The 125,000-nt window shown below is 46.2% G+C and overlaps 12 protein-coding genes across 13 annotated transcripts in view; 2 read left to right on the forward strand and 10 right to left on the reverse strand.

Annotated features, from left to right (window-relative positions):
* The window catches only part of LOC133023728 (ceramide synthase-like), a 6,180-nt gene extending 4,779 nt beyond the window's left edge, over positions 1 to 1,401 (reverse strand). Inside the window, exons 1-2 of the mRNA XM_061090789.1 lie at positions 1,277 to 1,401; positions 314 to 397 (exon numbers count right to left, since the gene is read on the reverse strand). Of these exons, the coding sequence (XP_060946772.1) occupies positions 314 to 397; positions 1,277 to 1,401 (209 nt within the window). The remainder of the gene's footprint in view (positions 1 to 313; positions 398 to 1,276) is intronic.
* A 2,982-nt stretch (positions 1,402 to 4,383) lies between these two features.
* nlk1 (nemo-like kinase, type 1) lies at positions 4,384 to 11,288 on the reverse strand. Its single transcript, XM_061090025.1, has 12 exons — positions 11,055 to 11,288; positions 10,151 to 10,534; positions 8,841 to 8,970; positions 8,681 to 8,736; positions 8,172 to 8,278; positions 7,728 to 7,813; positions 7,229 to 7,438; positions 7,053 to 7,154; positions 6,733 to 6,819; positions 6,410 to 6,608; positions 5,840 to 5,933; positions 4,384 to 5,462 (listed from the first exon to the last, which is right to left on the reverse strand). Exons 2-12 carry the CDS (start codon positions 10,429 to 10,431, stop codon positions 5,414 to 5,416), a joined length of 1,401 nt encoding a protein of 466 aa, XP_060946008.1. The 5' UTR covers positions 10,432 to 10,534; positions 11,055 to 11,288; the 3' UTR covers positions 4,384 to 5,413.
* A 1,842-nt stretch (positions 11,289 to 13,130) lies between these two features.
* On the reverse strand, positions 13,131 to 22,328 carry LOC133022765 (myc-associated zinc finger protein). The gene is made up of 8 exons (XM_061089658.1): positions 21,586 to 22,328; positions 20,283 to 20,427; positions 16,932 to 17,314; positions 16,163 to 16,413; positions 15,797 to 15,860; positions 15,541 to 15,712; positions 14,100 to 14,510; positions 13,131 to 13,838 (listed from the first exon to the last, which is right to left on the reverse strand). The coding sequence occupies exons 1-7, from the start codon at positions 21,616 to 21,618 to the stop codon at positions 14,182 to 14,184; spliced, it is 1,377 nt and encodes a 458-aa protein (XP_060945641.1). The 5' UTR covers positions 21,619 to 22,328; the 3' UTR covers positions 13,131 to 13,838; positions 14,100 to 14,181.
* Positions 22,329 to 23,356: 1,028 nt separating this feature from the next.
* Positions 23,357 to 27,663, reverse strand: cdipt (CDP-diacylglycerol--inositol 3-phosphatidyltransferase (phosphatidylinositol synthase)). Its single transcript, XM_061089659.1, has 6 exons — positions 27,502 to 27,663; positions 26,685 to 26,819; positions 26,387 to 26,540; positions 24,982 to 25,063; positions 24,820 to 24,901; positions 23,357 to 24,656 (listed from the first exon to the last, which is right to left on the reverse strand). Exons 1-6 carry the CDS (start codon positions 27,542 to 27,544, stop codon positions 24,514 to 24,516), a joined length of 639 nt encoding a protein of 212 aa, XP_060945642.1. The 5' UTR covers positions 27,545 to 27,663; the 3' UTR covers positions 23,357 to 24,513.
* A 3,318-nt stretch (positions 27,664 to 30,981) lies between these two features.
* Positions 30,982 to 43,523, reverse strand: LOC133022844 (serine/threonine-protein kinase TAO2-like). 2 transcript variants are annotated; one of them, XM_061089750.1, is made up of 20 exons: positions 43,052 to 43,523; positions 40,100 to 40,240; positions 38,506 to 38,577; positions 38,281 to 38,382; positions 38,057 to 38,102; positions 37,306 to 37,402; positions 37,111 to 37,224; positions 36,860 to 36,951; positions 36,686 to 36,779; positions 36,337 to 36,418; positions 36,063 to 36,233; positions 35,640 to 35,849; positions 35,395 to 35,523; positions 34,927 to 35,163; positions 34,586 to 34,714; positions 34,093 to 34,296; positions 33,416 to 33,655; positions 33,014 to 33,226; positions 32,607 to 32,789; positions 30,982 to 32,103 (listed from the first exon to the last, which is right to left on the reverse strand). In XM_061089750.1, the coding sequence occupies exons 2-20, from the start codon at positions 40,229 to 40,231 to the stop codon at positions 31,123 to 31,125; spliced, it is 3,528 nt and encodes a 1,175-aa protein (XP_060945733.1). In that variant the 5' UTR covers positions 40,232 to 40,240; positions 43,052 to 43,523; the 3' UTR covers positions 30,982 to 31,122. The 2 variants fall into 2 exon arrangements, with proteins under 2 accessions (XP_060945733.1, XP_060945732.1); XM_061089749.1 differs by having other exon boundaries at positions 33,005 to 33,226.
* A 1,716-nt stretch (positions 43,524 to 45,239) lies between these two features.
* LOC133023807 (trypsin-like) lies at positions 45,240 to 51,996 on the reverse strand. Its single transcript, XM_061090876.1, has 6 exons — positions 51,942 to 51,996; positions 50,726 to 50,746; positions 50,332 to 50,494; positions 46,152 to 46,420; positions 45,812 to 45,951; positions 45,240 to 45,512 (listed from the first exon to the last, which is right to left on the reverse strand). Exons 1-6 carry the CDS (start codon positions 51,994 to 51,996, stop codon positions 45,240 to 45,242), a joined length of 921 nt encoding a protein of 306 aa, XP_060946859.1.
* An 11,710-nt stretch (positions 51,997 to 63,706) lies between these two features.
* Positions 63,707 to 67,701, reverse strand: LOC133023806 (trypsin-like). The gene is made up of 6 exons (XM_061090875.1): positions 67,647 to 67,701; positions 66,177 to 66,197; positions 65,751 to 65,913; positions 64,625 to 64,893; positions 64,284 to 64,423; positions 63,707 to 63,988 (listed from the first exon to the last, which is right to left on the reverse strand). Exons 1-6 carry the CDS (start codon positions 67,699 to 67,701, stop codon positions 63,707 to 63,709), a joined length of 930 nt encoding a protein of 309 aa, XP_060946858.1.
* A 7,608-nt stretch (positions 67,702 to 75,309) lies between these two features.
* On the forward strand, positions 75,310 to 79,990 carry jmjd8 (jumonji domain containing 8). The gene is made up of 9 exons (XM_061090023.1): positions 75,310 to 75,476; positions 76,279 to 76,374; positions 76,464 to 76,512; positions 77,768 to 77,864; positions 77,941 to 78,009; positions 78,217 to 78,336; positions 78,584 to 78,651; positions 78,728 to 78,862; positions 78,989 to 79,990. Exons 1-9 carry the CDS (start codon positions 75,379 to 75,381, stop codon positions 79,067 to 79,069), a joined length of 813 nt encoding a protein of 270 aa, XP_060946006.1. The 5' UTR covers positions 75,310 to 75,378; the 3' UTR covers positions 79,070 to 79,990.
* A 1,244-nt stretch (positions 79,991 to 81,234) lies between these two features.
* LOC133023790 (calpain-15-like) lies at positions 81,235 to 88,389 on the reverse strand. Its single transcript, XM_061090861.1, has 12 exons — positions 88,229 to 88,389; positions 85,788 to 86,871; positions 84,739 to 84,947; positions 84,335 to 84,518; positions 84,016 to 84,239; positions 83,813 to 83,938; positions 83,479 to 83,631; positions 83,120 to 83,281; positions 82,811 to 83,031; positions 82,467 to 82,612; positions 82,185 to 82,363; positions 81,235 to 81,412 (listed from the first exon to the last, which is right to left on the reverse strand). The coding sequence occupies exons 1-12, from the start codon at positions 88,387 to 88,389 to the stop codon at positions 81,235 to 81,237; spliced, it is 3,027 nt and encodes a 1,008-aa protein (XP_060946844.1).
* A 3,169-nt stretch (positions 88,390 to 91,558) lies between these two features.
* amdhd2 (amidohydrolase domain containing 2) lies at positions 91,559 to 96,375 on the reverse strand. The gene is made up of 11 exons (XM_061089916.1): positions 96,284 to 96,375; positions 95,960 to 96,096; positions 95,420 to 95,559; positions 95,052 to 95,106; positions 94,750 to 94,962; positions 94,576 to 94,664; positions 93,761 to 93,905; positions 92,949 to 93,056; positions 92,768 to 92,836; positions 92,418 to 92,519; positions 91,559 to 92,330 (listed from the first exon to the last, which is right to left on the reverse strand). Exons 1-11 carry the CDS (start codon positions 96,364 to 96,366, stop codon positions 92,251 to 92,253), a joined length of 1,221 nt encoding a protein of 406 aa, XP_060945899.1. The 5' UTR covers positions 96,367 to 96,375; the 3' UTR covers positions 91,559 to 92,250.
* Positions 96,376 to 109,430: 13,055 nt separating this feature from the next.
* Positions 109,431 to 112,220, reverse strand: foxj1a (forkhead box J1a). The gene is made up of 3 exons (XM_061090869.1): positions 112,161 to 112,220; positions 111,597 to 112,073; positions 109,431 to 110,255 (listed from the first exon to the last, which is right to left on the reverse strand). The coding sequence occupies exons 1-3, from the start codon at positions 112,218 to 112,220 to the stop codon at positions 109,431 to 109,433; spliced, it is 1,362 nt and encodes a 453-aa protein (XP_060946852.1).
* A 6,398-nt stretch (positions 112,221 to 118,618) lies between these two features.
* Positions 118,619 to 124,501, forward strand: ubald2 (UBA-like domain containing 2). The gene is made up of 3 exons (XM_061090475.1): positions 118,619 to 118,971; positions 122,146 to 122,202; positions 124,166 to 124,501. Exons 1-3 carry the CDS (start codon positions 118,852 to 118,854, stop codon positions 124,499 to 124,501), a joined length of 513 nt encoding a protein of 170 aa, XP_060946458.1. The 5' UTR covers positions 118,619 to 118,851.
* The last annotated feature ends 499 nt before the right edge of the window (positions 124,502 to 125,000 follow it).

Consider the following 125,000-nt stretch of genomic DNA (forward strand, 5'->3'; position numbering starts at 1 on the left):
CTCCTAACTAGAAGCTCTCTGACCTCCTGAAGGAAAATTAACCTCCTGGATCCACTTCCCATCACTTCTTAGCTGAACTCAACAACCCAAAGAACCTCGAGAACCTTTATTGATCATAAGAATATCTTTAATAACCACCAGAACCTTATGAAGAATATATTTCAACCATCACAATAACCAGTAAAAACTTGTAATGACTCAGACGTCTCCACCTGCTCAGATATGAATCTGAAACTTAACATACTAAACTACATGTTGACTATTAGAACCTCATGAGGTCTTGGACCACGACAACCAGACAGCTGGTCCTCACCTGTCCTCCATGACGTCCCTGCAGGAAGAGATGATGACAGACCCGGCTGACGAGGCCATGAGGGCTTGGACGGACGACACCAGCCTGAGAGAGTCCACACGAGAGGACAGACACACGTGAGGACAGACACACGAGAGGACAGACACACGAGAGGACAGACACACGAGAGGACAGACAAACGAGAGGACAGACACACGAGAGGACAGACACACGTGAGGACAGACACACGAGAGGACAGACAAACGAGAGGACAGACACACGAGAGGACAGACACACGTGAGGACAGACACACGAGAGGACAGACACACGAGAGGACAGACACACGTGAGGACAGACACACGAGAGGACAGACACACGAGAGGACAGACACACGAGAGGACAGACACACGTGAGGACAGACACACGAGAGGACAGACACACGATAGGACAGACACACGAGAGGACAGACAAACGAGAGGACAGACACACGAGAGGACAGACACACGTGAGGACAGACACACGAGAGGACAGACACACGAGAGGACAGACACATGAGAGGACAGACACACGAGAGGACAGACACACGAGAGGACAGACACACGAGAGGACAGACACACGAGAGGACAGACACACAAGCTGTGTCACCAACTGATTTCATACAATGACAGAAACATGAATTTATTTATGTCCCATCTGTTAACATGGAGGAGGTGTAAGACCTATACTGCAGCCGGACACCAGGGGGCGATCCAGATGTTCCAGAAGTCAGGATGCCAGGCGTTACCATAGCAACGGGAATGATGTGTGGACAGCCATGAGCATTGTGTGTGTGTGTGTTTATACTTCTATCTTTGTGAGGACCAGTGAGCTCACAGACTCGGGTTACAATCAGGTTTAGAGTAGGACCTGAGTTTCCTCATTGGGAAAGAAGTGTGTATCTGTGTGTGTTTGTGTGTGTGTGTGTGTGTGTGTGTGTGCTCTTACCGTGTGGACACGACAGCAGCTTCCCCTTCACTCCATCCCATCATGCGTCTCAGGGTCAGTTTGGACAACAGGAAGAGTCCAGGGAAGAAGACGGACCCGGCAGAGACAAGGACCAGGGCCCACATGACTCCTTGGTTCAACTGTGTGTGTGTGTGTGTGTGAGAGTGAGTTTGTGTGTGTGTGTGTGTGTGTGTGTGAGTGTGTGTGTGTGTGAGTGAGTGTGGATTTGCTCACACACTGTGTGGATCAGCTGCTGCGTTAGAGTCTGCAGGAGGAGGATGAGCAGGAGGAGCAGGAGGAGGAGCCTGTTTATCATCAGAACCATGCTTTTACTATGATGTGAAACAGTGACACCTACAGGTAAAATTCCTAAACTGTGACTAAAGATGGATGACATGTTAGCTGCCAAAACTGAAGCCAATACATCTTTATTTCCCCCTGGTGGCCGGCTGCAGTACAGCTCATTAACCCTCCTCCTCCATGTTAGCAGATGGGACATGTTTATAAATATAAATGTTTGTTAAAGATGTTTCTGATCAGTTTGCTTTGAATCAGTTATTTGATGATATGAAAACAGAAACGTAATGATTGACTCGTTTCCACTAACAAAACCCATCATCACCACAAGGTGGCAGCGTTTGTATCCGAGATGTTTTAGCTTCACTTTTGGAGGAAGTGGAGACGTCATCTTAATTTACAGTCCATGGTTTTCATCAGCAGGTTGTAAAATTAATTCTTTAATATAATTTGAATCCAGCGATGACAACAAAAGAAGCGAGTGAACACAGAGAATGAATATTATCCAGTGTCCATTTATTTATTCATCATTCACTACTTTAACTCTAAACATATTTTTTAAGAAATTCAAGTATTTGTTGGGAACACAAGTCAAAAAACAAACAAAACTTTTTGCTAAAACAAAGACGAAAAACATCTGTTTAAAACATCAGTTTCATATTTATATTAATAAACACACCAAGTTCATTTTCATAGAAGAAAACAAGTCTAATCTCTACAGGTGACCAGCTGTCCGTCTCCAGCGTCTCAGAACCGACCCGACAGAAGCTGAAGGACTCGGAACGCACTGGTCAGCTGATCAGAGAACTGAGTGCAGAGGAAAGACCAACCGGGCGTCTAGTTTCAAAACTGCTCCTTCGCTGGAAGGTTCTACCAACACAACAGAAGAAGAAAAGAATAAGGAAGGAAGAGCCCAGAGAGAAAAGTTCGGTTCAACTTTTTCAGAAACGAGTCGAGTCTCAAATAAACCGGATGATTTCATTCACCTTCAGAACTCGAGTGTTAGCGCGTCGTCCGTCACTTTATGCCTAAACAAATTTCAAATGTCAGAAAATAAATTTGATTCGAGATTTTGAGAGATCTAAAATTCTGCAGATAGTTTCTCTTCTTCTGTTTTCATCACCATCTTCATCAAGTGACCGGGTTTTATTCACTTCTTAATCTGCAGCTTTGTGAATGTGTAATAAACTGAGCATCAACTGTAACAGATACTTTTCCATATTATCAGACTTTTTATGAAAAGAATTATTAGCAGAATTCAGGATTTAAACCTTTTTTGAGATGCAGACTTCGTTAAAACTGCGATTTGACCACATCTGAGGATCTGTTCTCGAGATTCTCACCAAGAGACGATCGACATATGAACTATGAAAACATTAAAGTGTCAATCTAAGATACAGCGGAGTGTCGAGGGTTAAAAAGAATAAATAAATCAAGGGATTAAAAACAATAAAAATCAAGTCAATTAGTAAAAAAATTTAAAAAAACTTGGCGTTTATTTCCAGCAGAAACATTTCAATCGTATCGTAAATCAAAAACGTTTCTGCATGGAACTCGTGAGCGATTACTCAGCAGCAGCAGAACCGACGTTTCCGTAAAACTTCATCACAACGTTCTCGACTCTGGACTCGATAAAAAGTCTAGTTAGATCACAACAAACAAAAAAAACTTCTAATAAAATCACTCTCTAAAGATGAATTAAATAAAAATTACCACAAAATGTACGTTTCCGTCCTCGACAACTCAACCATCGCACAGCATTCAAGCCCAAACGCTCTCCGCCGATAAATATACACATGCAGATTTACAAGTCGTCATGTTCCTGTGGAGGAACTGAGGTTTCAGGGGCCAACGTGGACGCGTGGGGGGGGTGGGGGCGGCCCTCAGGAGCCCCGCCTGCTGGAGGTTCAGGGTATGTACAACTAAATCAATTTAAACAATCCAATTCAGATGAAGTTTGAGCGCAGCTTCTCCAAACACCTGCTGCAGGAGCCGAGGAGCTGAAGCAGGAAGTGAAGCAGGAAGTGAAGCAGGAAGTGAAGCAGGAAGTGAAGCAGGAAGTGAAGCAGGAAGTGAAGGCTCCCTCAGCCGGTCCGAACACAACGAACCAGAGATCGAAACAAAGAGCGACGACATGAGACGCTGACGTTTCAGTGTCGACAGCGTCTGGAGCCCAAAGGTCCCGGGGCCACAAGGAACCAGCTGATGGTCTCACACGCTTCCTGTTTTAACTCAAATGTATATGTATATATATATATATATATATACATTTCGTCTTTCCATCACGACCTCACTGTTATATGTTGATGATCGTTCAGAGGCGTGAACGTGCTGCAGGTGGTTCAGACTTTACGTTTCTCACTGAAGATGAAAAGCTGTTGGTCGAGAAGCTTCGGCATCAAACTGCAGCTTCACGTCTCTGAACGTTCATTTTCAAATCAGGTGAAACCAACGAGCTGCAAAAACAAACTGACGTCAGGTCAACAACAACAACAACAGGTCGTCCTTCACTAACCATCGGAACCAGAAAACAAAAACCTCCTCAGATAACATGGTCCACTCGTCTTCTGACAGAGGATCTGACTCCGTTCATCTCTGATGGACACTGGTCCTCACACGTCACCTGAGCCTGGAACTGAACAGGAAGTGAAACCATGAAGCAAAGGGAAGCAGCAGCATTCTGAGGAGCGGGGGGGCCAGAGAGGGGGAGCGAGCACAAGGTCAAAGAATCCAGAGGAATGGTGGAAAATATGTGATGGAAGGGGGGGGGGGGGGGGGTCGTCACTCTGGAGATATGCACCCCCGGGTCCTCAGCCTTCAGTTTGTGGTCCTCCAGAGTTTGAGGTAACCCAGGGCGACCGGGTGGAGACTCACACTCTTCAACAGACACGCAATAAATTAAGAAATTTACACAAAAAGATAAATCATCGCCGCTGTCACTTCCTCCTCCTCTCCGCTGGTGGTCAGCAGGAAACGTGACACGTGGGGGGGAGGTCACGTGATTCCATCATCCATGACCAGAAGAAAATAAAGCCAAACATTTGACGTTTTTGGCAAAACACAGTTTGAGAGAATTAAAACACAAATTGCGAAATAAAAGCTTGCTTGTTAAAAAACTGTGGAATGAATTCCTGTTTCCTACACGTGCGTGTGTGTGTGTGTGTGTGTCTGTGTGTTTGTGTGTTTGTGTGAGAGACACCAACACACTCTTATCTCTCTCTGCTGAATGTGTCTAATAAAAACACTGATTCAGGACCAAAAGTCGCCGTGAGGAAAACGATGAGAAGAATCTGGAGCTGTGGTTGGAACCTGCTACATCCGTTAAGTTGCATCGTTGCCGCTGTGCGCGTGCACGCCGGCGCCGGGGGGGGGGGGAACGACACACAGTGAGTGATGTGTTCAGGTGCAGTGTCCTCCCCATGAGTCGGCTTCCTGCGTGGTCTTTACACTGACCTGCACGGCGCTGGAATGACTTCAAAAAAAACTAAAAAACAAAAGATCAACTAAGCAACAATTCTACCAAACAATTCAAATAATTATTCCTTAACGAGCGGTACCGAGGTTCAGTTCTCTTCCTCTTTCTTCTTCCTCCGGAACTTTCCAGCAGCACTTTTTAAAAAAATCCATTTTTCTTCTCCAGCACCGGAAACACGGTGAGTTCAACACTCGTTTTCAAATTCAGGGAAAACATTATGGAGGATTTTCAGGAGGTGGTTCGGCCGTTTTCTCCTCCACATCTCGGCAGATTAACAAATATTTGTTTTAAAGAGGGGCGGGGGGGGGAATGGAATCTTTTCTCAAACTGCCGGCGCCGCCTCCGAAGCCGAAGAAGAGCGGCGCTCATCTCTCCTCCTTCCTGGACACCTTGGACGAGTGCCACGCCGTCGACCTGGAACACAAACACGTTCACAAACACTTTCAATGGAAATCTGTTGTTTATGATACAAACATAAACAGTTTGAATCGTAAACTTCCTCAGATGTAAAGATATTTATACAGCCAGTCATAAAATATATTCAAAGCTGAAGCGCGTGATTGGACAGCTTTTATTTCTTCCTCTTTATCGTGTTCAAATGTCAATATTTATATTTAAATGAGAACTTTCACAAAATCTCCTCGTTTACTTTGAGGTTATTTAATAATGAATTTAATGGAGATGCTCGGGTGGACGAAGAGGTTCAGCAGGTTTTACAATATCAGGGAATGAGTTCGAATCCAGCAGAGATCGTAGCAGTGAGAGCAGCAGAAGGAGGCGGAGCTCGTTACCTGATGAAGGTCTTGAAGGCGGCGCTCTGAGGGTTGATGCACAGCGGCACACGTTTGCCCTGCTGGTGCTCCGTGATGAAGCGGTGGATTAACTCTGGTGTTTGGGAGAGAAGAGGAAGAAGAGCGTCACACACAGACGATGAAGAGGTGACTCACTGAACTTCAGCTGCTTCAAACTCATACTGGGATGTTCCTGACGAGCTGGTTTCTGTTTGACGTGAGGACGAAGTCTTTAAATCAGTTCTACTGATGAAGTGTTTCACTAAATTTCAGTCAGACTGTATTTTCATAAATATATTTTACACTTATACTTCTGTGAACCTGAGAGACTTTAGCGAAAACATTTCATGAACCAAACATTTCATCCAAATGAGCAACGAGATTTGAACTCGTTTGAATTTGTCTCTTTACATGAGGCTTCTGGTCACATTGGAGCATCATGATAAATAAAGTGTATAAGATTAATTTAGACTCCATGTTTGTCTCCTACTGATGAGGATTTGATTCTGTATAAACACTCCCTCTGACCATGAACCATATGATGCGAGTTCATCCTGAGGACACTCGTACCTTTCCCCTGCCACACGGACAGCAGACTGTTCTCGTAGCTGTGGCTGAACGGCCGCTCGGCGACCGGCTCAAAGTCTCGTGTGTAGACTCGTCCGCTGGGAACCGAGTAGCAGCACTGACACATGCAGGTGTGGTAACGCAGACGCCCTTCGTCCAGGTACGGGTGCGAGAGGGCGTCGCTGCCGGAAATCCTTTTAGCCTGGAGAGGGAGAGAGAGAGAGAGAGAGGTTTGAGTGGATGAGAGGAGAACTGATCCAGAAGCAGTTTCCTCAGGTTCAGCTCATGTTCTCACTGGAGCCGGTGACGCTGTGGCGTGAACTCACCGGATCAAAGACCAGCATGCGGCAGAGCAGGTGCACGGCCTCGTGCGTGGCGCCGTCCGACAGCATGTAGAGCACGGAGAGCGACGGCTGAGGAGCAACACAACACATTCTGTCATCTGATGGATTCAACACTTTCTGTTGTTCATGCAAAATACTTTTTCTCATTTTCCTTGTTGAGCAGCGCGAGACGTGAAGGAGGCCGAGGTCAGAAATCTGTTTCTTGAACAGGATGTAATGTTTCATGTTTTCATCAACACGACGCCTCGGAGGATGAATCGTGTCTGAGGAGACAAACTGTGCGTGAGCAGACCAGCACGTACCGGTTTGTGCGGCCCCCTCAGGATGTGGGCTCTGGCTCCTTCACAGGCTGAGGCCAGGGCCGACAGGGGGGGGGTGCCCAGCAGGTCGGTGATCAGGTCCAGCTGGTGAGAGGAGAGCACGTCAGACACAAGGCACCACAGAGCAGCTGACGGACGGAACCTGGACCTGCTCTCACCTGCTGGATCGGGCTCTGGGCCTGGAAGAGGATGCGTCGGCCCAGCAGCTCGGCGAAGATGCATCCGACCGACCAGACGTCGATGGCCGAGCCGTAGTGCCGGCAGCCCATCAGCACCTCGGGCGCTCGGTAGTACTGAGTCACCACCTCCTGCGTCATGTGACGGGACGGGTCGGGCTCCTCCACGCGGGCTAACCCGAAGTCACAGATCTGACCAGGGACAAAATGAAGTTAACGACGACCAGTCATCCAGGACATCCTGCCGAGTGGCAAACTGAATATCACAACACGATGAGGGACAAGAAACTCTGGTTTTTCTGACTCCTCACAAATCTTTAATTTCCACAAAAAAGTATTTGGACTCTAAACAATACGAAGAGAACATTTGTCAGTTTGTGATGTAAAAGAAAACATCTCATTCTCAGCTGGTCGGCCTCTCTCTATTCATTTAGAGACAGAGAGTTGGGTTTCTAAACCCAGAGACAGGTGGGAGGTTTACCTTGAGCAGACAGTTGCTGTTGACCAGCAGGTTGCCAGGTTTGATGTCCCTGTGCAGGATCCCAGCCGAGTGCAGATACTTCAAACCTGAACGAGAGCACAAGCGTCAACTCTCTGTCTCCGGCTGAGCGCTCACGTCTCAGAGAGGCCCCGCCCACACCGACACGTTCGTTTCAATCTGAAACCACCTCCTCATCACGGATGACCTACTGTCAGGAGCTGCTCCACCTCATCCTCACTGTAGGTTCTGGAACTAAGCAACCAATCAGAGTAGACAATCTACTTCCTGTTTGCGCCTCGTGACCAGCGTCAGGAAAGGTCATGTGACAAGGGTTATTTGTGGGTTATTTCTGATTCACAGCTACAAGAGAACAGAGGTGGATTTAGTTTGAAACTGAAGGTGTTGGTGTGGACCTCGCTGTGAAGGAACCGAGGAGCTGCTCACCTCGGAGGATCTGGTAGAGGAAGACCTTGATGTGGTCGGTGGTGAGAGGCTGAGGAGACACGATGACTTTGTGGAGGTCGCTCTGCATCAGCTCTGTGATCACGTAGCTGCGGGCGGTGCAGTCAAGGAAAAATGAAAAGCTCACACGTGGACGGACGTCCGCCCACACGAGCACGAAGCTCCTCCAGCACGAAGCTTCAGCTTGAGTCAGAGCAGCTTCTCACGACTAGAACCACAGAATCAGGGTTTCACCTCAACTACCTGAAGTGTTCACCAGTGGTGGACCTGAGGTCTGCAGGGAGGAGCTGGATTTAGAGACCAGAAGCTAAATTCAGATAAAATGAGGACATAAGAGACGAGTAGTGAAGAGAAACTGGGACAGACGCTGTGTGGATGTGTTTGTAATGAGTGAGGAGACACGCTGCTGGTCATCATGTGGGAACAGAACTAAAGGCTGTGATCAGACACCTGGACGTCTGATTGGTGGTTTGGTTTATGAACAAGGATACATTTCCTCGAAGCAGTCGATCTGCGGAGGCTGCAGAATATCCAGAGCGGACAGAACCTGTTTGAACAGAGAAAGACAAACACAGATAAACATGTTTCTTCCAAACCCTCTCGTCAACAAATCCACGTTCCCTCTCGGCCCCGGGTCGGTCCTGCTCTCACGTTGTCGTGTTTGAAGAAGCACAGCATGCGCAGCTCCCTGAAGACCCTCTTACAGGAGACCAGGTTCTGGAAGACGTTGGGCATCTTCTTCAGAGCCACTTTGCGCCCGTCACGTGGATCAGTCACCGACCTGCAGGACGGGAAGAACCACGGGTTGAGTCCCGAGCTCGTGGTCGAGTGGCGACAACACAACGAGCTCCTGAACAACACAACCGGTTAAACTAGTTCATCTGACACAATCTCATTTGTATTTATCATTTAAGATGTAAAACATTGTCTCGTTCCAGCGTCTCTGTTTTTATTTTTTTTTATATTTTTGTTTATTGGAAGTAGTTTCACGAGATACAACAATATAACAGGGAATACTTCCATCTTACATTTTTCCCCATCTTTTTATCCCTCCCACATTCCCATCCCCAGCACCCATAACAAACCTATAAACACGAAAAAACAACCAAATATAAAAATAAATAAATAAAATAAAATAAATAATTTAAGGGGAAGGGTGAATTGTTATTAAAAATAAAATAAATGGGGGCTAGGGGGAGGCTCAGTCATCTCCATAACGCAGAGATGTCAAAGACTCAATATGACTTAAGAGAGGTCTCCAAGTCTTTTCAAATGAATTTAAGGAACCATTCAGGGAAAATCTAAGCTTTTCAAGACTCACGAACAGTAAAACTTCTTCAACCCACCTACTGTGAGATGGGGGTTGAGGGTGTTTCCATTTAAAGAGTATAAGGCGTCTCTGTTTTTAGATTCATCATTAAACTGACTCTTCTACTTTGAATTCTGGGAACTTCTGGATATTTTAGCCATTTTCTGCCATTTTCAGTCAATTGAAAAACTAATAAAAAGAAAATAAAGATCATTAATCTCAGTCTTGTCATGAAGCAGGACGGTGGACAGTGGTTCTGTGTGGGAGGAGAATCCCTCACATGTGAGGTTTCTCCTTTTTACAGTCTTACTCTAGTCGAGGGTTAAGAATAGTTGAATGAATTAACTTCTGAGGTAGTGTGCAGATTATGACCTAAACAACGAGGTTATGTTTCCAAACCAGGACATTTTCTATCACTTTCTTTAGCATTTTCCCTGATGTCAGGAGAATAGTTCCTTGGTCTTGATGGGATTAATCAGACATATTGACAGGACTGATATGAATGAGCAGTTGGGCCTTGGTGGAGGTTCGAGCTCTGGAGGGTTTTATATCGGATTCATTTCACTGAGGAACAATGAGGTTTAGAATGGGAGACACAGGGAGTGTGATGGGGGGGGGGGGGCACAGGTCATGTCCTCGCTGAGGTTCTTACCACACGACACCGAAGGCTCCATATCCGATGGGTCGGTCGGGCTCCATCTCTGCCGGGCTGGGCACCTCGCTGGCCGGGTTGCTGTAGGGCTGAGGCACCGCCGCTCCTCCGCCGGCGCTGCCCCCCAGGGCCGTGGGGTGCCTGGGGGTCCCGGCCGGGGCCGAGGGGCCGCTGAGGCCCGTGGAGCCCGGGGCTCCGCAGGACGAGTTCACGCAGAAGTACTTGTGGCCCAGCTCGGAGCCCGGGAACAGGTCCTGGCGGCCGGCGCCGTGGAACGCCATCCTCCCCCGGAACACTCCGCTTCGCCCGGCGGCACCAAGCTGCTGCTGCGCGGCTAAGCTCGGAGGAAACACGGCCCTTCAGTCCGCATCACCCGGTTCCATCCTGTGGGGACACGACGAGTTAACACCGGGGAAGAGCACCGCTGAGCCCGGGGCCGAGCAGCCGGACCGAGGCTCCTCTCTCCGGAACAAACACGTTACAGACCCCCCGGATGGACTCACTCTCCCCGGGCTGAGGCACCTCCGCCCCGGGGAGAGTGGGTCGCTCACCTGGTGAGTTAGCGGAGCTGCTCGGTCACTGGACCCGCGGCTAGCGAGCGGCAGCGACGGCTCCACGGAGAGAACCCGACCTCCACCCGGCGGAGCAGCTCCGGCTCCCCGGCTGCAGGGGACCAGAGTCCGGCCTCGACAACCAGCACCAACCCGGCCGGGACTTAATCAGTGAAATGTTGCTGTTCAGCCGGAAGTCGGGTTAGCTCCGTGCTAACCAGCTGTTCATGCTAACAGGCTGACCCACATACACCCGCTCGCTCCCGAACCCGAACCCTTCAGACCCGAACCCGAACCCGACGCGTTCCACACACAATCACTTTATCACTGATTCATATGAAACTCTTACAAACCGAGAGCGGGTCGATCAGCGACGGTTCTGCAGGGAAACAGCCCGAGATGAGCTCCTGCCTCCGGCTCCGTGAGCTAACCGGGTCGGTAGCTAGCAGCTAGCTGGCCATCCCGTCGATAACCCGGCGCAGCAGCGTCACAGACCGGCGGGCACAGACTCGACCGACGGTCCGTCCACCGGCGGCTCGGAGCTCAGCGTTAATCCAGGAGAAGGATTTGAGGAAGCTCTTCCTGCAGCAGCGGCTACAGCTAGCGGGTTAGCCGGGGAGGAGGAGCCGTGAGCCGGGTGGGGGAGGGTCGAGGCTCCGCTGTAAACAAAGCTAACGCTCGTTAGCTGATGCTGCTACTGATGCTGCTACTGATGCTGCTGCTGCGGCCCCCAGGGGCACATCTCCTCTCCTGCTGACCCCAGGGGCCACAGGCTCCTCTACTGCTGACCCCAGGGGCCACATCTCCTCTACTGCTGACCCAAAGGGCCACAGGCTCCTCTCCTGCTGACCCCAGGGGCCACAAGCTCCTCTCCTGCTGACCCCAGGGGCCACTGCTCCTCTACTGCTGACCCCAGGGGCCACTGCTCCTCTACTGCTGACCCCAGGGGCCACATCTCCTCTACTGCTGACCCCTGGGGCCTCTGGCTCCTCTACTGCTGACCCCAGGGGCCACTGCTCCTCTACTGCTGACCCCAGGGGCCACATCTCCTCTACTGATGACCCCAGGGGCCACATCTCCTCTACTGCTGACCCCAGGGGCCCCAGGCTCCTCTACTGCTGACCCCAGGGGCCACAGGCTCCTCTACTGCTGACCCCAGGGCCCACAGGCTCCTCTACTGCTGACCCCAGGGGCCACAAGCTCCTCTACTGCTGACCCCAGGGGCCACAGGCTCCTCTACTGCTGACCCCAGGGGCCACAAGCTCCTCTACTGCTGACCCCAGGGGCCACAGGCTCCTCTCCTGCTGACCCCAGGGGCCACAAGCTCCTCTACTGCTGACCCCAGGGGCCACAGGCTCCTCTCCTGCTGACCCCAGGGGCCACAAGCTCCTCTACTGCTGACCCGAGGGGCCACATCTCCTCTACTGCTGATCCCAGGGGCCACATCTCCTCTACTGCTGACCCCAGGGGCCACATCTCCTCTACTGCTGACCCCAGGGGCCACAGGCTCCTCTACTGCTGACCCCAGGGGCCCCACAGCCCCAGGTTGACCTCTTCTCAGTTGGGGCCCTTGCTCTCGTCAAGGTCCTCTTTTATTTTATTAGTGGCTCTTTTGTAAAGTGTTTTTATTAAACCTGTTTATTCTTGGTCCTGATGTTTACTCTGAAAATATTATCAATCATTTCAATTAGATCATTTTCTTTAATAATCAAATAATTAAGTATAAAAAGTCAAAGGAGAGAAAAACATGTGTAGACGTTCAGATCATGAGTGAAAAATCTGATATTAAAATGATTCATGTACATTAACTGAGAAAACTCTTAATGACAGAAACACAACATTCATATGTTTTATGATTAATACTCATGTTAATAAGAAATTAATGGTAAATAATAGTGAATGGCAATCAGGTAACAGAATATATATTATTTCTGTTTTATATTTTTCAATTTCCTTGTGTTAACATTCAGTGTTTAACTAAAGTTAACATGTGAACATTAGAAGAAAGTGTATCCAGAGTCCTGAACCTGAACCGGACTTTTCGGACCGAATTTCTCAGGATTAATCAATAATCATAACAGTGGCCAATTAAGTTATGTCATCAATTATTGAGCCAATCACTTCATCTGTAGAGGTGCTGACACAGTGACCTTGTATCTTGTCATTACTTTGATATGAGTACTTGTGTAGCGGCTGCTCAGTTTTAATTTATACACAAAGAACAAACCAGAGAAGAATCCCAGGACGGAGACAAATCTCAGCTTTTCTATGTAAATCTGTGAATCTGAAAGTAACTAGATACCGAAGCTGTTACTCAGTTACTGTAAATGTAACAGAGTTAAATTTAAAGTTCTGCTTCGGTGTCTGGTAACTTTCCTCTGACATGAGGATAAAGTACACAACCACTCACACACACACACACACATGAAGATCGTCTCATTGTTAATCCACACATGCATTTTACTGCTTTGTAATACAGGAGCAACCAGGCCGATGCATCAAATACAATCAATATGCACGTGTCACCAAGTCGCTACAAAGTACAGTTACAAATCATCCAGAGACGAACAAAGATCCTCTGAAGCACAGAGGTTCCACACGGTCAGTGTTCATCGGGACATTTCACAAACGCTGAGGACTTCATCAGCTCTAGAAAAGTGTTTGTACACGACGTCCTCCTGAAACTCGCTGCTCCGCCCGATGGGACCGAGGCCACCGGGAGACATGACGAATAATAAATTAGAGAAGACATGTCGTCGAGGTCCTCGGGTCGGTTTCCTCTTCACAACCAAACACTGAGTTCATGGAATATAAAAGATGTAAAAACAACAAACAACTTTACAAAAGCATGACGGGCTGTGCAGGTCGGGTAGAAACCAAAGCGACGACGTGATGACCGATAGAAATATTAAACTGCGAAGCAAAGTGGATAAAAATACACATTTCTCCTGGTTCTGTCCTCTTTGATCCGACCTCTGTTGTGGATCAGGATCTGAGGTGGATCAGGATCTGTTGTGGATCAGGATCTGTTGTGGATCAGGATCTGTTGTGGATCAGGATCTGTTGTGGATCAGGATCTGAGGTGGACAGTTCTGGGACGCGTGTCGGAGTGAGACGTCCCGTCAGCGGACGGAGATCTGCAAAGAGAAAACAAAGAGACTGAACATCTGTTAACGAGCAGCTCTTCATCTGGAGCTCAGGATCCAGGGCTGGAAATAAAGATGGAAGGCGGCTCGATAGCTTGATCGCCCCCTGGTGGCTGGCTGCAGGACAGGTTATAAACCCCGCCTCCTCCATGTTAGCAGAAAAAACCCCTCGTCCAAAAGAACCCAAAGAAAGAAATAGAGTTACGTCTCTAATATAAATAAACGAGAGGATAAACGACATGTTCCTCTCACCTGGTTTGGCGGCTGTAGTTCCAGTCCTCTCCTCTGGGTGTCCTCAGAGGAGAGGCCCCCCCCCCCCGGCCCTCGCAGCGTGCTAGCTGTGAGGCGGGGGGGCGATACCGGAGCAGTCAGTGACCAGCAGTCCCACGGTGCTGGCAGCGCTGGTCACTGTGACCGCCACGCTGGTGCTGCCCACGGCGCCCGAGCCCGGCGGGTCAGAGCCGGGGTCGCCCTGGCTGGCGTGAGTGCCCATGTGACCCTGGAGCTGCGTGGTCGTCTTGCACTGCACGCCGCACAGCTGGCAGAGCAGCACCCCCCCGGCCCCGGTGCCACCAAACCCCCCCCTCGCCCCGCCACTGTCCTTCCACTCCTGACCGTGGTGCTTCTGAGCGTGGACACGGAGGTAGGTGAGGGTGGTGAAGCCTGGAAAACACACACACACACACACACACACACACACACACAGACACACACGTTTTTTTAACCTAAGTTTAGTTCTGATCGTTCTTTTTAAGATCCAAGATATTTATTGTAATTTTTGTGAATTTGTGATTTTCTCATTTTGAGGTAGATTTAAGCTTTATTTTGAAAATCCACCGGCGACTCCAGTTCTGCCACATGACTCAACATTAGGGACGGGAATCGGCAGGGACCTCCCGATACGATACTATCACGATACTTAGGTGGCGATACGATATGTATTGCGATTCTGTGGGTATTGCGATTCGATATTACGATTTCCTGGGATTTTTTTTGGTTATTTTTTTTTTTTAAATACTGGACCATGGAAAAATGTTGAATTATACCTTCAAATACAACAGTCAAATTAAATTAGAGCTTTACCAGTTTTATTTCAAATATTAACATTAACTTAATGACTGCCGGGCAGCCAATAGAGAAAATAAATAAAAATATGCCCTATTATTGTATAGCCCCTGTCAACTGCACACAAACTGACAGATTAAAAAATGTATGCCACCTAGGCAACTTTTAAACAATAAATAAAAGGTAAATTAAATAGAATGAATAAAAGTTTACTTAAAATATAAACTTTTAAATAAACAAAAAGTAGGCTATTGTTGTTTGCATGTAGGCGATGCAAAGCTAGTGTTTGGGTGTGTTTAGATTCTTGTGCAAAAACAAGAGCTGGTCAACATGCTCTGGGGTGATGTTGCTCTTCCAATATATCCCCCCCGGTATAACCAATAAATATGTTCTAAAAAAAATCGATTATGGAGGCAGCATGGCGATTTAAAATCGGGATTCACAAGAATCGTGATTTGTAACTGAATCGATTTTTCCCCCCATCCCTAGTCAACATTGGTTAAATATATCGTCGAGAAAACTAAAGAATAATGTGAATGTGAACCAGGTCAGCAGGTGTGAACCGGGTGTGAAGCAGCTGTGAACCAGGGGTGAACCGGATGTGAACCAGGTGTGAGCGCCGACTCACTGCGGTTGCACAGGTGGCAGGCGTGGTGCTGTGATTGGTTGTGGACCCTCATGTGGTCGGTGATGTAAGCGGCCGACAGCAGCTTCCCACAGATGTGACACGGAACCTTCTCCTCGTGACGGATCAGATGAGCCCGGAGACGATCCCGCGTGGCGAACGCTGACGTGCACGTCTGCGGGAAACAAAGACACACATGCACAGTTATGTACACACACACACACACACACAGGCTGAACAGCGGGGGGGAGGATGTTACCGTGCACTTGAACGGTCGCTCTGTGGAGTGAACCTGTCGAACGTGACTGTTGAGGTGGTCCGGTCTGAAAAATACACAAAACAACACAAAGAGTCGTCAACACAAGAATTCATGTATCACACAGAATTAATTTTCCGTCTGTTTGAATTTGTGTTAATCAAACAACCTGTGATTCAGATTCTTGTTCCAAAGTCTTACACATTTAGTTAGTTTTTAATTGATTTTTAATTTGGGCTTTTTTTTTAAGTTAATCGTCAGAGCATCAACGGCTCCTCCCACACAACCACATGGTTTTTAAACTCATCACTATGGTTACGCCTGACAGAGTGTATAATAAACTTTCCCCAGGCGTCCCCACAGGTTTACCTGGAGAAGGCCTTGGCGCAGTGCGGGCAGATGTAGGGTTTCTCCACGGCGCCCTGGTGCGAGCGCACGTGGTAACTCATGCGGTCCTTCCTCTTGAAGCGCTGCTGGCAGATGGGGCAGCAGTACGGCTTCTCGTCAGAGTGCGACAGGCGGTGGCGGTTCAGGTGGTACACGTCTCGGAAGGCCTTCCCACAAGCCTCGCACGCGTGGTTCTTCCTCACCTGGTTGGTGCCGGGGGGGGGGTGAGGACTCTGGGGACGAGACGGAGAGAGGACGAGTCAAACACCTCTGAGGAGGAACTTCATGATAACAGCAAAGTGTGAGGATACAAGTCAACACACGGACCAGGGCTTCATGTTCACTTTAAGACTTCTTAAGACCATAATGATCGCATTTTAAATTTCAACGTAATTAAGAGCTAGTTTATAACACGTGAACATATCGAAGTTTAAGAGCTAAAGTTCCAAAGCTTGAATATCAGACGTTTTAAGACACGATTTGAAGCTCGTGTGCGATGATATAAAGATGAACAAATAATCAGAATAAAACCTGATGAACAAGTGGGCGGAGCACGACAATAACACTGTGCATGTACGTGCATGATGTCACCGGGACGAGTCTGTCTTAAGGGAAGAGGAGGAGACGTGGTGACATTATGTTAATGAGGAGGGGCGGGGCCTAAACCAGGGCAGGAAATTGAATCGTGAATAAACAACCAGATGACTTGAACTTGAACCCGGGTCGTCCTGGACCCTGGATGTTTCCTCACCTGCTCCATGGACCCGACCACAACAACAGCTGCCTGGATGGGTTGAGGCGGTGCTGCCATGGTTACGGTTGCTGGGGCGATGGACACAGAGAGGGGCAGGCTCTCCTGGTTGGCGTGCAGGCCGGGCTGGGGGAGGGTGGCGGTGGCAGCGGTGGGGGGAGGGGGGACAGGCGGCTGCATGGGCAGGGTGAGCTGGAGGAGGGAGAGCGGAACCGTCTGCTTCTCCACCCTCCCCCCCCCCTCCTTCTCACGGGTGGCGCCGCCCTTCATCCTGATGCCCGTGTGCACCGACTGGTGGCGCCGCAGGTTGTAGCTGTTCTTGAACTCCTTGTTGCAGGTGGAGCAGATGTGGGCCGGGCGGCTCGGCCTCACGAGCGGCTTGACTGAGGGACAGAGGAGCATCAGAACCTGATCCACTCAGACCATCACACACGGGTCCAAGTGGATCCTGATCCACTCAGAACATCACACACGGGTCCAACTGGATCCTGATCGACTCAGAACATCACACACGGGTCCAAGTGGATCCTGATCCACTCAGAACACCACACACGGGTCCAACTGGATCCTGATCCACTCAGAACATCACACACGGGTCCAAGTGGATCCTGATCCACTCAGAACATCACACATGGGTCCAACCGGATCCTGATCCACTGAGAACATCACATACGAGTCCAAGTGGAACCTGTTCCACTCAGAACATCACATACGAGTCCAACTGGATCCCGATCCACTCAGAACATCACACACGGGTCCAACTGGATCCCGATCCACTCAGAACATCACACATGGGTCCAACTGGATCCTGATTCACTCAGACCATCACACAGGGGTCTAACTGGATCCTGATCCACTCAGAACATAACACACGGGTCCAACTGGATCCTGATCCACTCAGAACATCACACACGGGTCCAAGTGGATCCTGATCCACTCAGAACATCACACACGGGTCCAACTGGATCCTGATCCACTCAGAACATCACACACGGGTCCAAGTGGATCCTGATCCACTCAGAACATCACACACGGGTCCAAGTGGATCCTGATCCACTCAGAACATCACACACGGGTCCAAGTGGATCCTGATCCACTCAGAACATCACACACGGGTCCAACTGGATCCTGATCCACTCAGAACATCACACAGGGGTCCAAGTGGATCCTGATCCACTCAGAACATCACACACGGGTCCAAGTGGATCCTGATCCACTCAGAACATCACACACGGGTCCAACTGGATCCTGATCCACTCAGAACATCACACACGGGTCCAAGTGGATCCTGATCCACTCAGAACATCACACACGGGTCCAAGTGGATCCTGATCCACTCAGAACATCACACACGGGTCCAAGTGGATCCTGATCCACTCAGAACATCACACACGGGTCCAAGTGGATCCTGATCCACTCAGAACCTCACACACGGGTCCAAGTGGATCCTGATCCACTTGGACCCGTGTGTGAGGTTCTGAGTGGATCCTGATCCACTCAGAACATCACACACGAGTCCAAGTGGATCCTGATCCACTCAGAACATCACACACGGGTCCAAGTGGATCCTGATTCACTCATAACATCACACACGGGTCCAAGTGGATCCTGATCCACTCATAACATCACACACGGGTCCAAGTGGATCCTGATCCACTCAGAACATCACACACGGGTCCAAGTTGGATCCTGATCCACTCAGAACATCACACACGGGTCCAACTGGATCCTGATCAGCTCAGAACATCACACACGGGTCCAACTGGATCCTGATCCACTCAGAACATCACACACGGGTCCAACTGGATCCTGATCCACTCAGAACATCACACACGGGTCCAAGTGGATCCTGTTCCACTCAGAACATCACACACGGGTCTAACTGGATCCTGATCCACTCAGAACATAACACACGGGTCCAACTGGATCCTGATCCACTCAGAACATCACACACGGGTCCAACTGGATCCTGATCAGCTCCGAACATCACACACGGGTCCAACTGGATCCTGATCCACTCAGAACATCACACACGGGTCCAACTGGATCCTGATCCACTCAGAACATCACACACGGGTCCAAGTGGATCCTGTTCCACTCAGAACATCACACACGGGTCTAACTGGATCCTGATCCACTCAGAACATAACACACGGGTCCAACTGGATCCTGATCCACTCAGAACATCACACACAGGTCCAACTGGATCCTGATCCACTCAGAACATCACACACGGGTCCAAGTGGATCCTGATCCACTCAGAACATCACACACGGTCCAACTGGATCCTGATCCACTCAGAACATCACACACGGGTCCAAGTGGATCCTGATCCACTCAGAACATCACACACGGGTCCAACTGGATCCTGATTCACTCAGAACATCACATACGAGTCCAAGTGGATCCTGATCCACTCAGAACATCACACACGGGTCCAAGTGGATCCTGATCCACTCAGAACATCACACACGGGTCCAAGTGGATCCTGATCCACTCAGAACATCACACACGGGTCCAACTGGATCCTGATTCACTCAGAACATCACATACGAGTCCAAGTGGATCCTGATCCACTCAGAACATCACACACGGGTCCAACTGGATCCTGATCCACTCAGAACATCACACACGGGTCCAAGTGGATCCTGATCCATTCAGAACATCACACACGGTTCCAACTGGATCCTGATCCACTCAGAACATCACACACGGGTCCAAGTGGATCCTGATCCACTCAGAACATCACACACGGGTCCAAGTGGATCCTGATCCACTCAGAACATCACACACGGGTCCAAGTGGATCCAGTGGATTTTTTAGACTTTTAACAAGTCTAAAAAAGGCTTTTTGTTCATTTCATATTTTATATTATTATTAGCATCATTATGCACCATCTGCCAAAGATCAAATGTCAGTAAATACATCTTTATCTTTCTGTCTGTGAGGGTGAGATGTGCTCGGTGCTCAATCGGATCTTTTATGGTTCAATGAGCGATTAGTTGACATGAAGAAATATAATCAGTCGTCATTTCTGCCTCTTGACGAACATTTTTCTTTTCTCTTATGTGAATATATGTAAAATGTAGATTTGGGTTTTTTTTTGTTTTAGGTCGAATAATATGAGAAATGAAGATGTGAATTTCACCCAGTGAAATGTTTGTATGTTTCATTGACTGAACAATTAATCAAGTGTCAGTTTGATAAATAATAACAATAACCCAGTTGGGACCCTGGAGGCCCCTGACTCGTCCCTCCTCATGTTTCCTTCTTGATACGAGTCTGTTATTAAACAGCCCTGAGGTGTAAACAGGTCAGCTGCCCCCCCTCCCACCCCCCCCGACCTCTCACCAGGGAGCGGCTCCTCGCTCAGCGCAGCCGTGTCCACGGTGGACGGCGGCGTCACGATGTGTTCGGCAGGAGGAGTCGAGACCCTCAGCTCGGGCAGCAGCTCCGACTGGAGAGGCGTCTCCGGCTGGCTCGGAGTCGCCGGCGTCTACACAACAACACACACAACAACACACACATCAACACACACATCAACACACACAACAACACACAGTTCATCACATTCTGCTTAGTTCAGTGGATGTTTTTCTAGAGATCTTCCTCTCGTGTCAAGTTCTAAACTGTGGGAGGGCTGAAGTGTATTTGAGCCCGAGCACTGATATCAAAGGTCAGGTGAGACCCTATTGAAATTGTAAGATTATTATTATTATTATTATTCAGGCAAATGAATTGGCTTTTTGAGGGCTTTAACATGCTCAAATTCTTACCAAAATTTGCAGAAAGTTAGAAAGTGGTGAAAATTTACATATTCTGGAGGAATTTTCAATTGTGTTTATTTCTGAAAGGTGAGGAGGTTTTTATTCTGTTCATATTCTGTTCATATCCTTTTGTTGGTTCTGACCTGAAGGTTAACTGGGCCTCACTACCAGAAGTGTCAGTATCAGGTTGTGTTGCTGATATAAAACACTTTTTTTCAACAGAATAATCAACAGAAAGGAGATGTGAATGACAACTTTTTATCTTACATTGAAAATCGTGTTATTTTCTTAATTCAAGTTTAAATATTTTGTTGTATTTGTTATTTAAAGTTTGTTGTCCAACTGTAAAGTATCAAACTTCAAATACATTTCTTTGTTCAGTTCGATAACATCTTAAGAATCAATATCAGAATGGAAATGGTTAACTACATAATACCAGTAGCAAACGACAGAGTGTTAGGGCCAAAATCAAATTCAGAGATTTGTAATTCTCCATTCTTTATTCTTCTTATGAATACTGATATGACTTCACACTCGTCATGTTGCTACCATACTCTGGTAACATGACGACTCTGCTCTTTAATTAATAAAACTTAATTCCTACTGGGACCTGAATCCACATGAATCTCTGGCTCTTCTCCTCAGGTTCCTTCAGGAATCTTTAACTTGTTAAAACCTAAACTCTCCTCCAGCAGAGGCTTTGATTTCAAATGTTATTTCTGAATATTTAAGTGAAAATCCACCTGACACTTTATATCAGAGCACAGGTGGGGGCTGGGGGGTCACCTGGAGGAGACTGAGCCTAAGGTCATCTCCCCCATGACCCCATGGTGACCCCCCATCACTCCCCCCCCCTCCCCCTGAGGAGCCATGATGGAGTAACTCACCTGAAAGAGGAAGTTGCTCCAGGACGTGTCCATCCTGCCGGAGAGCAGCTCCCCGGGCAGGGGCTCACCGGGGCCGGGAGGAGAAGCTCTGTCCGCCGGGGAGAGACCCGGAGCCGCGGCCTGATGACACTTAGCTCCAGCTAATTACCACTGAGCACTTATTGTCTAAATGACTGCTCGCTTCTGTGCAGGTTTCATGATGAAATGGTTCAAACAGCCGGTCACATGCAGGTTATGAACTGTTTAAATGAAGAAAATGGAGGAAACCAGCAGCTCGTTGCTTTATTTTGCCAAATCTCCGAAAGGCCGCAGCTGCCGCTCCAGGCCTCGGCGTCGCGTACTGCTCGTCCCCGACCTACAGCGCTGCCGCTCGGCCGCGCTCCGTGGCTCCGCCTCGGTGTGTGGATCCGCGGGAGGACATCTTTCTCTTTTTTTCGGGCCCTCGCCCTCCCTCCCTCCTCGTCCTTTTCTTTTTTTATCCTTCTTCACCCCCTCGGTCCCTCTTCGCTTTAAAGGGAAGGTCCGGGCTGGAGCCTCCCTCCTCCCGGCTCGACCCGCTCCTCCTCCCGCGCGGCTGCTCGCTGCGCCGACAGATAATCACCCGACAGATCCCGAACCTTCCTCCGGACGTTACGTCCTCTCGACCCGGCTGCGACGGAGCGGTGTCCCGGTGAATCAGTCCCCGGTCCCCGGAGCGTGAGGCCGGCCGCAGCGAGCTGTCCCGCCGCTAAGATGGTGTCGAGTTCGGCTGGAACCACTTTGTGTCCCCGGACATCTTAAAGGTAACGACGCGCAAGTGCAACAGCTGAAAGTCTTCCCCCCGCCACCTCCACCCATAAAACACCACCTCCACCCCCACCCACAAAACACCACCTCCACCCCCCCATCCACCCACAAAACACCACCTCCACCCCCCCATCCACCCACAAAACACCCCCTCCACCCACTTAATTTCCCTTCGGGGATGAATAAAGTAATCTATCTATCTATCACCCTCACCTCCACCAGACTTCATCCACCTCCACCCTCACCAGAAAACACCACCTCCATCCCCCCATTCACCTCCACCCGCAGCAAACCCCATCCACCTCCACCCTAACCTCCACCTCCACCCTCACCAGACCCCGTCCACTTTCACCCTAAACTCCACCCGACCCCATCCACCTCCACCCGCACCAGACCCCATCCATTTCCACCCTAAACTCCACCAGACTTCATCCACCTCCACCCTCACCAGAAAACACCACCTCAATCCCCCCATTCACCTCCACCCACAGCAAACCCCATCCACCTCCACCCTAAACTCCACCCGACCCCATCCACCTCCACCCTAACCTCCACCTCCACCCTCACCAAACCCCGTCCACTTTCACCCTAAACTCTACCCGACCCCATCCACCTCCACGCGCACCAGACCCCATCCACTTCCACCCTAAACTCCACCAGACTTCATCCACCTCCACCCTCACCAGAAAACACCAGCTCAATCCCCCGATTCACCTCCACCCGCAGCAAACCCCATCCACCTCCACCCTAAACTCCACCCGACCCCATCCACCTCCACCCTTAACTCCACCCGACCCCATCCACCTCCACCCTAACATCCACCTCCACCCTAACATCCATCTCCACCCAAAACCTCCACCCGCACCAAACCCCGTCCAGAAAACACCACATTTAACATCCAATCGGATTCACCAATCACGTTTCCATGACGACAAGCAGTTATTTCTCGCTAAAGAAACTTTTACAAGTAAACAAAACAAGGAGCTGGTTTTCATGGTGTTTATTTTGTAGCTGCTTTTACAGTGAATTCAAACCACCTGCACTTCAAAGTAAATATACATCAAATACTTGTATTACTACAACTAAGATATTTTAAGTATAACATCAGAGAGCCTGTGACCCAAGCACTTCATTGCAAGCGACTGCTTTATGTAATCGTTGTGTACATGACAATAAACTCCTGAATCTTGAATCATAAGCTTTGAAGTTAATGTAAAGTTGTATCTTAGAATAACAGATTCTAGAAGTTTCATTAAAAACAAGAGGCAAATATTTAGAACTCAACACATTGAGGATTGAAACACATCAGCAGCAGAAAGTTTAAACACTCGTCACGCGAGGTGAAACTTATGACCTGCATAACTCTCAGAGCATAAATCCACTGGAAAGAGAAAACACTGCTTCTACCACGAGGCAAGAACAATAAATGAGAAATGAGAAACAATAAAGCACAAAGTGAACTAAATGCAACAATCATCACTGATTCACCACCGATCACCGATCACCAGAGGAAAGCACCAACACACTTCCTGGGAAACAAAGAGCTTTTATTTTGGTTTGATGTCCGAGTGAGACAGCGTCAGCAAGAGCGTTTTTAACGGATCTGTAAAACATGATTGAACGATGCACTCAGAATATTAAAGCAGATTAGAAAGTAGTAAATGTCAGCGTCTGATTATGAATATGAGGGAATCTGAGTGAGCTGCGGCACAATGAACAATCAGAGCAGAAAGCACTGACAGGCTCCGCCCACACTAACATGCTTTAGTTTTAACACTAAAAACACACGTCCACGGGTCATGTGGTGTAAACAGGAAGTAGATTGTCTACAGCGACAACGAGGTGGAACTGTAACTGACAGGAAGTGCTTGTGTTCATCCCTGGTGGGCGGAGCCTGATTCTTGTTTGTCTGTAGAAAGTCAAATAATCAAATAAAATCCATCGGCCTCTCTCCTGCCTGGATCTGGAATATCTCATGTAGTAATATTTGGTTATAAAGATAAAATCTCTCTGATGATCGTCTGATGAACTTTTCAAGTGTTTCACATCAACAGTGCACGAGTCTCCTGTTCCCCTTTCAATTCAATAACAATAACAATAACAGTAATACATTAAACCGTGGACGTGCTGCTGAGCTCTCGCTCACTGCTGCTTCGTGCTCGCCGCTCGCTCGGCGGCGTCCAGGGCGGCCATGTTCTGGGAGGCGGTGATGAGGTGCAGCAGGCTGATGCCGGACTTGAGCAGGCAGATGGTCCCACACAGTCCCTGCAGCCAGTAGAGCCACGCTGCCACAGGAAACACACATCAAGAGAGCACTTATTACAACTGTCTCTCTAAATATCAACTGTCTTATTCTGTGTAAAGAGACTTGATTAATAACTATAATCTATAATCCTGCCTGTACGTGCTCCTCAGAGCAGGTGGACGTGAGGAAGAGGAAGATCTTACCAGCAGGTTCTGAGATGTGATGGAGGATGTAGAGCAGGCAGAAGAAGAGCTCGTTCCCGAGGCACATCACGAACAGCACCGGCTGCAGGAGACACAAACCTGTCAGTGAGTGGATCAGTTCAGATCAGCTTCAGCTTCCTGTGTGAGCCACAGAGATCTGACCTTGGAGGTGTAGTAGAGCCGCAGGAGGGCGTTCCCCGAGAGGTCGATGGTCTTGTGGCTGGTGGATCCCTTTATTGTCGAGCTGAGGAAGAGGAGAGGGTGAAGACAGAACATGATGAAGAGGCAGCAGAGGGGACGTCAGAGACACTTTGTTGTGGGACACGATGAAGCTGCGGCTCCGCTCTGGAGACAGAGACACGTGAATCTATTCCCTCTGGTTGTTCTCCTTCTCTTATTAATCACTTCCTGTCATTAACCTGTCATGTGACCAGAGCAGGGTCACGTGCTTCATACAGCGCAGGTTTCTACGACATTAGTGAACTAACGTAGAGCTCAGTCCTCCACCCACTGTCTTATATCTTATATTCACTAGATCAGGATTTGTATTTACATCAAACATCTGATTCTTTGAGTCAAGATCCATGAATTATTTTCTAAGAAATCAAAGAAAAATGATGAAGAACATCCGATCATTCCTCCACCAGGTCGACTGGTAATATGAACTGGAGATTGAGGTGACAGACTAACTAACTAACTAACTAACTAACTAACCAACCAACTAACCAACCATCTAACCAACCAATTAACCAACTAACTAACCAACTAACAACCTTCTAACCAACCAACTAACTAATCAACCAACTAACTAATCCACCAACTAACTAACCCACTAACTAACTCATTAACCAACTAACCAACCAACTAACTAACTAACCCACTAACCAACCAACTAACTAACTAACCATCTAACCAACCAACTAACTAACTAACAACCTTCTAACCAACCAATTAACCAACTAACCCACCAACCAACTAACTCACTAACCAACTAACTAACCAACCAACTAAATAACTAACTAGCCCACTAACCAACCAACTAACTAACCCACTAACCAACCAACCAACTAACTAACTAACCCACTAACCAACCAACTAACTAACCAACCATCTAACCAACCAACTAACTAACTAACAACCTTCTAACCAACCAATTAACCAATTAACCAACTAACTAACCCACCAACCAACCAACCAACTAACTCACTAACCAACTAACTAACCCACTAACCAACCAACTAAATAGCCCACTAACCAACCAACTAACTAACCCACTAACCAACCAACTAACTAACCCACTAACCAACCAACTAACTAAATAACTAACCCACCAACCAACTAACCAACCAACTAACTAACCCACTAACCAACCAACTAACTAACCCACTAACCAACCAACTAACTAACCAACCAACTAACTAAATAACTAACCCACCAACCAACTAACCAACCAACCAACCAACCAACTATCCAACTAACTAACCAACCAACAGACTAACCCTAACCCACAGATGGAACCCGCCCTCCTCTGTGGTGGTGGTCTCATGCAGCCGCGGTGGGGACCCACCTGTGCAGGTGCAGCCAGTGGCTGGAGATGTCCAGACACATGCTGACCTGGAACAGGAAGGTGTAGGACGGGTAGAGCAGGGACAGGTTGACCAGGAGACACATGGTGGCACAGCGGTCCGTCAACATGTCCAGCATGGCTCCAAACTTTGTGGCTGAAAATGGGTTTTTATCAAATTGTCATTTTGTAGAAAACTAAATAAATAACTTTTGAAGTGTTTTGTGTTTTTATGTCACACTCACACACACACACACACCCTCACACACACACACTTACACACACAGACACACACACTTACACTGATTGAAAGCCCGAGCAGCGTGGCCATCGAAGGCATCGAGCAGAGCGCTGAGCAGGTAACAGGAGACCGCCGGCCACGGACTGATGGGCATCAGGAAGAAGGACAGGAACGCCAGCACCACACGGGCATAGCCTGCAGGGACCAGGGGACAACACACAGGGGATAACACACATGAGACAACACAGGGGACAACACACATGAGACCGTACAGGAGACAACACAGGAGACAACAAAAGAGACAAAACAGGAGACAACACATGAGACAACACCAAGACAACACACGAGACAACACAGGGGACAACACATGAGACAACACAGGAGACAACACAGAGGACCGTACAGGAGACAACACAAGAGAACAAACAGGGGACAACAACACATGAGACACGCAGGAGACAACACAGGAGACAACAACACACGAGACACACAGGTGAGAACACATGGGACAACACAAGAGACAACACATGAGACAACACACAAGAGACAACACATGAGACAACACACAGGATACCACACAGGAGACAGGAAGAGGACGAGTTAGAGAACAAGTCTCACATTCAACAACTTCTTCGTCTACAGATCATAAAAGCAATGACCTGTTAGTGTCTTTCGTGTTTAAAACATATTTTATTAAACGTTTCCAATGATTCACAATAAAATAAATAAACACAATGACGTCACTTGTTCATTTCATTCTTTACTCCTCGAGGTTTAACCAGATTTAGAGACAGTGGCTCCTCCTCCTCCATGTTTGACACTTCCGTCACATCTGCCGTGCGATGCTAAAGCTAAGCTAACAAGGCGTGAAACTCACCGATTAAATTGGGGACGAAGAGGAAGATATTCTCCTGCGTCATGTCTGCGGCTCCGGAAGCTGGGACTCGACCCTCGGACAGTGTTCGGACTCGTTACCCGCCTCGACTCGCTGGTTTCCGGGAGAAACCGAGAAACGTCCCCTGGTTCTGATTCTCGGTCGATGACAACTTCCGTCTGTCGAGCCGCGGAGATTAGAGCACGACTTCCGGTGCATGTTTCCACAAGAATGAATAATTTATTATTTGTTTTTGCTGTTTTCGTTTTTAAGTCATTAACTGTTGGGCAAATTACAAATAAAAAAATATTACATAATAAAATACGCACTAGTAAAGTTGCTTCCTAATAAATGATTAAATTAAATTCAAAAAAGAATTTGCAAATTAAATCGAATCTAACAACAAACAAATATTTCCGTTATTAATACGTGTAGAAATTATTTCTATTTATAATCGACGGTTAGGAAATTCCAGGATAGAAATTATTATGTTAACTTATTTTTAATGAATTTTTGTTTGAGTCTAAATCCCAAAGATGATGCGTTCACTGTCTCAGGAAAGTGTCGGTGTCTAATCGACTGATTATCAGCGTTTCCGTTCAGCTGCTCCATGACAGACTCGACGTGACTCAGCCCCCAATCCCTTTAATAAGACCCCCCCCCCCCCCCCCCCCCAAAAAAAAAAGAGAGAAAAGGAGATGAGTTCACTTACAAAAAGAAAGAATCGACTTACTGGCACACAACACTGAATGTTCTTTTCATGTTCTCTGCTGAGCTTTGACTTAGTTCAAGTTAATGTGCTACGCTAAGCAATGTTTTTTCCTTTAAAACTAAACATGAAATCACAGCAGCGATAACTCGTGATCAGAAAACAAATAAATCAATTCAGGTGGATTTAGTTTAACTTTCCTCAAATGTGAAGATTTTAAGTTTTTACTCATTTAAAACTAAATTATATAAATTGAATATCATTAAGTTTGACACAAAATAAAGTATTAGATTACGTTAGGAAACCGTTATCTTTTTTTCAATATCAATATAATGAAAATGATCGTCGACAAAACAAAACTCTTACCTTACGGGAATCATCAATAAATAAATGAGTCAATAAAACAAAGTCTTTGTTTTTGTTCTGTAATTTATTGAGTTTTTTTAAATGTCATCATTTTCTTCTTTTTTTTCATGTATCTAATACCGAACACTTCTCGGGCTCCATGTTTTGCAGCGTACGTAACGTTTCGCACAGTAAAGAGCAAAATGTCACATACAATAAAAAATAAAAAGAATAAAAATATGGCACCAAACTTAGTAAAAGAATCTGGATATTTGTCGGTAATTCAGCTCGACTGTGACGCTCGATGTTTTAATACTGGCTCAAAGAAACAAAAATAAAGATCAAAGCCCAGAACTCCCCCCTGAGACCTCCACAGGAATGCTGGGAAACGTAGTCCTTTTGTCCTCCTTAAAAACACTAGGATTTTTATATTTATAGCTCTATCACAGTAACATTGCGCTTATTCCCCACCTAGTGGTCAAAAATGGCAATAACATTTTAAAAACTTAGAAATAAGCGTAACATAAATATTCCACCTGCAGTAGAAGAAATAATCATGACAGCATCTATTCGTCTGAACTAGGACAAATCTGTAGGAGTCACGTGACAAAGTAATGGTCAGTATTACTCAAACACGGTCTCAGAAGAAGTTAGTGCTTCTATGTACAATGATATAAGTACGTGTTTGACAGTGAACAATCTTCAGGATACCTGCGGCCACATTTACACAGGTATCTGACATTTATATGCATTTATATAAATAGGTAGTGTGCATGTTATTCATACAAATGCGTCTGTACAGGCTCCATGCACCGAGTTGTACTAATCTGTTTAAGCACATGTACATTTTATCATTTTATCTACAGATGCAGAGAAACTTTGGGTGGGGTGGGGGGGCGAGTGAAGCTGTCAGTATTGGGCAAACACACACACACACACACACACACTCACTCACATCCATACTCACACACATTCACACTTCTGGCAGCATCTCCTGAAAGGAACACTCCCACATTTTGGAGATTCTCATGTTTGCGGTGAGATGAGGAGATGATGTCATCGTCTCATCAAGTTAATTTACTGCAGCTCAAAAAAAAGAGGAAATACTAAAAAGATAAAATCTTTTTACAACAGCTTCAAAATGTTCTTGTTTTCTTTTAGCTTGTTTAACCTGTAAAATATTAAACCTCAATGACATGTCTTTGTGATAAGGGTTTGATAACCACATCTAAGTATCACCAAATCATTTTTTGTATATATATTATATATACAAAAAATATAGCTCCTGCGTGGACTCGTGGTGTCGCAGCAACATGGCGCACTCCAGATCTTTCTGAGTTTGCTTCTTGTTCAGGTCCTGGAGGACGAAGACAATTTGAAATAAACTAACCAATTAAAATTTGACAGTTTAAAGTCAAGGTCTAAAATTAAAAACTGCTTTGGTTTCTACAGATATAGAATTAGAAATATAATTTTTTTTGTTAAATCAGACTAAAGTGTGTATACAATGTATTTTCTATAGAACACCTGACTAATTTAGCTCATAAGATATATATATATATATATATATATATATATATATATATATATATATATATATATATATATATATATATATATATATATCTCGGTATCTGAAAAAACAGATATCGATAATGGATACGGTCCTAGAAAATGTGATGCTTGTTTATTTGAGGTTTTACGGTACAGGAGCACTGAAAAGTTACAAAGCACTGGTACCGTAAGACCTGGAATAAACACGGCTGGTTTCCACTTTCTTTGTGACTTTTTCCTCCGTGTTCTGTTTCTGTTCTCATGAGACGTCGGTGAAACGTGAACATATGACGGTTTTGAAGATGTTGTAAAGACTTGGAAGTTTCCTGCTTCCAGTGTTTCTGCAAAAAAAAAAAATAATACTAATAACTGATTCATAAAAATCTTAATTCATAAAAGTCAGCTCTCGAGCTCATGACCCAAAATGTGGGAGGTTCCTTTAAGGAGGTCAAAGGGCAGTGGTCGAGTTTCCTAACAAAAAGATGGCAGTGTGTTTTTGTAACATCTCATCTGAACGAATGAAACGCGGAGAAACCAGGTTTACAATCGACTGGTATTTACATAGTTACAGTGGTTTCTAAAGCACCGGCAGACAAAGTGGAAGCTCCACAAAAGAACTGATTAAAAAACAACATGTGACCTGAACATCCAGCTGCTCCGACTGGGAGCAGCCGACGGACTGGGAGCTGTGGGACGTCCTCCAACCTCTCACTGCTGAGTCACGACTGAGCTACAGCTTCACTTCCTGAACTCTTTTCTTCTCGGGATTCACATGTTGACGTGTTTGGCCACTTTTTTTTGGACTGTTTTTGTTTCATCGCCATCACTATGGGTGGGGGGAGGGGGGTGGGGGGGGATTGGGGTTAATACTTGTTTCTGTTTTGATAAAAGCTTCCTCTCTCTCTTTTCCACTCCAAGAGAGGAGATCTGAAAACGTAGACTTTAAAAATCGTTCTCTCTCTCTCCTCTGGACTCGCTGCTGCTGCTCGACCCGTCGTCATGTGACCCGTGAGGTTTCATGAGTACGAGAGGTGGGAGGAGCCGTTAGAGATGTGGGAGGTGACGGACGTGCTGCGGCTGAGCCCACCGTCGCTCCCGCCGCCGCTCCCCGGCCCCCCCGAGGCCGTCCTCCTCAGGGGCTGGGGGCTGTTCCTCAGGGCCATCAGGTTGGGGCCCCTGACGCTCAGGCCACCCCCCCCTGCGTAGCATCCCTGTGACGAGGAGGAGGAGGAGGAGGCCGAGGAGGGGGGGGAGGAAGAGGAGAGGGAGATGGGCGGAGGCGGCGGCGGTGGTGGAAGAAGCGCCAGGGACTGGGAGGAGGCGTGGGTGGAGAGGTGGTGGTGGTGGTGGTGGTGGCCCTGGGGGTGATGGGAGTAGTGGCCCCCCCCTCCCACCCACTCCCGGGCACGCTCCCGCTCCCGGGGGTCTCGCTCGTGGCTGTCGCGGTAGAGCTGCGGCGTGCTCTGGTGGTGCTGGTAGTGCTGGGGGAGGTAGTGCTGCTGCTGCTGCTGCTGCTGCTGCTGGTGGTGCTGGTGATGGTGCTGCTGCTGGTGGTGGTGGTGGTGGTGGTGGGAGGAGGAGGAGGCGTGGCCTCTGCCGCCCTTGTTCATCTCGCTGTCCCTGCCGATGCCGTGGGAGGAGGTGATGGACTCGGCCCGGCTGAACCCTCCCCCTCCTCCTCCCCCTCCTCCTCCACCTCCTCCGTGGTTCTGACTGCGCCAGGACGGAGTCGCCACCGAGTTCTGCACGCTGTGGCTCCACTGCCCCCCCGAGCGCGGGACGGGCCGCGACGGCCAGCCGCTGGAGCCCGAGGACGGGCTGGGGGTCGGGTAGCCCTGGTTGAAGGCCTCGGCCGGGATGCCGGTCAGCGCCATGTTGCTGAAGCCGAGCCGCATGCTCTCCGAGTCGAAGGCTTCGATCTCGTGCGCCTGGCGCTCCAGCAGCGTGCGGATCCGCTCCGACCGCTCGTTCTGCAGCGACAGCATCTCCTCCTCGATCTGACAGACACATTTCACAACATCAGATTTTCTACAGAAGCCATCAAATAATCAAACACATTCAAACTAAACTTTATCGTAATTCTTCACTTTCGTTTTTCAAGGATTCAATTTTCTCCTGATACTTTTTTTCAAACTCACTCGGACTCACTTTTCAGTTTTTACTCTAATGAACTTTTTCACTGTTGCTCTTAAAATAATTAAATATCTTCCACACTTCAGATAAGTAAAATTCATCTGCTCGAACCCAGTTGAAGAATCAGACAGAAAGTGTAAAAGGTCGTGAGTTTTTAGTCCGAGGAGACGATGGGTCACGATTCTTTTCTGTCCGAACTATCTGGAGCTTGTTTGAATCGACACAGAAGCTGGAGACAAAGGATCTTCTGTGTTCATGTTCTCCGTCCCTGAGCTCCTGCAGTGGACACTTCAGTGTGGACGCAGAGTTCCAGCAGAGGACTTTGAAACCCTGAGACGTTAGTGAGGTGTCTGCTGTGAGTTTGTACCCGTTGCTCCAGCAGCGCCCGGCGGATGGACACCCTCTGCTCCAGGTCCTTCACCTCCCGCTCGTGCTGCGTGTCCGTGTGGATCTTGATCTTGCTCTGGTAGGCGTTGAGCAGCTCCAGCTCCTGCTGCAGCTGCATCCGCAGCACCTGGTACTCCCCCATCTGGGTCTCGTCCAGGCGCAGCTGTGGGGACAGACGGGGACAAGCCTCGGTATCAGTAGAGCACGATGAGCTGCAGGACAACACGTCTCTGTACGGAATCACTCCTGAAGCATTATCTCTATTTCCTCTTCAAGACTGATGTAGAAGAAGGTAATAATAACAATTCCCTGGACTCATTGACTCACTGATCAGTGGTGTGAAAGGTTCAGGTGTAGGAGGTGCTCGGGTTTCCTTGCCTTACTCACAGCCTGTGTGGACAGCATGTCGTTGATGGAGTGGTCGTACTGCTCGGCCAGGATGGCCAGCTTACGCGTCTGCTCCTCTTTGAGGCGTTTGAGGACGGCCTTGTGGTCGGACTTGGGAGTGCTCTCCAGCAGGTGGTTCCTCAGAGCTTTGTACTGACGGGTCTGGATCTTACACGTCTCCTGGAACTGACGCTTGATCTGCATCTCTTTGGTCTGGAACCAGGAGTTCAAACACACAAGGTCATTTGACTTATCTGGATTTTGTGCTAAAACTAAAATTTGTGACCCGTTACTGATTTGATGAGAATTTAACTGCAGGTCAAATCATTTCAGGATGTGTAGAAATTATTTGAAAATTAAAACATCAGAAATCTGATTCTTCCCAGCTGTGTCAGGTCGTACCTTGAGGCTCTTGGGCTGCTGCCGGACTTCCACCGTGTGTTTCTGGCGAAGTTCTTGCTCACGCCGGTTGTTGTACTCCATCTGGTTGGTCAGCTCGGTCTGGTGCTGCGTTCGGATCAGCTCGGCCCGGGTGCGCTGCACGGAGCTCAGCTGCCTGAACTCCAGCTCCTGCGTGGACTCGTGGTGTCGCAGCAACATGGCGCACTCCAGATCTTTCTGAGTCTGCTTCTTGTTCAGGTCCTGGAGGACGAAGACAATTTGAAATAAACAAACCAATTAAAAATTTGACAGTTTAAAGCCAAGGTCTAAAATTAAAAACTGCTTTTGTTTCTACAGATATAGAATCAGAAATATAATTTTTTTGTTAAATCAGACTAAGGTGTGTATACAATGTATTTTCTATAGAACACCTGACTAACTTAGCTCATAAGATTCATAAGATATAATATCACAGCTCTGTGGTGTTTAAAGGCTGAGACACTTTCCTATTGGTGGGAATCCTTTCCAAAAATATAATTTAATTTAGTTGATAAAATGAAAAGCAACCATTCAGCTTAAAGTTGCTAGTTCATTCACACTAAGATGTCGTAGAACTCAACCCACTGCTCTGGGTGACAGAGGAAACTGACGGCTCATAAGCAAAGTAAAGCAGGTCTGACTCCAGAAGCTCCTCCCACCTCTCGCAGCAGGTCCTGCTCCAGGTTGTGTCGAGCCAGCAACATCTTCCTCTTGTACTGACGGCACTGCAGCTCGTAGTACTGCCGCTGCCTCCGGAGCAGACTGGCCTCCTCCTCCGCCTGCATCTGCTGCAGACACTCCTTCTGTCGGATCAGCCACTCCTGCTTCTCACGCTTCGGCGTCGACTGGTTCTCGCTCAGCTCCTGTTTAATGCAGAAAACCAAAAGGAGTGAAACGAAATAAAAGCTGGAAACCAAACGTGGAGAGATCGACTCCATCTTCACTTGTTCATCCTCCATCCAGACGACAATATAGTGTGGTTTCATAACTAGAGTCATGTGACTGTTTACGTACACTGGTCGGTGTAAACAGGAAGCAGATTGTCGAGGAAGTAGAGCGACAACGAGGTGGAACTGTTACTGACAGTTAGTGTTAGTAAGAGTTTTGATCTGCTCTGATTCGGACACTTGGGGGTTCAGTGCGAGCTCGTACCTCTTTCAGTTGATCCTTGCGTTGGCGATACTGGCGTTTCTGTGACTCCAGTAAACTGGTGAGTTCTTTCTTCTGCTGACCCTGAATGTGCTGCTGGAACTTCTTCTCCTCCGCCAGAGCTGCTTTCGTCTGCACCAGGACACACGGGCAGAGTAAGGACTTGTTTCTATCAACTATAAGTGCACATGCTGATATGGTAACATCTCTCGACTGACAAGACAAATAAATAAATATCAAAAGTCCTGTAGCACAGATTGTTGATCCTTGTTTCACTACACAGGTGAAGAGTGACTTTATGATTCCTTCAGGTAAACTTCATTCTGAAGACCTGTCTCCATCACCTCTTTCTCCAGGATGGCCTGGTGCTTCTTGGACAGCTTGTCAGCCTCGGTGGAGAAGCTGTTCCTCTGGTTCTCCAGCTCCTTGTCCAGCTTCAGCTGGTGCTCATCCATCTCCGCCTTCAGCTTGTTCTCCAGCCCCATCAGCTGCTTCTGGTGCTGCCGCCTCATTCGTTTGTATCCAGACATTTGTTCTCGCAGCGCAGAGCCCTGCTCGTGCTCCTGGATCTGACGGGTCACCTGAAGGACAAGAAAAACCCACACTGATATTGGAGAATAAAAGTTTATATAAATTGGCCTCCAGGAGACCTATGAAGCTGATGTGAAATCTGCTGTAATACACAAAACAACGACGAGAATCCTCAAGGCATCTGTACCGGATTCTACCCAGGTGAAATGTTTGCAGTGTACCTGAAAGTCGAAGGTCACATGACCCCGAGCTGGAGGCTGAGAGGAGGAGAGTGAACTTACCAAGGAGGCAGTTCTGATGGTGGCAAAGTGGTCCCGGTTGCGATAGTAGGCTCGACGGCGTCCAGATGAGGGAACCTGGGGTTGGTCCATCTCGGGCTGGTAAGGGTCGTCATAGATGTTATCCTGACCCTGAGGAGGAGGAGGAGGAGGAGGAGGAGGAGCAGGAGGAGGAGGAGATGGTCAGCAATTTAAATCTTGGACGTCACATGAACCAAATACTTGAAGAAGCAGAAGTCTCTGTTTACCGTGGGCCGGTGGATGATGGAGCTGTTGGAGGTGACGGTGTGTTCGCCCTCCTGCATCATGGCCATCTCATTGCTGCTGTCGTCAGAGGCGTCGGCCAGGCTGTTGACAGAGCTGCTCTGAGAACTGGCTGAGATGGACATACTGGGAACTGACTGGGAGCTCTCCATGCTGTTGACCGTGCCCGTCCGCAACAGGTACGTCTCCACCTCCTGAAACACAAACAAACCTGATTAACCATCATAAAGGTTCATTTTTCTTTCCACTCATGTTTTGTTAACATGACACGAAGGTGACGTCACAATTTCATCATCTAGAGGCTGTGGACACACGGATCACAATAAGCTGGAGAAACCTTTTACTTGTGTGAAAGTTCCTGGACATTATTTCTTGGTAAATTAAAACGTTGACAGACTGAACCTCACCTCCTCATCATCCCCTCCCTCGGTCACGGGGCCGTTCTGCTGGGTCTCCTGGAACAGGATCTTCTTCATCTTGCGGTACTGCAGGTTGTCCAGCTCCCGCACTGCATCCTTGGTTCGTGCGATCAGGTCCATGATCACGGTCAGCGGACGCTCGCGGCACAAGAACCGATGCTAGAGAAGGAAGAATGGAAAGAAAGAAACAAAATAAAGGTCAGCTCAGTCCCGCTCTGAGCGTTGTGCTGATCTGATGCGACCGGGTTCTAGCTGCTCTCACATTGAGCAGCACGTCCGAGGTTGGCCGGTCCTGGGGAATCTTCTGTAGGCAGGAGTCGACAAAGTTGCGGAAGGAATCAGACCTGCAGGAAGAGACGAGATTACATCATCACTGAGTAGAGTGACTCTCAGAGAAGCTTGAGAAAATGAGTCGCTAGTAATTCAAGTGCTTCAGGTTCACAGAGGAAAGATATTCGAAAAAATTACGTTATAGTTTAAACCCTTAATCAGAGACATAGCACATGTTTTAATTAAGGTATTTCAATATTTTCTGGCTCAAGTGCGGAAACAAGTTGAAATATCCAAACTGTCCAGAGGTTGCTAATCTCAGGGTGAAGCTCTCCACTCACCAGTGGTTGGACATGAGGATGGGGCTCTCGTTCTGAGCGATGTGATATAAGGCACTCATAGCATTCATGTTGAAGAGTGGGGGCTTCCTCTCCGCTGTGGAAGAGAAGAACACAGAGTCAAACTTCTGTCCCGTGTCTTCAGGGCTGGATCACTGCAGAAGCCACAGGACGTACCCAGCTCGATGGCGGTGATGCCCAGCGACCAGACGTCCACCTTGCCGTCATACTGACCCTCATCCATCGCCAAGATCACCTCCGGAGCCATCCTGCAACCAGGACACAGATCAGTGATGGAGGAAAGGGTGTGGCACAGTATCAGCTGACAACACAACCGTCTTTAGACATGTTGCAGACAATTCCTGTGTACTTTACTTTTGAATTGACTAAATGTGTTATGAGGAAGACGGCAGGTTGGAGCTCCTCACCAGTAGGGAGTCCCCACGAAGGAGTTGGCCGGAGCCACGATGGAGGCAGAACCGAAGTCGCCCAGTTTGACCTGACCAGGCTCCGTCAGCAGGATGTTTCCTGCCTTCACGTCCCTGCCAGAGAAGCTCAGCGTTAGGACTCGGTCATTATCACAGTCCTCTCCACCGATGACACAACAGAAGAAAGGATTTTACCTGTGAATCATATTGTGAGAGTGAAGATATGCTAATCCCTGCAGAGCACCGTGGGTAATAGCAGCTATTTCCATTTCTTGAAGCGGCTTTTTGTGAACTGCAAAGAAGAAAAAGAGTTACAGACGACAATAAACTGACAAACACAATAAAGACAATAACCTTTAATAATAATATTTATCACAGGCCTCCAGGGTCGAGTCATTTTGATTCTTGCTTCAGTTAAATCAGATGAAAATTAACGTTTTCCTCCAACAATCAACACGAGAACAACGCTGTGGTTTCCTTGAACAGAACTTACATACTATAAATTCAAAATGTTGTTTATTTGCATTATGGGATAAAATGTTAAAACACTTCCTGATTGTTAAACTGTGAATGAAGTCAACATGCACAAACCAGTCGAGCAGGAAAATAACCTGCAGCACTTAAGAGGCCGTAACCATCCGCTTTTTAAATAAATGCTGTCGCTGCACATTCGTCTGCAGCGTTTGTGTTGACGTGTTGAGACAGATGTTAGCAGCTGGGACCACTGAATCAAACAGAATCCACTGAACTGTTCACTGCACGTCCACAGAGCCGGAGATAATGACCTCCCACAAACGCAACCTGAGCTCCGTCCACAGACTCTAACTACACAAACAGCAGCTTCATCAGCTGCACTGCTTAACCTGAAATAACCTCCGTCATATTCAAACATGTTCACTGAGACAACAAAGGTCGGGATTGGATCCTTGGAATGTGTAGAACTGACCTTCCAGCAGGTCTGAGGCTGAGCCCAGGCAGTACTCCATCACCAGCTGAGGAAGAGACAGTTCAACATGATGTGAGATCCACGTGTGATGCATCGAGCACTGGGGCTGATGTTGTGATTAATAATCAGATGCTAAAGTGCACAGTGCTCAAGTCTTCAACTGTGTGTGTGTGTGTGTGTGTGTGCAGGAGCATCTTCTCCACAGCTCGTGACAGGATGCTCACCCATGCTGTGTGTTCCTTCAGGTAACATCCCAGATACTCGATAGTGTTCGGGTGGCGAAGTTTCTGCAGGAACTTCACCTCTTTAATGATGTCCTGCCATTTCTGCACAAACACACAACACCACGTTAGTTTCCACTAAACACTTTTTTTCTCAACCAGATAAGACTTTTTTTAATCTGTGTACTTAGAGGCAGAGTAAAGTGAGTTCTCTCTTTGGATCGTCACCTCGTTTGTCTGCTTGCCGCTGTACGACATCTTCTTGATGGCCACCACCTCATTGTTGCGGACATCTCGGGCCTGAGGAGAAACACAGACTTTAATCTCTCTCGAGTTACTGAGAGAAAGGAGCTCACGCAGGTAATCAAGGATCTGACTGAGATCCAACATGCAGATCACAGTCAGTAATATCCACTACTGCCTGAGCACATGTAAACCTTCAGGTCGACCAACTAGTCCACGCTCGATTGTGCTTCACAGTGATGTATTTTGAGTGGTTTTATTGTTTGTATTGCTGTGACATGTTCTGCTGCCCAAGAGGAAACAATTCATAACAAGTGAAAACAGGTTCTGTCTCAACAACCAAAAGAAAAATCTGCTGCTCACAAAATCTCTCAACTGCCACAGGCCACGAACCGAAAGGACAGAAGTTTGAAAACATGTCTGAGACAAAGAGATTCTCTGCTGACACACGTCACATGACCACGTATGTACACAGGTCACGTGATGTAAACAGGAAGTAGATAGTCTGCTCTTCAGTTGGCTGCTAAGCACAAATCAGTGTCTTCGGACACATGTTTGAACTCAGACTCGGTAAAAACAACATGCGTCTGTCTTAAGGTGCAAAGCTCTGAACACCTGGAGTCAGACACACGGAGTCTCACTGTAGATTGTGACGAGTTAAACCATGAGAACATTCAGGCTTTTAATAGAAAGTATTAATAAAGGAACAATCAGATGAGTGAAGCACTCGGGTCACTTAAGGACACTTGTCCCCTTTCACACACAGACTGTCTGAGACTAAACCATTTTAAATGATGCACATCTCCAAAGGATTTTTAAAGATCCTCAGACCCTCAGATCCTCTGGAAGTAAATTAAAGCTGATCTGGATGTTTCATATCAAAAAGAAACAGATTTGATTAATTTTGGGTCTATATGCTTTTACAAAAACAAGTGGAGTGAGATGATATTCTCACTTTCCACCAGCGTAAGCTTCATCCACACGGGTTTTTCTTTTAAAACCAAAATGATGATGTATGATGATGCACTTTTTCAAATGAATCAACCGACACACAAAAGGCGTAAAGTCGCTCTTTGAGGACCAATAAAATAAAGACATTCTACCGTAAAATATAAACTGGAATTCAAGTCATTTCTGAATTGTGTAATCTATTAAATAATAGATTTCATTTCAGTAAGCAAACTAACTGAAGCCTGTGAAAGGCTCATGGCGCCTCCACCTAACAGCAGCCAGCTGTCATCACATCTGGTGAAGCAGCTTCACATGAGCTTTAACTGTCAGGCTGTCCTACATCTTCACCAACATTTCTGTAACATCTTTAATGACTGGTCCTCTGTGAAGAGGGCAAACAATCAGTGCCAAGCCAGTGCAGAAGTTTGCTTGAAAAAATGTTTTAGAAATAAGTGGTAACTGCAGCTGCTGCCAGTTTCCAGTCTCCTGAACAGCCTCCGGGGAACGAATCACTTCCTGCTATCCACGTGAAAACAGACATGAAGACAATGCTCGGCTGAAGAAAGAAGATGGAAAACCACTGAAATTAGACAGAACGAAATATGTTTAGAATTCATATCATACTCACAAAATATACAGCTCCGAAGCTGCCGTGGCCGATCTCACGGAGGTCAGCGAACAGAATCTCCGGATCATCTTTGCAGAAGAGGTCCGCCACCTCGGGGTCTTTCAGATTGCCCGCCCGTATACTCGCGGGCATGGCCAGGGCCTGGAACACAGGTGGGAGGGGGGGGTTAGCACTGATGAGCAGACACATTCAGGATCAACACAAGACGACAACATTCGTCTTTTTTATTTAAATTTGGAACGTGGTCTGGAGGCTTGTTCTGTCTTTGAAGGATGTGATGCGTCAGATCTCTTCAGTCGAGCAGAAAAACACATTAATGTGTTAAACACGCTGGAACATGGAGTTCTTATGCTGCTGCTCATTGACCCATTTGCAAAATCCCCTCACAAGCATCAGGAGAGATTCCATCAAACTGTAAATCTTTGGTCCACGTCTTTCAGGACCTTGATGACTTGCTGCTCTTGTCCTATCAGTTCTGAGACATTGTGGATTCTAGAGGTGAGACAATGACACAACAGCCACAATCTCCCAGTTGATCAATGTGGGACAGTCAGCCGCCAACAAGTCACGACTCGTTACAGGATGTTTACCTGAGAAAACCAGAGAGCAAACGGCAAACAGAAAGAGGAACGATGAGGAGGAGGAAACAAAATGGCAGCTGGTTCTCAGAAACCACACTTAACCATGAATGGATTTCAATTATTAACTGTTGGAGCTGGAACGTGACTGCAAACAGAATAAATGATGAGTAAAGGAAACTGCTTTCAAAATAAGAGCAGGCAGCAAGACACAGCTTTCCACTTTATTAACCGTTCGCCCAGAAGTCTCTAACACGTTCAGTCATTTAGATGCATCCAGGCGAGGGGTGGAGCCTGTAGAGCAGCAGGAGGCGGAGCTTGTAGAGCAGCAGGAGGCGGGACATGACGTATAAACTCTGCTGTGGAAAGATCAGTGTTGTTGTTTACAGCTCATCCACACCGGCCCTCATCACCAGAAGATCTGGAATCTCCTCGTGTTTCCAAGTTGACGTCTTCGGCTCCTCTTCTTCATCCTGAGATCTTCGTGTTCTTCCAGTTTCACGTCCGTCACGTGTTAGAAACCTCAGTGTAAATAAAACCCATGAAAATCCAAAGAGGAGCACGCTGAGCTTCAAATCCTCCGACTGCACCAACCCACTGAGTGTAATCTGCACTGAGCCGCGCTGACGTCCTTTTATAACGAGCTGGACGTAGACGCTCCACCGAGTGTCAGCTGAAGACCTGAGAGGAGACGGAACCAAGCCACGCCTCTGAGAAGGTGAATGAATGAAGCTCACCCTCGGATCCATGCTCAAAGCAGCTCTGAGACACTTGATTATTTTAAAGCTCAACACTTTAAAAGCACCAGTGACACGAAGAGGCAGATTCCCAGCCTCCAAGCAAACACTCTTCACAACACAGTGAACCAATTCCCATTATATATACATAACGTGGCCTGATGGCGTTCAACCAGACGAGTGGTCGCCTGCAGCTGGAGTCAGCGGAGGCGAGCGTCCGCACATGAGGAAGAAACGGTTTCTGAGTCACCGCACGCACTCGCTGGGAAACTGGGTTGTGATTGGTTCAGATCTGACACGGGCCCATTTCATATCTCCCATCAATCTACACGACGAGTTTCACAATAACTTGGGCATGGAAATAAGCGTGACCTTTGAATGCAGGTCTCTGCTTTGAGAGAGTTGTGTTGCGTCGATCTTTTTCCAACTGTGTTGTTCTGACAAGTTTGAGCAAACAACGCTTGGACACAAGTTTCCTCAACTTCCAAAGTGTGGAAAACACCAACTCACACAAGTTCAATCAAGTTCCATTTGGAGACGAGACAACGAGCAGTGAAACACGGAGTGGAAAAGGGAAACTGAGGTTGTGCGTTGTGACATCTGGAGATCACATGGCTGATCTCGGACTCCATAAACGTTGAGCCTAAAAGAAGCTGCTTGTTGTGAAGTCACACTGTGACTGCATGGTTCACAGAAAACAAATAACTTCAGGCATTTCTTTATGTAATAATAGATAAATAGCTGATTAAAAGGGATCAAGGAGTTCCCCTGGTCCAACCTTCATATGGAAGCATCAACTCTGAAACATCTAACTCATATTATAATCTGCTCACAGACATCGGGACAAACAGCTCTTCTGTGACAAGATGTTGAATCTCCAGATGCTCATGACGTCTTCAGGTCAAACAGACTTTCTTCAAAGTTATTTAGGAGGAAATAAGAACATTTAAGATGCACAGGCGTGTTTGGAGCCTGTAGCAGAACGAGTGGCCTCCTCCAGCGGACACAGAACTCCTCAGGAACCCGGATCTTCTGCTGCTGGACACAGATCCTGTGACATCATCGTGTCTCTCAGCCGAGGACAAAGAGGACATCTGGTTCCTCGTCATGTGAGTTAAAACAATCCTACGTGACATCAGCAGCTCTAGATAACTAGATCTGCAAACAGCTCACAGATACAGAACAGATCCCAGCTTCTGGAATGAACAGTTCTAAGGTTCTGTCACTGAACTCTTTACACAAGAGGAGATTTAAAACGTCCCTGTCTCCGTGGATCAGAGGATCTGCAGATTCATGAGCTCCACTGACAACACGTCTGTCCTCATGACGCTTTGCTGCTGCATCATGCATCTGTCTGCTCGCTTAGAACCATGTGATTAATGTGCAGCGGAACCAGCACGTCAGAGACGACCCGGGTCACAGGTTCTAGAGACCGGATCAGCTGCTGGAGGCCCCGCAGGACAGACCGAGGAGCACCGGAGCATCGGGCGGCCGAGGAGCACCGGAGTACCGGGCGGCCGAGGAGCAGCGGCCGCCAGGGAGCACCGGACCCAAGCTTGAAACCCTCTGGAGCGGCTAACTGGGTGAGCTAGCTCCTGCAGCTAGCCGGGAAGCTAAGCTAATGTAGCGCTACTCACCGCGGCTTATTGTGGTTCCTCTCTGGACCGAAAAACAACTGTTAGCAGCCGAGCTAGCGAGCCTCCAGCCGCATAGCCCGGGTTCCTGTCCGCAGAAGATCAACACGACGTCCGGGCCATTCCCGCCGAACTCCCCCTGAATGCAGAGCCCGCTGTGGAGGAGACTACCGGCGTCCGAGCCGGGAGACGAGCCGTGGACTCGCCGGTCACCGCTTCACCGTTCCTGGGACACTAGCCTCAGCTAATTGGCTAGCTTAGCGGTGGTAGCTCGGGGCTAGCGGTGGGCTAGCGGCGGAGCTAGCGGCGGAGCGGGGTGTGGCTGCTGTTTGTCCGCGGAGCTTCTCCTCGGCTCCGGCTGTCCCGCTGCACCGACTCGTGTTCAACCTCTCCCCGGGACGCGAGTGACGATCTGCGGCTCCCCTCACGCTGCTGCCGCGGCGCCTCGCTCCGGTTTTGTTCTTGCTAAATACAAGATGGCTCAGACTGTGGGGCGGGACTAACTGCCCCGACCGGAAACTGGCGCTTCTGTATCCGGTGCGGGTCCCTCTTTAAAAATAAAAGATTATAAATAAATTGACCCAGATAAATATGATGATGAGGAACAAAGACTCAATCTCTTTTATTTAACCGAAACGTAAAACACGGATCCTCGCTACGACTGCATTCAAACACTGTCACTGAATTAATATTGTTTTTCACTTTCAGTGTTTTATTAAACCTGATCAAAAACACAAAGTTTGCATTCATTTCAGTATTTAAACCCTTTACAGTTACACTTTTTAAAACGTAATTCCACCAATTTGTGTATTCAAACTCCCCAAAATGTATTATTTTTCATTTACCATATAATAATGAGATTATTTAAATAAAATCCCTCTCAGCACCTTCATGGACAAAAATGCCCCCTCCTTAAAACTGGTGTAACAACTATATATTAAGATATTAGACATGAATACAACTCATGTCTAAAGGCAAAGAATAAAAACAGAACAAACCCATGTTTACTCTTTAGGAAGTTGAAAGAACAATAAGTGAGTTTGATGTAAACAGTTGTTTGAGTACTTGTTACTTGCGTTTCCATAAATACTGTGAAGTACTTATAGTGGGTACTTTCTGAGTAACCCTGTGTTAAGGTCCCTCCACAGAACAAGAATGAGCCTCCTTGATTAGGGATAAAAAAGCTTTTTTGCCGTGAGTTCTTCATGAGACTAATACTGTCAGACTTAGTACTTGTCTAAAATATTACCAAGTACTCAGACTGTGTATTTTTGGAGCAATCCTCTGATCAAGTCCCGTCCACATGATCCGACCAGGCCTCAGAGGTCCTGGAAACTGAGTCTGAACTGCCAGGTTGTTGCTGGGCAGCATGAAATGTGAGCGTGGTTCAGAAATTGCAAATTGATCTGTTCAGTCCATTTTGTTCACAACAGTGAACAAAACTCTGTGATCAGGTTCAGTGAACAGATCTACTTGGTCAGGTTTAGGGAATCATGAATTCAGCATCAACTCCAAACGTTAAGAAACAAGAATCTTTATTTAACATTTCCAGTTTGATAGAACCCACACTGACTTCATCGGTTCATATAAAATCATATAAATTGGTGTATTTGTCCATAGTTATGACGTACTTCATGTAAGCTTTGTTTAAACGGTAAATCACAGCTGTTCAGTGTAAACATAGTCTGAAGGTGTTAAAAGTTACAGTAATGAATAAAAAAGTAAAGTAAAAGGAGTCCAAAGTAAAGCTGCTTGTTCAAAGTCACAGTTTCAAGTTTGAACCTAACTTTCAGTGCAATTTTTTTATATTTAAGCGCATAAACACAGAAAAATTCTAACATACAGAAAAAAGACATCAATGTTTTCAGGTAAAAGAATAAACATCTGATCGAAGACTAGATGATAGCGTCCTGTACTAATATGATCTTTACTAAAGTTATAGTTATAAAGTTGACGTTATAAATTATTTCACAGTGATTATGTGACTCATGATCTGTTCAAATTGTATTATTACTAATTACGATTTAACTTAATCATCAAATAGAAAAAAAACTTAATTAAATGTATGAATTTGAAAAGACTTTCCTATTGGTCTTTAATATTTGATTAACCTTGTTCAGATGGATGTTTTTATGGTTATTTGACACAATTCATAAATGTTCCTGACGAACATCTGGCATCATCACACATCCTAGGAGAGCACGAAGAGCGGGAGGAGAACAGGAAGGATGCACAGCAGCAGGGGGAGTGAGTGGGCGAAGGAGTGAGAGGAGGAGCTCGCTCCATCGCCGCTGAAGCCCGGCTGGTTGATGGAGATGTGGCTCTTGATCCAGCTCTCGTACTCAGACACACGGGCGTAGACTCCTGGGAAGTTGGGCTGAGCACAGCCGTTTCCAAAACTCACCACTCCACCCAGGACCCACCTGGAGCCGTTCTTACTCACCAAGGGGCCGCCGCAATCCCCCTGGACAGGTCACACGAGACAGTTAGAGGTTCAGTGTGAAGAATCTAGTGACATCTATTGGCGAAGTGCCATGTTGCAGCTCAATATCCCTAAGGTTGAGTTTGTCCAGTCTGGGCTACTGTACAAAAGATGTAAATATAAAATATTTAAATATATAGTATATAAATATGAAGGGCCCATTCTAAGAACACAACCATTCATACTCAAAAAAAAAAAAACAGAATTTCACCTAAATCTTACAGACTGAACATTGAAATACCAAACGTGTCCCTGGCCCTGCTGGTGTGCTGGACACTCACCTGGCAGGAGTCCTTCCCCCCCTCGGTCAGACCTGCACAGATCATGTTGCTTGTGATTGAACCGTACGATTCCTGACAGGAAGTCTGGGACACGACGGGAACCGTCACTTCCTGCAGCCTCTGAGGGAACGGAAGGGAGTCTGACAAAGAGAAATTAAGTTAGTTTTGAGATGGTCAGAAGCGGTCAAAAGCAGGAATGTGATTCTGAAGTTTCCAAACCAGAGCTCAGGGCTGCAACTTGAAATTTTCTGAATGTCCTTGACTTCAAGAGTCACCGCATGATAATAACAATCATAATAATAATAATCATCATCATCATAATCACTATAATACTAACCACCACCACTGTTAATAGTTCCCCAGCCGGTGACCCAGCAGGTTGTCCCCGTTTGGAAATCACTGCCATTCGCTGCCAGGCACACGGGTCGGATGTAGTTGGTGAAACTCACGGTCGAGGAAAGTTTCAACAGAGATACGTCGTTGTCACTGGTTGCTGAATTATAATCTGGATGATTGATTATCTGGATCACGCTCCGGGACACATTGTTAAGGTTGATGCCTTCTAGAGAGTCCCGTCCGAGGGAAACCGCCAAAGCAGACGTGCTGGTGCTGAGAAGAACAACATGTGAGTGTTTGAGTCAGTAACAAGTCTCATGTGACATCAGCAGGAGTTCGGTTGAGTCAACACATTATTCAACCTAGAACTTTCTTTAAAGGAGACAGATGAAGCCTTTCAGTGGTTTTTTCCTCTCGTGTTTTAAAGTACTTTGTGGTTGTGAAGGTTCTGAGTCTGTGGTGAAGGGACTTTCTCTCCTGCACAGGAAACACTGCAGCTCCTGAAACAACTCGTCGTCCAATCAGCAGAGACGTGTATATAAAAAAACGTCTTATTAAAAAGACGGTCACACAGTGGATCATAAAGTTCTCTACAGATGCTGCAGCTGCTGTCTCACATCAACTGAAGATGTTACAAGAACTGTTTGTATTTATAATGAAATTATTAAAATACAATAAGATCGTAGTGATTTAATCCTATGTTATGGACATAGACAGAGACTATAACATCAAGTGTATTCTATTAAACACGTATTTAAACTCATGACGTCTCATTAGAACAGAGTTTGATGCATCATCGTTAACACGTAAATAATACTTTTGCTGAGTCTGAACTCAGCACTGATTAAGATTCATACACGTGTTGGAAGCATTGACCAATCAGAGCAGGGCTTCATCAGGAGGGGGTCTTGTTTTTTGTTTGTTTTGTTTGTTTGTTTATTTTGACAGGGACAGTGCATATTAATAGACATTTCTGTAAATATGCCAGATTTAGCCAGAAGGTTAGTTTCCATCTGCAGTCCTTGGCCAGATGTAACAATAGGCTCCCTAAAAAGCAAATAAGCAAATAACAGAAAGAGTTTAAAAAAGAACATAGAAAAGCAACAGATAAAACATTAATTATAACCACATACAAGTATTCAGTAGTTCAAGCATTAAAATAGATGAAGCATGCAGGACAAACAAGAGTCAGCATCAAACAAACACAAATTGAAAAGGTAGACTAGGACTTATAGAGGACATCTATATGTGTTAGACATCGAGGCAGTAGCCCACCAAAGCAGACAGTACATGCACAACAAACTAACAAAAAGTCGACATGACAATAGTACATGAAGCAGCACAGGAGAGACATAGAACGAGCTACAAAAAGCATACAAACAAGCAAGCATACAAAGTAAGTTGCAGGACAAATTCACAGACACGCTGACACAAGGAGGCAAGAGCAGGCGGGTCAAGTTTAGTGCTGGCAGATCATATTATCAAACAGCCACTGTTTCAGATTAGAACTAAATGACCGATATGTGTTTAGGTCTCTGATACATGTTGGGATGTTATTCCATTCACGTGAGGCTGCAACAGAGAAGGCTGACTGACTAAAGGTACTTTTCCTAAATGGAATAATGCAGTCCCCTTTCATGACTCCTCTTGTGATCCGATGTTGGTTTGTTCTAATAGTTACAAATTCTCTAAGTGGAGGAGGGGCCATGCCATGTATGATTTTGTAAAAGAGACATGCATTTTTGTGCTTAATCATGTTTTCCCAGCTCACTAGATTGTGTTTTCTTAAAATTGCACAGTGATGGAATTGCCTTGGTTTTTTGTCCAGAACTTTCAGTGTTTGTTTATACAAAGACTGTAGTGGTTTTAGTGTTGTGTGATTAGCCTGAGACCAGCTCGTCAGACAGTAGCTCATGTGAGAGAATATCATTGAATGCATGTACATCATGGCTGCCTCGGTGGACATAGAGTTTCGTATAAATTTGAAATTGGCAAGATTGAATTTGATCCTTTTGCAGACAGTTTTTACATGTGCCCTGAAATTAAAGTTGGAGTCCAGAATAATGCCAAGGTATTTAAATTCCTTAACAATTTCTAATTTTTCTCCTGACACAAGAACATCTGGGTTTTCACTACAGTCATTTGTTTTGGAGAAGAACATACCAACAGTCTTAGACACATTTAGTTGGAGACAGCACTGATTGAGCCATGCTGTAATTTTCAGCATGGCCTTTGTGAGTTTGGCAGCAACTTCGGTTTTTGTCAATCCATGCACATACAGCACAGTATCATCAGCATACATTTGAATGTGGGCCTCTGGACACACAGACGGCAAGTCGTTGATATACAAACAAAATAAAAGTGGACCCAGTATGGATCCCTGTGGTACACCAGTGGACAAGGAGAGGGTGTCAGATTGCTGGTTATTTATTCGAACAGTTTGAGTTCGGTTAAAAAGGTATGATTCAACCCATTGACGTGCCTCAACAGAAAAATTAAAATTGGATAACTTGGATAATAGAACCTTGTGATTCACAGTGTCAAATGCTTTGCGGAGATCAAGAAAGACAGCACCGACAACGCCACGCTTATCCAACAGTGATTTAATTTTCTCAATGAAAAAACAATTAGCCGTCTCGGTTGAGTGGTTGGATCTGAAGCCAAATTGCATTGGATGAAGGGGGAATGAGCTGTTGTTCAGGTGGTGTATGATTTGCTCAGCTACACACTTTTCTGCTACTTTAGACATTATAGGGAGGATGCTGATCGGCCTATAGTTACAGGCGGAATGATGATCACCAGATTTGAAAATTGGCGTGACAATTGCAGATTTCCAAATACTTGGAAACTGCCCTTGGGATATTGAAAGATTAACAATTTTAGTGATGGGATTGGCTAATGATGAACCGATATCTTTAAGCATCGTTGAGTCCATACCAAATGAATCTTTAGCTTTTGAGGGTTTGAGAGATTTAATAATACCTGTGATTTTTATTTCTGAGACAGTGTTTATACTGAAGGCTGGCTCCATTGTGTTTACTGAAGACACATTAACATGATCAGTCGAGAAGCCCTTTGCAATAGTTGCTACAGAATCAACAAAGTATCGATTAAGAGCTACTGCTACTTCAGATGGGTCCTTGGTCAGCTTTCCATTCAAGTCAAGTTCAATTGACCTTCCTGCGCTATGATGTTGTCCCATGAGTTTTTTTAACTGAGTCCATATTACTTTCGGATTACCCCGTGCCTCACTAATTATAGCAATAAAGAAATCAGCCCTAGCTTTCCTCAGACCTGTTATCACTTTATTTCTTAACATGGCAAAGTGATATTTGTCATGATAAAATTTTGTTCTAATGGCCTTTTTTAATGCAAGATCACGTTCTTTCATTAGTTTCAAAATGTCTGCATTTATCCAGGGAAGACTGTTCTTTTTATTCCTACTCCTAATGCTACGGGAAAATTCTGCAATTATACTCTGAATTTTACTTGAGAATATTTGACTGCCCTCACTCAGGTTTTTTCCAAATAACAGATCATTCCAGTTAAAACTATGAATAGTGTTTTTATAAGACTCTTGCATGTTCTTGGGGATTCTAATGCTTTCATGTTCCTTAGTAGAGGAGCTAAATCTCTTTTTTGTTAACTTTCTGACCACAAGAGTTAGATTGTGGTCAGATAGCCCAGTTATCATGTTGTACGTTTTTGAGGTTCTCTCCGGTCTGTTACTGAACACTAAATCAATCTGAGTTCTGGTGGATTGGGTTATTCTTGTTGGACCTTTAATCAGCTGTGAGAGATCTAGCCCATCGGTTATTTGTTTGAGGTTCTTTCTAATTGATCTATCTTCCCAATTTACATTAAAATCTCCCATTATTATCACCTCTTTCTTAAAATGACATTCCTTGAGCATGTTTTGGAATTTTTCATAAAAATCATTATTTGAGGAGGGTGGGCGATACATTAAAGGGACAGGAGCTCAAACCAAGTGTTTGAGACAGAGGCTGAAAAGAGGAGCTGCAGCGATGGACAGTCTGAGGAAGTTGATCATGGAGCATTAAAACATTTTACAGTTATAACCCATTATATGATCAACCTGGAGATGACCATAATGTCTCCTTTACGCTCACATCCACTTGGGAAAGGGCGGTTGCTGTGAATCTGTTTGTGTGGACAGGACTCACCTGGGGAAGCAGTGAGCAGCAGTGAGGATCCACTGGTTGTTGATGAGGGAGCCTCCACAGAAGTGACGGCCACCAGACTGCAGACTGACTTGCCAGGGCCACGAGCCGGCAGGGGCGTCCTCCCCCCCCACGATCTTCGTGTTGAGCGGTGCGATGCCACACACTGGAAGGAGAGGGTCAAAGGTCGAGTCACCGCTGCGTGTGTGATGTGTTCACTGTGTCTGTCATTGTGATCCACCAACCGGACCGGTAGAAGCTCAATGAAAGGTCAGTGTGTGCGTGCGTGTGTGTGTCTGTGTGTGTGTGTGTGTGCGTGTGTGTGTGCTTGTGTGTGTGTGTGTGTGTGTGAATTCAGAAAAAAACTGATGATTAATTTTGTGAAAAGGAAACTCACAGTCTAACTGTGCGTTGTTTCCTGTGGGAGAAACAATAAAGAAATACTTTGTTAATAATTTATATTGAAAATGACTTCTACTTTGTGGCAAAGTGATTTTGAAATGTATCAAACTCTGTGGTTGAAATGAAAAACACACATCAGTGCACAGAGTAAACCAGCAGGTTGGTCATGGTATGTTGCTGGGCGAGTTGGGAGCAGGTGAAACTTCCTCAAAGCGACAGGTGAGTTACAGGAATAAAAAGATAATGAGTAAAGAATTATTTCCTGGAGAGACGTCATCGTCTCTTCAGCTGATAACATAAAGCCTCATTAATATGTACTAACTATGACAGTGTAAAGTAATATTCAAATATTAATAATAAAGTATAAATAAACTTCTATTTAAACAAAATACAAAATTAACGTTCAATCTTTCATACTTCAGTCATTTATTTATTTATTGTTTTGATGTGATGTTGTTTAATCCGAACATTAAATTGAACCATTAGATTCAAACATATCATGTTGAGATGAATGATAATATGATGCATTTAGTTCTATCAAACATTTTGCGCTTAGTCTCTTTTAATCAAAGGTTAAACCATCGGACCTGTGACCTTTGAGGGTTTTCAGGTTGTCAGAGAGAACCTGTTTGTCTGGAACCAGGTTCTGAGCTCATTGTTCTTCTGCTTGTTATTATGTTGATGAGAAAACATCTGACTACAGCTTTCTGTTGCTCAGTTTCAACACATCAACGTTCCGCCAACGACCAAACTGACCACAGATCAAATCCCTGAGATCTGCTTCCTTCTCTCTGACCAGATGATTCTAGAGTCTAGTTGAGTTTAAAGTCCCTGCGTGAACTTCTGATAACGTCTGATAACTTTTCCTCTGTGTGGCTGAAGACCGAGGGGTCAGGGCCACAACCCTCTGCAACTCTTTACCTTCATCTCTCAAAACTTACTTTAACCAAACACATTTTACATACGTCTATTTTATTTGTTTCTTTTACCATCACTGATTTCATCCTAATTTCCTCTGTTTCACCATCAGTGGATGGGAAGTTGTGTATTTTATATAAAAGCTGAATTAAAGTAAGTTAAGTCTGATGTGAATTCATAAACCAGTTGTAAAGAGAATGAAGTGAACAGGTTCTATTCAGATTATTTTTACTTCGAACAAGTCAGATTACTGACAGTGATCCTTTACTGACAGAATATGTGACAGCACCCACCTGAGAGCAGGAAGACGAGCGGCAGCAAAGCACAGATGAGCAGCTTCCCCTCCATGGTGTCAGACTGTGTGTGTGGCACAGCAGCTGAGCAAGGTATGCTGGACCAGGAGGGTGTGACTCCTCCTGCCAGTCAAGATGGACATCACTCATTCTCCACCCACACATACCTCAGACAACATGCCCTTATACGTCTGCTCTTTACATACATGACCACAAACGTCTGTTCTTTACATAAATCACATTAAATTACATTTCATGGAGCTGATGCTTTTATCCAAAGCGACTTACAATAAGTGCATCAACCATGAGGAACAAACCAGAGCTGTTGAGAAGCCTCTCCAGGGAATAATGGAGGAAGATGATGAGGAGGACTTGCTCTAACTTTTTAAAAGGATGGGTTCCCATTTCCTACCTCCAAAGGAAGGCATGAAGGCTGCCATAGAAACAATGGCTCACAAAACCATTGTGCAAGAGCCAAAATTTATAGTTGATTGCTTCTCCACAACCATGTCACAGGTAAAACCGAAATTGTTGGACAAACAAAGTCTGTTGTTTCTTTATGAGTCAAAAAAGGCCACAGGCAAAAGAGTGTCACAACTGTTTGAAACAACAAAGATGATGCTGTCTCAGAGAGAGCAGACAACCTTTAGCCATCTCCAGCGTTATGTGAAAAATGCTGACCAAACCAAGTCTGAGAAAATCCTACGCTTTTGCACTGGGTCCTCTGTCATATGTGTTGACAAAATCCTAATTTGCTTTAATGTTGAAACTGGGCTTAGCAGAAGGCCTGTTGCTCATACCTGTGGAGCAACACTTGAAGTACCAAGTACGTACAGCTCTTACCCTTTTGACAACATCCTCTCCAGCAACTACTTAGAAATGGACATCCTTTAAACTTGAGAGCAGTCTTAATGTATGGTTGATAATATTTTAATTATTTACTTTTCGTTTGTCTGTTTTTGTTATTTGTTTTGTCATTGAAATATCTGATGCACTGAACTGTGTGGTGAGCAGTGTGCACTTCTATTTTCTGTTGGTGCAATAGTACACCACAATAGTTTCACTGGATTTTTTGTTACTTTGAAAATGACTGTAGCGTTCATTTCCACAATTTTGAGCATTTATAGAATGTGTGTGCATTTTACCACCAGTAATACTTTAAAGTTCTCAATTGATCTGAATTATCAAACTGCACAGATTAGGCATAATTCAAATTTATTCAGGGTTGCAGGCCAGGATTTCAAAAAAGAATACAAAACAATAAATAAAATATTTTCACAAAAATATCCAGCGTTTGTGCTGTTTTCTACTCAACTCTGACATTACAGTGCTTGGCTACAAAGCTTGTTCAATGTCAGTCTGTCAGTTACATGTCACTTTATGTTTGTACTACTTGGTTGTAGAAGTAATAGACATCTTGTGATTTTTGTGTGATGAAATATAGATTACAAAACAAGCAAACACATTTATCAAATATTCATCACAGACAGAAGAAGATTCATTAGTTTTCTCCAGCAGTTGTCTGTTTAAAAACACACACACACACGGTGGTGGACGTGGGGGTCATCAAGAGGTCATGGGGTCAACAGGAGTTCAGTCAGACAACTCCTTGACAACCTGAGAGTCATCATGACTGTTCCACAGGCTGGTAATGGATGTCCACTTGTCTTTATTGATATATTTTCTCATGTTGTCAATGTTTTGTTTTATATTTGAAATAGACATTAATATTTAAACATGAAAATATAAACATAAAACCAGTAAGGGCTTGATACAAACCCACATAGGTCAATCAGACTCAAACATCAATTCACTGCATAACGATAACGTGAAGGTGAGGAGGGAAACTCATCAGCTGATCAGATATCAAATTGTTCTACTTCACAGCTAAACTCACTGGCCCCTACAGGACACTATGGATATAACTGACTTACAGAGATGCAGTGATGGCTTCTCTTAGGTGCAAATACAGGCTCACAGCCTGATATGGATCTGTTGTTAGAGTCAGATGAGACTGTGCCATAAAAATATGGCACAGTTCATATACATCTGGATCACATGGTATTGACACGCGAAATACACATTCATCTTTGCACAGTTGAAGATGTTCATCTTCAACGGAGGAAAGGAAGTCTCTGGTCCCATAGAGTTGAGGTAATGCATACATCACATTGGGCCGACCACTGGGGACGTTGGTGTTTTTTGATGGTCTGATGGTGTGTGCATTCCAAACCTGTGCAGTATCATCCAACTCATCCTGTTAAAAAGAATAAAAAGGAAAATACAAATACAATTAGGAAGAACTGTACATACGCTCCTGATCAAAATCTTATGACCAGTTAAAAAATTGCATGAATTTGCATTCTGCACTGTTGGATCTTAGGAAGGTTCTAAGTAGAGCTTCAAAATGCAAAAAGAAGAAATGGGAGCAAGAGACCAAAATTTGTGAGCAGGCAATTTATTGAAAACAACAATTTAACTCAAATAGGCTGTTCATCAGCTGATCAAAAGTTTAAGACCACAGCCTTTAAAAGCCAAAATCTGTGCAAAAATTTGGATTCCATGTCATTTCCTGTCAAATAATCACACTGTGAAGATCTCTTGATGGCAAAGGCAAAAAAGCTCACCGTCTTTGAACGTAGTAGGATTGTTGAACTGCATAAACAAGGCCTCTCACAACGTGCCATCGCTGCTGAGGTTGGACGTCATTTTGCATTTCTTAAAAGGTCCTCAGGGTTATGGAACAAAAAAATCAAGTGGTAGACCCAAAAAAATCTCACCGGCGCTGAGCCGGAGGATTCGAATGGCTGTCCGTCAAGACGCGGGACGATCCTCGTCCCAAATAAAGGCCATTACTGGTGCTGACTGCAGCCCAATAACCATCAGACGGCATCTGCGAAGGAAGGGCTTCAAAAACAAGAAACGTCTTCAAAGGCCACGTCTCCTTCAACGCCACAAAATTGCCCGTTTAGACTTTGCAAGGGAGCACCAAACATGGGACATTCAAAGGTGGAAGAAAGTTTTATTCTCTGACGAGAAAAAATGTAACCTTAATGGTCTTGATGGCTTCCAACGTTACTGGCATGACCAGGAGATGCCACCTGAGATGTTTTCTACGCGGCACAGTGGAGGGGGCGCCATCATGATCTGGGGTGCTTTTTCCTTCAATGGAACAATGGAGCTCCAGGTTGTGCAGGGGCGTCAAACAGCAGCTGCCTATGTGGAGATGTTGCAGCGGGCATCCCTCATGACTGAGGGCCCTCGTCTGTGTGGTGACGACTGGGTTTTTCAGCAGGACAACGCTCCAATTCACAATGCCCGTACCAAGACTTTTTTCCAGGAGAATAACATCACTCTTTTGGACCATCCTGCGTGTTCCCCTGATCTTAATCCAATTGAGAACATTTGGGGATGGATGGCAAGGGAAGTTTACAAAAATGGACTTCAGTTCCAGACAGTGGATGCCCTTCGTGAGGCCATCTTCACCACTTGGCGCGGCATTCGCACTAGCCTTTTGGAAACACTTGCATCAAGCATGCCAAAACGAATTTTTGAAGTGATCAACAATAATGGTGGAGCTACTCATTACTGAGTCAGTTTTTGACACTGTAATTTCTGTTTTACGAGTTTTTTTTTTTTTTTTTTAGCTGTGGTCTTAAACTTTTGATCAGCTGATGAACAGCCTACTTCAGTTAAATTGTTGTTTTCAATAAATTGCCTGCCCCCAACTTTTGGTCTCTTGTTCCTATTTCCAACAGTGCAAAAATGCAAATTCATGCAGTTTTTTAACTGGTCTTAAGATTTTGATCAGGAGTGTACATACACACTTAAATATTGCACTAAATTATGACATACACCCTCCTCATTTTTTTTCCTCTCCTCTCCCTCCCCTGACCTCCTTTCTGTCTCCTTCTCTCTTCCTCACTTCTGTTTATACCCCTCCCATTTCACTCACATATGAAAACACGGTTATGCATAAACTCACCTGGATGAGTCCCATGCAACAAAACTGAAGGATGGCCTTGTCCAGAAACCCACCGTCAAAGAAGCCATTATCTCTGAGGTCTGCAAACAAGAACAACCAAAACTCCACACACTGGCTGCGAAGAAAATTCCACCAATACTCTATTCTTTGGTTGGCGGTGCTTGCTCCCTCCAAGTAACTGTCAGCAGTGCCGTCTGGAGGAATGGGGACGAGGAACCTCTGGAAGTCTCTCACACAGCCATTTTCAGTGCCAAGATTGCCCCTAACAATTCTGGGGCAGCCCCCAAAATGTTGCACTGCTTCAGTGTAATAGCCTCCGATCAGCTTCGGGTCACTGTTTGTCGAGTACGCATTAAGCCAGACTATTTTTCTAGAGAAACCATCAATGCTTCCATTGATGCAGAAGCCATATGGCTTCAGTTTATCATATGAGTCCATGTGCCAGATGAAGTTCGGCCCTTTTGAGAAGTACCTCCGTCTTCTTAGGCGTCCTGCTTTTCTCAATGCGACCCCCCTCGGATCCAGTTCCTTTAGTACCAGCCTCACATCCTCTTTCCTCACCCGTAGTCCACATTCTCTGCACTTGGTATACATCCAGCGATACCCATGTAACAGCCCGGAGTGTTGCAGTTGGTTTCGAATCAAATCCACCAAGACTGCAAGATCCGAGAAGTCTTTCCGTCGAGAAAGTCCTCTCTCGCTCAGGAATCTTTTGAGGTGTCTCTCGCTGATTTCAAAGCCGTGTCTACTGCTGAGCACCGTTTTTATCTCGCTGTATTTTAGGCCCATTTCAAAATATAATTCAATGAATTTCTCCCACTCCATGTTTGTGTCTGTTTGTTTTCGTACCCGTTCGTTGTTCCGTGACCCGGATGTACATTGTCCTAAATACGAGAAAGATCGCGAGAAAGTTTTGCGAGATCTCGCAAAAGTTTCTCGAGATCTCGAGAAAGTATCTCGAGATCTCGAGAAAGTCCATCCTTTTTTTTTTTTTCACCCATCATTTTTCCCCCCCCGTGTCCCCTGGGGGGCTCCGTAATAATGCTCCCAGGGGGAGCATAGACATTACATAATGTTACTTCTTTCTGGTCTATTTTTCCTTTTACCAAAACGAATCTACCTTCTCTGTCATTAATTTGAGATATTAATTCGAATTTGACAGCATTTGAGATCAATATAGCTACTCCCCTTCTCTTTCCTTTCTTATATGATGAGAAGAAGGTGTTTCTAAGCCCCATCTTTTTAATTTTTTCATGTTCAGCAACTGAGAGGTGAGTCTCCTGCCAAAATGCCACATTTATCTTTTCCCTCTTTATTTTAGCTATCATTTTGATTCTTTTGACCGGGTTATTCAGCCCATTAACATTCAGAGACAGCAGGCACGTGCACAGACATTTTGGGGGGCAGGTGCTCAAACCCCAAAAAAGGGAACCCATCGCCAAAACTATTTATAAAATTAAAAATAATAATAATAAATTAATAAAAACTTACTGATTCTCCCTCATTTGTTTGACTAGTTGATGGCCTGATCCAATATAAAAGAGAGATGCTACCCTGAGCTGCTTGTTGCAGTTCCCTATCCTTCTGCTTTTGGAGTCTTTTCTTGGCATTATGCTGCAAATTTTGTAAATGAGATAAATCAATTTTGTGCATAATAATCAAGAGTGACTTACATAATCTCTATAAAGCTGACAACACAGTACACCCACATTTTTGTTTACTGTTTTCTGACAGAGTTGAAGTATAAGCAGCACAACACTAATAATATACCACAATATACCTCACCAGCCTTTCATGTAGCTTAACTTAAGACCTACCTTTCATTTCAATATTACGATTTTAAATGAAACAAAACTAGTGAACTTGTCTAATTTGTAGAACAGTAAAACTGACTTTAAATTCTCTGCCTGCCTACTTGCCTGCCTGTCTGCCTGTCTGCCTGTCTGTCTGTCTGTCTGTCTGTCTGTCTGTCTGTCTGTCTGTCTGTCTGTCTGTCTGTCTGTCTGTCTGTCTGTCTGTCTGTCTGTCTGTCTGTCTGTCTGCCTGCCTGCCTGCCTGCCTGCCTGCCTGCCTGCCTGCCTGCCTGCCTGCCTGCCTGCCTGCCTGTCTGTCTGTCTGTCTGTCTGTCTGTCTGTCTGTCTGTCTGTCTGTCTGGGTTACTTTTCTCCTCCAGGGCAAAAGGGCTGGTGCTTGAGCACCACTAGGGGTCTATCTGTGCACGTGCCTGAGAGACAGTATATTATAGTGTTGATAATGCGTCAGTCTTACATTTGAAACATTCTTGTATCACCCCGGACCTTTGGTAATAAACAGTACAATATAGAACAGAACTTTGTAGAACAGTGAACTGAACTTCCATCAGAAAAGCTGTCATGTCGCTTTAGACAGTGAGGGGGTTGGCCACAAGGTGGGGCCCTCAGTGGTGGAAAAAAAAGGGAAAAAAGAGAGTTTGGTGACTGTGTCTGTTGCCCGTGGGCATCAGCCTATCTCTTAACTGAACATCATTATAATAAGATAATGGGGAAATTATGATTAAATGTCTCACTCATCCCTTGCTGTGACCCCCGGTTCCGCTCTGCGGTACTCCTTCAGCTTCTCCCGAATCTGCTTCTGGAACTGGTGCTTTCCTCCGCCGGGTCGGGCCTCCGCAGTCTCCCAGGGTAGAAGCTGAGCCAGCGTCTCCTCCGAGATGTCTTTGCTCTTGGTACTGCCGCCGGGGATCTCGACCACCGTGTATCCTCTCCTCCGCAGGTCTTCTGCTGCTTGTGCAGCACTGTTGTACGTTGCAGTGCCCGTTTAAAAAGTGGAGGCTGGAAACGCACGCCATTATCCCGTAGTATTTTCTTGATGGGTATATATTCCTTCCATTTTTTGCAGGTGGAAATCAAAGGCAGGAGGCGTCGTTCTCAAGTTAAAATTAAGCAGGTTTATTCAGAGGTCAGAGGTCAGGAAACTGCGGTGTCTAGCAAATGGACATGCATGGGCCCATGCATGGGCCTCCAGTCCTACGCAGTAGGCTGACAAAAAAAGGCGTTTTCACAAAGTGATTCTTGGATTGGGATTGCTCGAGACTAGACAGTCCTGCCTTCTTGGCGTTGGGTCGTCCTCCTGGCGTTGCGTGTTGATGATGATGAAGATCTCCATGCCACTGTTGTGGCCACCAGAGGTCAAAAGCATATTGCCTGAGTGTGTACTCATTACATGTGTGAAGTGAAACCAGAGGCCATAGTGTCCCGGCCTCAAAGCATTCTAAGACTGATAATTTCACAGGAGAGAGAACATCTCAGAATTTAATATAATGGAGTCTTTCATGAAAGCACTGTGAGAGAAAGCCTCCCCTCCGTCTAATCTGCTGTGTTTCAGACTCCTTGTTTGATACGGAGCATGAGAACTAGCTGGAGATGTGTTTGTGTACTGATGTGTGGTGAGAGAGAAGCCTGTATCAGAGTTTAAGCATGAATCATCTGAAGTTGAAAAGAAGAAGAATGTATGTGCGTTTACGCTCAAGGGACATTATGTGTATCTGACTACACGTTAAAGTGTGTGTATGTGTGTGAACAGTGGTGTATTATCAATACTTTTGTTCTGCACCTCCGTTGCATAATCATGGTCAAAATACACCTGTTTGTTTTGGACACGGAGCTCTTTTTTCCAGGCGGCGTGAAGGATCTTTTCTTTGACAGAGAACTGGAAAAATCGAATCACCATAAAGCGTGGCAGGGCACTCGGCGGCAGCTTCGGTGCCATGGCGCGGTGCGAGCGCTCAATCCCCAGTTCACGACCGAGTTCGCTCCCCAGCTCCGTCTTGATTAAGTTTTCAATAAAAGTCACTGCTGACGTGCCCTCTGCGTCCTCGGGGATGCCATAGATCCTGATATTGTTACGCCTGGAGCGCCCCTCCAGATCGGTCACTTTTTCCTGTAGCGCCCGCTGTTTAGTGAGCAGCTGGGTGAGAGTGTCTTTGACTCCGATGTCCCATCTTTCCATGACGAGCAAGTTTTCCTCCATCTGGCCTACGCGCTCCACTGCCCCTTTGGTTTGACCTGTCACGTCTTGTATTTTCCAGTTTACTTCTGATGCAAATTCATCCATTTGTTTTTTAATATCTTCCCTGAAGTATGTGCGGAAGTCTGAGAGGTCTTTCTTCAATTCGGCCTGAAGCGCTGCCATTCCCTTAGTCATAGCTTCACTCACCGCCGTGCTTTTTGAATCCAAAGTTTCTGTCTCTCTGCGGTCTCCATCTGGTTTTCGAGTTTCGCTGGCTTTGGCCTCCGTCTCGGATTCTCTTTCAAAGTTACCATGTAGTCCATATCCTCCTTTCTTGCCTTTGTCCCCATCCATCGTCGAAGCGAGATGTTATTTGTTTGTTTGTGTGTAGAATTAATGATAAAGATGATTGAATTTAAGGCTGATGCCCGGAGCTCAGTTACTATGCTACCATACCTGTAGCGCGCCACCGGAAGTCTTCAAGGTGTAGTCTTAAGGTGGGTTTTTAGTTGTCAGGTGTCAGTTGTGTAAACTTCTGTCCTCATGTCACTGGTGAGCTGGTTCCAGCGTTTAGGAGCCGGGACAGGAAACAGTCGTGATGGTGATGAGTGAGTGACAGCTGTCCCTCGCAGTGAGGGAGCAGCTGATTGGCCGAATCAGAGCGGAGTGAACAGGCTGGGGTGTGAGGTTTGTCCATGTCCTGGATGTGGACTGGACCTGATCCGTTCACAGCACGGTACCAAGTACTAATGTTTTGAAGAGGATGCAGCTACTGGGAACCAGTGAAGGGAGCGGAGGAGAGGGAGTGACCTCAGGTTAAAGTCCAGTGGAGCTGCTGGTTTCTGGATGAGCTGCAGAGGTCGGAGGGCAGCAGCAGGTCGACCTGCCAGGAGGGAGGTGCAGTAGTCCAGGCAGAACCTGGACCAGAACCTGGACCAGAACCTGCGGCGCCTTCTGAGTGAGAAGGGGGCGTATCCTCCTGATGTTGTGCAACATGAATCTAGAGGAACGTGTTGTTGCAGTAATGTTGACAGCGGGGGGGGAGTCGACTGTCGAGTGTCACACCCAGGTTCCTACCAGTCTGAGTGGGGGGGCAACCACAGAGTTTTCTACGGTAATAGTCAGGTTGTGGGTGGGAGGAGCCTTTCCCTGGAAGGAAAAGTAGTTCAGTCTTGTCGAGGTTAATTTTCAGGTGGTTTGCAGACAGAGAATCCTGCTGCTTCCTGTGATTCAGGGGAAGAGAGAGAATCAGTTGAGTGTCATCAGCGTAGCTGTGGTAGGAATGACAGAGAGAAGAGGACGGGACCCAGGACGGAACCTTGAGGGACCCCAGTAGTGAGATGACAAGGTTCAGACACAGGTCCTCTCTGAGACCTGCAGGTCCTGAGGGACACGTCTGCTCTCTACACACCTGACCACAAAATGTTGTCTCTCCAGGAAATTACAAATTAATTCCTAATCTATTTATCTGTTTGCTTATTGTGGTTCCTCTCTGGACCGAAAAACAACTGTTAGCAGCAGAGCTAGCGAGCTTCCAGCCGCATAGCCCGGGTTCCTGTCCGCAGAAGATCAACACGACGTCCGGGCCATTCCCGCCGAACTCCCCCTGAATGCAGAGCCCGCTGTGAAGGAGACTACCGGCGTCCGAGCCGGGAGACGAGCCGTGGACTCGCCGGTCACCGCTTCACCGTTCCTGGGTCACTAGCCTCAGCTAATTGGCTAGCTTAGTGGTGGTAGCTCGGGGCTAGCGGTGGAGCTGGCGCTTGAGCTAGCGGCGGAGCTAGCAGTGGAGCTAGCGGTGATGCTAGCGGCGGAGCTAGCGCTGGAGCTAGCGGCGGAGCTAGCAGTGGAGCTAGCGGTGGAGCTAGCGGCGGAGCTAGCGGTGGAGCTAGCGGCGGAGCTAGCGGTGGAGCTAGAGACGGAGCTAGCGGTGGGCTAGCGGCAAAAGATAGCGGCGGAGCTAGCGGCGGTGCGGGGTGTGGCTGCTGTTTGTCCGCGGAGCTTCTCCTCGGCTCCGGCTGTCCCGCTGCACCGACTCGTGTTCAACCTCTCCCCGGGACGCGAGTGACGATCTGCGGCTCCCCTCACGCTGCTGCCGCGGCGCCTCGCTCCGGTTTTGTTCTTGCTAAATACAAGATGGCTCAGACTGTGGGGCGGGACTAACTGCCCCGACCGGAAACTGCCGCTTCTGTATCCGGTGCGGGTCCCGCTTCAAAAATAAAAGATTATAAATAAATTGAACCAGATAAATATGATGATGAGGAACAAAGACTCAATCTCTTTTATTTAACCGAGACGTAAAACACGGATCCTCGCTACGACTGCGTTCAAACACTATCACTGAATTAATATTGTTTTTCACTTTCAGTGACTTGTTTTATTAAACCTGATCAAAAACACAAAGTTTGCATTCATTTCAGTATTTAAACCCTTTACAATTACACTTTTTAAAACGTAATTCCACCAATTTGTGTATTCAAACTCCCCAAAATGAATTATTTTTCATTTACGATATGATAATGAGATTATTTAAAAACTGTATATTAAGATATTAGACATGAATAAAACTCATGTCTAAAAGCAAAGAATAAAAACAGAACAAACCCACGTTTACTCTTTAGGAAGTTGAAAGAACATTAAGGGAGTTTGATGTAAACAGTTGTTTGAGTACTTGTTACTTGCGTTTCCATAAATACTGTGAAGTACTTATAGTGGGTACTTTCTGAGTAACCCTGTGTTAAGGTCCCTCCACAGAACAAGAATGAGCCTCCTTGATTAGGGATAAAAAAGCTTTTTTGCCGTGAGTTCTTCATGAGACTAATACTGTCAGACTTAGTACTTGTCTAAAATATTACCAAGTACTCAAACTGTGTATTTTTGGAGCAATCCTCTGTTCAAGTCCCGTCCACATGATCCGACCAGGCCTCAGAGGTCCTGGAAACTGAGTCTGAACTGCCAGGTTGTTGCTGGGCAGCATGAAATGTGAGCGTGGTTCAGAACTTGCAAATTGATCTGTTCAGTCCACTTTGTTCACAACAGTGAACAAAATTCTGTGATCAGGTTCAGTGAACAGATCTACTTGGTCAGGTTTAGGGAATCATGAATTCAGCATCAACTCCAAACGTTAAGAAACAAGAATCTTTATTTAACATTTCCAGTTTGATAGAACCCACACTGACTTCATCGGTTCATATAAAATCATATAAATTGGTGTATTTGTCGATAGTTGTGACGTACTTCATGTAAGCTTTGTTCAAAGGTAAATCACAGCTGTTCAGTGTAAACATAGTCTGAAGGTTAAAAGTTACAGTAATGAATAAAAAAGTAAAGTAAAAGGAGTCCAAAGTAAAGCTGCTTCTTTAAAGTCACAGTTTCAAGCTTAAAATTAACCTTCAGTGCAATTGTTTTATATTTAAGCGCATAAACACAGAAAATTCCAACATACAGAAATAAGACATCAATGTTTTTCAGGTAAAAGAATAAACGTCTGATCGAAGACTAGATGATAGCGTCCTGTACCAATATGATCATTACTAAAGTTATAGTTATAAAGTTAGGGTTATAAATAATTCTGCAGTGATTATAGACTTATGATCAGTTCAAGTTGTATTATTACTAATTACGATTTAACTTAATCATCAAATAGAAAAAAAACTTAATTAAATGTATGAATTTGAAAAGACTTTCCTATTGGTCTTTAATATTTGATTAACCTTGTTCAGATGGATGTTTTTATGGTTATTTGACACAATTCATAAATGTTCCTGACGAACATCTGGCATCATCACACATCCTAGGAGAGCACGAAGAGCGGGAGGAGAACAGGAAGGATGCACAGCAGCAGGGGGAGTGAGTGGGCGAAGGAGTGAGAGGAGGAGCTCGCTCCATCGCCGCTGAAGCTGACGAAGCCCGGCTGGTTGCTGGAGATGTGGCTCTTGATCCAGTTCTCGTACTCAGACACACGGGCGTAGACTCCTGGGAAGTTGGGCTCAGCACAGCCCCTTCCAAAACTCACCACTCCACCCAGGACCCACCTGGAGTCGTTCTTACTCACCAAGGGGCCGCCGGAATCCCCCTGGACAGGTCACACGAGACAGTTAGAGGTTCAGTGTGAAGAATCTAGTGACATCTATTGGCGAAGTGCCATGTTGCAGCTCAATATCCCTAAGGTTGAGTTTGTCCAGTCTGGGCTACTGTACAAAAGATGTAAATATAAACTATTTAAATATATAGTATATAAATATGAATGGCCCATTCTAAGAACACAACCATTCATACACTAATAAAAACAGAATTTCACCTAAATCTTACAGACTGAACATTGAAATACCAAACGTGTCCCTGGCCCTGCTGGTGTGCTGGAGACTCACCTGGCAGGAGTCCTTCCCCCCCTCGGCCAGACCTGCACAGATCATGTTGCTTGTGATTGAACCGTACGATTCCTGACAAGAAGTCTGGGACACGACGGGAACGGTCACTTCCTGCAGCCTCTGAGGGAACGGAAGGGAGTCTGACAGAGAGAAATTAAGTTAGTTTTGAGATGGTCAGAAGCGGTCAAAAGCAGGAATGTGATTCTGAAGTTTCCAAACCAGACCTCAGGGCTGCAACTTGAAATTCTCTGAATGTCCTTGACTTCAAGCATGATAATAACAATCATAATAATAATAATCATCATCATCATAATCACTATAATCACTATAATACTTACCACCACCACTGTTAATAGTTCCCCAGCCGGTGACCCAGCAGGTTGTCCCCGTTTGGAAATCACTGTCATTCGCTGCCAGGCACACGGGTCGGATGTAGTCGGTGAAACTCACGGTCGAGGAAAGTTTCAACAGAGATACGTCGTTGTTATTGGGTGGTGAATCATAATCTGGATGATTGATTATCTGGATCACGCTCCGGGACACATCGTTAAGGTTGATGCCGTTTAGAGAGTCCCGTCCGAGGGAAACCACCAAACCAGACGTGCTGGTGCTGAGAAGAACAACATGTGAGTGTTTGAGTCAGTAACAAGTCTCATGTGACATCAGCAGGAGTTTTGTTTAGTCAACACATTATTCAACCTAGAACTTTCTTTAAAGGAGACAGATGAAGCCTTTCAGTGGTTCTTTCCTCTCGTGTTTTAAAGTACTTTGTGGTTGTGAAGGTTCTGAGTCTGTGGTGAAGGGACTTTCTCTCCTGCACAGGAAACACTGCAGCTCCTGAAACAACTCGTCGTCCAATCAGCAGAGACGTGTATATAAAAAAACGTCTTATTAAAAAGACGGTCACACAGTGGATCGTAAAGTTCTCTACAGATGCTGCAGCTGCTGTCTCACATCAACTGAAGATGTAACAAGACCTGTTTGTATTTTATAATGAATTTATTAAAATACAATAAGATCGTAGTGATTTAATCCTATGTTATGGACATAGACAGAGACTATAACATCAAGTGTATTCTATTAAACACGTATTTAAACTCCTGACGTCTCATTAGAACAGAGTTTGATGCATCATCGTTAACGCGTAAATAATACTTTTGCTGAGTCTGAACTCAGCCCGGATTAAGATTAATACACGTGTTGGAAGCATTGACCAATCAGAGCAGGGCTTCATCAGGAGGGGGTCTTAAAGAGACAGGAGCTCAAACCAAGTGTTTGAGACAGAGGCTGAAAAGAGGAGCTGCAGCGATAGACAGTCTGAGGAAGTTGATCATGGAGCATTAAAACATTTTACAGTTATAACCCATTATATGATCAACCTGGAGATGACCATAATGTCTCCTTTACACTCACATCCACTTGGGAAAGGGCGGTTGCTGTGAATCTGTTTGTGTGGACAGGACTCACCTGGAGAAGCAATGAGCAGCAGTGAGGATCCACTGGTTGTTGATAAGGGAGCCTCCACAGAAGTGAAAGCCCCTACGCTGCAGACTGACCTGCCAGGGCCACGAGCCGGCAGGGGCGTCCTCCCCCCCCACGATCTTTGTGTTGAGCGGTGCGGTGCCACACACTGGAAGGAGAGGGTCAAAGGTCGAGTCACCCCTGCGTGTGTGATGTGTTCACTGTGTCTGTCAGTGTGATCCACCAACCGGACTGGTAGAAGCTCAATGAAAGGTCAGTGTGTACGTGTGTGTGCGTGTGTGTGTGTGTGTGTGTGCATGTGTGTGTGTGTGTGTGTGTGTGTTTGCGTGTGCGTGTGCGTGTGCGTGTGCGTGTGCGTGTGCGTGAATTCAGAAAAAAACTGATGATTCATTTTGTGAAAAGGAAACTCACCGTCTAACTGTGCGTTGTTTCCTGTGGGAGAAACAATAAGGAAATACTTTGTTAATTATTTATATCGAAACCGACTTCTACTTTGTGGCAGGGTGATTTTGAAATGTATTCAAACTCTGTGGTTGAATGAAAAGCACTGATCAGGTAAAGCAGGTTGTTCACGGTATGTCGCTGGGCGAGTTGGGAGCAGGTGAAACTTCCTCGAGGTGACAGGTGAGTTACAGGAATAAAAAGATAATGAGTAATGAATTATCTCCTGGAGAGACGTCATCGTCTCTTCAGCTGATAACATCAAGCCTCATTAATATGTACTAACTATGACAGTGTAAAGTAGTTTTCAAATATTAATAATAAAGTATAAATAAACTTCTATTTAAACAAAATACAAAATTAGCGTTCAATCTTTCATACTTCAGTCATTTATTTATTTATTGTTTTTAATATAGGCAAACTCCTCTGATCCTTTTCAAATGAGGGTAAAACTGGATCCTCTGTTGACTTTATCACTGAGCATTGAAGGAACCAGAAGCAGAAACAACTTCCTGTGTGAACAATCAACAGCGAGAGGCCAAACCGGGTCCACTGGATTTTCACCTGGAAATATTTTAACCCTGAATATTTGAACGTGATGTCATGGGTAAAAACCAGGATCTGCCTTGAATGTATTTTGCAAGTCATGTCACGGCTCTTTGTTTGTCATGTGATGTTGTTTAATCCGAACATTAAATTGAACCATTAGATTCAAACAAATCAGGTTGACATGAATGATAATATGATTCATTTAGTTCTCTCAAACATTTAGCTCTTAGTCTCTTTTAATCAAAGGTTAAACCATTGAACCTGTGACCTTTGAGGGTTTTCAGGTTGTCAGAGAGAACATGTTTGTCTGGAACCAGGTTCTGTGCTCATTGTTCTTCTGCTTGTTACTATGTTGATGAGAAAACATCTGACTACAGCTTTCTGTTGCTCAGTTTCAACACATCAACATTCCGCCAACGACCAAACTGACCACAGATCAAATCCCTGAGATCTGCTTCCTTCTCTCTGACCAGATGATTCTAGAGTCTAGTTGAGTTTAAAGTCCCTGCGTGAACTTCTGATAACGTCTGATAACTTTTCCTCTGTGTGGCTGAAGACCGAGGGGTCAGGGCCACAACCCTCTGCAACTCTTTACCTTCACCTCTCAAAACTTACTTTTACTTTTTCAAAACACATTTTACATACGTCTATTTTATTCGTTTCTTTTACCATCACTGATTTCATCCTAATTTCCTCTGTTTCACCATCAGTGGATGGGAAGTTGTGTATTTTATATAAAAGCTGAATTAAAGTAAGTTAAGTCTGATGTGAATTCATAAACCAGTTGTAAAGAGAATGAAGTGAACAGGTTCTATTCAGATTATTTTTACTTCGAACAAGTCAGATTATTGACAGTGATCCTCTACTGACAGAACATGTGACAGCACCCACCTGAGAGCAGGAAGACGAGCGGCAGCACAGCACAGATGAGCAGCTTCCCCTCCATGGTGTCAGACTGTGTGTGTGACACAGCAGCTGAGCAAGTTATGCTGCACCAGGAGGGTGTGACTCCTCCTGCCAGTCAAGATGGACTTCACTCATTCTCCACCCACATATACAACACCTCACATACCTCAGACAACATGCCCTTATACGTCTGCTCTTTATATACATGACCACCAACCTCTGTTCTTTACATAAATCACATTAAATTACATTTCCTGGAGCTGATGCTTTTATCCAAAGCGACTTACAATAAGTGCATCAACCATGAGGAACAAACCAGAACAACAAGAGTCAAGAAAGAACAATTTCTTCAAAAAAGCAAAACTACAAACTGCAATAGGTTTGTGACATTTAAGTGCTGCTAAATTGTTAGTTTAAACTTTTATTCAAGGTGTAGTCTTAAGGTGTGTTTTGAGTTTGAGGTGTCAGTTGTGTAAACTTCTGTCCTCATGTCACTGCTGAGCTGGTTCCACCGTTTAGGAGCCGGGACAGGAAACAGTCGTGATGGTGTTGAGTGACAGCTGTCCCTCGCAGTGAGGGAGCAGCTGATTGGCCGAATCAGAGCGGAGTGAACGGGCTGGGGTGTAACGTGTGACCATGTCCTGGATGTGGACTCGTCCTGATCTGTTCACAGCACGGTGCCAAGTACTAATTGAAACGGATAAGAGCAGCTACCGGTAACCAGTGAAGGGAGTGGAGGAGAGGGAGTGACCTCAGGTTAAAGTACAGTCGAGCTCCTGTTTTCCGGATGAGCTGCAGAGGTCGGAGGGCAGCAGCAGGTCGACCTGCCAGGAGGGGGGGGGGGCAGTAGTCTAGGTGTGAGATGATCAGGGCCTGGACCAGAACCTGCCCTGCCTTCTGAGTGAGAAGGGGGCGTATCCTCCTGATGTTGTGCAACATGAATCTAGAGGAACGTGTTGTTGCAGTAATGTTGGCAGTGGGGGGGGGGAGGGGGGGGGGAGTGTCACACCCAGTTTCCTACCAGTCTGAGTGGGGGGGCAACCACAGAGATTTGTACGGTAAGAGTCGGGTCGTGGGTGGGAGGAGCCTTTCCCTGGAAGGAAAAGTAGTTCAGTCTTGTCGAGGTTAATTTTCAGGTGGTTTGCAGACAGAGAATCCTGCTGCTTCCTGTGATTCAGGGGAAGAGAGAGAATCAGTTGAGTGTCATCAGCATAGCTGTGGTAGGAATAACAGAGAGAAGAGGACGGGACCCAGCACGGAACCTTGAGGGACCCCAGTAGTGAGAGGACGAGGTTCAGACCCAGATCCTCTCTGAGACACCCAGGTCCTGAGGGACACGTCTGCTCTCTACACACTTGACCACAAAATGTCGTCTCTCCAGGAAATCACTCATTAATTCCTTATCTATTTATCTGTTTGTTCCTGTAACTCAGCCGTCTTCTCGGAGGTCAACAGTAACTTAACCTGTTCCGACCTCACCCAGCGATAAGCCATGATGGAAAAACCTGCTGGTTTACTTTGTCCCCTGTTGGCTGGTTTATCAGACACAAGCAATGTAACTTTCAACACCTTCACACTATTTCCCCCTGAGCAGCTGCTGGTGTGATTCACTTCAGATGTGTGTGTGTACTAGTGTGTGGTGAGAGAGAAGCCTATATCAGAGTTTAAGCATGAATCATCTGAAGTTGAAAAGAAGAAGAATGTAGGTGCGTTTACGCTCAAAGGACATTATGTGTATCTGACTACACGTTAAAGTGTGTGTATGTATGTGAACAGTGGTGTATTATCAATAAATCCCCTCCCTGATAGGTGCGGACAACACGGGGAAGGCAAAGGGCAGAAAAGGGCAAGGCAGAAAAACAAACCCAACTAGACTACAAATAGTTTAAATCAAAAGGAAACCTATACTCAGTGTTAACACAAAATAAAACGTCAAACATAGCTGTGATTAAAAGAATCACAGCAAGCCATACAAAAATCTCAAAACAAACCTGACTGTAAACATTCGGAACAAACTGAACCCAAACAATGTCATACTGACTTTGCCCCAGAAGGGACAGTTCCTGGATTTCTGTGTGAGTTTAATGAATCTAAGGGAATAAGCCTTTAATATCAGAAAAGTTAATTATTAACACTAAGCAGCAACAGTTATTAAAATCATTTGTATGAAGGCCTAATATCTAATTAAAACTACTTCTATCTTAGAAGTAGTCGCCTACAGGCCAGGTGTTGGGCTTGCTTTGCACAAGCCAGGCGCAGGGCGTATTGTCGGTCGTGGTGGAGGAGGTGGAGTTAACACCGGATGGGAGTGAGTTGTGGAATTCATGAAGTCCAGGTCCCAGAGTTTGAAAGGTAGACAAACAGAAAAAATGATTAATTTACTGCGATGCATAATTGAGATTTAAAGTAGATTATATAAGTTTATAATTAAAAGAAACAAACAAAATAATCGTAACAAAACATACATACCCTCTTTTGGTATTCAACAATTTCATAAAACTTTTGAGGAGTGGTCGGCCAAATCAGTAGACATTAAAAATAAAAGGTTAAGCAAGTTGAATTTCAATAAGCAGCAAATATGACAGTGTTTGAGTATTTGTGTTCAAACCATTTTCCAAAATTCATTGACTGCTCCATAACACAAAAATTCAGAAGCTTTGACGTCAAACGTCAAACTGTCCTGTGATAAAACAGGAATCACATACAAATCAAATTCAAACGTTTCAGAGTTGACAGCTGAAACAATTCAAAACAATTTAAAGTTATTCTGCCACAATTTTCTTCATGATAAAATAAAAACAAAATAAGTAGAGCTTAACAACACCTTTCAAATTAAGAGCATTAGATGTTAAGATAACGTATAAAGCAAAACAAAAATAAAAACCTTCTTCCCTTAGTTTAAAAGTTAAAGGGTCCCAAATGAATTTTAAATATAATTATAGATATGTCATTCAAATAAGTGTGTAACCAGAGGGCCTTGTATTATGGTTTCTGCATTTCATTTAAGATGAAACAGGCTATGAGTTAAAGTGTATTTGACCTCTGATCTTTAACTGGATTTTTAATTTATTCGTCTTCCCAATGGTGAAACTATTTATTTTAGGACTCTCCAGAGTCTAACAAGAGTTACTTGGGGGTGAATCAAACTCCTAGTTTAAATTCCGACTGTAAATAGATTTAACATGTCTTGACTATTGAATTTTAAATGGATGATTTGAATGTGGAATAAAAGCCACTGCAGGTGAAACTGAAAAATCACTAATTCTAGGCAGCACAGAATTAAGTTTAAAGTTAAGTTTGAATTTATCATCCTAATATGATTGATTCGGCTCATATAAAACGCACATGATTCAGCTCTAAGAAAATAAAAGTCAATAAAACAGCATTTCAACAAACAAAGAGAAGAGCTCTATTTCCCCTTCTCATCAAACCTGAGCAGAGCGAAGCAGACCCAGCTCTAACTAGCTTCACTGGGCTCATTGCATCAGAGCACCAAGTTCTCCAGACTAAAAACAAAAAACATTGTTATCATCTTGTCACACAGCCACAGTTGCGGATGAAACTTTTGTAAGATGGCTCAAGAATCAAATAAAAACAGAGAAAGAAAAGAAAAAAAACAACAAAAAAAAACATTGCACATTAACTGTACTTAGAGATGGGCTTTAAAAGGACACCTTAATGTGATTTTGTATAATCACTCATCCTTGAAGTTTATATTATGAATCAAATTAATAACTTGTGAAGTATTAAACTGGTGTCTACTATTATCCCTGCTGTGTCAGGTAGAAAATAAAATAAGATCAAATGATTGGGTTTTATATAGAACTTTGGAGGCCACAACCATTCTCCTTTCCTCTAATGGATAAGATATATTTTGGAAATATCTGAAAGAACAAATTTGTGCCAAAAAGTGTAATTTTAACAATTCCCTCTGGAATTCATTACTTCTGAATGAAGCAATATTGAAAACAAACAAACAAACAAAGAAACAAACAAAGAAACAAACAACCAAGCTCTTTGTGATCTTAACGCCAGTTGTAAGCTGCTTCTGGCCTTCCCCAATAGCTTCCCCGACTCCCAAACATTCTTATCTCCCCCTTTTCATCCTCTGCTGTGTACGTCTTAATCTTTCTTTGGCAAGTCTTAAACACATTTACCCCTCCCACCCATACATACAACATATATCAGATGGCAAGCGCATATACCACCTCTAGTTTAGGAAAAAGTCGTTTTCCAGTCAGTTTGTCGCTCTGTCAGTTTTTTCTGTGTCTTCAGTCAGCCAAGTGACCTTGAGTCTTCTTATCTCCTCCTCTCTCTTCCACAGACACACACATCTTGGAGTTATCTCCCTTTACACAGACGCACAAACATTCACAGCCAAGCGTGCTCTCTGCCTTGTTTTTTTTAAAATTTCGGGCAGAGAGCGGACTCCCTCTTTTGAGATTCAAAGGGCCGCGCCCCAACGTTTTCTACCAGTCACTCAGTCCAACAGCCACACACTTCCATTCATACTAGTTACTTCATATCCTCTCTATATTATATAATCAATAGTAGTATAATAATTTTTATATAAGTAATTTCCTCTTTCAAATCCTTATTCGTAACAGCCTTCCGTTATTTGTGCCCAATTGAAACAATGGTGTGTCAGGTTTGTAAAGCTTCTGTTGCATTATTCAAATCAGTTCTTATTTCAGCCAATGAGCAGGAAGGTGAAGGTGCTAGGGTACAATGTGTCAGGTGGTGCCAAGGTGCGCCTGATTTACCTTTGACCTGGGCCGAGTGTGAAGTAACCTTCTTCACTTCGTACGGTCCAGTCCACCTGGGTTCTGGCCACTTTCTCTTGTGAACCTTGACTCTTACCCAGTCACCAACTTTTACCTTCGGTTCTGCAGCTTCCTCCGGATCAGTCGCCAGGGCCCTGGAGACCTGATTGGAGAGAGCTACAGTAAGAGCAGTTAAAACCTTCATATAACTCGACATTTCAATCTCAAAAACATCCACGGGTGGCACGTGACCTCCATCCCTGGGTGGACCTGGCATAACTCTGCCAGTCGACATTTATACCTTTTTCTTTGTCTGGTTCTACATTAGTAATCCAATTGTTAGGTCTTTCCATTTCCCTCTATCATCTTTTAAGATGTGGGAGACCTGATTCGGGTTAAATTCCTAGCTACTACCCACGCACGAACATGTGTACTCAGGCTTTGTTTTACAGTGTGCGTCTTCACGCCAACTCACCCATCAACCGCCGTCACGGAGCTATTTTCCGATGGGCGCCTGGATGAATTTTAACTCGGGTCTTTTTAAGTGGGAGACTTTTTCCTCAGCTACTACCTACACCAACTCATTAAGACCTATTTTACAGTGTAAGCTGCCGGCACTTCGTTATTAAAATATAGAAACACAATTTGCACAATACACAGCAGTTTCAGACCAATTAATTACTTTGTTAAATCTATCATATGCAACTTGTACTCACCCTCAGGACTTCTGATCAAAAATTTAGGTTTTCTCTATCACGACAATATGCAGATTTCAATTAAATGGGCTCTGCTTACCTCTTAGTATTACAGCGCTGCTTTGATCAGTTTCCCAAGGAGAGACAAGTCACTTCAGGACGGTTCTTTCCCGTCCAAGAGACGGCCTCCTCCCCGACTTGTTGCTCTCCACTCCGCTCTTTCAATCGTCTGAAACCATTCTCTACTGCTACCAATTTGTTGCGGGTGGAAATCAAAGGCAGGAGGCGTCGTTCTCAAGCTTTTATATCGATACTGGGCATGACAGAGGTTCTTGGATTGGTCAAAACTAGATGGAAGCTGCTGCATATACGCGGGGCAGTGCCTCGTTGGTCGGCGCACAGGGCAGTCCCGCCCTCCTGGCGTCACTGGGCAGGGCCGGGTCTAGACAGGCATGTATGAGGGGGCAGCCACAAATCTTGAGGGGGCATTGTGCTTTATTATATTATTATTATTATAAATTGGGATTTAGTTTGAGGGGGCACAACATTTATTTGAGGGGGCCAGGCCCCCTCTTGCCCCTGCCTAGACCCGGCCCTGTCACTGGGTCTTCTTCCTGGCGTTGCGTGATGACGTGCACACTGATTCTATTTATCTGTTTGTTCCTGTAACTCAGCCGTCTTCTCGGAGGTCAACAGTAACTTAACCTCTTCCGACATCACCCAGCGATGGAAATACCTGCTGGTTTACTTTGTCCCCTGTTGGCTGGTTTATCAGACACAAGCAATGTAACTTTCAACACCTTCACACTATTTCCCCCTGAGCAGCTGCTGGTGTGATTCACTGTTTAAACAAAGCTCCTATAGAAAGTGAACCAAAGAGGAATCACTGGGTCCTCGAGTCAACTGATGACGAGATATATGTTGTAATGTATGTATGTTATATTAGTAGAATATTTAGGACATGAAATCAACTCCCTTAATGAGAAGGCCTACAGAGAGGAGGTCAGAGCCCTGACATCTTGGTGCCAGGACAACAACCTCCTTCTCAACGTCGGCAAAACTAAGGAGCTGATCGTGGATTACAGGAAGGGACAAGGAGTGGAACACGCCCCCCTCTTCATCAACGGGACCCCAGTGGAGCGAGTCAGCACCTTCAGGTTCCTCGGGGTCCACATCAGTGATGACCTGACCTGGAACCATCACACAGACTCCATCAGGAAGACGGTAAGGCAGCGGCTCTTCTTCCTCCGCAGGCTGCGGAGGCTCCACATGGACTCCAGGATCCTGTGCAACTTCTACAGGTGCACCATAGAGAGCATCCTGACGGGCTGCATCACCGCCTGGTATGGCAGCTGCACCGCCCTCAACCGTAAGGCTTTACAGAGGGTGGTGAAGTCTGCCCAGCACATCAACAGGACGGAGCTGCCATCCACGGAGGACCTCTACACCCAGCGGTGCAGGAAGAAGAGCAACCGGATTATTAAAGACCCCTTTCACCCCAGCCATACACATTTCTGCCTGCTGCCGTCTGGCCGAGCCCGCAACATCCGGGCCCGCACCACCAGGCTCAGAGACAGTTTCATCCCCCAGGCCATAACACTTTTAAACTCCTCTGAACTGCAATAACTCCACCAAACCAGCACCCTGGAATATTTGCATATTTGCACCAGCACCATAACAAGCATATTTGAACATTTGCACTACTGCACAAATTTAACATTCACCTGTAAGGATATATATTTAGATGTATATATTTTATTTTCTATTCTAAATTTTTGATATTCTATTTCATTGTTATTCTATTTTATTCTTTTTTTATTCTATTTTATACTTGAGCATTGCTTAAAGAGAGTGTGTGACCCAAGCATTTCATTGACAGTGACTACTTCATGTTAAATCTTGAATCTTGAATCTTTTCACTGTGGTATCATTATAATCAAGTAAGAATGAATCAATAGAATAAGAAATACAATTGTAGTGTAATAAATTAGTAAGTATTTGATTCAATAAAAGTCCGTGGCTTCAACACCTCTCACAGTAATGAGAGGTAATGAAGTCACTAAGTAAATGTACTTTCATTACCTCTCATCCATTCTGTGAGAGGAGTCGATTGTCCCCATGTTCCCTGAACGCAGCACTCGCTCGGTTTAATGTGGTGTTTTGTGATTGGTCCTCAACCCGGAAGTGGGCCGGCAGCTGGTGCTCGGTCATTACTGGAGCTCTCATCGAATCGTGCGTGTTGTCGTGATCGATTTGTGAATGGAAATCAATCGATCGATCAGTCAGGCCGCGTGGGTGCTGCTGAGCGTGTGCGTGGCTCTGACGTCACAGGAGCGGCCAGATGACGCGGGAGGCTGGTGAGTTCACGGACATCTGGGGGATGAGCCGGTGTTTCCGGTTCACTGGTGATCAGGTCCATTATAACGGAACTTTGAACATCTGAAGTCTGATCCAACAGACTGAAATGTAAACAATATCAGCAGGTCACCTGATCAGCTGCTGTGACGTCAGGACAGACTTCACTCACACTTCTGAGAATTTAATCCAGATGTGAATCCTGATGCTGCCTCGTTCTCACCTGAGGTATCAGCAGAGACCGGTGAAGTTAGCTTCAGGTTGGACATCAGGATCACATGACCTTCACCTCGTGACCATCAATAATTCCCTGTTTCTATTGAACTCATCATTCTTCTTCAGAGGTTTTCATTTCAGCCATAATATTTTCACCATCCATGGTCGACTCACCAAAATGCCACATGTCAACAGTGTTTTAAGAAAAGTGAGTTTAATTTGTGTTGTTAAGGAGAAGGACTACACTACCCACAATCCTCAGGTATAATAATGAGGTTTCTGAATGGTAGAGCTCACTGTTATCATGGAAATATTCACCACAGCTGGGGCTACGATTGGACGGTTCAGCGTTACAACAACAGTTTACTTTACTACACACGATGTGAAACTATACAAACATACACGATACAAACTACAACACATTACTACACTATGTTTACAAGGTGTCGGCCATGTTTACAGTCTGTGTTCACGAGGATGAGTCATCAGGTTAGAACCAGTGATGAGGTCACGATTCCTTTCTCCTCCACTTGGTCTATTAAGTGTAAATCAGAGTCATATAGAGTTTGTGTGGACTGTGATTGGCAGGTGGTTGGATTCGGACGTGCGGCTCCAGGATGAAGGATCCTGTAACATCGACGTGTGGGACGGCTCCTCGCTCTCCTACCAGCAGTTCATCGAACGGTACGTTTCTCCGTCCTCGTCTTCTGAGCTGAGATCTGTGGTCGTGGCGTTGATGTTCTGGACTGACGCTGTCTTCCTGTGGTCTGTAGATACGCCTTCAGTCGACCAGTCGTCCTCCGAGCGCTGACGGACAACACGGTACACGAGGAATCATCCAAACATTCAGAATGAAGAGTTTCCTGTTAAGAGTGACGAGTCATCGAGGGGTTAAACAGATGAACAGTACATTACATACAGTACATACATTCAGTACAAATACTTCATCACTGTACTTCAGTAGATTTTTACTTTTTCAAAACAGACTCATTACTTTTGCTTAGATACATTTGAGGGGAATTATCTGTTTTAAAAATGTTACATCATAAAAGTTAAACGTTTTGCTTTTATACTTTGAGTACATTTCAGAGTCTGTACTTTAAACTTTTACTTCAGTTAGGAGTAGGGTTGCAAAATTCCGGGAATATTCAAAGTTGGAAACTTTCCATGGGAATTAACTGGAATTAATGGGAATATACGGGAATTAACGAGAATTAACAGGAATAAACTGGAAATGTTGTGGGTAATTTATACTAACTGTATTTACCTTGTCATAAACAGACATAAATATAAACATTTTGTTGTGTCATAGGCTGATTTGAGCTCTGAGGAAACTTTGGGCACTTGACTATATGCTTCTGCATCGTTGAGTCATTCTTAACATAGGTCTTTGCACAGTATTTGCAAATGTACACAGCCTTTCCTTCTACATTGGATGGGGTGAAATGTCTCCACACATGAGAGAGTGCACGTGGCATTGTTCTGTAGAATAAGATGAGAAAAAAGTTTGTAAAAAAACACTAATGCAATGCCAGAGATATAAATAGTTAGCCAAACAATTGGAATCGTCTGTAAACATATTTTACAATTGATGGATAAATGAATGGAAATAGGCTAGATGAACAGATGAACAATCCTCAATCAGCATGCTAATATATTTTCCCCAGTTACATCATCGAAACTTACCTGACTAGTCCTGCACACTACAGCAGGCCTCAATAGCCCTGCTGTAGAGTGAAGGATGCTGGGAGTTATCTGTGAATGTGAAGAATGCACAGTGGAGGGTTGAAACTCAACGTGAAGCGTGTGCTGCATTCCATACATCTTTAAAATAGAGTTTTGAATGATGTTTTTATTGCTCAGTGTTTAATTTGCGATTTTTTTTTCTTCAAAATTCCCGAGCTAAACTTCCCATTGAAAGTTTCCGGAAAGTTTCCAGAAATTAACCGGAAACTTTCCGCCCCTTTGCAACCCTAGTTAGGAGGTTGTATCAGTACTTTAACACCAGCCTCTGAGTTTCTCCCGGAGTAGACTGTGTACTTATGACTCCTCTGGACGTGTCCATGTTTTGTCTCAGAAGTTCCAGCTGCTCTGCTCCAAGTCGACTTTACTCCGAGAGTACGGCTCCCGGAAAGTGCGGCTCAGTACAGCGAACACGTATTCTTACAGGAAAGGTACGAACATCGGAACTCTGGCTCGCTCACGCTGTGATGATCCGCCGCTAACAAACTCGTGATGCATGTGTTTCAGTGGACGTCACTTTCCAGGAGTACGTGGAGGAGTTCCTGAGGCCTCAGTCCAGCGACTCTCTCGGCAGCGGTGAGTTCAGGAAACCTCAGGAAACCTCACTTCCTTCTGAAAGCGGGACTTTTAGTTGAAGTCGTGTATTTGTACTTTGTTGAAGTGGGGCTTACAGTCAATGATCATCTTCATATACAGTTATAGATCAACTATATTCAGTCTATGATCTAATATTTGTGATATATGAGTTGACATGTACAAATGTTCTGTTTCTCTCTTCTACAGACACCATGTATTTCTTTGGAGACAACAACTTTACGGAGTGGCAGCGCCTGTTCGAGCACTACACGCCCCCCCCGTACTTCCTGCCGCGCACCAGCGCAGCGCTCAGCTTCGGGATCGCAGGTTCGTGCCTCTGAGACGAGGCTGGAACACAAATCACTGGAGCTTCTTGTTTAGCTGCAGGATACAAGAGGTTTCATAAGTGTCTTCAACACAGTGAAAAGTTTATTCACATCAATAAAAGAGGACGTCAGAAAGATTCTTTAGTCCGTGAATTACGATGTGAAACCAAAACTAACCCGATCAATTGAAGCTATGGAGACGACACATGAAGCTTGTTCATCCTGACCAAGTTTATCTTTGTGCTCAGGCCCTGGAACCGGAGTTCCTTTCCACTGGCACGGCCCCGGCTACGCGGAGGTCATCTACGGAAGAAAGGTAACAAAAAGCAGGTGTTCCTAATAAAGTGCTCGCTGACTGTAAATCTGATGGGTTCTTGTGTTAAATCTCACAGCGTTGGTTCCTCTACCCGCCTGATAAGGAGCCTCACTTCCACCCCAACCACACCACCCTGTCCTGGGTGAGGGACACCTACCCCCACCTGCCCCCGGGCGAGGCGCCACTGGAGTGCACCATCAGGCCGGGAGAGGTACTGCACCACGCCTGAGACACCAAGTGCAGTTTTCTAAAAGACGTTTGAGGGGCGGGTTCAAAAAACGAGAGTGAACAGAGAAGTGTTTTTGTGGTCAGTAATGTTCTGTGTGTTTCCCGTCAGGTGCTGTATTTCCCTGACCGCTGGTGGCACGCCACTCTCAACCTGGACACCAGCGTGTTCATCTCCACGTTCCTCGGCTGAACTTCTCTTCACTGTTTGTTTCCTTCAGGATAAGAAACAGATTCAACAACACGAGGACGAATCTGACGAACTCTTTTTCTTCTGGTTTGATTTTGGTCTGGACGATGAAGACGTTTCATTTCAGGGACTAAAGACGAACAGAAACATTCCAGCCGCGTTTCCTCATGATGAAGATTATAATAATACTAATGTGTATTTCATGACCAAAGCAACAGAAACAGATTGTGTCTCCTTTAAAAAATAAAACATATAAAAAAATGTCCTTTTTCAGAGTTTTACAGTTTTACCTGTTTCTGTCGCTGATGAAATAAAAGATCCTAAACTAAAGTACAGTTTCACCCAGGAACGTTTTCCCATCAAATTAGTGTAACTGAGCTTCTACAATCCACCGACTCTACAGCTTCTTCCTCCAACACCACGACAGCTGCAGTTTATAATCTGATTCCTTTCTGTGCAGGGCCGGGTCTAGGCAGGGGCAAGAGGGGGCCTGGCCCCCTCAAATAAATGTTGTGCCCCCTCAAACTAAATCCCAATTTAATAATAATAAAGCACAATGCCCCCTCAAGATTTGTGGCTGCCCCCTTATACATGCCTGTCTAGACCCGGCCCTGTTTCTGTGACTAATCTGATTGTCGTCAGCACTTTGTTGATTCTCAGCTGTTGTCAAGTTACAATTCCTATTGAAATGTTCCCGTTCATATCCACTAGCTCAGACAATAAATTCAGTTGTGGCGACAGAAAAGCTGCAGACGTTCAAGTGTGATGACGTTTATCAGCCAAAAGCTACTTTTCATTGAAAAAGCCAAAATATCTGTTTTCTTCTTTGTTTTTTGTCAAAATTTTCTTGATTTATCCAGTTATTTATTTTCCCATTTCTTACTTTTATTTTATTCACACATACATTTTCCTGACGCATTTAATGATCAATCTGTGATTCTGCTTTTATTTTGAAAAGAAAATAATATATTATGATACAAAAACTGTTTTATTTGATTAAAAATGTAACAGAATTAACTGTGGAGAAAAAATATTTTATACAAACACCATCATGGTTGTATTTGACAAAAAGTTTTTACTACAGGAACAAATTTTTACTGTAAAAATGTTTTTTTTATAGAATATTTGTTTTGTTTGTTTTGAAAATTGCTTTATTATGGATAAAGGATATGCGATATAAATTCTGTTAAAGAGCTGCACATATTTTAATTGACAAAGCATCAAGACAACTTTCAAACATTTGCATAGTTTTTCCATCTTCCCTCTGAAAACATGATGATCATAATGGATTCATGAAAATAAAATGTTTGTGCCCATTGTGCAAGTTTGAAAGTCTCCAATAAAACCAGAAGAATCCAGCAGAGTTTAAAGTTCGTAAAGTGCGAATGCAGTCGCACAGAAGGTCTGTGCTGTATCTCTGAACTGAAACTTTATTCAAGCGTCCGACATGTTGGAAACATGGAGAGCAGAGATCATACAAGTGCCTCACGTGTGTTCTCTCTCTTCATGTCACTGGGACCAGCAGCTTCTGTTGGTGGATCACACAGGAGATGGAGGCGGAGCCGCTCTCAGACAAAACATAAATCATCTCACCTGTTCGTCCACCAAAATCACAAACATCTAATTTTCTCACTTGAAGGAGACGTGATGTTTTTTCATTGTTTCTTTCCTTTAGGGTTAGAGTAGTTCTGCTAAGTTAAAAAATGGAACAAAAACGGTTTGAAGTGTTTTGGGATTGAACGCACCCTGGACCAATCAGAGCATCACATCAGGAGGGGAGGAAGTTTAAAAAGACAGGAGCTACAACCAAGTGTTTGAGACAGAGGCTGTAAAGAGGAGCTGCAGCGATGGACAGTCTGAGGAACGTGATGTTTTCTGAACATTTTACAGAAGATCATTTCAAATGATCAGCATGTGTCTCCTTTAAAGGATGAGTCCAGTGATTCATTGACTCTTCACCTCTGATCTGTTTCTGCCTCAGAGCAGCTCAGACTCAGTGTGAAACCACATGTGACCGAAGTCTTTCTGCTCACTACATGTGATGATCTCTCTGTTGGAATAAACTTATTCCTTTTTTCGATCAAAGAGTCAAATGAGGCAAACAAACATCTCCCGGAGTTGGAAGGGTTCTTTCCAGAGGCTGAGGTCTGAAGTGGAGGAGATCCTGGTCAGAGCGGGCGAGGCTGGTGCAGACCTGAGGTCTCTGGGCTCAGAGCTGGACTGTGCATCGCCTTCGAGGGACTCCAGTTCCCCAGAGACGCCTGCACGGCTTTACGATGAGCCAGTCTGTGTGTGATGGAGAATCCAGCGTTTCCCTCCAGCTGAGACAGAACCACCAGCACCTGCCTGAGAGACACAGAGACACAGAGACACAGACACACAGAGACACAGATACAGAGACACACAGAGACACAGAGACACAGAGACACACAGACACAGAGACACACAGACACAGAGACACAGAGACACACAGACACAGAGACACAGTGTCACAGAGACACAGAGACACAGAGACACAGTGTCACAGACACACAGAGACACAGACACACAGACACACAGAGACACAGAGACACAGAGACACAGACACACAGAGACACAGAGACACAGACACACAGAGACACAGAAACACAGAGACACAGAGACACAGACACACAGAGACACAGACACACACAGACACACAGACACAGAGACACAGAGACACAGAGACACAGAGACACAGACACACAGACACACAGAGACACAGAGACACAGAGACACAGAGACACAGACACACAGACACAGACACACAGACACACAGACACAGAGACACAGAGACACAGACACACAGAGACACAGACACACAGACACACAGAGACACAGAGACACAGAGACACAGACACACAGACACACAGAGACACAGTGTCAGCTGTCAATCATCACGCCTCAGCTGTTTTTATATCATCAAATAACTGATTCAAACCAAACTGATCAGAAACACTTGAACAAACATCAGTGAGATAAGAACGACCTGAAATGACAGAAACATCTGTAACGTCTACGTTTGGAAGCTGACATGTCGTCCATCTTTATCTACAGAGCACGCTGCCCCCTGCTGTTTGTGAGCGGTGTGGCAGGTCACCTGTGCAGAGGAGGGACGCTGTCGAGGGTCTGCAGGCGGCTGCGTGTGGACACCACGTTGAAGCTGTCGCTGCAGTCGCACGACACATGCAGGTGATGTCGGGGGTGTCTGTTCTCCACCATGACGATAAGCCCCGCCCACCCGTGGGTCAGGTAGAAACAGGTCATCCCCTCCCGACCCTGACACACACACACACACACACAGTTGTTTGGTTGAACTGAATACGATTACGTTTCCACGATTGGTTCGCATGGCGTTAGATTGTGTGATGTCCTCATTGACCTCGTGCCTCTCTCCCTTGGTCTCCGTCAGCTGGATGATGGCGTCGGCGATGGTGGTGTTGGAGGCCGTCACCTGCTCCACCATCACGAGCCGCGAGCTGTAGACGGCGAGCGTGTAACCAGGCGGCTCAGATCTGCAGCTGCCCACTGAAAACACACCACAGTGGATATGAACACTTTTAAACACGTCTCCACTTCCTCCCGTTGTACATTTATTTTGACAGTTATTCGTACATTTAATGTCATATTCATTTATTGGTGTTAATAGAACAGGGAACCAAGCGCTTGTGTCTCCACGTTGTTCCCGCTCCACACAGAAGATTCCCATGGTTCCCAGCTGCTTACTGTTGCCCTCGGTGACGGAGGCGGTCCAGTGGTTGAAGGCGCAGCAGAGCACAGCGTACTCGCCCGGCTCCAACATCACGTCACAGCCCACGAACCTCCTGACCGAGCGCCGGCTGTGAGCCAGCAGGCGACCCAGCGCCAGGGAGCCCGAGGTGCTGTAGGCCGCTCGGAACACCAGCAGGCACAGATCCAGCAGGTGGCGCTCCGCTGTGTCCCACCGCCTGAGGAGACACAGGAGGACAGTTCAGGAGGGGGGTTGTTGTGTGTCTCTCACATGTTTCATATGACCCGGTGTGGTTGTCGTCCCACCGGCTGCCCTGCTGGAACAGAGCCAACTCCACGGCGGATCGCTCCAGAACCGTGAGGGACACGGCCCGCACCGGGGCGTCGGCTCCTCGGGGGAAAGCTCCTGGAACCCGGAGCTCCTGCCAGTCCGAGTGGATCTTACAGATATCCACTGAGTCAAAGTACCTGCCAGAGACACACACACACACACACACACACACTACTGTACACAATGACGCAAGGTACAGTTGTTGAATACATGAATATAGATTTGCTCATTGTTAGGAACCAAAGATAAACGCGTCCAAACTTCCAACGACTAAACTCTGGTTGTAGTTGTTGGTTAAATGTTTTACTCATTAAACTAATTAGTCCTGATCTACCTGATGAAATCCCAGAAGTCCATCCAGAACAGGCCGTCCTCGGCTCGCTGGGTGCACAGCGCCCTCTTCAGGTGCGGAGGCCAGTTGGGCCAGTGGTCGGCCCACGGCCCCGTCCAGGAGAATCGACCCCACGGGTTCCTCAGCTGCAGTAATCTGGACCAGGACGGATAGTGACACTGAACCACAGAAACACGTCGACATGACAACACACTCTTGGCGTTCACCCTTTTTCAGAAGCTCCTGTTTGTACGTGGAGGGCGTGGTCTGTCGGCTGATCGACCAATCAGGATTAAGGAATGGTTAAACAGTGCAGGTAGATTGGCTGAGTTGTCACCTGTGAGCGTCGACGTCACGCACATCTAGGACGGAGTAGGCGTGTCGGGGGCGGAGACCCAGAGACTCGTACTGTGCGTCCTCCACCTTCATGTTGCCCCCCCCACAGGACGCCCCCATCAGGAAACTAGCAGCACAAGGACAGGACGGGTCTGATAGGAACAGATCCAAATCAGTTAGACAAGTACTTCTCCTGGTTCTCACCCTGCTTCTTTAGAGCTCAGCAGTTTGGCCCAGATCAGGTCCGTGTCGATGGGCTCTTCTTTGGGGTTGGTGGCGCTGACCTGGAGGGCCAGGGACTCGCAGGGCGCCCCGGTCAGCGTGGAGAGGCCCTCGAGGGCCCGACCCGCCTGCAGAGCAAAGTAGGAGCCGTGGAGCTTGGCCAGAGCTTTTTCTATCAGAGCCACCCAGAGCTGCTTCCTCTGCGCCTGCAGGAGAACAGGAGCTAAAAGACGGAAGCATCCACAGATACGACAGCAGGAAAGAGTTCTGTTGGGTTCCTCACCACAGAGCTGAGCTCTACCTGAGAGAAGAGGAGGTGCCCGGTCTCATCGCACGGCAGCATGTCGTCCACCAGCACCGTGGTCCACGAGCCGTCCTTGCAGAGCCGCACCTGATAGGCTCCCTCTGCGCACAGCGAGCGGGTCACCATCACCTTCTCCACCAGGTCAGGACGCTCGGCCAGGACCGCCAGGGCGCTCAGGAACCTGGGAACACGTTCAGCACCGGGTCACGTTCATCAACTGCTCATCTTGTCAATCCTCCACCAACCAGATCCCGTCTGGATCAGGGCTCAGTGTTTGAGCCATATTGTTTTTATTGTTATTATCTTTTTAATCGTCCTTATTTTTAATTACAAATAGATTATAAAATGTTGAGAGGCACAGATTAGATTAGATCTGACGGTTCAGTGTTTGTATTTCTCACCAGCAGTTACCCAGGAGTCCCTGCAGGATGTCAGATGGGCGAAGCGTGCGGAACACAGACCACTTCACCCCCCGGTCTCTGAAGCTGCTGCAGCTGATTTCCTGTGGGCGGAGCCACTTTTTGACCCGATGTTGGACGTTGTCGTCCACCGGGAATCCGACGGACTTCGGACTCGGAGGAAAACTATCGTCCACGAAGGTCACGGCGTTCTGAAGGAAACAGGTTGAAAAGTGTTGTTCTGACTCAGTGACTGACTGACTCACTGACTGACTGACTGACTGACTGACTGACTGACTGACTGACTGACTGACTGACTGACTGACTGACTGACTGACTGACTGAGTGACTGACTGACTGACTGACTGACTGACTGACTGACTGACTGACTGACTGACTGACTGATGACTGACTGAGTGACTGACTGACTCACTGACTGACTGACTCTCTGACTGACTGACTGACTGACTCACTGACTGACTGACTCACTGACTGACTGACTCACTGACTCACTGACTCACTGACTCACTGACTCACTGACTCAGTGACTCTCTGACTCTCTGACTGACTGACTGACTGACTCACTGACTGACTGACTCACTGACTGACTGACTCACTGACTGACTGACTCACTGACTGACTGAGTGACTGACTGACTGACTCACTGACTCACTGACTCTCTGACTCTCTGACTCACTAACTGACTGACTCACTGACTCAGTGACTCTCTGACTCACTGACTGACTGACTGACTGACTGACTCACTGACTCACTGACTCTCTGACTCTCTGACTCACTAACTGACTGACTCACTGACTCAGTGACTCTCTGACTCACTGACTGACTGACTGACTCACTGACTCTCTGACTGACTGACTCACTGACTCACTGACTGACTCACTGACTGACTGACTCAGTGACTCACTGACTCAGTGACTCACTGACTGACTGACTCACTGACTGACTGACTGACTCACTGACTCACTGACTGACTGACTCACCGACTGACTGACTGACTGACTCACTGACTGACTGACTGGTTGTGAACGCACCTCCCTGCAGAAGCTGGTGATGTTCTCCCACAGCTCCTTGGCCTCCTCCTCATCGCTCTGTCGCAGCGCCTCCACCATCACGCTCTCCTTCCTCCTCGGGGACGCCACTGGGCGGAGCTGGGAGGCGTGTCCCTGGGGGGTGTGACAGGCCAGGCAGTGTTTGGCCTCGACCTTGTTGATGAGAGTGCACGCCGGACATGACCACTCCTCGGCCCGGTGGACGGAGAGCAGGGAAGGTGGGAATGACCCGGAGCCGTCGGACGCAGGAGACACCGGGGACATCTCCTCCTTGAGGACGCTGAGGCGCCGGCCGGGCGGCGGCTCTGGTTGGGCGGACAGATGTGAAACTGCCAGAGTTGAAGGAGAAGGACTCAGGTTCTGTGCTTGACTGAGGGAAACATCTGGAGGTGGCACCTCTCTGCGACTGCAGGGAAGTGGATTGTTATGAGCTGCAGATGAAGTCACTGAGTCTGTGTCTGGATACGAAGCTTCCTCAGGGAAACACTCTCCTCTGGCTGAGAGGGAAAGTGAGAGCGCCGCGGCGGCAGGTTCAGGCGGTTGGGTTCCTGTTGGAACGCAGACCTCAGGGACGAGCAGAACCTCCGCAGGAATCTGGGGGAGGGACAGTTTGCGTGGGCCGCCACAGGCAGAGCAGGACATGGAGGTGGGGGTGTTCTGCAGAGTGCACCTCAAACACTCCCAAACCAGGCTGCGTTCAGCTGCGTCTCCTGGAACTGTCCCGTCCTGCTGCCGGGACGGCTCGGTGGTCCTCAGGGCCCCCCCCGAGCAGCTGCTGGAGCGCCGGGGCCGAGGCGGGTGGTCAGAGGAGCTCCGGGGTCGGGCCAGCGAGCCGCTGAAGCCACAGAGGGAGCAGGCCAGGCTGTCGGGGGGGTTGGCCAGTGTACAGCGTGGGCAGGACCAGCGAGCGTCCTCCCTGCTGCTCCCGGGCCACGCCCACCGGCTGTCGGGTGTCTGCCGCGGCGCTTCACAGATCGAGCAGCGGGCGGCGCCGGCTGCGTTCAGGAAGGTGCAGCAGCCACAAGCCCATTGGCTCCTCTGCATCGGCATCGAACCTGAGGAGAAACTGGACCAAAACACAACATATATTAGATATGAAAATTATAGTTTTGTGGTTAGCCAAGGACTTTTTGATCTTTCTGAAACTAACAATATATATAATATAGATAAGAATGCATGAATATGAAAATGATACAAAGGCTGCACTCAGTGAAAACAGAGGCTTGTGTGTAACTGGTGCCGCGCAGACGCTGGTGATATCACCACCAAGTGTTTTAATGCACTGAACAAGGAACTAAACACTGCAGCACATCTCAGGATCGGGTCTGATCGACTGTAAATCAGGTCCAGAGGATTTGTGCCGCGGCGCCCGGGGGGGGGGGGGTGGGACGTCCGGCCTCAATTCTCCAGCTGCGCCTGAAGCATCTTGGCATCAAGCCGAAAACTTCCAGAACTCGCAGCTCGATCAGGACGAGTGACTGCAGCGTGAGACGCAGAGCTCAGGTCGCCGCTAACCAACCAGGTAAAGATCCAGGTAACCAACCAGGTAACCAGGTAACCAGGTAACCAGGTAACCATCCAGGTAAAGATCCAGGTAACCAACCAGGTAACCAGGTAACCAGGTAATCCTCCAGGTAACCAACTGACCAAACTTCCCTCTCTCCGACCTACCTACCAACCTAATTACAGAAATAATTGAAAAAATAATGTGTCAATTTTTCAGTTTAATTTCTGTTGAAGGATGTTTTATCTCCATGTATCAGACGGACAATTCTCTTCTGATTCACTTTGGAAATCTCATGTGTTCCAGGCGTCTTATCATCCAGTCACTTCCTGTCAGCGAGTAACTCGACCCGGGTGCAGGAGACGATCACAGACTGGAAATCAGACGGAGGGACAGTAATAATTAATAAGCAGACATGTGGACGACGCTCAGGGAGGCTGACGTTCACTTTTTATCGACCGATTAATGAAAAATTCATAAAGTGTGCAGAACATAAATGAAATCTCTCCTCTGCTCAGCAGCCGCACGATTCAATGTGGAACACGTCGTTATACTTTTAATTAATCCTCATCATTACGTCTTCTTTACATAAATCTTTACACAGTATTTCAGCACAAGCTGTTAATCCCGTTAAATGTGTCGTTGCATCTGTTTATTAATATTTCGTTGATTCATCTTCTTTTCTTCTTAGTTTGAAGTCTCCTCGCTGGCGACACCTAGTGGCCGGAGGCTCGATGTGTTCAGGTTGTCCGTCCGTCGCATTGTTGTGAACATGAAATCTGTAGAACGTCACGAGGGAATTTCTTCGAATTCATCACAAATGTTCACTTAGACTCACAGATGAACTGATTGGATTCGGGTTGGTGAAGGTCAAAGGTCAAGGTCATGGGGACCAAACAATGCCTAATAGTAGGTTCACCTGCGCTGCCGGTGCCTGCCGGCTCGGGGGAGCTGTCGGGGGAGGAAGGTGCTCTGGCTGCTCCTCAAACAGCCCATGGTGGGGGATGGGGGCGGAGCCACACCCCGAGGTGCAGCTTCCCCCCCGTCCTCTTCAACGAGAGACGAGGTGGAACCTCCCATGATGCAGCTGGCTCCGGAGCCGAGGCCCTGAAGGAGCAGGAGACAGGAGAAGGTCCCGAGGACGTCACAGCTTGTAGAAGCATTCTTTATCTATTTTATTTGTTAAGTTTAGAGAAAAATATTTATAGTTTTATAAATTTAGGGTTTAGACATATTTAATGTTTTATTTAAGTTGCACTAAAGTTAGGTTAAAGTCATATTTTCCCTCAAATTAAAAATAACCCTGATTCCCAGGTCCATATTAAACTTTTACATTTTATTAATAATAAAAATAATACAATCAGTGATAATAAAAGTCTTAAGAAAATAATCAACTTTAATCGTACACTTTTAAAAATATAAATAATTTAATAAAATACTCCTAGTGAATACGTAAAGGTTCAGGAAGCCAGGGAATGAATCCCCACGTGTGGCTGCAGGGGGCGCTGCTGCTCAGTAACAGTTGCATTGTGACGCTTTAATGTTGTGATTGGTTTTGTTTTTCTCTCGATCAGAACAATAAATTTAGCTTTTTGTAAAAATGAAGAAAACTTGAACCTCAAAACAAAATAATACTGAAATTGAATCGAACAGAAAACTACAGAACAACACTGAACAGAAGATTTTCAAACTGAAACAATATTTATTGTGTTTTGTCTCAAACAGAAGAAACCGGCTGTGTCCTTGAGCAAGGACCGGAAATCTCTGAAAACTGCAGGACAGCTCAGCATGATGAGGACATGAGGACATGAGGAGATGTGAGAGGACATAAGAGGACATGAGAGGACATGAGGAGATATGAGAGGACATGAGACGACTTGAGGAGATGTGAGAGGACATGAGGAGATGTGAGAGGACATAAGAGGACAAGAGGGGACATGAGAGGACATGAGAGGACATGAGGAGATGTGAGAGGACATAAGAGGACATGAGGGGACATGAGAGGACATGAGAGGACATGAGAGGACATGAGGAGATGTGAGAGGACATGGGAGGACATGAGATGTGAGAGGACATGGGAGGACATGAGAGGACATGAGAGGAGATGAAAGGACATGAGAGGACATGAGGAGATATGAGAGGATATAAGACGACATGAGAGGAGATGAGAGGAGATAAGAGGACATGAGCGGACAGGGGAGGACATGAGATGTGAGAGGATATAAGACGACATAAGAGGACATGAGAGGACATGAGGAGATGTGAGAGGACATGAGAGGACATGAGGAGATGCGAGAGGACATGAGAGGACATGAGAGGAGATGTGAGAGGACACGAGAGGAGATGAGAGGAGATAAGAGGACATGAGATGTGAGAGGATATAAGACGACATAAGAGGACATGAGAGGACATGAGGAGATGTGAGAGGACATGAGAGGAGATGTGAGAGGACATGAGAGGAGATGAGAGGACATCAGAGGACATGATAGGAGGTCATGGGACAGGGGAGGACATGAGAGCACAGAGGAGGACATGGGATGACATGAGAGGACATGAGTGGGATTGAGTGGACCTGGGCGAACAGCATCCTCCTCCTGGTCCTCGTCCTCCTCCGCCTCGTCCTCCAGCAGCTGTGGAGTCGAGAGACAGCAGACTTACCTTCTGCAGATGGACGAGCAGGGTGGTGCACGGGGGGGGCTGGATCCTCCTGCCGACTCCTGAGCTCTGCATCCTCTGCTCAGAGTCGGCTCCTCCACACCATCACCATCAAGACACTGGGACCAGCACACACTTCCTGTCAGCTCCTTCAAAATAAAGTCCCTGCTGTCTAAAGGCCAGTGCAGGCTTCTGCGTTTTCAGATACACGCACACGCAAGAGCCCATTGCGTGCGTTGCCCGATGTTTGTAACTATACGACAAAGCTACGCAATCATCACAGTGATTGGTCTGCTAACTACATCCTTTCCGGAGTCACATTTCGGTTTCATGCCCAATAATACCGGCAGAAACCAAGGACGATTCTGAAGAAAGAATATAGACCAAATAGAAGAAAGAAATGATCCGGAAGTATGACCACTTGTATAACCCGCCACTGACGGAATACAAGGACGCGCAGATGGCCGGCACTTCCTGAAAGGAGGTCTTGGCTTACGTCGGTTTGCAGGACAACGAGTGTACAGAGCTCTGGAAGAAGATCAGGGACAAATCTGTCCTTCAGAAAAAGGCTCTGAGGAGCAGCAGAGGCGATGCAGTTTTATTATTTCCTATCGTGGTTGGGACCACACATTCAACACCGGGCGACGTCATCCAACTACGACAAGGTCACTTAAAACACTTTGCAACTTAAAACACCAAATAAGTATTAAAACAGTTATTATTGACATGGCTGAAAGTCTTGGTCAGTTCATGAGGTCGTAATCAAGTAAATAAACAGTCGAGGACGACGGCCACACACAAAGAAGGCGTCTCCAAGGTCCCGAAAGACCATATTGAAAAGAACATTAAATAAATAAAAAGCTCAATTACATTAGTTCCAGGGATTTTTTGAGTTAAACTAAAAGCAAACTGCTCATAGGAAACAATCTGGTCGTGGCTTTTATTCTGAAGTCTGTTTCCTCTTGTCCTCACTGAGCTCAGCTTGACGTCCTCCTCCTGTGGAAAGCTCGTGTCTCCAGGGGACGTTTCCAGGTCAGGACCAGGACAGCCAGCAGAGGGACGTATCGACCTCTTTAACCGACACACACTCTCACACACACACACACACACAAACACACACACACACACTCTCACACACATACTCTCACACACGCACACACGCACGCACACACACACACACTGAACCTTTCTTCTCATGTGTTTTTTGTGCTGTGTTAAAATGAATAGTTGAGCTGTTCAGTCAGTTTTCTACTGAAGATTAAAAACACATTAGTGTCATTTAAATTCTTTAAGGACAAAGAAATTACCATTTCACTGAGAAACCACAGAATTAGATGATTCTTAAAACAGAACTTGCCACGATTTCCAGATTTTGACCTTTTCTTCTAGATTAATGTTTTGCATTGGAAGCTGTTGATACATTTCGTAGTTTATAGTTTACAGGAAAAGCTAATTATGAATTCAGGAACTTCATTTTCCAACTTTGTTCAGTTTAAAGCTCAAACATAATAAATGCATTGATGAAGTATCTGAACTGAACTTGTACTTCACATGAGTATTTCTACTTTGTGCTCATTTTTACTCCTCACAACATTTCAGAAGAATTTCCAGTAAAATCCAGACAGAATTTATTTAGAAAACCAAACGTCAGGAATAACATTTTACATAGAAAATATGACATGTTTAAAAATCACAGCATGTTTTTAAAGATGAAATCAGATGAAACCAGGGGCCCCTCGGGTCTATGTGCCGCCCCTGATCACAGATTCCTGCAGCGAGTCGTCCTCTGCTAAATCTTATTGGTTCTTCTCAGTCACTGTTGATTTATCTGGTTTCTGTGCAGCGTGATTCAAATAATATGATAAAAGTATCAGGAGGAATGAAATCAATGTCTCTTACAGTCAGAATATCATCATTTATAAAGCCCTTAATGTCATCTCCTTAAAACTCGCAGTCAGACTCAGAACAGATTGAAAGGAAGGTTTGGAGATTGTCCAGAGGGTGGCGCTATACCTTCACCGAGCCTGTCTATTAGGAGGTCAAACTGAAATGATTCAAAACTCCGGGGAAACCTTGAATTTCCACATGTGACCAAAGTGTTGAAATGACATCGCGACAGCAGAGTCTCATGGTCGGCGTGGTTAGAAATACCTTCAGTCTTTTAAAGTGAGGATGGATGAACCAGAGATAAACTCAGAGTTCGGATCTGATGAATCAAGTCATGGCTTCGCAACAGCGCCCCCTGAAGGCACCAGCTGTCAGGCCAGGTTCCATCAGACGCTTCTCCTACGGATCTCTTCTCCAAACCTCATCTCCAGAAATATACGTGGCTTTAACGTTGAGGTCATCGTCGAGCAGAGCGAGGTCTGAAAACACGAGAGAGAACATGAGACGCCGTGAAGAAAGGATGTGAGTTTATTTATTTGTGCTGAACTGAAGAAGACGATCGTCACCTGCGTCCGAGCCGTAGTCCAGGTTTCCTTTCCTGTGGCTGAGGCCCAGGAGCTGAGCTGGGTGAAGAGAAGCAGCTTCCAGAGCTTCTTCTACACTGCAGCCTGCACACACACACACACACACACACAGAGACACACACACAGACACACAGACACACACACAGACACACACACACACACACACACACACAGACACACACACACACACACAGACACACACACACACACACTCACTTTAAACTGCAGTTTTCAGATCAGAAGATAGTAAAACCACGAGTGTTTCTGGGCTTCACGGTGAAACTTAGATGATGTAAATTCCAGCGGAGGAAACCGAAGTGACACAAACTCACCTGAGGCCTGTTTGAAGTGTCGCACACACATGTCCATGGTGGCGATGCTGCCGCTCAGCGTCTTCGTGCCTGACGGACAGAGACGAGTTAGAGCTGATGCATCACTCACACCTCCACATCCCGTCTGATTCCATCAAACATCATCTATTGATCCATTTAAAAGGTGAAAATAAAGTGAGACCTGCCACGTAAGCGTGAAGACCCTGGATCTCGATGACCTGCTGGCCCAGAGTGTGACTCCCGGGGGGGAGACCCATCGCTGCGATCGCATCCGTCACCAGCACCAGACCTGGAGACACAAACAGGTCAGAGGTCACACCCCCGACCAGCGCCTGCTGTCGCTCTGGTCTCCGCCTCCCGATCTTCACGAGGATCCCCAGTGTGTACGAGTAGTGACGGTAAATAAAGACAACAATTCTCCACCTTGTGGTACAAACATGATGCCAAAATATTTTAGACGAGACGCTGCCATCTCGGCTCAGAGGCTGAGAAGTAGTGGAGCCGCAGTGACGAGGCTCCGCCCAAACAAGCCTTTGACCAATCAGGAGTCAGTGTCAGCTGCCAATCATCACGTCTCAGCCTGTTTTTATATCATTAAATAACCGTTTAAACCAAACTGATCAGAAACACTTGAACAAACATCAGAGAGAGAAGAACGAGCTGAGATGACAGAGACATCTTTGACATTAATTTAACGTCTACTTTGGATTTTTAGTTTGGTCCACGTCCCGTCTGCTAACATGGAGGAGGAGGTTAATAACCTGTACTGCAGCCAGCCACCAGGGGGCGAGCCAGGTTATTTGGCTTCAGCTCAGGGAGTTTCTTCATTTCTCCAAACAAACAGACTGTAAACGTGTCTTTTCTGCCTCGTCCATCGTCTCCAGCTCGATTCCTGTGAACTTCACGTCCAAACACTTTCTTTACACTAAGGAACCGGAGCATAGTCGTCCTGTGTTTAAATCCAGAACCACTAAGAGGAGAACCGACTCTGACCTGAGGGGTGGGCTCGGTGGGCGATCCGCAGAGCAGCCGGGTTGGTGTGGATCCCGTCAGCGATCATCCCGTAGAACACGGTCCTGCCCGCCGGCACCTGGTCGCTGGTCAGCAGACCCACGATCCCCGGGTCCCGATGGTGGAACTGGATCAGAGCAAAGACAAATCTGACTTGAACTGTGGGAGAAAACCAGAGAAGACCCAGGAACACGTGGAGCTTGGTAGGTAACGGTGACCATAGATTTATATATAAAGACTAGATGTTTAGTTCGACGGAGCCGGACGTCCGCACATGGCGGCCATCTTGCTACGGGGCATCTCGCTCACCCATAACATTGTGTTGGTAGTGGTAAATAACCATAACTTGCTCAATTTTCAAACGATTTTAAACGATCTGGTTTGTTATAGACGTCAGAGATGACACTGCATAAATTATAAAAAATTTTTAGAAAATAACATAATTATTCATAAGTATGCAGTGTCATATCTACATCTCTGACGTTTATAACAAACCAAACCGTTTAAATATCGTTTGAACATTGAGCAAGTTATGGTTATTTACCACTAGCAACACAATGTTATGGGTGAGCAAGCTGCCCCCTAGCAAGATGGCCGCCATGTGCGGACTTTCGTCTCCGTTGGCCGGCAACGCAGACGAGACATCTAGTCTTTATATATAAATCTATGACGGTGACGCCCACGTCCTGGTCACTGAGTCCTCGTGCTTCCCCGGGGATCGACCTCTGTCTGGAGGGTCGAGCTCGTACAGGAACATGTGACCTACACACAGACGGACACAGAGTGCGTGGACTCACAGGCAACATGGCGTTGAAGAGATGAGTGATGAACGAGGCTCCGCTGCTCACGGCGTCCTCAGCCTGAGACAGGTTGGCCACTGAGTGACCTGCAGGAGGAGAACCAGAGGAACCACGTGAGCAGAGAGAGCTGAAGAGCGCCATGTGATCAGCGACCAGGACCCCAAGGCTCACCTAACGACACGGTGACGCCCCTCTGGCAGAGCGCCCTCACCACCGATTCGCTGCCGGCCAGCTCAGGGGCCAGTGTTACCATGGCAACGTCGTCCAGGCCGCCATAGGTCTCCTTCAGGTCTTTGATCCCTCCGGACTGGAAGCTGCGGAGGAACTGCTCCGGGTGCGCTCCCTTCTTCTCCTCGCTGATGAACGGGCCCTCCAGGTGGAAACCTGCCGAGACAGACGCCACGTTCGTCCTCACGTGCATTCAGCCAATGAGGGATGGTTATGATGTCACATGACATTAAGCGTCAACGTACCGAGAACTCCCGCTCCATGTCGTCCTCCGTTGTGAACTTTGACCTGAGGTAAAACCTGAAAGCAGACGACAGATGAACAACGGCTTCGCTTCAACTGTTCGACTTAAAGGTTCAGTGTGTAGGGTTTAGTGGCATCTAGTGGTGAAGTTCCATATTGCAGCCAAAGAAGAACTGACGCTGAAATGCCTTCTCTGGAGTTAGTGATTGTTTTTTCTGTCGGGGTTCATTCTTATTAAGTTGGTTTAACAATAATGAAAACATGTAATAGTGAAATAAGTATTTGTAGATCTTGATATTTGAAAGAAACTTTACACTCATGTTGACATGAGATTTAAGGTCATTAGAGGTCAGATTAAAGTGGTGCTGACCTTGTGGTAGACGGCGGGGGGGGAGGTGACCAGCGTCGGGCAGAAGGACGTCACGCCGTGCTCCAGGATCTTTTTAGCCACGATAGAAACGCCGCGGCCGACATCATCAGACGCCTGAGAGAAGTCGACGCCGTATCCTCCTGCAGGACGAACCCATGTGACCATCAGCATCCAATAACAGGTGAGTCAGTGACCTCATTCTAAACATCAGTTCATCCAGTTTGCTTCTGTGATTTCATTTATGTTTAAACTGCAGAGTCACTGTTGCATTAAATTAACTTCTTCAAACGTGTCAGTTTATCGTAAATCTGAGAATATTTATATTTCAGAAGCTGGAACGACGGAGAGAACATTTACCAGCAACTGTTCTGATAAATGAAATGAAAAATTGTTTCGGTCGTGAGATTTTCTGGCTCCAGTTTCTTCAGGTTGAGGATTCTCTCATTTCTGATCGTAAACTGACTCAGGTGAAACTGTCTGAACTGTGTGTGTGTGTGTGCGTGTGTGTGTGTGTGTCTGTGTGTGTGTGTGTGTGTGTACCGTTGATCTGGACGTCTATGAAGCCCGGGGCGATGATGCTGCCTTCACAGTCCACACACTCATCAGCGTAACCCTGCTCATCGAAGAACAACTTCTCTGGATCCAAAATCCTCCCTCCACGCACCCACAGGTCCTCTCTGCGTGCACACACACACACACACACACACACACACACACACACACACACACACACACACACACACACACACACACACACACACACACACACACACACACACACACACACACACACACAGACACACACTCTCTCAGCTCTGATCACTGCATGGTGTGGTGTGTGTCGGAGGGGAGTGTGGGTCGTACCTCTGCAGCTTGTGTTCTCTCAGGATTCTGCAGTTGATGAACTGGGTGATGGGGGCGTCCGACACTGACTTGTTGGACGGCATCTCTCTCTCTCTCTGTGTGAAGACAAAGATTCATCAGTTATTACACAGACGTTAAATAAAGAAGGCGTTTCCCTGTCGATCCTGAACGTTCCACATGAGATCAGAGCTCTGCACTTCTGTCCATATTCTATATTCTATATTCTATATGAACCTGGAGACTCTGATGTAAAGTGTTGAGGGAAGATTGTTGAGCTGCAGGAAGTTTTCCACCAGTTGAACTCAAAGTAATTCATTTATTCCACTTCAGTGTGTTTCTTATCACTGCTGCACTTTGACCCTGAGGAGCTCCTGCACACACACACGTGACCTGATGATATCTGAGATATGAAAACTTTGTTCTCTGCATTAAAATCCCGGATTACGAACTCCGTTGAGAAAACAGTGAATTTGACACGTCATTGGCTCTGACCTGAGTTACGAACCTTTACAGAAGAAGAGCAGAGAAGTGTGAGAACCAGAAGAGTCTATTTAATAACTCGGCTCATATTTAATGATCAATACTCCACCCGTTCCTTTTCTATCTCGACTTGTTTACTCGTCACCAGGACGCTTCGCTCGGTTAAAGCACGAACACGACCTGCACTAAACCGCTGGTTTTTTAAACCGAGTTCGGCAAATGAACTTCGTATCAACTTATTGAAATTATCTTTTCATTAACAGTGAAGCAGTGAAGAAAGTAACGTTCTAAGGTAATAAGTTACTTGAGCCGGTCTGGTTACTCACCTGAGATCAGCTGAGTCTGTGCAACACAAACAGGAAGTGGAGGAAGTCACGTGACGGAGCTGCAGATCAGCTGATCAACAGAGAGACAGGCAGACAGAGAGACTGGGAGAGAGAGAGACTGGGAGAGAGACAGAGAGAGAGACAGGGAGAGAGAGAGACAGAGAGACAGACAGACAGACAGAGAGACAGAGAGACAGACAGACAGACAAACAGACAGACACACAGAGAGACTGGGAGAGAGAGAGACTGGGAGAGAGAGAGACTGGGAGAGAGACAGAGAGAGAGACAGGGAGAGAGAGAGACAGAGAGACAGACAGACAGACAGAGAGACAGAGAGACAGACAGACAGACAGACAGACAGACAGACAGACAGACAGACAGACAGACAGACAGACAGACAGACAGACAGACAGACAGACACACAGAGAGACTGGGAGAGAGAGAGACTGGGAGAGACTGGGAGAGAGACAGGGAGAGAGACACAGAGAGAGAAAGAGAGAGAGACAGAGAGAGAGAGAGACAGACAGGGAGAGAGAGAGACAGGGAGAGATAGACAGAGAGACACACAGACAGACAGACAGACAGACAGACACACAGACACACACACACACACAGACAGACAGACAGTATAAAGTACTCTATCTATCTATCTATCTATTAATAATAATAATTACAATTATAATTATTATAATCTGAATAATCAGAATCAGAAAAGAGGAGGAACGTTTCTAAACAGCAAATCTCATCCACAATAAACTATAAAAAAACATTAACATAAAACCTAAGGTAAATATCAGAATAGGAAACATAATCAATCATCACCAGCAGGTGGCGCTGAAACACAACATTTGACCAGTGAACGCTTGACTCCTTCGCACCTGAGCTGTTTGATTTTCTGTTTTTTCCTTAAAGACAATGTGTTATGTTTACGTATCTGTATTTATTTTCTCTTATTAGGAAGTATTCTATATAAATACAGCTGTTAGAAATATTACAAACAATAATACACATGTGGATCTGATCACAGCTGCGTCACAGTCTGTTAGAAACTGGTAAAACTACTGGACTCTGACTTTAACAAGTTCTGGAATCATTTGATAAATTTATATAAAGAGTTTTTTCCTCCAGTTAATGAACAACAGCATTGTTGGAACTGTTGGTTTCTCTAAAACGTTCAAGTTGTCTTTAAAGCCTTGAGATGAAGAAGATTATGATTTGGATCTTTACAAACTAAAAATAAATTAAAATATGTGATTATGAAGAATTATTATGCAGAATAAGTATTTTTACCTTAAATTACATTTTCAAAGTCCCCGGACCAGGAAGTGCTGAGCACCAAACTCTGTTCACCCCCCCCACCCCCCCCCCCACCCCCCAGCAGCAGCCCCCTCCTCATTCCTGAAAGTCAACAATAAAGCAGGTTTCCAGTAAGAGTCAGATACCTCAGCACGTCCTGCTCGTCCCCATGGAGACCACCACGAGGGTCTGAGGGTCCGGGGTCCTGCGGCCAAACAAGGCCACCCATGAGAGGGGGGGAGAGAGAGAGAGAGAGAGAGAGAGAGAGAGAGAGAGAGAGAGAGAAAGAGAGCGAGAACTGAACATTTAACTGTCCATCCCTTTACAGGCTATACTAGCCCCATGCACAGACTTTATCACTACATATTCTTATATATTTATATATTTTTGTTGTTTTATATATATATATATATTTTAGTGTACTTTCCACTCCAGCAGCACAAGAACACTTCCCTACTGGACACTGACTCAATCCCATCATTCCATCCCATTCCTGTATCTGTAAATATATTCTCCGTATGACATTTATCTATCTATCTATCTATCTATCTATCTATCTATCTATCTATCTATCTATCTATCTATCTATCTATCTATCTATCTATCTATCTATCTATCTATCTATCTATCTATCTATCTATCTATCTATCTATCTATCTATCTATCTATCTATCTATCTATCTATCTATCTATCTATCTATCTATCTATCTATCTATCTATCTATCTATCTATCTATCTATCTATCTATCTATCTATCTATCTATCTATCTATCTATCTATCTATCTATCTATCTATCTATCTATCTATCTATCTATCTATCTATCTATCTATCTATCTATCTATCTATCTATCTATCTATCTATCTATCTATCTATCTATCTACCTACCTACCTACCTACCTACCTACCTACCTACCTACCTACCTACCTACCTACCTACCTACCTACCTACCTACCTACCTACCTACCTACCTACCTTTCTTTCTATCTATCAATCTATCTATCTATCTATCTATCTATCTATCTATCTATCTATCTATCTATCTATCTATCTATCTATCTATCTATCTATCTATCTATCTATCTATCTATCTATCTATCTATCTATCTATCTATCTATCTATCTATCTATCTATCTATCTATCTATCTATCTATCTATCTATCTATCTATCTACCTACCTACCTACCTACCTACCTACCTACCTACCTACCTACCTACCTACCTACCTACCTACCTACCTACCTACCTACCTACCTACCTACCTTTCTTTCTATCTATCAATCTATCTATCTATCTATCTATCTATCTATCTATCTATCTATCTATCTATCTATCTATCTATCTATCTATCTATCTATCTATCTATCTATCTATCTATCTATCTATCTATCTATCTATCTATCTATCTATCTATCTATCTATCTATCTATCTATCTATCTATCTATCTATCTATCTATCTATCTATCTATCTATCTATCTATCTATCTATCTATCTATCTATCTATCTATCTATCTATCTATCTATCTATCTATCTATCTATCTATCTATCTATCTATCTATCCATCCATCTATCTGAGACAAAGTGAGAACACGTCTCTCTCAGTCTTGGCAGCTGAACAACATGGTGGACGTCTCCTCCTCCTCCTCTTCCTCCTGCTTGTGGGAGCTGTAACGTTGCCTTTCCTCCTCTCTTCCTCCTCTCTTCCTCCTCTCTTCCTCCGCGGAGCTTTGTCTCCATGTCGCCACATCTCATTCACAGACGCTTAACTCCAGCGGCTGCGTGGAGGTCTTTCAGCAGCCGGGGCCTTAATCCGCTGGGTTCTGAGGATCTGAATGAGTCGACTGTTCGGGTCTCAGGACGCTCGGCTGTGAGTGACTGAGGCTCGGGGGGGACGGCTGCCAGCAAGGTCACAGTGAAAGGTCACGCTGAAAGGTCACACACTCACATGTGGACGACACAACGGCAAAGAGTTAAATCCTGGATTGAGAATTCAAAGGATGGATGAACTCACTATCGACCAATCAGAGACAAGCTCACAGTCAGCTGATACATGCACGAATACAGTGTGTGTTTGTGTGTGTGTGTGTGTGTGAGAGTGTGAGAGTGTGTGTATGAGTGTGTGTGTGTGTGTGTGTGTGTTTGTGTGTGAGAGTGTGAGAGTGTGTGTATGAGTGTGTGTGTGTGTGTGTGAGAGTGTGAGAGTGTGTGTATGAGTGTGTGTGTGTGTGTGTGAGTGTGTGTGTGTGTCTGTGTGTGTGTTATAACAGACCAAGGTGTTTGTGTCTTTGTTTGTTAATTCTTGACTTTCCTTCCTGTTGGTTTCTGAGCTGTCACAGGAAGTGATGTCATCACTTTGATGATCAGGAGGAAGAAACTGTTTTTGAAACTTTGATTCTGTCTCCTCCTCTTTCTCCCCCCCCGACCACCCCCGGTCTGTTTGCTTTCCTCTCAGTTAATAAGTGTTTGTCTGATCCCTGATGGGGGGGGGGTGTGTGTTTGTGTGCGGGGGGGGAGTACCGATCCCTCCCCCCCGACTCACCCAGCTGTAAAGACGACAGGAGCGACGCGCTCGTAAAGTTAATTTCTGCTCAGACACAGAAGAAGCAGCAGAATGAAACAACACTGTGATGTCATCAGTGTGATGTCAGACGCCTGCAGGGGTCAGAGGTCAAACATCAGATTCTCTTCCTTACTGTTATTAGTTCACAAATTAAACTCTTAATGTAAACATTTTTAAATGATCAGCGAACACAAATCTCTCAGAGTCTCCAGTGACATCACCTCACAGAGGTTTGCTCCAGTGTGTGTGTGTGTGTGTGTGTGTGTGTGTGTATGTGTGTGTGTGTGTGTGTTTGTGCATTAGGCTTTTGTCACTGTTGTCGTCACGGCAGCTCACCGATTGAGGCTCGGGTCTCAGACGTGTTCAGCAGCTTCAACTCTGCTGAGAAACACACAAAGAAATAAAGAAATCCAATGAAACTGTGGACGCCCTGAGTGAAGAGAAGGAGAGAGAGTGTCGTGTGTGCGTGTGGGGGGGGGGGGGGCGGGGGGTGCCGAGCTGTGTGTTGGAATCTCATGAGTGTGGACTGAAACTGAAAAGGGATCGTTAGAGAGACGCAGCCCTTGTTTGTTTCTCATTGAGCTGCTCCAAGTCCTGCAGGCGACTCCCCCCCCTCCCCTCCCCCCCCCCCCCCCAAGCATTGACAGGCAGGCCTGGACCTGCCTGGCCAAGGTCAAACTGTGGCTGCCAAGAACACGCTGCCACGGCTCTGTGTTTGTTTTCAGTCGGTTTCTCAGCTCACGCTCTGAGGAGACGCACAGCACACGCAGGTATCACTTTCCTCCTCCTCCTCCTCCTCCTCCTCCTCCTCCTCCTCCTCCTCCTCCTCCTCCTCCTCCTGAGCTGCTGCTGCGCCTCCTTCAGTCTCACCCGGTCTCGCTACAGAAATCCTGTGATTAGATTTGAGTTTTCTGGTGGTTGCACGAGAGGAGGAGGAGGAGGAGGAGGAGGAGGAGGAGGAGGAGGAGGAGGAGGAGGAGGAGCAGGAGGAGAAGGAAGAGGAGGAGGAGGAGGAGGAGATCTGGTGCAGCAGCAGCAGTGTAAGCTGAGAATCCTCCTGGTAACTGAGTCTGGTGTCAGAGAGCATTGTTCTGTCAGAGCTGTGACTCACTCACCTTCACGTTACCTGGACAGCGTGACACTGAGGATCCATCACACACAACACAGAGGAGAACACACACACACACAACACACACACACACACACACACACACACACACACAACACAGAGGAGAACACCTGCGACCAGTGAACCAGTCTGAGGAAGTTACTTCCTCTCGTGCATCGCACCTCAAGTGAAAGAAACATTTCTTCAGATGATTACAAACTAATGAATCTTTATGAGAATAGATTATATTTCTGTTGATGGATCCTGGACCTTTAAAGATACGAACACGTCCACACACAGTGAAGACCAGTTGTGTAAATATCCATGAATGTTTGTGCTTCATTGTTTTTCTACATCTCGGTGACGTCAGCATCTTGTGAGACGACGACACAGTGAGAGCAACACATCCAACATCAGGGGAAACACAGAGAAGCTGGTTCAGAATCAGAATCAGAATCAGAATCAGAATCAGAATCTGAATCTGAATCTGAATCAGAATCAGAATCAGAAGGTATTTATTGCCAAGTAGGTTTACACCTACCTGGAATTTGCTCTTGTTACTGGTGCATAGAATGAACATAGAAACATAAAAACACAATAAATACAACACACATAAGAAAACACTAAAAAACAATATATATTTACTCACTATTTACTTCTAAATAACTCACTTTTTCTAATATTTAATACAAAGTAACATTTATTTAGACATAAAACTATCTATATAAAAGATAAAAGATATAAAAAGTGAAGTAAAAAGTGAAATGCAGAATGCAAAACAGTGAACAGTGTCAAATTGCAATATGCAATGTAATACAGGATAATATAATATACTATAATGTGTGTTAATTTAACACATCCTTGAGGTGTGGGGGCGGAATAAAAGTCCAAGTCAGGTGGGGGTCAGCTAGTTCCTCCTGCTATAGAGTCTCAGAGCAGCTTCACCTGCAAGAGGAATGAAGTCACTTAAACATACATTTATATTTATATATATAATAGTTATTATTATTATTTATAATAGTTTCTGATGTTTGGTCCTCGGAGGAATCAGGTCTCAGTCTCAGTCTGGAACCTCCTGAAACAGATTTGTCATGTTGGTCCTCTGCTGCATCATCTTTCACCCTGAAGGCCCACAGAGGAGCCCAGCCACCTCCTCCTCCTCCTCCTCCTGCTCCTCCTGCTCCTCCTCCTCCTCCTCCTCCTCCTCCTCCTCCTCCCTGTGTGATGAATAACAGTTCCCTCCCACTGTTTCCCCGGGTATTGTTTCCTGGTTGTTACAGAGTGTGTATTGCTCTCTGAGCCTGTGATGGATGTCAGATTACCCCTCAGCCTGTGTCCTCCTGACAAAGAGGGCATCAGCCTGCACTGCAACACAGGACACACACACAGACACACACACACACACACACAGGCAAACATGCAAACACACACCCTCACACTCCTCAAACACACACCCACCATCGTCCTGAAGACGCTGCATACAATGATCTACAAATCTTTGTCCCGGCCACCAACACATCAGCTTCCTCATGTGATTGACAGATCATTGACTCTCCAGCAGCTGTTCTCAGATCAGGTTGATGACCACGGTCTCAAAGGTCACAAACACACACACACACACACGTCGGGATTCACTGACCTCCTGTGAACCTGCACAGACAGAAATATTAATAAGTCAACTTTTACATCAGCTGATGATCAGAAGCTTTGTGTTTTGATACTGTTGTACCCAACACACACACACACACACACACACACACACACACACACACACACACACACACACACACACACACACGTGCCACATCAGAGAATAGATTCAACAAACAGATCATAAAACACTCTGATGTATTTTATAATGTTGCTGTTTTCAAACATGAACTCTGGAGGATTTGGTCCTAAAATGTTGTGTAGTTGTTGTGTGTGAAGCAGCAGCAGCAGGTTGTCGAGTCCGACTCGTTCACAACAGGTCTTCGTCTTCTACGTATCCGGCTCCTCTTCTTCATCCTGAGATGTTTGTGTTCTTCCAGTGTCACGTCACGTGTTAGAAACCTCATCCACACGTCCACTCGCTCACTGGGAAGCTTCCACACATTGTCCTGCTGGTTCCTCACATGGACTCTGACATGTTACACACATGTTACCAGGAGGCTGCAGGAGAAGATCCAGAACATGTCCAGAGACACTGACTCAGACGTTTGATCTCACAGACAGAACCTGCAGGACATGAGGAACACACAGGACATCAGGAACATGTGAGGCACACGTCAGGAACATGTGAGGAACATGTGAGGAACATGTGAGGAACACACAGGAACATGTGAGGAACATGTGAGGCACACGTCAGGAACATGTGAGGAACATGTGAGGAACATGTGAGGAACATGTGAGGAACATGTGAGGAACACACAGGAACATGTGAGGAACATGTGAGGCACACGTCAGGAACATGTGAGGAACATGTGAGGAACACACAGGAACATGTGAGGAACACGTCAGGAACATGTGAGGAACATGTGAGGAACACGTCAGGAACATGTGAGGAACACACAGGAACATGTGAGGAACATGTGAGGAACACACAGGAACATCTGAGGAACACACAGGAACATGTGAGGAACACGTCAGGAACATGTGAGGAACATGTGAGGAACACACAGGAACATGTGAGGAACACACAGGAACATGTGAGGAACATGTGAGGAACACACAGGAACATGTGAGGAACACACAGGAACATGTGAGGAACACACAGGAACACGTCAGGAACACGTCTGTGGTTCAGTTCACAAAATGTTAAATTGTTTCAGAGACTTTTCGCCAATTAACTTTCTGTCGACTAATTTAACTTCAACGTTCGAACCCAGATCCCAGAACACTGAGTGGAGGCTGAGCTGAAGACACAGAGACTTTCATCTGGTTATTTTACATTAACGTGTTCTTGTACTGGTAGTTCCCCCCCCCCCACCCCCCCCGGGACGTGTTTTTCACCCACTTTTTGAAGGTAAATGAACTTTCACAAAACCAGCGCTGTAATAAATCTGGGGCTCCATCCGTCCTGAGCCTCATCAACCCCACAGCCCGGGTGAGACCAGCACCAGTCACCCACCCCCGCCCCCCCAGACCTGCATGACAATGGTACCAGCCGTTGCCCCGGAAACGGGCCTTTCACGAGCTGTGTGATAAAAAAGACGTATTCCCGTCTCTTCCCGGTCACTGTTCCCTTCAGGAACCTGCAGATAAGCTTCAGCTCTTTCCTCAGTGAATACCAGGGACGTCGGGGGGGCAACAGACAGAGACACGTCCTGAATGTAGAGATGGTTTCATCAGATCTGAACCTGAATCATCTGCTGGAGGAGAACAGGGGGGGGGGGGGCACAGAGAGAAGACAGTTACACAGAGAAATCTATGTTGTTTTCATGTCTTTGTAACATGTCAGAAGTCTGAAGAGCCAACGTCTTGTTTTTACCCAAATAAAATCCACAAATAATAAGTTATAGAAAGATTATTAATATTTCAGCTGCGATCAGATCATTTCAGATCATTTTTGTTTCTTCAACCAATGAGGTTCAGCCTCTGCCTGTTGTTAGGCTGAAGGTTGATGTTTATACTAATGATCTCCACAGAACTCGGTGGAAGGGTGAGACACTTTCTTTAAAATTGAGAGAATAAATAATGAATCTTGATTTTTGAAATGGAATCATATTTACATGCTGATATCTATGAGTGTGTGATTTAATTGAGTTTAAGGGACCAAGGTATAAAGAGCAATGTTCTTGTATTGGTATCGTTTTCTTTATAAGATGATGTCAGGGATGAATAAACACTAAAAGGAAAAACTATTCTTTCGTTATTCAGTGTTATAGAAAGTATGAAAGCATTGAATATGGAGCAGAACCTCAGGTTGAGTCTCCTTCACTCTGGTGTCGGTGTTTAGAACTTTCAGTTTGCAGCGTGTCTGCGTTGGAACGAGCAGCGAGTGTTAGTTTCAGCCGGCGGCTCCTGTTACCTGCAGCCATCAGCAGGGCGGGGGGGTGATACCTGCATCGGGTTACCAGGCCTCTCATCTAACCAGCCGGACGCATTATGAGTGTGAGCCCATGCCATCCAGCTGGAGAGCCGAGTCCAGGGGGGGCAGCAGTCCAGGGGGGGGGGGGGGCAGGAAGGGAAGCTCTCCTGTGCAGGAAGCAGCTCCGGGATCCTGAGCTTCCAGCAGCGTGTTGGGTTCCATCACACACAGGTGTAGCGTTACAGCACTTCATCCACGGCCTGCGTCTCTCCACCATCATGACCTCATCAGCCGGGCGGCTCACAGTCCTGGGGGGGGCGCTTCTTAAATTCTAGGTATTTGCATTTGATTACTGAGGCCATTCATCTGAGCCTCTGAGCACAGACACCTTGCTAATCTGCAGCAGACAGACGTGATATATGGGGCCGTGGGACACTTGTCCCTGTGAGACCCCACACCGACCCAGTGAGGGTCCACAGACCCCAACACGGAGGAGAACAAGAGTCTGACTGAGCTCAGACAAAGACCTGAAAGAGAAACCCCCCCCCCCGCGACTGTTCCTCATCCTGATCACAGCCGGAGATGAGCAGGGAAAGAACAACGTAAATCTCACAGTGACAGAAGAAAACAAGAGTCTGTCAACCTTCACGTGAACCTCGGCAGGTCCGAGAAACCAGTTCACCAAACCAGAGCCACAGAGAGAAGTTCACCGGGAGACAACCAGACTCGAAGAAAGCACAAATAAAACTGTTCTTAATATTTCAAGATGCAGGAGAAGCCATGTTGGATTCTGAGATTCTTCAAACTTAGACTGAGACAGAAAAACAACTGAGTGTTGTTCCTGTATTTCCTTTTTTCAACTAATTAACTAGCTAACTAACTAACTAACTAACTAACTAACTAACTAACTAACTAACCAACTGAATAACTAACTGACTAACTAACAAACGATGGAGTAAGTTAGAAACGTCATTAGAATATATCCTCTTGGTACCATGAACATCTGAAGTCAGGTGGTTTATCCTCTGGGGAACATGAACAAACAACATCAATGATAAATGAAATAACTAAAAATATGTTCAACTCACCAACGTCTCATCTCTGCAGCCGTGATGAAGAAATGCAACATTCAGACAAAAATGCAGTAAATGCTTTTTTATTGTCAAAGAAAAGTGGAAAATGAAATAAAAACAGTAAAGTAAAAGAAAAGGTACAGTGTCTCCGACTTCACACAATCAATCATAAGGTAAGATGCATTTATTGTGGCTTATAAATGTTATTTGATCGAGAAAGAGCTAATCAACCAAACAGAAACTGGTCTCAAGTCAAGACTTGTTTTAAAATGGAGTCACATGACGCACGTCCAAGATGCATCAGGGCTTTTGTTGTTGGGATTTACTGACCACGCTCGACCTCCTCACACACACCAGTACAAAACACACACTTCCTGCTCCTAATAAAACACACGGCCTCTTAACGCTGCCGAGTCCCAAGTGTTGCTCTTGGCACGTAGAAGGTCAGGTATTCATTTACGAGCATTTTAACCTCCTAATGGGTCTTCGTTGGAGAATTTAGCCCAAAGCCGTTTTGTGTCCATTTGAACTGTGAGGACGTGAAGCTCAAGTGTTTCCTCCACTATTTAAATCTACTGTTCTGATAAAAGGTCAAAGAAAGTCAAAGAAAGTAGTAACTTCATTTCTACAGGAAAGTTCTCCGTCCGATATGAAACTAAACTAAATGATCTGCTTCATTTCCTCTTGAACAAAACATGTATCCTGCAAAACTAGTGTTAATCTACTGGTCCTATTTATTTTGAAAATGTCTACAGAGAATAGTTAGTACCAAAAAACCCCACACACAAAATAAACCTAGAGCTAATAAAGTAAATCACTTCTACACCAAACTGTATTTGGCAAATATCTCATTCTTCCTCACGGTGTTTTTCTGATCCTCAGTGAATCTCTGGTAATAAAAGCTTCGGCTGAAACTCACTGAGTGAATCTGAGAATGAAAAGAGTTGTGATCTTCATTCTGATCCCGTCTCCTCTTCTTCCTCTTCTTCCTCTTCTTCCTCTTCTTCCTCTTCTTCCTCTTCACCGCACGAGTCCGACAACAACACAAACTCGTTTTCATCACGTAAACACAGACGCGTGTTCAACCATCTCAAGTTCATGGCAGAACTTTGTGGTGAAATCTCACAATTCAAATGGATCGACTCGACCGGCCGATTCAAAGTTTGTCTTCTCAAATGTTTGGTGAAATCTGACGTGTGAGTTTGTGCCGTTAATGACGTTTGATGAGATTTAAGTGAAAAAAGAGCTGAAAGAATCCAAAATGGAGGATGACGTAATGTTCAGTGTTTTGCTCCAATTAAATGAGAATCACAGATTTAGGGTTTAATTTGTTGAGTTGTAGTTTTCTACTGAACAGGAGATGTCGTGGATTTATCTGACTTGGAATTCGAAGACATGAGCATCATTTTTTACACACTCTGCTTATCATGATTATGGTTTAAAGGATGTTACATGAATGATGATTATTACATATTAATAACATTATTAGCGACTTGTCCGCTGAGGATAACGACAGATTTTCAGTCAGGACGTCCACATGTCTCCATGTCCTCACATGGAGACGTCCAGCGAGCTAACAGGCTTGTTAAGTGACTTTGTTATTCGTGAGACTCTTCGTATTATACAAACTGGAACCAGATTTCAAAACATTTCCTTAATGAAATTTGCGTCACATGACCTCACACACTTTCCCTCTGGGCCTCGAAACTGTTGACAAATGTAAAACCTTCAAGTTCAAATGTATAAGAGCAATAACGATGAATAGTTGAGTCTTATTGTTGTAATAATTCGAGCTTTCTAAACACGTCTCTTTGGGGAAAATGCTTTGTTACTTTGTTGTAGTACCTCAGTTGGCCACAGGGTTGAATTGGCAGTGAGGCTGAGTTGCGATGTGTTACGTGCACGATGCTAATTAACAGTTAGCAAACTTGTTAGCTCACTGTCGCTAGAGTTTTCCTCTCACGCATTATTGAAATAACTGATGTAAAATCCTGAGAGTAAACTGATGCCAGCAGGGGGCGCACTTCACGGATTAATTTCATTAGAGAACCAGTTTCTGTTCGTATGAAGTCATTTCCTGGTTCATAAGAAGTGATTTCACACAGTTTTGTTTTCCCGTGATGCGGCGGCGGCACATTGTGGCGTCTTCGTTGAATGAATCAGCATCAAAACTTGAATCTAAAAATAGGTTTAACGTGACAAAGGCAACATGAGCTGAATGAGCGTAAAAAAAATTGTCTCTTATTCCACAAAGCAGAGCAAAGGGTCTTGGCGTGAAGCAGCTGTTCCTCAGAGGAGGGCGTCGATCCGGCTGCTGGGGTCCGCCCCTAACGAGTCCCCGAGGTCGAACAGCTGGTCCAGGTTCACGCTGGAGCTGCACAGGAAGTCGTTGCGGCTTTGCTCCTCCTCCTCGGGCCACGGGTTCTCCAGGAAGGCGGCGGCGAGGAAGGTCTCCTCGTCGAAGTCGTTCCTCCTCTGGGTCTCGCCCAGCGGAGGAACCGGGGGTCCGACCGGGGAGATGTGGGTCCCTCGCACCGTCAGGTCCTCCTCTTTCAGGATGGGGCTGAGATGTTCTCCTCCGTCCAAACTCAGCTCGCCGCTGAGGGCGGAGTCCAGCAGGGCGTCCCAGTCGAAGTCGCCCTTCAGGGGTCCGATGTCCTTCTGCTCGTCCATGGCGAGCAGCGGCGAGCTGGAGCGCCGCAGGACTTTGGTTGCACCACTTCTGGAACCCAGCGACCCGTGTCTCCTCTTGGCCCCCCCCCGGCCTCGGACCACCGGCCAGGAGCCCAGCATGGTGCCCTCAGCAGGATGCGGGTCCCAGTTCTGGTCGGCGCCAGTTTCCTCCTCAAACTCCCGGAGGAGGCGCTGTGACTCCGGGTTGACGCCCAGCCCGGCGCCGCCCCTGGACGGCGGCGGGAGCTCGACCCGGAGCCGGCTCTGCAGCGCCGGGTTGATCTGGACCGGGGGCAGCCGCCTCTTCTTGTAGGCGCCGCTCAGGAGGCGCTCGGCGTACTGGGGGTCGATCTTCCAGAAGCCCCCCTTCCCCGGCTCGTCCTTCTGCCGCGGGACCTTGATGAAGCACTTGTTGAGGGACAGGTTGTGACGGATGGAGTTCTGAGAAGAGAATCACAAAACAAATCACTTTAGGAGTCAGTTCTAGATTCAACCCTGAGCTGCTGTGAGACAGGAACAACAAGAAATAACAACAAGGGATAACAACAAGGAATCAAAGATCTCAGGATGTAAAGAGGAGCCACACGTGCAGAAAACACAGATGAAGATCTCAACTCTGAGAACTTCTCATCTAACCCTGAAATCTGTTCAGTTTCCAAATCGTCAAACTTTAACTCTAAACTTATAATAATTCTCTTCTCTTGTAACAAGGTCAGCAGCCACCACATTAATCCACTCGCCCCCCCCCCCGCCCTTCAGTGAGGCCTGAATAGAGCGGTGACCTCATGACCTCTGTTAAATATTATCTGCCCCATGTACAGCTTTAAAATAACAAAACGCTCTGAACTGTCTGAGGCTCACAGAGACGTTCATCAATCATTTATCTGGCAAAATTAAACTTTTCTGGAAAATTCCTGAACCGTCCGCGAGGAATCTGCTGCCCCCCCCCCCCCATCACCTCCTCCTGCTCCAGCAGAACAACAAGTAACGTTTATAACTGGTGTAAGTAACTAGTTGTGTGAAGGTGAATGTGATTGTGTGAGTGTTTGTGCGTTCACTGGTGATCCCACTCCTCTCCAGCAGGTGAGTGATCCCTCAGCTCTCACATGGATTCATTCAATATCACTTTAATTAAAAATATCCTCCAGCTGAGATCTGACCTGAGAGAAGTGGTTTCCACACAGAGGAGCCGACACGTCCTGAAGAGGAGTGAGTGTGTGTCTGTGTGTGAGTGTGTGTGAGAGAGTGTGTGTGTGTGTGTGTGTGTGTCTGTGAGTGTGTGAGTGAGTGTGTGTGTGTGTGAGCGAGTGAGAGAGAGGGTGTGTGTGTGAGTGAGAGAGAGAGAGTGTGTGTGTGTGAGAGTGTGAGTGTGTGTGGGTTTGTGTGTGTGTGAGTGAGAGTGTGAGTGTGTGTGTGTGAGTGTGAGAGAGACAGTGTGTGTGTGTGTGGGTGTGAGAGTGTGTGGGTGAGTGTGTGTGAGAGTGTGTGAGTGAGTGTGTTTGTGTGTGTGGGTGTGTCTGTGTGTGTGTCTCTGTGTGTGTCTGTGTGTGTCTGTGTGTCTCTCTGTGTGTGTCTCTGTGTGTGTGTCTCTGTGTGTGTCTCTGTGTGTCTCTGTGTGTGGTGTGTCTGTGTGTGTGTGTCTGTGTGTGTGTGTGTCTGTGTGTGTCTGTGTGTGTGTCTGTGTGTGTCTCTGTGTCTCTCTGTGTGTCTATGTGTGTGTGTCTGTGTGTCTCTGTGTCTCTCTGTGTGTCTCTGTGTGTGTGTCTCTGTGTGTGTCCCTACCTGCCAGGTGGGCTCTGCGTGTCGGTAGTAGCAGAAGTTGTCGCTGATCCACCTGTAGATGCAGGACAGGGTGGTCTTGCCCCCCCCGCTGGCCTGCAGGCTCATGCAGATGAGGGTGGCGTAGGAGTGGGGGGGCTTGATGCTGGGGTCCCTCCTGTAGTCCACCTCGTCCGGGCAGTGTCCGTGGGCCACGATCCCCGGGAGGGGGGGCGGCCCCCTGCTGTGCGCCGCCGCCGTGGGCCGGCCCGGGGTCAGGGGCGTGCCGAGGGAGGCGGGGTCCCCGGCCAGGGGGGAGGAGGGGGGGTCGGCCCCTTGGGGTCCGGGTCCGAACGGGCCGGTCCGGTTCTGGTTCTGATGCGGGACGCTGGCTCCGAGGATGGAGAACTCCTGCAGCCACTGGAGGCTGGTGAGGCTGTCGTCCAGGCACAAGGAGCCGGAGGAGGAGGTGGTCTCCGCCTGAGGAGCAGCGGAGACCACCTCCTCCTTTAGGCCCACCACCTCCTCCTCAAGGCCCACCACCTCCTCCTCCACCTCCTCCTCCAGGCCCACCACCTCCTCCTCCACCTCCTCCTCCAGGCCCACGGAGCCCCCCGGCCAGGGGTCCGCACAGTTCAGGGACAGCATGGCCTCTGTGGCACCCAGCTCCTGCTCCTGCTCCTGCTCCTGCTCCTGCTCCTGCTCCTGCTCCTGCTCCTGCTCCTGCTCCTGCTCCTGCTCCTGCTCCTGCTCCTGCTCCTGTTCCTGCTCCTGCTCCTGCTCCTGCTCCTGCTCCTGCTGCTGCTCCTGCTCCTCCTGCTCCTCCTCCTCCTGCTCCTCCTGCTCCTGCTCCTCCTCCTCCTCCTCCTGACGGGAGGATATTCAGCAGCTTCTGCAAAGTGCGAACAAGACAATGATGACATTTACAAACAGAGTCTGAGTGAAACTCTGCTGTGGATTCAAGGTGTTCGTCTGTCACCTGAAGAACATGAGGAGCATGAAGAACATGAAGAACATGAAGAACATGAAGAACATGAGGAACGTGAAGAACATGAGGAACATTATGAACATGAGGAACATGATGAACATTAACAACATGAACAACATGAACAACATGAACAACATGAGGAGCATGAGGAACATGAAGAACATGAAGTACATGAAGAACATGAAGAAGATGAGGAGCATGAAGAACATGAGGAACTTGAGGAGCATGAAGAACATGAAGAACTTGAGGAGCATGATAAACATGAGGAACATGAAGAACATGAGGAACATGAAGAACATGAAAACATGAGGAACATGAGGAACATGAAAACATGAGGAACATGAAGAACATGAAGAACATGAGGAACATGAGGAGCATGAGGAACATGAGGAGCATGAAGAACATGAAGAACATGAAAACATGAGGAACATGAGGAACATGAAGAACATGAAGAACATGAGGAACATGAGGAACATGAAGAACATGAGGAGCATGAGGAACATGAAGAACATGAGGAGCATGAGGAACATGAAGAACATGAGGAGCATGAGGAACATGAAGAACATGAAGAACATGAAGAACATGAAGAAAATGAGGAACATGAGGAACATGAGGAGCATGAGGAGCATGAGGAACATGAGGAACATGAAGAACATGAGGAACATGAGGAACATGAAGAACATGAGGAACATGAGAAACATGAAGAACATGAAGAAAATGAGGAACATGAGGAACATGAAGAACATGAGGAGCATGAGGAACATGAAGAACATGAGGAACATGAAGAACATGAGGAACATGAGGAGCATGAGGAACATGAAGAACATGAGGAACATGAAGAACATGAGGAACATGAGGAACATGAAGAAAATGAGGAACATGAGGAACATGAGGAACATGAAGAACATGAAAACATGAGGAACATGAAGAACATGAGGAACATGAAAACATGAGGAACATGAAGAACATGAGGAACATGAGGAACCTGAGGAACTTTCTGGAAGCTGAAGTGAGACATTGAGCTCAGCAGAGCGCTGAGATGTTTTTAAACACATGTGAATTATATAAATATTAACGTGATTTTTATTCTAATGTCTGTTGAGTGATTCATTTAAAAAAGTTTTTTTTAAACATCGTATTATTCTTGTTACTTTTCTTATAAAATACATAAAGTCATAAACTCGTCATATTATTATTATTATTATTAACGGTTTATATTATATTATAGAACAATTATTTATCCGTTAGTGAATTTAAAGTTGACTCGGATGTTTCAAGTCTTCATTCCAACGGTGTGCAGGTCCGTGTGTGTCCGTGTGTGTCCGTGTGTGTGTCCGTGTGTGTCCGTGTGTGTGTCCGTGTGTGTCCGTGTGTGTGTGTGTCCGTGTGTGTGTAACTTTATGAACTGGTAATATTCACACTCACCTTGTGTCAGATGTTTTAATCCAGATCAGCAGTTTATCAGTTTATTGATCTGATCCAGTTTCTCACTTTGTGATCGAGAGATGAAGAAAAGGAGAAAAGTCCAGTGCTCTTCTTCTTCTTCTTCTTCTTCTTTTTCTTCTTCTTTTTCTTCTTTTTCTTCTTTTTCTTCACCTCATCTTCTCCCTCTCTTCCTCTGCTCCTCTTCTTCTTCTTCCTCTCTGCCTCTGCTCCTCTTCTTCTTCCTCTTCACCTCCTCTTCCTCTGCTCCTCTTCCTCTCCTCCTGTGCGCAGCAGTGGGTTTTAATACCTGTCTGCAGGAGGTTTGTCCAGGAACCATAGAAACGGTCCCCCCCCCCGCCCCTCCTCCCTGTAAACAGCGTCCTGCCCCCCCATTGGTCCTCTGGTTTCTATAGCGCTTCTCTTTAATCACCCGGTCGCTGCGCTGCGGCTGCAGGTTCTCAGGCTGCGGCCCGCGGCCCCGCCGCGGACCCCCCGCAGCGCGGACAGGGTCCTCTGGTGTACATGTACTACTGTGTACTACAGAGGATCCTCTGATGTACATGTACTACTGTGTACTACAGAGGATCCTCTGGGGTACATGTACTACAGAGTCTCAATCTCGATGGATCCGCCCGCCTGCTCCATGTGAGCCGACGGGACATGGACCAAACTTTAAAAAGTCAAAGTAGACGTTAAATAAATGTTTCTGAGATTTCAGGAAGTTCTTATTCACTGATGTTTCTGATCAGTTTGGTTTCAATCTGTTATCTGATGATATTAAATATAAAAAACAGACGTCAAACCAAAGTGTTGCAGTTAAAAGCACAAAGTACCTAAAGTACAGTCCTGTAGTACATGTACCCCAGAGGATCCTCTGTAGTACACTGTAGTACATGTACCCCAGAGGATACTCTGTAGTACACTGTAGTACATGTACCCCAGAGGATACTCTGTAGTACACTGTAGTAGTACATGTACCCCAGAGGATACTCTGTAGTACACTGTAGTACATGTACCCCAGAGGATCCTCTGTAGTACACAGTAGTACATGTACCCCAGAGGATCCTCTGTAGTACACTGTAGTACATGTACCACAGAGGATCCTCTGTAGTACACAGTAGTACATGTACCCCAGAGGATCCTCTGTAGTACACTGTAGTACATGTACCCCAGAGGATCCTCTGTGGTTCCTCCAGAGGATCCTCTGTAGTACACAGTAGTACATGCACCCCAGAGGACCCTCTGTAGTACACTGTAGTACATGTACATGTAGGCGGGCGGACCCGAGACCCTGCGCAGCGACCAGACTCATTTTCAAACCTCACATGTGGCCGATTAACGCGTCTTTGCATCTTTCCTGGTCCAACATCTCCCAGAATTCATTGCAGTTCGAAGTGACGTGCGACTCTTGAGCATCAGGCTTCAACCGGACAGATGATGGTAAACATGATAAAAACCACTCCAGGTCCGTTGCTAGGTAACCGCAGGACGCCATCACGGAAACTGTCTGTTGACCAATTTACTTTCGGTCTGTTCTGAACTGAGACACAACTTTGGCTTCACGTCGTCCATCTTTATTTACAGTGTGTGTGTGTGAGACGCTTTAAGGAACTCGACCCGGAGGCTGTGATGATCCTTCATCAGCGTGTGGACGTGAATCAGGATTTATTTCAGTATCAGTTATTTTCCTGATTCTCAGTTTCTGTCCTTATTCTTCACTTTGGATGAAAACAGAGATCAACAGAGTTCTGGCAGCGTCATCATGGACAGAGTGAGAGTTGGACTCAGTGTTTGGACTGTGTGTGTGTGTGTCTGTGTGTGTGTGTGTGTGTGTGTTGGGAGGGGGGGGTGGGTGAAGGAATGTAGTTTTTGTCCATACGACAGAAAAGGGAGAAACAGGCGAAACAAAAAGCTTTGGCCCCTGGACGTTGTGTTAGTGTGGCTGAGTGGTTTCCTGAGGCCTCACACAAAGAAACTGTAAAGCAATAAAACGTCTCCTGTTGGACGAGATGCTGCTGAGGACTCGTCCTGCTGCAGGTTGTCTCTGTGAAGACATGTGTCTGTCCCACCACTCTTCTGTTGACCTTGACCTTTGACTGATCGGCTTCAAAAGTTAATAATGGGGAGATTAAAGCTGTGTGAAAATCTGTGTGTGTCGTGTTGTTTTGTAGAAACGCAGTTTGTTGTGTTCAGGTTGACACTTTGTCGTGTGATTCAGAGGAGACTTGTGTTTTATTGCTCATTATGAAATAATAAAATATCTGCTTTGTAGGAAAAAGCTAATTTTCTGTTTAGCGTTCTTTGATTTCGTTGTTTTCAGTGTAATAAAACATTTGTCCAACGAATGATTCTGTACAAGTGCTTCAAAATCATATAATACACAACTTGAGTAAACACACTTCACTACAATCAATTAGAATCAGAACAGATAGAAGAGCAGCTCCTGATCATCTCACATCTTTCACACCTGACGCCTCATTGTCCAAACGTCCGTCAGCACCGAGCTGCAGACGAGACAAAGTCCCCTCATGTCCCCTCGTGTCCCCTCATGTCCCCTCGTGTCCCCTCGTGTCCCCTCGTGTCCCCGTCCTCAGACTCGTCCCTCTGCCGTGTCTTCACCTCCGGCAGAGGTCAGAGGTCAGAGAGGGAGCAGCCAACCACAGGGGCCCCACAGAGCGGCAGGATCAGCGAGGGCCGGATCTGTCTCCAGACCCGAGGGATTAAAGACATAAGACTTAGACACAGCTTCTGCTGGTGGACTTGACTGACAGGACACAGACACACACAGACACACACACACAGTCAGATAATAAGCAGTTTATTAAATAAAGATTATTTTGTTTAACTCTACTAAAGGGACAAAATGAGGATAGACATCATGTTGTTTTTTCTAAATGTTTTGTTCATCCATAAGAATTCATGATGGGGAAGAGTGAGTGAGTGTGTTGTGTTGTTCTGTTGTCGACTGTGATGTCTCCTGATGTTTTGTGTTGTTATCAGTAAGATGCTGATACCTCATTGTCCTACATGTCCATGTCCTTTATGTTCTATGTTCCATCTTCTATGTTTTATATTCTATGTTCTATGTCTTTTGTTCCCCGCTGTAAACACAAATTTCCCTTTGGGGACAAATAAAGTTGAAAGTTCAGAAAGAATTTATGAATTAGTTTAACTTGCAGTGCTCGCAGCCGGACAGATGAGGGCGCCACACACCATTCAATTTTTACTTCAAAACCCATTTTACACATTTTATAACTTTTTCGGTTTTCAGATCACTGCTGAGTTTTTTCAGACTCTAGTGATTTTAGTGTAGAACATAAAGTTACTCAGACACACGTCATAATATTAAGTTGATCATATTTATCATAATATTGTTATTGAGATTACAAAGGACAAAATAAATGCTCTGTCGCACTGTAAAAACTTCCTGGAAGAAAAGATATGTCAGACATGTTGTGTTGATTTAATGTGACTGTGTTGTTGACTGAATTCTGTTATTGTTATTATTAATATAAGTAGTAGTAGAACTGTATTCTGATTTGAGTGACAGGAGGTTTTAACTGGTCGAGTCTTCAGACGCTTCACTTAAAAATCTTGAAGCTCTAATTGTGTTGTTGACCATCAGGCCGATGTGTCGAAGTTTAAACTGACCAATCACTGCTCCTCATTCCACTAGACCACAAGGTCTCAGCTTCTGACCCAAAACTCAGGAATCGTTTTATTATGACTCACAGATATGAATGTTCTCATGTGTTTATTTATCTTTATGTTTTCATGTGTCTTCCTCCACTCTGTGAGGATTCACAGCTTAATTTCATCTGTTTATTCGTTGCACTGTTTTATCCTTTTGTTTTTCACTGTGGAGCCGATGACAAACTGGAACCAGCTGAATCCACACGACTGGTCTGTGGAAGAATAGAACGTTAAATCTGCAGAGTGAGGTCAGTGTTTCTTCAGGTGACAGCCTGTAAACATACATAATACATAAAGTGTCACATGTGACCTCAGCTGAATTATTCACCGACACAGAGCTGCTCTCACATGAGAAGACGAGTTGTAAACATATCATTAATTATTGATGTATGATATAGTTACGAAATAAAGAAAACAAGATTATTGTATACAATAACTAAAAGACTATACAAATATTTTCATCTAAAATGTGTTGTACTGTAAGTTTTATTTATGTCAATATGTCTCTCATAAATATCTCATAAAAATATCTGTATGTTTGTGTTTTTGTCTGAGCAGCTTTACAAAGGTTTTTATAAAATCTTTTAAACTTTGAATAAACATAAAAAGGTTTATTTAAAAAAAAGATTGACTCTGTTTACATGTCTACACTTTATCTTCCGGTCACAGGACGCAGCCAATCAGCGGCGTGAAAACACATGACGTCAGGTCAAGGGACTTGAATAAAGCGCGTGTTGAGATACGTCGGATAACCGCGGGGGGGCGGAGTCGACAGCATCGACTGGAGCTGGTCCACTCCACTCACCGGGAGTTCCCCGGATACACAAAACAAGTGCACCGTGAGTTTAAACGCTTCCCACCCGCAGCCAATCAGCGCTCGTGTAGTGGTCTGTGTCTGCGCGGTGGACCAATGAGCGTCGCGCTGCTCTTTGTTGTTGGTGATGACAGCAGGACGTTGTTGATGCTGAGAGACAGAGACTCAGCCTGAAGCTCCGGAGCCCCCCCCCGGTCTGTCTCCCGGTCTGTCTCCCGGTCTGTGTCCCGGTCTCTGTCCCGGTTCCAGTCTGTCTTCCGGTTCGTGTCCCGGTCTGAGTCCTGGTCCGTGTCCCGGTCTGAGTCCCGGTCCGTGTCCCGGTCTGTGTCCCGGTCTGAGTCCCGGTCCCGGTCCTCGTCATGTCGGTGAACATGGACGAGCTGCGCCACCAGGTGATGATCAACCAGTTCGTGCTGACCGCGGGTTGCGCCGCGGACCAGGCGAAGCAGCTGCTCCAGGGGGCCCACTGGCAGTTCGAGGTGAGTCCGTCCTCCGGGACTTCCTGTCCGTCCTCCGGGGCTTCCTGTCCGTCCTCCGAGGCTTCCTTTCCATCCTCCGGGACTTCCTGTCCGTCCTGCGGGGCTTCCTGTCCGTCCTCCGGGGCTTCCTCCCGGCTGCGGAGCCCGGTGCGGACCGGTTCCTTCAGGTTCCTTCATGCTAAAGTTAGCTTAGCTCCGGGTCTGTTGACATCCTCCGGGTCCCCGGGAGTCTCCAGCCGGCGGCAGCGCCTCGGACTCGGCCTGTCCTCGAGCTGCGAGCCGCCGCGTCACATCTCAAAGTGTGTAGTTGTGTGTAGTTGTGTGTAGTTGTGTGTAGTTGTGTTAACATCCTGCAGAGTGTGAAGGTTCCTGCTGCGATCACACAACTCAGAGACACACTCATAACAACACATGTTATTTACATTAGCATCAGAGACAGATTCATAACACAGCTGCGGTCTGACAACAAGATGGCGGCCGAGGCGTCACTTCCTCCTCATGAAGCCAAAACTCCTCCGAGCAGGAAGCGGCCATCTTGAGCTGGTGACGACATCTGAGGTCAGATTCTGTGAAGTCAAGGTCAGACACATGGGCTCGACCAATCAGGACTCAGTGTCAGCTGTCAATCATGTGGTGAACAGTCAGTGTGATTGACTCGGTCAGGCTCCGCCCCCAAATTCTCCACATATGGTCACTTCTGGTTTCTAAAAAACCAAGATGGCGCTGGAGTAAATGTGAAACTGGCTTCAAAGCATCGGCTCAGGAACCAACATTGGACATTTCTCTGTCTGTCCGAGACGATGTCTGTCCCTCCATCTCCACTGGGACGGAGCCGCCCCCCACTCTGTCTCTACTGGGACGTACCCCCCCCCTCTCTGTCTCTACAGGAGACAAACTGACACTGATCCTCTTCTCAGTTATTTATAGAACAGTTCGGATGCTTCATCCTTCCAGCTGTCCTCATCCTGTCCTGTTTGTCTTCAGAGCCGAGACGATGGGACGGACGAATCGGTCTCATACACGGAGACGTGACCTCTGACTCAATCAGTGAATCGATTGGAAAGAAACAAAGTTGTCAAACATGTTCTGATTGCAGCTTCTCGTCCGCGACACTAAACTGGAGCTTTTTAAAAACCGTCCCCTGATGAAGTGAGAGTCAGGAACACGTCCTCGTCCAGTGGACAGTGTCCTCCGGCCACGTCCCACTGCTGTCTGGCAGACACAAGAGTGATGCTATTAGCTCATCAATGGATCAGTGTGCAAACGGTGAGGGTGGAGGTTGTTGTGTTGTGTTCAGGGACTTGAGCTCAAAGCTTCTCTGTGAGAGGATCTTCTTCTCTGTGTCGTAAAGTGAGACGTTGTTGTGTCCCTGTCCCTCGTTACCTGGACGCTGTGGACTCAGACTGAGAGGACGAGCTCGTCCCTCTACAGGGAGACACAGACAGACTCCATCTGAAACTGGTTTTGTGTCTGTGAGACGAGCTGTAAGACATTATTCTGGTTGGAGTTTGATTCTTCCTGTTTCCTGAATGCTTCAAGATGGAGAAAAGCATCAAATCATCAGTGAGTCCTTCACGTGACTTGTGTTACTGAGACAGCGTGAAGACAACCAGCTGAGATCAGAGCGTCCTCCAGCGAGTGGTGTCCTCTCGGGGACAGTGTGTGTGTGTTCACAGCAGCAGGACGTGTGAGTGGACAGACGAGACGCTGGTGAGTGAGCTCATGAAAGCGTCCTGCAGGACCAGCCGGGTGGAGACAAAGAGCCGAGTGGATTCTCTGAGGCTCTTCACACAATAGCTGAGAGGAGCTTTCACACTTTGATATGTGCGTCACGTTGTACCACACATTCCTGCGCTGCCGCGGCTGTTGTCAAACAACCAGCCTGTGGGGGGGGTGGGCACTGCATTCACACAGAGAGAGAGAGAGAGAGAGAAAGGGAGAGAGAGCGAGAGGGAGAGAGAGAGAGAGGGAGGGAGGGAGAGGGAAATGGAGAAGTTAGAAAACGCTGCTGGTTCTGTTCTGGTTTGAAAACCCTTTCTTGTGGACAAACACAAACTGGGATGTTTGGAAACCATCACAGCCTGTTGCTGATTGGTTCGTTGGTCCCGACGAAGCCGTCTCTGATTGGTCAGGCTCCTGTCACATGACCTGTGTCACGACCTTGTTGTCTTTGCTGTTGTTCATTTAAATTCTGTATTTTACAACGATGCAGATGTTTACATGTGGAGGAGACCAGATGTTATTGGTCTGTTTACACCAGCACGTGCCCCCCCCCCCCACAGTGTGTGTGAGGGGTCATGTGATCTGTACTTTAAGAAGCTTCTATTGATAATGATTTTGATTTATTGATGAATTATTACCCATGGAATATCCTAAAAGGTCACCAACAGTATGTCTCAGTCTCAGCGTCACTAACTGGCCTCAGGCTGGAATGTGTTATCAGCCGGTTTCTGTCCTGCAGCTCCTGAAGTGTGTTTCCTTCACGCTGCCGTGAGGAAACAAGGAGGCGACTCGTTTCCTTGTTTCCTTCAGAGAGGGTTTGAGAAGCTGCTGTTCATCTTCATCACGTCTCTGATCATCGTCTTCGTCTCCAGCTGGAGAGACTTCCTGTTGTCTCCTTCCCTCTGTAAACAAAGTCATCACTGCTGAATGTTGTTCAATCAAATCAAAGTCTCTGTGTCTCTGTGTCTCTGAGTCTCTGAGTCTCTGAGTCTCTGTGTCTCTGAGCCTTTTTGTCTCTGAGTCTCTGTGTCTCTGAGTCTCTATGTCTCTAAGTCTCTGTGTCTCTGAGTCTCTGAGTCTCTGTGTCTCTGTTTCTGAGTCTCTGATTCTCTGTGTCTCTGAGTCTCTAAGTCTCTGTGTCTCTGTGTCTCTGAGTCTCTGAGTCTCTGAGTCTCTGTGTCTCTGTGTCTCTGTGTCCCCTCGTCTCTGTGTCTCTGAGCCTTTGTGTCTCTGTGTCTCTGTGTCTCTGAGCCTTTGTGTCTCTGTTTCTCTGTGTCTCTGTGTCTCCGTGTCTCTGAGTTCCTGAGCCTTTGTGTCTCTGAGTCTCTGAGTCTCTGAGTCTCTGAGTCTCTGTGTCTCTGTGTTTCTGAGTCTCTGAGTTTCTGTGTCTCTGTGTCTCCGAGTCTATGAGTCTCTGAGTCTCTGAGTCTCTGTGTCTTTGTGTCTCTCCAGACGGCCTTGAGCTCCTTCTTCCAGGAGGCCCACATCCCGGCTCACCACCACCAGATGGTAAGTGCATGGAACTCTGAAGCTGATGCACCCACTGACCTGCTGGACTCAACCCGAGGGGGGGGGACCGAAGTTAAAACTTGTTTTAGACCCAAAAGCCCCTGAAGTGTTCCTACGAGGTGCGTTCACGGACCCTGGGAAGTCTCAGTTTCTGTTCAGACTCAAACACGACCTCAGAGACTGGACAACTCCGCCAGGCGTAACCATAGCAACAGGGAGGAGTTTTAAAACTAAATCCTGGTGTTGATGGCGCCTCGGTGGAAAACCTGTTTGTTCGTCTCTGATTAAAAGCTCATTACTGCTGCATCACTGGTTCTGTGTCTGTAGCACTGAGGGGGGGGGGCTCTTGCTTCACTCCTCTTCTCCACCTCCGCAGCCGTGTTCAGTCCTGTTCTCCACAGCCTGCAGCCAGATGATGTCATCGCACTGCACCCAAAATAATAACAAACCCCGGCTGCCTCCGCCCCCCCCACCTCCCTCCCCCCCGAGCTACAACACACTCCTCCCAGAGCGAGAGAGAGAGACACGTACACTAAACACGAGCAGACTGACAACATGGCTGCTGCAGAAACACACACACACACACACACACACACACACACACACACACACACACACACACACACACACACACACACACACACACACACACACACACACACACACACACACACACACACACACACACACACACACACACACACACACACACACACACACACACACACACACACACACACACACACACACCCTGTTCACTGTGGTTTCAGTGAAGTGAGACCGTTTCCTGCTCTGAAGCTCAATGAGCTCCTCCTGGTTTCAGAGTGTTTCTCACTTCTCTCAGAATCACAGATCACACACAACATGCTGAGTCATGCTGGACCTGAAGGCTCCTCCCACACGACCACATTTCAGTTTGGAAACATCTGTGTGGCCAGGTCACGCCTGGGGGTCAAAGGTCAATCAGAGTTTTCCTCTGAACAGAACCTGAGATGATTGTTGTGTTTAGCTCCTGTAGAAGTTCAACCTGTTTAATAATAATAACACAACGTGTCACCGGCTGCAGGACGGAGAACCGGTTCTGTGTTGTTGTTACACCCGAGGGTCACGTGTGTAGCGTGTGTCGCTCCTCGCCTGTGGCGTGACTGAGTCATGAGTCGTCTTATTGTTTATAAAGTACGAAACAGATCTGATGTGAACACCGGCGCCCCCTGGAGGGGAGGAGCAGGAACACACCCGCGCGTTAGAGTCCGTTTATCACTTTCTACTGAAGTGTGAGTTTCTCCTCACGTTCAAATAATTCTCTGTTTGAATCAATCTCAGAACTTTATAGTTATATATTAAAAATATATATTAAAAATCATCTTCAACACGGAAATTAATGATAAAAAACAAGAGTATTAAAATACAAACTGTTATAAAGTAAACGTGGAGCAGCAGAAACAGGTGTGTGCGTGCGTGTGTGTGTGTGTGTGTGTGTGTGTGTGTGTGTGTGTGTGTGTGTGTGTGTGTGTGTGTGTGTGTGTGTGTGTGTGTGTGTGTGTGTGTGTGTGTGTGTGTGTGTGTGTGTGTGTGTGTGTGTGTGTGTGTGTGTGTGTGTGTGTGTGTGTGTGTGTGTGTGTGTGTTCAGGTTAAATGTTCACAGCTGAAGAAACTATGAGAATAAGAACGATATTAATTTGTCATGTAGTCGATACTTATAAAAGTTTATGGTCATGATGAAGATGTGTTTTTCCCACAAGCATCAAAGTTAATTAGACTTGAGAAAGTAAATAAACTTCATCTGAATTGAGAGTAAATAATGTTTTTACTTCTGTTTAATGAACGAATCTGACTCCAGTCGTTTGAATCGTTGAATAATTTAAATACTTTGAAACGTAAACCTCCGGGTTTGTTTCTTTAGAGAAACAGTTTGAGATGAAACTCCAGAACCTGAAGAATCTTTCTCCTGCTTCCTTCACAGATGTGCACGCCCAGGAACACGCCGGCCACGCCCCCCAACTTCCCCGACGCCATCACCATGTTCTCCAAGCTGCGAGCGTCTGACTGCGGCCCCAGCCCCCCCCAGGCGTCCATGGCCTGCTCCCCCCCGGCCGCCTCCTCCTTCGGCTCCTTCTGGGCGTCGTCTCCGCCCGGCCACCAGCCGGCCTGGCTGCCCCCCCCCTCCTCTCCCACCGGCCACCACGTGCACCACCACCACTTCCACCGGCAGCAGGCGCCCATGTGGCCCCCGGGGGCCCACCAGCCCAGCGGCGCCCAGCAGCCCCCCGTCGTACCGGCGCTCCACGGGCAGAGATGAGGGGGGGGGTGGGGGGGGGGGGACAAGACGTTCTGTCTGGGGAGCAGGAGGTGGTGGGGGGGTGGGAGGGGAGGGGAGGGGAGGGTTTGATGTGTGAAGAAGACGAAGATCCTGCTTCTTCTTCTTCTGAGGAAACTGGAGACGAACAGTTTGTCTCCTCTGTGTCTTCATCGTGTCCTCGTGGACCAGCAGGTCCCCGACCACGTGTCCACGACCACGTGTCCTCGACCACGTGTCCACGACCACGTGTCCACGACCACGTGTCCACGACCACGTGTCCACGACCACGTGTCCTCGACCACGTGTCCTCGACCACGTGTCCCTGTGGACACAGAGAAACATGACGACGGATGAATTTGTTAAAAGGACAAAACGAGCAATAATTTGATGATTTGTAAAACGCCACGTGTCCGATGTGGTGGTTTCCTGCCGGTGACCGAGCGGCAGCTGGTGTCTCGTCCTCGAGCTTCAGAGGACGGACACACGTCCACCTGCTGAG

Source organism: Limanda limanda, chromosome 17 (genome assembly GCF_963576545.1).
Source record: "Limanda limanda chromosome 17, fLimLim1.1, whole genome shotgun sequence".
Classification (NCBI taxonomy): Eukaryota; Metazoa; Chordata; class Actinopteri; order Pleuronectiformes; family Pleuronectidae; genus Limanda; species Limanda limanda.

Coding starts and splice junctions, on each gene's coding strand:
- LOC133023790 (XM_061090861.1), bottom strand. CDS start 88,389: ATGGGAGGTTCCACCTCGTCTCTCGTTGAAGAGGACGGGGGGGAAGCT. Junction 84,519..84,738: donor GGACTCCTGGGTAACTGCTG/GTGAGAAATACA, acceptor ACGTGTTCCCAG/GTTCCTGAGCGCCCTGGCGG. Junction 81,413..82,184: donor AGCGTCCCTCCTCTGCACAG/GTGACCTGCCAC, acceptor TGTGTCTCTCAG/GCAGGTGCTGGTGGTTCTGT.
- foxj1a (XM_061090869.1), bottom strand. CDS start 112,220: ATGCTGTCCCTGAACTGTGCGGACCCCTGGCCGGGGGGCTCCGTGGGC. Junction 112,074..112,160: donor CCGTGGGCCTGGAGGAGGAG/GTGGAGGAGGAG, acceptor CTAAAGGAGGAG/GTGGTCTCCGCTGCTCCTCA. Junction 110,256..111,596: donor ACGCAGAGCCCACCTGGCAG/GTAGGGACACAC, acceptor TTCTCTTCTCAG/AACTCCATCCGTCACAACCT.
- LOC133023807 (XM_061090876.1), bottom strand. CDS start 51,996: ATGGAGGGGAAGCTGCTCATCTGTGCTTTGCTGCCGCTCGTCTTCCTG. Junction 50,495..50,725: donor AAACAACGCACAGTTAGACT/GTGAGTTTCCTT, acceptor CTCTCCTTCCAG/TGTGTGGCATCGCACCGCTC. Junction 45,513..45,811: donor GGGGGAAGGACTCCTGCCAG/GTGAGTGTCCAG, acceptor TGACCTGTCCAG/GGGGATTGCGGCGGCCCCTT.
- ubald2 (XM_061090475.1), top strand. CDS start 118,852: ATGTCGGTGAACATGGACGAGCTGCGCCACCAGGTGATGATCAACCAG. Junction 118,972..122,145: donor GGGCCCACTGGCAGTTCGAG/GTGAGTCCGTCC, acceptor GTGTCTCTCCAG/ACGGCCTTGAGCTCCTTCTT. Junction 122,203..124,165: donor CGGCTCACCACCACCAGATG/GTAAGTGCATGG, acceptor CTTCCTTCACAG/ATGTGCACGCCCAGGAACAC.
- LOC133022765 (XM_061089658.1), bottom strand. CDS start 21,618: ATGGACACGTCCTGGAGCAACTTCCTCTTTCAG. Junction 20,428..21,585: donor GGAGCAACTTCCTCTTTCAG/GTGAGTTACTCC, acceptor GTTGTTGTGTAG/ACGCCGGCGACTCCGAGCCA. Junction 14,511..15,540: donor CTGCCACCTGTGCAACCGCA/GTGAGTCGGCGC, acceptor TGTGTTTTCCAG/GCTTCACCACCCTCACCTAC.
- amdhd2 (XM_061089916.1), bottom strand. CDS start 96,366: ATGCCGTCCAACAAGTCAGTGTCGGACGCCCCCATCACCCAGTTCATC. Junction 96,097..96,283: donor AGAGAACACAAGCTGCAGAG/GTACGACCCACA, acceptor GTGTGCACGCAG/AGAGGACCTGTGGGTGCGTG. Junction 93,906..94,575: donor TCTTCAACGCCATGTTGCCT/GTGAGTCCACGC, acceptor GCTCTGATCCAG/TTCCACCATCGGGACCCGGG.
- LOC133023806 (XM_061090875.1), bottom strand. CDS start 67,701: ATGGAGGGGAAGCTGCTCATCTGTGCTGTGCTGCCGCTCGTCTTCCTG. Junction 66,198..67,646: donor GCTCGTCTTCCTGCTCTCAG/GTGGGTGCTGTC, acceptor TTTCTCCCACAG/GAAACAACGCACAGTTAGAC. Junction 64,894..65,750: donor GCTGCTCATTGCTTCTCCAG/GTGAGTCCTGTC, acceptor TGTTCTTCTCAG/CACCAGCACGTCTGGTTTGG.
- LOC133022844 (XM_061089749.1), bottom strand. CDS start 40,231: ATGCCCGCGAGTATACGGGCGGGCAATCTGAAAGACCCCGAGGTGGCG. Junction 36,952..37,110: donor TTCGTGGGGACTCCCTACTG/GTGAGGAGCTCC, acceptor TCCTGGTTGCAG/GATGGCTCCGGAGGTGATCT. Junction 35,850..36,062: donor AGGGAGGGGATGATGAGGAG/GTGAGGTTCAGT, acceptor TTTGTGTTTCAG/GAGGTGGAGACGTACCTGTT.
- jmjd8 (XM_061090023.1), top strand. CDS start 75,379: ATGGAAATCAATCGATCGATCAGTCAGGCCGCGTGGGTGCTGCTGAGC. Junction 78,010..78,216: donor CAGCGACTCTCTCGGCAGCG/GTGAGTTCAGGA, acceptor TCTCTTCTACAG/ACACCATGTATTTCTTTGGA. Junction 78,652..78,727: donor AGGTCATCTACGGAAGAAAG/GTAACAAAAAGC, acceptor TAAATCTCACAG/CGTTGGTTCCTCTACCCGCC.
- cdipt (XM_061089659.1), bottom strand. CDS start 27,544: ATGACGCAGGAGAATATCTTCCTCTTCGTCCCCAATTTAATCG. Junction 25,064..26,386: donor CACTGGCTGCACCTGCACAG/GTGGGTCCCCAC, acceptor CCTCTTCCTCAG/CTCGACAATAAAGGGATCCA. Junction 24,902..24,981: donor GGCTCTACTACACCTCCAAG/GTCAGATCTCTG, acceptor TGTCTCCTGCAG/CCGGTGCTGTTCGTGATGTG.
- nlk1 (XM_061090025.1), bottom strand. CDS start 10,431: ATGGCGTTCCACGGCGCCGGCCGCCAGGACCTGTTCCCGGGCTCCGAG. Junction 7,814..8,171: donor CCTCTACCAGATCCTCCGAG/GTGAGCAGCTCC, acceptor GCTCTCGTTCAG/GTTTGAAGTATCTGCACTCG. Junction 6,820..7,052: donor TGAGGGGGCCGCACAAACCG/GTACGTGCTGGT, acceptor GTTGCTCCTCAG/CCGTCGCTCTCCGTGCTCTA.